At 31.9% G+C, this 144,179-nt stretch overlaps 4 protein-coding genes and 1 long non-coding RNA gene across 11 annotated transcripts; 2 read left to right on the forward strand and 3 right to left on the reverse strand.

Moving 5' to 3' along the window:
* Window positions 1-2,475: 2,475 nt before the first annotated feature.
* Window positions 2,476-69,670, reverse strand: LOC127734560 (insulin-like peptide receptor). 5 transcript variants are annotated; one of them, XM_052244490.1, is made up of 27 exons: window positions 68,988-69,670; window positions 48,958-49,512; window positions 36,100-36,278; window positions 35,434-35,614; window positions 34,769-34,867; window positions 33,190-33,334; window positions 32,425-32,642; window positions 31,004-31,130; window positions 30,033-30,086; window positions 29,073-29,251; window positions 28,209-28,379; window positions 27,693-27,885; window positions 25,202-25,219; window positions 24,300-24,311; window positions 22,463-22,495; window positions 18,760-19,069; window positions 18,459-18,552; window positions 17,648-17,799; window positions 16,083-16,248; window positions 15,595-15,765; window positions 15,068-15,210; window positions 14,700-14,764; window positions 14,092-14,224; window positions 11,692-11,845; window positions 11,327-11,456; window positions 9,582-9,716; window positions 2,476-7,115 (listed from the first exon to the last, which is right to left on the reverse strand). In XM_052244490.1, the coding sequence occupies exons 1-27, from the start codon at window positions 69,109-69,111 to the stop codon at window positions 6,545-6,547; spliced, it is 4,512 nt and encodes a 1,503-aa protein (XP_052100450.1). In that variant the 5' UTR covers window positions 69,112-69,670; the 3' UTR covers window positions 2,476-6,544. The 5 variants fall into 5 exon arrangements, with proteins under 5 accessions (XP_052100450.1, XP_052100451.1, XP_052100452.1 ...); XM_052244491.1 differs by lacking the exon at window positions 25,202-25,219; XM_052244492.1 differs by lacking the exon at window positions 22,463-22,495.
* On the forward strand, window positions 41,290-47,250 carry LOC127734575 (uncharacterized). The gene is made up of 2 exons (XR_007997664.1): window positions 41,290-43,381; window positions 44,421-47,250. It is a non-coding gene; the product is annotated as an uncharacterized LOC127734575 (long non-coding RNA).
* Window positions 69,671-87,459: 17,789 nt separating the features above from the next.
* On the reverse strand, window positions 87,460-99,804 carry LOC127734573 (methylmalonyl-CoA epimerase, mitochondrial-like). 3 transcript variants are annotated; one of them, XM_052244512.1, is made up of 6 exons: window positions 99,688-99,804; window positions 97,298-97,348; window positions 93,175-93,282; window positions 91,251-91,310; window positions 90,757-90,843; window positions 87,460-89,085 (listed from the first exon to the last, which is right to left on the reverse strand). In XM_052244512.1, exons 1-6 carry the CDS (start codon window positions 99,733-99,735, stop codon window positions 88,933-88,935), a joined length of 507 nt encoding a protein of 168 aa, XP_052100472.1. In that variant the 5' UTR covers window positions 99,736-99,804; the 3' UTR covers window positions 87,460-88,932. The 3 variants fall into 3 exon arrangements, with proteins under 3 accessions (XP_052100472.1, XP_052100473.1, XP_052100474.1); XM_052244513.1 differs by lacking the exon at window positions 99,688-99,804 and adding an exon at window positions 99,500-99,583; XM_052244514.1 differs by lacking the exon at window positions 99,688-99,804 and adding an exon at window positions 99,485-99,505.
* A 207-nt stretch (window positions 99,805-100,011) lies between these two features.
* LOC127734565 (mitochondrial import inner membrane translocase subunit TIM44-like) lies at window positions 100,012-116,316 on the forward strand. Its single transcript, XM_052244501.1, has 15 exons — window positions 100,012-100,085; window positions 101,228-101,371; window positions 102,285-102,374; window positions 103,892-103,969; window positions 104,763-104,831; window positions 105,214-105,363; window positions 105,917-105,986; window positions 106,674-106,740; window positions 107,808-107,893; window positions 108,910-109,002; window positions 110,469-110,593; window positions 111,980-112,030; window positions 112,757-112,846; window positions 113,648-113,758; window positions 114,488-116,316. The coding sequence occupies exons 1-15, from the start codon at window positions 100,032-100,034 to the stop codon at window positions 114,605-114,607; spliced, it is 1,398 nt and encodes a 465-aa protein (XP_052100461.1). The 5' UTR covers window positions 100,012-100,031; the 3' UTR covers window positions 114,608-116,316.
* Window positions 116,317-133,463: 17,147 nt separating this feature from the next.
* Window positions 133,464-138,281, reverse strand: LOC127734572 (uncharacterized protein C9orf85 homolog). The gene is made up of 4 exons (XM_052244511.1): window positions 137,992-138,281; window positions 136,521-136,634; window positions 134,676-134,758; window positions 133,464-133,721 (listed from the first exon to the last, which is right to left on the reverse strand). The coding sequence occupies exons 1-4, from the start codon at window positions 138,195-138,197 to the stop codon at window positions 133,486-133,488; spliced, it is 639 nt and encodes a 212-aa protein (XP_052100471.1). The 5' UTR covers window positions 138,198-138,281; the 3' UTR covers window positions 133,464-133,485.
* Window positions 138,282-144,179: the final 5,898 nt, after the last annotated feature.

Below are 144,179 nucleotides of genomic sequence, written 5' to 3' on the forward strand. Positions count from 1 at the left end.
CTTGTGTTAAAATTTTATTGATTTCTATTTACTTATACTAAAGTTATTATCCGGAAACCATCTGTCTTCGGACGACACTGACGACGACAACGGCAATGTGATACCAATATACGACCAAAAATTTTTTAATTTTTGCGGTCGTATAAAAACTAAAGGGAGGTTATTTTAATACATATTAACCAGTCACCAAAGTTTCACGAAAACTGCTCAAAGCACTTTTGATTTTTTGTCTGAAAACTGGAAAATCACCCCTTTTTATTTATGAATAAAATCCCATTACACGGAAAAGTAAAATCTAAAATTTATAAAAATAGAAAGGGAGCTAACATCAATAGATATAAACAATTCACCAAAGTTTCATGAAAACTGCTCAAAGAACTTGAGTTATTGTCAGAAAAACTGGAAAATCACCCTTTTTTAATGAATAAAACCCCACAACTCGGAAACATAAAATTTAAAATTTATAAAAATAGAAAGGGAGCTCACGTCAATAGATATAAACAATTGATTACAGTGTTATGCAAATTGGTTAAAGCATTTTTGAGTTATTGTCCGACATGTTGACGACGGACGGACGGACAGGCGGATGGATGGACAACGGTATACCATAATACGCCCTGTAAATGGGCGTATAAAAATAGAACACAGGGGTTAAATGCAAGTTTTGACTGTTATTTTGAAAAACACTTTAAGTACAGAAAATCTGATACATGTTGAGCTCTACAAATTGTAAATAGACATCAAAACTATCAGACGACATCTTATAGGAGTTATTGCCCTTAAATGACAAATTTTACCATTTTTTTCAAATTTTTTGCCTATTAACTCAAAAATTATAACAGATAGACAGAAACTATCTGTAGCAAAATTATCAGCAAGACAAGATCAACAAAAAATTCATCGTGACCAAAATCGTCAGACGACTCCTTATTAGAGTTATTTCCCTTTAACAACATTTTTTACCAATTTTTTTGCACTATTGCCTATTATCTTAAAAATCATAATTGATAGATAGAAACTGTTGAAGGCAAAAATTATAATCTACAAATAAGTCAACTTTGTTGAAATCTTCAGTCGACTCCTTCACAAGGTAACAGTCTGCAGGAAGACATGTCACCTTACCCTGACACAATATTCCGAATCTGAGCTGACCAGTCTTTGCTCTTACTCCTTAATGCCACGTGCTTAGTGGAGAAGCAGCAAATACCAATTTTAAAGTCTTTGATTTGACCCAGCTGGAGTTCGAACCCACAACCTCCCATACTCGAAGCAAGCAACCATGAGAACACCGGGGCGGTTCATATAAGTCGACATGACTGAAATCAACTTTCAATAGTCCACTCTTTATTAAAGTTTTTGCCCTTCAATGACGATTTTTTACTCTTGCCGATCAAATTCAGCACTGTTCAGACAATTCACTTGCAGTCAATTCAGTGCTGTTCAGTAGCTTTTCAGATAATTCAATATGATGTTGATGTATACTGGGGAATAACAAATACTGAACAGTATGAACATACATTGAACAGATCTTACAGCCTTATACCCATTTTTTTTAATTACAGTCAATGTATTGGGAAAAAAACAGTTTCTTAATTCAATAATTGGGTGGAATTTACTCGATTTTTGGTTGTTTAAATATTATCTGGTGAAAATATAGCTTACAAAAAAATTGGACAACCACAAAAACTGTTCTTAATGGGAGACTACTGAAATTTGCTTCCAATTAGTTTTGAGTCCTGAAATAGTCAAATCTATGGTATATAAGAGGCAACTCTTGATATACATCTAATTATAGACATAGGAAAAACATGGTCTTTTAAAAAAAAACTCGCATGGGAACGTGCAACAGGAAAAATTTAAGAAAACTCCCATGTTTTCACAATATTTTCCCTAAACATTCAAGGTTTGTTTGAGCAACTTACTGTGTGAGTAAAAAATCCAAGATTTTTTTTAATGTATATGGTAAATGCATGCTAACTTGAAAGATTAATTTTTCAAGGCAATTCTTACCTCAACGATATGTATTAGTACATATTCATTGACTTAAAATATTTCCATTTTATAATTAGTCCTTGCAACAACTGTATGTCCATACTCAAAGACATTGATAAACCAACTAGTGCTGAGAAAGCATGATAATCTGTAATTGACCGTAACTGGTAACAAATATTCTAAAATATAATTATTCTCCTTTTGCCACCAAGTGATAACTGTAAAGGCTAGATCTTAATTAACCGCAAGCAAATTGTCTGAAAAGTACTAAAATTACTCCAGTTTGCTTCTCCCTAAAATTCTGATGTGTGGTGTCACCTGAGTAACCAGTATACCTACCTATCCCAGAGTTGGGAGTATAAAGATTGTTATATTTATACAAGTTCAGATCCCCAAATATGTTGTCCAGTCTTCTTTTCTTCAATTTTGATTGGAATCAGTTTTATTTTCCTATGAATGCATACTAACTAACAGAAGAAAAACTATAGTCTATATTTACATTTATTTTTTTGCTTTGGTTTGAAAGGCAGAGCTACAAAACTGATGATGAAGATGCTGACATTTAAACATTCATCACACAGTGACAAATATATTCATTCACGTTATCCCCCTAACATATGCAAATACTCATACAAACTTCTCACATTTCTGTCTTCCAATACACATTTTTTCATTTGACACTTCACACAATACTTTCATTCAATTCCACAAAACATAATATACTGATTTTGTTTGAAACACCCTATCATTACACTAATTTCTTATTTTTAAATTTATAATGTAATTCTTAATCTCTATACTGGTCTAGTTCCAGCTACTGTCAGATATTCATAATTTTCTCAGTCTTACAGGAAATGTAATTGTAAATATTCTTGTAACACAAAGGGTAACCAAAAGTTAGGTTTAGTTGAACTTTTTAATAACTAAGAAAAGTAGGTTACTGGTGTAGTGATTTTTTGAATGAAATTTTATGGGAGTGTCACCTATGAATTTAGCCATATCATATTAGAAATTTCCACAATCTGAACATTAACCTAACATTTTGTCATTTTCTGGCAACAAAAAAAGGAGGTATGTCATATTAACCTAACATTTTGTCATTCTATCCATTAATTCCAAAACTCTTCTTCCATTCATCTAATCGGAACTGATCCTGACTTTCTGTCGCTTGAAATGAACAAGATACACTATCGAAAAAGGAGCTTAGAATATTAATTCAACTTTAAAATTTATAAACCTTTTTTCATTTTTTTTAAAGAAATTTGTGTTCAAAATAAAGCTTTGATATTACTTTGTATGAAAACAGTAACGCTTTTTGAATAAAAGACATCATAACGTGCTCATGTCATGTCTCTGCACCCAGATCTTCCAACAATGTGTTTAAAACAAACGCAGAAAACTTTGCCTTTCTGTGTCTTAATCAGATCATACAAACATTAATGAAGAAGTGTTTGAAACAAAATCAGTTATTAAGCAACATCCGAATAAAAAAATATAACAATAAATAAACAAGTAAAAATTCAAACATAACAAATAACACTCATCACTAAAATATATCTTGTTCCTGATTCATACAATTCCTTGAGAAATTTACTTCTAAGCAAAACTGTACCTGTTTAAACCTTGGTTTATTTGATTCAAGCTTTTAATGCCTCATTATTCAATTTCAAACTAATAATTATTATAATCCTGTATCTATAACAATACCAACATGTTAGGTATACCTTTACTGAGTGAACAACATAAAATGTAGGTGGAAAAAACAACTGTGTTAGAAAATACAGATTTAAGCACTACTGCTCAACTGCTTTTTATATATGAGAAAAACCTCACATAAATTAATTAACAAAAAGAAATGTATGACATCTATGTCTGTTTTATTTGACTTGGCTAACATACTACTTTAAAAAAGAGGTATTGCTAATAAGATGTAAACCCAAATATATTTTTAAAAAAAATTTTTAGTTGAAATCGTTGGATTTTCCCAAGTGTTGTCATCTTATAACATTTCCACTAAATATTTCAATTAAATACTTATTATCATTTGTATAAATTTATACCAATATCTATATTTAGTTAACAAAAAAATATTCCTACATATTTAACTTCCAAACGAATTTGTTGTACACCTTAGATTTCATACAACGTTTAGTTTTATAAGTCTGTTCATTATATAAGAAAAAAAATTATTTATTTTCCATTAAATTGGCTCACCTCACAAGGAGCAATGTACAATATAAATCAGACATTATTTTAAACACTATGTAAGAATAGTAATTCCAGAGGAGTCATGTGTTGGTGTACTATCAAATATTGGAGTCATTTGTTGGTGTACTATCAAATATTTTCAGAAATCCTGTCATCCTTTTTTTTGTATTAATGTCTATTTCAGATAAAATTGATTTCATAAAACCAAAAAGTAATCTTTGAAATAATTCACACATTAACTTTTAAGAACTTTCACAAGATATAAAATCTTAGGGTGCAATTGAATATATAAAAATAGATAAAACTACACATTATTTTGAAAGATTTTTAGTATGCATGATTCTCAAATCTGATGGTTTGAAAGAACCCTCAGCTTGAAAGGTTACCAGTTAATCTTTTGGTAATTTTACCAGTAATGAAAACAGTCATTATTTTCTCATTAAGATTATATAAGAATTCACAACCAAAATAAAACAGGAGTAGAAATTATCAGATCATATCTATAAAATACACTGGCCAATTAGATTAAAGTCTATAAATAGTCAGGAATTCCTGAGAAATAATGGCCAATTAGATTAAAGTCTATAAATAGTCAGGAATTCCTGAGAAATAAAGATAATAATGGATATGTTTAACTTTCTACTCCTACACAACCTATATTTAATGTCCTTATAACATACAAAAAGATTTTTAAAAAAGTATTCTATTTAATTCATATTTTCCAATCACAGGAACAGTATATTTTTTTTTTATCTTAATTTCAAAGATTTGAATACTCAAGTAAACAGTTAGTAAATCCTACATGTACTATAAATTTCATAATTGTTGTTAAAATTTTTTAAAACAAAATTCAAACAAACAAAATAAAAAATGAATGCCAAGACTGTTAAATGTCCTGTATTCTTTATCACAGCTTTGTCAAATATATATTTTTAAAATCATAATCAGTTCTCATTCGGTATGTTTCATGATCTCTCATCAAGTCTGATTGAAGTACCAAACATTTAAACTTCTGTTCATGTCATTCACAAATCTTAACATCATCAATAGTATTCATATAAAAATCCACCGGTAAATTCAGATATTAACAAATCAACAAGTCATTCCCTACATTCACCAACAGAGACACAACAAATAAATTATGAATATTCATGTTTTTTTGGCCTTTCGTCACATTCAAAGCACAGCAGTAAAATGAGAAGGAATATATCTATACATATGATGATAAAATGCAAGACTGTCATGTTATAAAATATTCTGATCAACTGTCATATTTCTGTAAGAAATACTTTGACGAAATAAAAAATATTTATGTTTAAGGTTGTTTCAATCATCCTTTATTCTTTAAAATCAATCATAAAAAAAATGTAAAAAAACTGACTATCTTTCTTGAAAAGAACACCTTAAATAAAAGGCTGTGTTCCCTAGTACAAAACTGGACAAGGGGGTCATATGTTGCAGATTTTCTATTTTATTGTATAAATTTAAAAAAAAAAGAATATAATACTGAAGTTTTCTTATCAGAATTAGGATTCACTCACTTCGAGCAATCAAAACATCAATTGGTACTTTTGACCAAAAATCACCAAACATACTTTTTATTTTTTGAAAATTGACCGTAGAAAAAACATAACTTTTTGCCTTAATATCAATGGAGCAAGAAAAAACTTTCAATTTAGTGAAATAAAATTCAAAGCAAAACTCAGGATGGTTGACAACTTTTGATTAAAACTATTCCTTTTCTTTATAAAAAAATCTTGCAATGTTATCATGAATAAAAGATCTTCTTTAAAAACATTAAAATCATCAATCGTGACATACTTTTTTATGCCTCTAAATAATAATGAATAATGAAATCTTGCACTTATCAGAAGAAAGGGAGAGAAATGAACCAAAATATACAATGTATATATAAATATATCTATATACATAACAGTTTTGATGAATTGTTACAATGAACATTTATCACAATGTTTAGAATGCTATTCCATTCATAAATAAGTATGAATGACAAGATGAGAAGGAAAATCATAAAATCTGACATTATTTAACAGAGTTGTTTTGTTAAAAGCTGTCCTCTAAAAGCTCAAAAGAATTCAAGTACAGATAAAAATCACAAATTCTTTTAAAAAGCCTTTTTTTTTCATTTGAGTGAGCAACTAAAACAGCATCCCACATAAAAAATATATCCCGTAGCTAGATAAGAATAGAACATACAAAAAAAAGAAGCACTTGAACAAAGTGTAGAGATCACATGAACAGATTGACCAATGGCATCCATTTTGATAAGTCTGATGTCCAATATGGCCTTGACATTGATTGGCAAATGACAACAAAATAATAGCTAGCATGGTGTTGTTCGCATGTGAACCGGCACATGGCCATTAACTATATTTAAATTGATTCCATTAATTGGATAACTACTGTTGGAACTTTTACTCGTACTACTGTCTTTACTCCCATCACTTGTATCTATTGCACTATTGGGATTTGAGCACGAACTATTACGATAACTGCTGTCCACATGATTACGGTTCCGATGGTCTGTTTCCTCTAACAAGATACAGTCACACGGTTCTGTCCCGAATCTATCATGATAATTATAGTCAACGAATTTAATTCCTTCATCTTGATCCTCAAAACCATGACTGCTATGATGACTTTGACTATGATGAGACGAATCGCCCTCCGCACCGGCGATAAATGGTTTATTTGAATCATCCCATAGATCATCGGGATAATCTTCGTCTGGGTAATCACCATCGTGATTGTCTTCAGTATGATTTTCTACACTAAAGAAATAGGACTTTTCCCTAAATGAACGGTCCAATACAGGCACTAAAATTTCTATTATTCCTTGAAATGTAGGTCTTTGTTTGTCTTTAAATCTCCAACACTGAAGCATTAACTGATGTCTAAAAATAAAATAAAAGAAACTCATTACTTAAACATATTTTCTTTAATCCTCCAATGTCTTAAATATCATATCTGTGCAACAGCTTTTATAGTGCTCATGGCCCTCCATTCATCATCAATAGGTCAAACTTTTTAGTTTTAAATGAAAGCAGAACAAAGATAATGTGTTCTTTCTTACATTAATACATAAAAAGTGACAAGCTGAACATCACAAAAATTAAAAGAAACTTTTTAAAGCTTTTTCTGCATTAAAAACTAGAAAAATAATTTGTCAAAATGTTACCATTATAAATGAACCCAACAACTTTCTGTATATTGCATATGTTAATAAAATGCTTCGCTGGGCACAGCTTGATATGACCGCAGAGGTCCAACCCTGAACAGTTTGGGGCAAGTATGGACACAACATTCAAGCTTGATACAGCACTGAATTTGGATTGTGGTTAAATATTTGACACAGCATAGGTTTCTGACACACAATGAATGTGGTCTAAGAACTTAAAAATTTTTAATTTACCTATTAAAACCATATCATTGTTATTTGCTTTTATATATAAATCAGAAATAACCAATTTAAAATGGAAAATTTTAAAGAAAAAAAAAGGAAAAAAAGGGGGAAAAAAATCTCCCCCCCCCCCCCCCCCCCCAATTTTTTGAACCCCCTTATGATTCATCACCCCCAAACTCAATCCCAGCCTTCACTTTGTGGTATGGTATCTTGCAGTACAATATCAGAGAGATCCATACACTTGAACTCAAGTTATTGTCTGGAAACTAGAAAATGCTCTTTTTGGCCCCAAATTCCTAAACGTTTAGGGCAATTACCCCCAAACTCAAACCCAGCTTTCCCTTTGTGATATGGAACCTTGTAATACAATTTTATAAAGATCCATACACTTACACACAAGTTATTGTCCTGAAACTAGAAAAATGCTTGTTTTTTGCCCCTTTTTGGCCCTTAATTCCTAAAATTTTGAGGGAATTACCCCCAAAATCAATCCCAGCCTTCCCTTTATGGTATGGTACCTTGCAGTACAATTTCAGAGAGATCCATACACTTGAACACAAGTTATTGCTGGAAACTGGAATAAAATGATCCGCTGGGGCGCAGCTTGATACGACCGCAGAGGTCGAACCCTGAACAGTTGGGGCAAGTATGGACACAACATTCAAACTTGATACAGCACTGAATTTGGATTGTAATTAAATATTTGACACAGCATAGATTTCTCACACAGAACGAAAGTGGTCTAAGAACTTAAAAATTTTTAATTTACCTATTCAAACCATATCATTATTATTTGCTTTTATATATAAATCAGAAATAACCAATTTAAAATGGAAAATTTTAAAGAAAAAAAAGGAAACCCCCCCCCCCCCCCCCCCCCCCAATTTTTTGAACCCCCTTATGATTCATCACCCCCAAACTCAATCCCAGCTTTCCCTTTGTGGTACAATTTCAGAGAGATCTATACACTTGAACACAAGTTATTGTCTGGAAACTAGAAAAATGCTTGTTTTTTGGCCCCTTTTTGGCCCCAAATTCCTAAATGTTTAGGGCAATTACCCCCAAACTCAAACCCAGCTTTCCCTTTGTGATATGGAACCTTGCAGTACAATTTCATAAAGATCCATACACTTACACACAAGTTATTGTCCTGAAAATATCAAAATGCTTGTCTTTTTGCCCTTTTATGGCACCTAATTACTAAAATTTAAAGGGAATTACCCCCAAAATCAATCCCAGCCTTCCCTTTGTGGTATGGTACCTTGCAGTACAATTTCAGAGAAATCCATACATTTGAACACAAGTTATTGTCTGGAAACTAGAAAAATGCTTATTTTTGGCCCCTAATTCCTAAAAGTTTAAGGCAATTACCCCAAAAAACAATCCCAGCATTACCTTTGTGATATGGAACCTTGTGGTACAATGTCAGAGAGATCCATACACTAACACACAAGTCTGGAAGTTACAAAAATGCTTATTTTTGGCCCCTAATTCCTTAACTGTTGGTACCATAACCCCAAAATCAATCCCCACCTTCCTTTTGTGGTATTGAACCTTATGGTAAAATTTCATAGAGATCCATTCACTTAAACTAAAGTTAGAGTGCGAAAACCAATGTGTCTTCGGACGACTACGACGATGCCGCCAACGTCATACCAATATACGACCGCAAAAAATTTTTTGCGATCGTATAAAAACAAAACTGAAATGCAAGTCAATGTTGACCATGATTTTGTCTTAATCATGTAAAACACATAATATTCATGTAGATAAGCAGATTTTTGGGCTGTTTATTTGAATATTGTCTTACATTCATCTACCTCACATATTCTAATTCTTTATAATACATGATTTGTGCCATTGTCACACTTATCTAATCCATATATATATGTTTGTACACATCTTGGTTTGTGTTGTGAAAATGTGTACCATCTTGACATAGTCTATAAATACTTACAGTCTGTCAGGACAGCCTTCTGGCTTTTCCATTGTCCTACCACTGCCCACATATTTTATGACCTGTTCATGAGATAACCCAATATATGGCAGTTCTGCTAATGTCACCATTTCCCAGAGTACTACACCATAAGACCTAAATTAAGAAATTCTAAGTTATTATCTTGTAAAATAAAGTGATACAAGTAACAGCCATTTGAAACTTTTACATCTCATGATAAACCTTGACTATCCTTTTTTTGTCAGATGGTATATGTCCATAATATCTACAATTTTTCTGTTTCCAATATTTCCTCACTTAACTGCTTTTAGTAAATAATTTCTGGCTAAACTTTAGAAGCCACATTTATAATCCATACTTTTCTTAATATCAGCATCATTAGCAGCCAGCGAACATTAGTTTAATAGAAGAAATATTTACTTTCAAAGATTCCAAAGATATAAACTACATATTTAAAAGCTTGATTGATTGTTTGCTCAATGAGTGGCAAATAACTACATAAGATTTGATTTGATTTTTGGTTTTTTAAACACTACTTTTAAGCACCGCTTTTGGGCTATTTCGTGGCGGCAAGTTTTTATTGGTGGAGGAAGCCAGAGTGCCCAGAGAACTCACAACCTTAGCGTTGACTGGCTAGTGATTACAGTAGTAACTATTTAGACGACTCGGCCACCGAACTACAGAAGAAGAAAGCACGAAAAGGCAATGGGTAACTGGACAGAAAATGAAAAGGCAATGGGTAACTGGACAGAAAATGAAAAGGCAATGGGTAACTGGACAGAAAATAGTACATACAGAAAGTTGGTAGTGCATGGCCCTAAATTGTTTTCAATAATTCTTATAACCAGTAATGAGACCAAAAGTTGTATACAAAAATTCAACAAAAGTTCATCTATGATAAGGCACTACAAGTCAGTGCAAAAATACTTTGAACCAACTTATTTCCATTTTTTTTAGTATTTTACTCCTGTACTTCTTTATACTTTATTTTTTGTTTGCTTTTGAATGTATTCAGAAATAAATGTGGAATGTGTCCATGGGACACAGATGAAGCCCCCGCATATCATATAAAGATATAAAGGGACATAACTGAAGAACGGTAAAAGTGACGCTACCCAAATTTGTACTTGATCTGAGTTTTGTGGTAATAAGCATTGTGTATAAGTTTCATAACATTTGGTTGAGGTAAACTAAAGTTAGAGAACGGAAACAAAATATTCAGCAATTTTTATGTTTATAAAGGGGCATAACTAAAGAACAGAAAAAGTGACGCCACCCAATTTAGAACTTGATCTGTATTATGTTGTAATAAGCATTGTGTATAAGTTTCATAACATTTGCTTGAGGCAAACTAAAGTTAGAGAACGGAAACGAAAAACTCAGCAAATTTTATGTTTATAAAGGGGCATAACTCAAGAACTGTTATCGTGACAGCACCTTATTTCAAAATGGATCTGTGTTTTGTGGTAATAAGCATATTGTATTAGTTTCATAACATTTGGTTGAGGCAAACTAAATTTAGAGAACGGAAACCAAATTTAGGACATACGGACGTACAGACGGACAAGGGTAAAACTTAATGCCCCCTCTGTACGTCGGGGGCATAAAAAATTGTGACAAATCGACTTTCACTTAAAAATAAAGTTATTTCCAACTATTGCATGGGATTGTTGTCTCCACCTTTATCTTTTCAATCAAAATCTAAACAAGTATCAATACTTAAACAAGACTAATGATAACCTTACCATACATCAGAATAACTTGTAAATACTCCATCTTTTAATGATTCTGGTGCCATCCATCTTACAGGCAGTAATCCTTTACCACCCTTTCTATAATAATCTGTCTCATAAACATCTCGAGTCATACCAAAATCTGCAAAAACATTAAATTCTTACTGATATATATATTCTTTCAAAATTCATGCAGGTGAACATGTGTACTAACTTTCAAGTTGGTGTGACCCCAACTTCATGGTAAACTACCTTTTACCAAAACTTTAACCAGATATGAGATGGACAAACTGATGAACAACCAATCTAACAAATATCAAAATATATTTAAGACCTAAGAAGTAGGATTCTGACAAAGTTTGAGAGCTCATACTAACCTCCTATTTTCACAGTAAGATCTACAGCTACCATACAATTTCTAGCAGCCAAATCTCGATGGACAAACTTTTTATCAGACAGATATGCCATGCCATCTGCTATTTCCCCAGCCATTTGCCATATCTGTTGTAATGCTGGTGGCACCAATCCTTCCTGTAATGGTAAACATGAAAGACTCCTTAAATGTTTCAGCATTTTAAATAGAAGTTTCCCTATAAAAAAATTGTATCACAATCACTTTGATGAGCTGATTCCATGGTTGACATATTTTGCTACTATACCGGGTCTTTCATGTCCTTAATTCCATGGAATAAATGCTTTAGCCAATTTAAGGATATAGGAAACCCAGGAAATCAAACTGGTTAGAAAATGAAGTGGGAGGAGCTTAGTTACATTACTTGAAAAAAAAGTAGCGAGGGTAAAATGTATAAATCATGTGCTTGCCCCCTATAAACTCACTCCTGCTGAACCCCAAAATACAAGAAATTTAAGTGATTCACAAATGAAATCATTGTAACAAATTCAAGCAGATTTGGCCATGTTTCTGTTGTGGCCAAAAAAAAATTTTCAAACTGTTTTCTCTCTAAATCACAAAAGGCTAAAATAAAATACTGTGGATTAATTTTTTTTCGTGGGTACCAATTTTCGTGGTTTGAGGAAAACTTCCATTTTCGTGGATATTTGATTTCATGGTTTTGCTTTAGTCAGCATATATTTCTATGGAACATTTGTAATTCGTTGAACATTTAAATTCATGTTTTGCCTGTACCCATAAAATCCACGAAAATTGGTATCCAAGGAATAATAATGAATCCTCATTGCAGACTTCATTTTCAGTAGAATAGCATTGGCCCGAGAACACAGTTATTTCGTAGTGCATTTCTTTTAGACAATAAATTCAAATTAAAAAAATCGCACCTGCTCTATCTCAAAAAGATTTTTACAGTGTAGTGTACTACTATTGATATAAATAATATCAAAATTATAGAAACTTCTACTAGCTCTAACTCAAAATATTGACAATTCTGTGTTCAGGGGGGGCTAAAATTCAGTTTGACAGCTTCAGACATTCTAATTTATGACCTTTTTTAACTGGACCAAATCACTACTTAACATAAAGATTCAGCACCCAAATTTTTTTAACATGTAATTTTATCCCCTTACTTAATATTTCATGCATAAAATATCAAGAAATAAATTAGGAAAGTGTATCAAAAAAAAATGCAAGTTATACACTGTTCACACTAGGGACTATATTCGTAGACAACGAAAACCAACGGACGATAACTGTGTCCTTGGACCTATTGACCTTGAAGTTTCATGGATTGAAATAACAGCGTAAAAAGACAGGATGATGGAAGTATCACTATGTGTGTGCTTCTTATATTAGGGGACAACAATAACAAGTAACAATGCTTTAAAACATGGTTGTAGATAATCATTTGGAGGAGCTTAATTCTTTCCATAGTATCAAGTTCTTCATTGCCTGCAAGTTGTTCTCAATTTTAACACGAAGACTTGTGCTGTCTAAATGTTATAATCATACTAGAAATTTTTATTTTAAAAGCCTACTTTTTTACTTGGCCATACTGCACTTTGCTTTATTACAGAACTTGCATATTTATATATATATATATATATCTACAATTTGAACACAGTAAATTTGTTTGTACACATAACAGTATATGTTTTTTTTTCATGTGTGTTTATTTTCGCTTTGTTTGCGGCAGCTAAAGAAACACATAATTTGTACCACATAAATTTCCATATTTATTCCAAAATTTATCGTTGTTTAAACGTTTGATACATTATACAGTTAATTATCAAGTATTGGTATACATGGAATTAATGTGTAAACAATATATAGAAAATCAGTCTTTTGTGTTGATAGACAGATCACAAGAATGTGCATATTTAATTAAGATCTCTGTTTTCATAATAATTAAATCGACAAATCATAAATGTCATACCTTTTGACAAAACACCAATCAGTGACAATGTTCATTAATGTTAATTAGCGATGATCTATTGATTGTTGTAAAAACCTGAACATTTTGCATAAAAGGTTAAAATTTCCAATTTCAAATAAAATCCATTTACACGGATATTTGCATACATATGCGTTAAAAATGCTCTGTTATACCATCATTCAAATTATGTGTATTTTAGTCTGTAGTACTCGTATTTATTTGTCATTGATTATCTCTCAGTGATCATGTTGTTAACATCTTTTATAATACACTGCAGTGTTTTTTCGCGTGAATTTTTACAAGCAGTGAAAATTGGCCACAGTGAAAACTTAACCTACCCATTTTGTCATCAAATTGCAAAAAAAAATCTGATGCAAAAAAAAACTGGGAAACAGTATTTTAATACCTATTTGACATTATTTTACCTACCTCATTATCAGGTCTCCTCATTCGTAAATAATTTTTCAGATCTCCATTAGTCATTAGTTCCATTATGACAAGTGCAGGCTGACTCTGCGAAACAATTCCTAGCAACCGCACAACATGATGACACTTAAATCCCCTACAAAAAAGTTACAACTGTCAAAAAGATCCAAAGTTTTCTAATCTTTTTGAATATTCAATAAGTACCATGTGCATGTCAATATTTTACTGGATTTCAATTTTCATACGTTTTTATGAGAAAAAAATCGTCTTTTACGGTTTTGAATTCAAACTTTCAGACACTGAACTTGTTCTGTCCCAATATTATAAGCAGCATTTAAAAAGCCCATATGAGAATGTTCGTCTAACTACTGTTTTCTCTTTATGCCTGATTTAATAAACATCAGTACTTGAGATGCTGAGCAGGGTTATTTTCTGGTTTACATTTTTGAGTCTGTTCATTTTAATTTGTAGTAATGTTATCTTGTAAGCTTCAATCTTTGCTAATCTATTGAAATTCCTCTGTTAACCATTGTTTTGGGACTATCTGTGACTGAAAAAAACACAGGCTGTTAGAGAGCTAAGCAATCTCAGACTAACTTAGTCGTACTTACTTCATTATTGATGCTTCTTTTAAGAATGCTCCCCTTTGATGATAATCTGCATTTTCATTGACAGTCTGAAAAAAGAAGATCAAAAGACAAAATAAATGCTTGAAAGCTGTTCCTTTGCTTTTTGGGTTTTTTGCTATGCATGTACTGATTATTTGGCATAGCTGAATACCCCATATTCTTTCTTTTCTATTGAAAAATTTCAAAAAAAAATACAAATAACAGCCTTTAATATTAAAGGTCTTTTTACCGAGCTATAGAGTCACAAATTCTCTCATGACTTGGAAATGAAACTGATATTCTTTATTGTTAGTCCCTTTACATTAAAAGCTACATTGCTTTTTATTTACAACTATCTTTAACATGTTTACCTTTACAGCTACTAATGTTTCCTTTCCTTTTTCTACCAGATCCTTTGTTCTACCTTCCCATACCATTCCAAATGACCCTTGACCTAATTCTCGTAACAAACACACTTTATCTCTTTCAACTTCCCATTCATCTGGTATATAAGCTAAAATTGGAAAAAATATAAGCATTACAATTCTGTAGATTTTTTTACACCAAAAAAATCATCTTCTGTTTTTTTCTATACAATATAAAGATTGTTCCAAAATGAACCAGTGTGCAAGAGGACTGACTATTTTGTACAAATCTCATTACTTTTAATCTTATAAATAAACAAAAGAACACTCAAGTTTAAACTTCCAAGACACCTCATGGGAGGAATACAATAATCACTTTCGACTTCCTTAAAAATTCAAATTAATAACAGAAGTCTACACAGAGATAAGTAACACTTCCACTGGTAGTTCACTTACAGAAATTCAATGATTTCTTAATGAAAAAGTAGAGATTTGAAGGAATAGTCTCAGAATTATTTATAACAACTACTTACCATCATAATCTTGCATATAATCTGGATTTACAGTAGATACATGCCATTCAATTGGTATTTTATCTGTCCTGCTCCTTGCTATTAACCATACCACTATTACACCGAATAAAATGATCAGAAGTACTGATGAAACAGATACTGCTATAATGGTGGAGCTCGACCAGGATGGTTCTACAAAAGTTATAAAAGTATTACCCATAAGGTCACATAAAAACATGTTTTTCCAAATACTGGTATAGAGACCAATATAAAATAAGAAGATGTGGTAGGATTGCCATTTAGACAACTATTCAATGGGGTCCAAATGAATCAGATTTAAGCAACTATAGGTCACTTGTACCTCCTTCAATGAGCAAAACCCATACCTTATAGTCAGCTATAGAAAGCCTTAACATAACATAGAATGCATATTTACTATGATGAATTAAGACATTTGTTCATATTAAAACTTCAAACTAATTTCAAGTTGGGTATAATATTTTACTAACCTTGCTTATCTGAGATAAAGAACCATCTAACTTCTGACCATGACCCATTACCAGCCAGTGAGTAAGCTTGTACTCTGTACGAATAATTGCCTGGTGGTAATGTAGGAATTATTGTCCCGTTGTGTTTCCTGTACTGCTGATATGTACGACAGAGTGAGGTTGGATTCTGAAACAGAACAATGTTTGGTTACAGTGCTGCCTAGAACATGCCATTAAGGGCTATTCAAGATATAACTTCTTAGGGGTTGGGACGCACTTTCTATTTTATCCTGCAGTGCCTAAAAGTTTGTATGTTTCAAACACTACAATGACAAACAAGTTTTTAAGAGAAGTTCCTCAATCTTTTTCCATACCAACATTTCTGTATTGCCTTTTTCATAATACTTATTTCCATCAAATAAAACTTACTTTATTCTCTTATATGTCTAATCACAACTGTCCACTTTTTTAGGAAATACAAAAAAAATTGTGTTAACGTTTGATCCAAAAAGATACAAAATTCTAACGTCACAATTTATGATTTTTTATTAACAAAAACAAACTAATAATTGACTGTTGACACAGAGATATGTCTCACCTATAGGTAGAAAATTCAGAAATAGACAATCTGATGGACAGCAACAAAGCTAATTAATTCAAAGTTGCTGGACCATGACCTAGGGGGCAGGGCCTCAAAATAGTCTAAAAACTGAGATGTACCAATAGTAATGCAACTTCATAGAAAATATCATTGATCTATCACAAGTAGTTCCTATTAAACTGACTTAAGCAGAAAAATTAATACTGAAAATTGCTTAAATTATTCAGTCACTGGACCATGACCAGGGGGAAATCCTCAAAATAGTCATCAAACTGATAGTAATGCAACTATATAGGAAATATCACTAATCAATCACAAGTAGTTCCTATCAAACTAACTTAAGCAGAAAACTTAACAATTGTTGACGCTCACAACGATATTGTCAGAAAAACAACATCTATGTCTTGTCAGGTGAGACAAAAAAATTGATGAATGGTAAGATTGATTGATTGTTGGTTGCTTAAGATGAATCATAAGAAAATCTCAAGGTGAAACAAAGGAAGTCCCATATGTTCAATAGAGAACTTTCAGATTATACTTGTCATCAGATTTTGTTTTCAATTAGGCATGTCTTAATAACATCATTTACTAATCAGTAACTTAATCAATAAAGTAAACAGCAAGATTTATCCTGGTAGGAGATATTAATCCAAACATAGTAATGATATTTTCTCATTAGATCCATGCCAATAACTGGATTATAACTACTATTTTGATCGTGTTCATAAACTTGATATTCAGACTATTAAACCTTATATTGGCATATTTTGGCTGTAGTCATATTTGGGGTTTATTGGAGATCTTAGCTATAAGTGACAAAATAATTACACACTCCAAAATTAACCATTTTTCATCAAAATGATCAATGCAAGATTTATGACAATGATGAGGAGAATAATAATTTAACAGAATGTGTGAAAATATTTTTTACACTTATTGTATAGTTAGTACGCAAAATATACCAATTTACGGTATATTGACTCACCTCTACTAATCCCCCTTTACTGTACTCCACCATATATTTAATAATTGGACCGTTAGGACTTAGAGGATCTTTCCATTTAATGAGCACAGTTCCTGTTTTATTTTGTTGTGCTTCTGCCATAATAGTGTGAGAGTTCAAGTTGTCAGCAGTAACTACAAAGAAAGGTCATTTTAAAATAATTGTATTATAATTCATTCTTAATAAATTTCCTCCATTTAAAACTGGATCTACACAAACAAAGAAAGTACACAAATTTCTATTCCAAAATTTTACAGCAATTTTTGAGTCAGGTACGGCAATGTGAGATTAATCAATACAATTTCAGGAAATTCCAAATACAAATATTGTTATCAATATTTAAAGGGGAAAGAGCTACAATTAGTCAAAAATTTGTGTTGTTTTAAACATTTATAAAAGCAGAATATTGAAAAAATATTTTGCTATTTATAATAGCAGTCAGCTAGGTTCAATTTTTTTCAAAATAAGCTAAAATAACAATGCTGATGTATTATTTCCTTGCAAATCATTATTGGAATGTGCATGTGCTAAGCATGTCCAGTGATTGAAACTAAATGTCTGAATTGGTTCTTGGTGGTTGATGTGGTCTGTGGTACTGTGCAGTCTCTTGTGGTTCCTATTATCACTTTTTATGTACATGTATTATATAAAACAATGGTAATGGAAAATGTGGAATTTTCACAATATCAATTCTCCCTTGCTGATTTCTATACCAGTATTAGATTCTTTCTAAAGTCTCTCTCTACCTTAAAGACTGAAGTTGTTATAATAGGAATGTGCAAATACAACTTACTAGATTTTTTAGTTCGACCAACAGTAAGAGCCCTGCTACTGCAGTACTTGACTTTATCTGGGTCTCTATGATCACGTTCCTGACAAGCAATAACCTAAAAGTTAAAAAAAAAAAAAAAAAAATTACAATGTCACTTGTCAACAAGTATAAGTGCTCCAATCACTACAATATAACATTACAAAAACAAATTATATAAAGGTAGTAATCACTTAAAACTAGCCACAGGTTCTGTAATTCTACAAAATTTAATTTAGTGACATTTAAAACATTGTTCCTTTGTATTTGTATAAATCAAACATACCTCTATGTTATAATCTTCAAAATGTCCCAGATTTGATATGATAAACTCTCTGGAATATACTACAGCCCTCAGCACTGTGTGTTCTGTTGTCCCCTGGGGAATGTCCTCTTTCTCATCTTCTGTTACATTAACTGGACCAATGGTTTCAGTAGTATTATAGGATAATGCTTCAGGAGGTATCTCTCGTCTCCTTTTGTACTTCTCAAATTCTCTTGGATCCACTATCTCCTTGTATACATTACGTTTATTCCTTTTTATTTGTTTTGTTTTATTCCCCCTCGAAGACTTCTGTCGAGTTACCCTATCAGGTCTATATATCAACAAAAGAAAGATTTTTCAATTAACTCATGCACTCTAAAATTCCAATAAAAATTTCAAACATTTATAAATATAGAGCAATGTAAGCATAAACATACAGCCTAATTTTCAGAAAAGACCAATTCAGTATAATATGTTGCACATAAATTCTTTTCAATTTTAAGAGACTGACAGATAAAACATCTACAGCCAAAACATGTATGCAAGAATCATTTGTGAACAGCCTGCAACAGAACTTGTCCATGCAGTAAACTAAGCAAGAATTAATAACAAATGTCATTCAAAATCATTTAAATTAAAGAAAATAATCCTAACTACTGGGTAAGGTAAGTAATGGTAAAGATAAATTATTCAGTAGTTTGTACCAATTACATGGATTCTGACAATTCCTTCAATGAAATGATCCAACCTTTGAAACTTTATTGTTTAATATTAGATTCTGAATTTGAATATTGGTCTATAATACCCCCAAAAGTACCACCCAAACAAGGTGAGTGACATTGTTTTAAATTTGAATAGCATACTTTGCCATCTTCTATCTCCATCCTTTACTCTACATGCTCTAGTGTGTCCTCTTAATATGGTCAAGAGCTGGTGGTGAAGAGTTTGTTAAAATTGATTGAAAGCTTTAGTTTTCATACAAACATCCAGTAACCTTGAACTCTGACCTTATTTTAGATCATGATCTGACAACAATGAACCACTGCATCAAACTGGGTGCAGACTTCAAGTATAACAAACCATTTTGTCTCCTATTATTATGAATGCTTTAGCATTGACCTTTGAACTTGAAAATTAATAACCTATGACTAATTTGCCCAGAATAAATGTGTGAAGATTGAGGAAGATCTGTTACAAGTAACAAGTGTATGTAACTTTTATTTTATCATCTTTGTTTTCAGTGTAGTTAAGCTCTGTAAAAATCTAGAAATTTATTTTAGTAACTTAAACATTTCTTGAAAATATAATGCAAAAGTCAGAGCACAGCTTTAATAAAAGAAATCATCTGTGGAAAACCAGGTAATTGGTACAAAACAAAACAAAATAAGTATCTGAATGACTGCAACATGATTGTAAGAGGTGTTAAAACCTTTTGAGAGTATAATTTCTTTTCACATAAGCACATTTAGCACTCACGACTTGTGGGAGTCTTTGTATAGCAAATAAAACTGCAAGTGTGTTATAACAGGAGGATAGGGCAGTGACTGTTTTTGAACATATTATAATGCCTGAATATCTACTACTAAGGGTATAAAGAACGGGAGCAACTGAATTAAAGCTTGGATGGAACTCAAAACATACAGCTAAATGTTAAATGTTAATTCTTTGTTAATATCAACAGAAAGTTTATTCTTCATCACTTTTCTACAAGCAAATAAAACAACAATTAAATTTCTGAAACAAATTGTTTGAAGCAAGTTTTAAATACACCATTAAATTATAGGATGGAATATTCATGCAGAGTAACATTCATATAGAGAGTGTTTCCCATTATAAGTAATTCATTCATTTCTTGAATACACTAAAAATTAGAGGTTCTGTGTGAACACTATTTTTTTAATGAAATGTGTGAACCAAAAGAAAAGAATCAAATATCAATATAATGGATACCACCCTTAAAACTGAAACAGGAATAAAATCATACATATACAAATATTTTCTATCTACAGGCATGCTGTTAGTTTTAAAATCATACACATCGTATAAGTCAACGAGAAATAAATATTTTGGTATGGTTGCATTTTTTTTTTTTTGGTACCATAATAAATATCTATAAATATAATTTGATCGACTAAAATACTTAAAATACATTTGAAAATAAAAATAGCATACTATTTATAGGATCAGGTCAAATGAAAAATAAATATTTAAACAATAAAATACAAAGCAGATAAAGCTATATATGACATGTATATAAAAATTTCTGCATTTTCAAAATTTTACAATTTAGACCTCCAAATTTTATCAAAGCATGTCATGTGTATTGTGTTGCATGGAATACACTTTCCCAGAAAATTTGTATATGATCTACATACAAAATTAATAGAAAGTGTAATCCATCCATTATAGCAACTGGACATGTCAGGATAAATTTATCTATTAGTCATTTTTTCTAATACATTTAACAGAAAATTTTATAATATGTCAAAAAGTTCCTTTTTGTATGCAAATTTTTTAGCATCTTAACTTTTTGTAATTTCAATTCTATGGCATCACAATTTACACAGTACAAATATTTTGGACAACACACTCACAGACAAACATCGTGACATACAAACAAGATAAAAAGGACATTTATTGTTGCTGCAGAGTAAGTACAACAATACCATTATGTGCATATTCGCGCTAAAGAACAAAGTAAACAAAGAATATAGTTTGGTGTTTTTCACTCACAATGTATAGTTAAACCCATTCAATTCACTGCAACAGAATGAAAGGTTCAATGCAAGCATCTGGAGAATTCCCAACATTGAAACTCATGAAAGCTATTTTAAGCATTTGTTAAATCTTAATAACAATATATTTCCGAAACTTTATTTTGAACTAAACATGAAAATTTTTATTCCTACTACATGTATTATAATTATCATGATTATACCCAAAAAAAAATCATAGTTCAAGATAAAATTGTAAAAAGAAGTACAAAAATTATTCAACTAGAGATGTACCCAATGACCAAATCATAATTCCCAAAACCTCATTTCAAACTAAACTTGAAAAAATCGTTCCTACTAAGATTATTACAAATAAATACTATTTCTAGCTTGAGATAAAATTGTGAAAAAAGTACAAAAATGATTTTAACTAGAGATATCCATGCCTGAATCATAAAAATCTGTGTATATGTATGTATGCATAATTCCACCACAAAGGTCCTGGCAAAGTTCCTGGTTATGATAAAGGGTACCAGATAGGGTATAACTAGCAGGGATACAGGTAGTCATTCTCATGTTCAATTCAAGATAATTGTTACAATGAAGATATCTAAGGTTGCTAAGGGCAGATTCAAGTATCCAAACTAAAAAGTCACAAACACACTCGTGATCTTTTTCAAACTTTTTCTTTAACTTAAGGTAAAAAAGAAAAACTGCAATTAATCTCATTTTAAATATAACTAGCAAAAATATTATTCCTGAATTTGCCCTATATATAGAAAAATTTCAACAGTCAAGTTACAAAACAAATAGACTGAGCTCTGTCTTGAATTTCCTGGTATCTGTCTGTACATAACATTAAAACAGAGCTACCATAATGAAAATGATTTCTTATTCACAACACAAACATCACAACTTAAAATCATTTTCAAAATGGCAAATGCCTGCATCATTTTTGTATATGGCAGGTACCAGAAAGATTGGAACAAGAAACCAGACTATGAACATACATTGCCTGTCTTGGACGTCTAGACTTGCCCTTGCTGCGAAAAAAATAACATAACTATTGGGTCACCAAACAAAACTAATTAAAACAAAATTTTTGGGATTCTAAAGGATGAGTTCTCAAACTAAATTTTTCCCGAACTATATAAAACTAAAGTATTAACATTATTAACAGGTTTTCATGGATGTTAAAAGGAAAAAGTATCCAGTATCAAAATCCCACATCATACACAATTTTCTGTCTCTTCTTAAATAATATTAAGAACAAAATAAAGCATTTATAATCTCTGGTAATTATGTTAAATTTATTGAACATGCTCAAAATCAAATCAAATTATCAATGAAAGTTATATCTATTGAAGAGATTATCATTTTCCTAAAGATAGATAGCTGGATAGTTGGAAATTTCAGCAGTATTCATCAAGAGACAAATTACCAATATTCAGTGATATTAAAAACGTCAATACATTGGTGAAACCCTATCTCAAACAGTTTATCCTGACTTTAAAAAAAAAAGAATATTCATTTCAATTTATGATTTAAAACATCTTTTGAAAAATGATACCAATTTTCATCTATAAAACAAGATGGGATCTTAAATGATAAGAAACATATCCATCAAAGAAGGATTCTGTTCATTCAGTAATATTCTAAACTTCTTCATATACAATTGGGACATGGAAGGAAATATTTTGAGCAGGAATTCAAGCAAGATTACTAAAACTGAGGATAGTACAGATTCAAGAAAATAGAGAAGAAAGAATGGGAAATACTGTATTGGAATTCAGTCAATGTCATTATATAAGCATGTTGTGATCCATGACCAATTTTACCATGTTTAAAAGCAGTAATCAGCATAAATGGAACAGTAGAAATTCAAGTACATGTTTTTTGTTCTGAAAAAATTTGTAAAATGAAATTCAAATGCACCTATCCACAAAATAAAATTTCAGTATCATTCCTTTCCTGAGTTACCATTTATGCTTTAATGGAACGACTTTCAAAAATCCTTGTTTTTATTGCATAACTGATTTTAGAATGATTGTCATGCTGCTTAGTCTTTCAAAAAATTCAGAAAGGTTTACAATGTGATTAAAAATTAGCAAGTTCAAAGTTATTTTTATGGATCTTAATATTTAAGGAAACGTTATCAATGCCAAGCAGGGGTTATTGTTGCAGATGAAATATATACTTTTTTTCAAACATATATTGAATGAATTTGAATATTTGAGATGGGTTGATGGTGAATGAACAACATAATAGACGGTTACTTGTGGTATTATGGACAAAAACCAAACAAGCTATGACTAAAACATTCATCTTCTACATGTATCTATCAACACACAAAACAAGTCAACTTCTCAAGTTTTCAATAAAACCGCTAAGTAACTAAAACAAATCTAAAAGCATGGAAAATAACATTGTATGAATTGATGATCAATTTTATTATACAAAATGAACTATTTGATTTAAAAAACCAGACAGCCCATTGAATGCATTGAATTTAAATATTGGTAGATGAGGAATAACAATCAATGAAATATGAATATTTATCTACTACATGGAAAATAATGTTATTCCTAACAGTAAATAAGGAGTAGTCAGACATATAACAAATTAATGAAATAATTGTAGGACTATCTACTTATTTTACAATCCAATGTTAATTCTACAAATCATGTATTTAGTCATAGCTTACTGGTATAACACAGTTTTATAACTCAAAATGTTAAAGAGGAACTATCAGGCGAGCTTTTGGTTTGGCAGCAGAAAAAGAAGACAAATAGAATGATTGTGCAGCTAAAAGTTGCAAACGATTTGTGTATCGCACTCGCTACTTACCGATATTGATCCCTGTTGTATGCAAAAAGAGCAATAAATTACAAATCTGTCAGCATTTTTTTTCAGCAATAATTATTGTGCTTTCTGCCTTGCACGGCAGTATTTTAACATATACATATACTTGGCTACTTATAATCTATATATTTAAAGCCAAATTATAATTGTTCACAAAAATAATTATTTTTAAATAGTATTAGAACCAAATATATGTACACATGCAATATCTCGGCAAATAACTGTCAATACAGTTAGAACTATAAGCTTTTTGTCCTAGATTTTAACCTCAGCATCTAAGTCTGTGATCGCTGCAATGCCTTTGATTTGCCAAAGGAACTCTAGCCACACAGCATAAGACATAGACAAGTCACTCAACAAAACATTGAAGGCAATTGCCATGACTGAAGACGCTTGTCTCTGGCTGTATACTGAAGCAGAACAAATAACACACTAATCAACACTGACCCAAATTAAATAAACCTACAATTAATATGTATAATAAAATCTACAACTTTTTATTTGTTAGAAATCTCCTTTTTTATATGATTCCAGGCATAAGCTGAGTTGGGAATAGGTACTACCTCTCTATGAATTATATGCAAGCTAATCATGTAATCAAGTACTGCCAGTTGACAGCAGCTGATATGTCAAACTGACTTTGTCATACAAGTCAGATATAAAACTCAGTGGAAAATAGGATATAATTTCTTGTAAATTCCGTGTAAAGTACTCTATTATCTATTCAAATTGTTATTTTACGAAGCATTACATAGTTACTTGCATTTAAACAATTTGGGGTCTATTTCGACACATGCATATCCTTTCAACCCATTCCTTTAAATGCAAGATAACTTGAAGCTGTGTTAAATGCTATAGATAGTTTTTGATATGTACTGAAATTATACCTTCTACTGGTTGAACATCTAAAATAATTATAATTATATTTACTTATTGAAGACATCAGTTCATCAATATCCAATACAAGAAGAACTTGCAAGAATACGTTATTAGTTTAATAAAAGAAATAGATTCAAAATTTATTAACTTTAACTTTATTGACAATGGCCCAACCATTCATTCTGCATTCTAAACTTGATTATTTGTTACAAAAATATTGTTCCCCTGTTAAGTACTGTAAATAGATTTCAAATTCTGTAGGTTACTATGGGTTTTTCTAATTATTAAAAAGGCAAGGGTTATGAAAGTTGCATGTATTCTAAGAATATGCCAAATTTCCTATAGTTTGGTATTTAATAAAAAAAAAATGTACTTTTATATACAAATCTTGGCAGTTTGCAAAAACATAGAGCACCTAAAATGAAAATGGTTTCAATGAGACAATAACAATGTTTTATGAAGAATATGATAACATCAATGTTTTAGTAAATAGGTTACTGTGATCTTACAATTAACATATATATGACACAAAAGTTTGATGATCCTTTGCATTGTATCAGAGGGTTAAAGTCAGCTATAATGAAAATGCATATTTAATGATAGCTTAATTTCTCGTTAACTTATTGCAAAGCTAAGTTAAAATTACTTTGCATTCAACACCAAGCATGACGTCGGTTCTCATTAAAAACTTTGTCATAATATTGTTTTATACTCTCTTTCATTCCTAGAAATCATAACACTGTTCCTCTTATTTTCAAAGCCTTAACTAATGTTGATATCATGCCTAATTTATGATATCCCATGTTCCATCTAGACTGATATCCATATTGAGATAAGGTTCACATTTGCTTTAGAGCTAATTTCCTAATGCTTGTAGAGTGAGATTTTGGTTGGCTTGCTTGCTTTTTTTGTATAAATGCTTGCTCAAGCATTGTAATTAAGATTGACATCTGCAAACAATATAAATAGGCGGAAGTTAAACCTGTCTTACTCTTACAAAACAAGCAAGCCAACCAAAGTCTTACTCTACAAGCATTAGAAAGTTAGCTCTAAGAGTTTTTTTTAAGGGGGAGAGAGTTGAGTTGTCAAATTAAACTACAAAAGCAGTTTGAAGAGGAACAGTGTTTAAAGATTTATCCTTTCACCACAATTCTGAAGTGTTTAGTAATCCCAAAACCTCTCTATCTAATCAAACAATAAGATGATGTAGATCAAAAATGTTAGTAAATATTAGCCAGCCAGAACCCCATCTAATTATCATCAACAATTGTCTTCAATAAACACTGAAATTCAGAACAGTTTCAATCCTGTAACTTCTCTTGTATCCTAAGCTGCAAAATGCATTATTCATCCAAATAATGGATACTTAATTGAAAGTCATTTTTAAAGAAAGTAAAATTAATATAAAACAAAATTCTTTACTGGGACACATTTTGGGCTTACTTACTAGAGTAGGAACAAAAAAATATTACCTTACTTGTTCTAACATTCTTTTAATTATAATTTAAGTTTAACAAATATGACCGCAACGTTGAGGCTAAAAAAGGTTCAGAAAGGTCTATATAATTTTACCATTTAAACATGTGATGTAAGTCAAATACTAGCTATTAAAACCCGTAGAATATTTTATTATATATCTAGATTTGTCATGACAACAGGTTATTTCAGTCTAATGCATGAAATCCTATATTCTTTTAAAAAACAAATATAGAAAATATAATCTGGATGCAAACAACATTTAAAAGGTCCGAAGATCATTCCATCAATTTTTTCTCCTAAATATGGAACAACCAATGGACTTTCTATCATGCAGTATGAACCAAGAGTACTTACTCTTTCCTATCATCTCTTGACAGTTATGGAGGGAAAAATTAACATTAGTCAAAGTACCGTCAACTGTAATTATAATGACTAGAAATCCATTGAAATTAAATCTTCTGTTTAAAAGGTCATATATTTTTATCTGAAATTTTTGGACACTATTCTTGTATTCCATAACTGTAGAGCAATGTAATATCTTAACATTTAATAACAGGCTGGATGAACACTTCATATAATTTGGATTTCATTATAAATAATAGCCATTGACGCCCATTTAGGCTATCCATTGTAGTGAAATTCAGGTACACCACCCAAATTAAAGCTGACAGTCATAGCTAAATGTAGCCTAGTCTTGTCATATTATCAAAAAATCTGCTTGTATGTAAACACTTTACTACAACCAACTAATCACTGTTCTCCAGAACACAGTCTTACTATTTCCAAAAAAACATGCCCCTACTTCAGGTTACATTGACAGAAAAAAGCAATCCTATTTTTCTGGAGTACACACAAATTTGTTATATACTTTTATCAAAAATCTTTGGAACTCCCTTCGAAACAGAAATTGAAATTGAACTGAATTTCTTTGTTGGCCAGTATATTGTTCATTTATACTGAAAATGATATTTATATTATTCATATTTCTTAACTTACAATAAGAATAAATGTTTAAACTACCTTTTCAAATAAACGCTGTTATGCAAAAAATTTTCAAACTGAATTTGCAAGTTACGCTCCCTGACCTCCTCTTCTAACTCTTCTTTGCTAATTTCACATGCACAATTTCCTTGTTTTGGTAATTCTGGATTGTTTTTCTTTTCTTCTTCTTCTTTTTCCCTATCTTCTTCCTCTCTACTATATGTTGCCAGTGCTACAATGTTTAAGATGTTTGAATTGTTATACCTAAATCTATAACCAGCTTATATTACATCCCTTTTGTAAATCAGGCTTGTTTTCTACTTTTAACACTGGAATGACTTTGATCAACTAATAAGTAGGTGGTGCTAAAATTATCATCTGTTCAATGATGCTTTTGAAGATACATCATTTTAAATCAAGAAAGCTACCGTCAAAATGGAATTATTAAAACTATCTGAAATTTACCAAATCTTATCAACTGAGTCATATATATATAAATGCTGCCTTATAGGATACATATCCTATGTATTTCTTTGTCTTTAATGATTAACTCACGATTGTGACAGTAATCTCTAGGAGCATATGATCTTGGATCCAACTCCCTCCGTCTCCAGTAAACTTCATAATGAGTAACATTTCCATTTGGTTGGTTTGGTGGATCCCATGTAACATGCAACTCTCCCGGCTGAACAGCTCTGGCTTTCAGATTAGCAGGGACAGTTGGCACTATAAACCATTTAATTTTGTTAATGCAGGTAAAAGAAAGAAAATAAATGTGGAGCTTGATTTTGAAAAAGGACATATTCAGCCCAGCAATATTCATTTGCTACCATAAAAAAACTTGTTACAGATAAAAAAAAAAAAATCATTCAAATGAAATGTCCATGATTCAATGTTAAGAATAATTTGATCAACTTAAACATAATAATAGAAAAAAAGAAAAAGAGGAATAACAGTATGTCATCCTACTTTCCCTTTTGGGTAACATCAAAAAAGAAAATCACAATATGTCACCTGACTTTAATTTAGGCTGACATAATAAAAATAAGAACTCAACAAAAACAATAAATCTTCCAAATTTTTATTTTTGCTGAGTTTTTATTTTTAAGAAAAATAGCTATATATGTGATTTTCTTGTATAAACAATGTGTGACCATTGTCACAAAGCTTTAAACTTAATCCACATAAAACATGAAGATTGTTTGTAGTGGGCCTTCCAATGTTCAATACAGTCTGCAGTTATGTTTCAGAAACCATACAGTTTGAAAATTCTGATTATGACAACTAATGCAAGTCTTACTTCCAGATACCAGCTAATTTTACTGAAAAAACTATTAATAATAACAGCAAAGTAACTTAACTAATTTCAGATTTACAACAGCATGATATGTACAAATTCTAGAGTAATGTAATACTTACTACTGGCAGCTGTTCTGAAGTAGATAAGCTTACTCATGGCTCCATACTGGGTACTGGATGTCATGTATGTCTGGACAAACACAGCATACTGTGTCCATGGTCTCAACTGTACCAACAAAGCTGGGATAGTTTTACTGTTCTTCATTGTGTTCTTGTTTAAAATATCACGTGTCTTCCAACTGGAAAATATATCATTCATTTTTCAAAACCAATCTATATATTTATGGTTAAAGGCAATGTAAGCTGCACCAATAAAACATGATTTAAATAATAGCATTTCTTTCAAAAGAATGTGAACAGAATAAAATGAAAGTAATAGGCAAATGTGGTTCACTGTTTGCAAAATAACCCAGCTGAAGCTTACCTCAGGGTGAGGGATTTTCTCGCTGTGTTGAAGACCCATTGATGGCTTTGGGCTGTTTTCTGCTCTTTGGTCAGGTTGATGTCTCTTTGATGCATTCCCCGTTTCCATTCTCAATTTTATTTGAACTCAATAATTTCGTGGACTCAAGAATAAATATAGATTCTTACATTGATACCAGTGTATTTTTGGATTTATCTGTGCCTCAGCAAGAACTTAAAAATTCGATAATATAACTATCTAGATGGTTTATACCTATGTATTGGTATGCGAAACTTAAAGTAACTCATTTAAAAAATTAAAATATAGGATGAATAACTTGATGTCTTGTAGAAGAATCTGTTAAAAAATTTGGTCCATTTTTGTAAAGTCATTTTGCAGATGAACAAAAAATAGGGACTACAACAGCGTCAAAAACACAAGATTAGACAGGTGATCCCTACATTTTCTAAGTGACACAACATGCATTAAGATCATTATGCAAAGACGCTGGGTTTTTTGGTAAATTAATTCTGGCTTGAACAATTTGTAAGATGAGTTTCTTACCGGCGTCCAATCAATAATAATTGTTTCTTTATCATTCCATACTGAGGACTTACCTATCATCACTGCATGCATCTCTGCCTTCAAAAATTGATACATTTTGGAATGGACTGAAAAAGAAAACTTAAAATTCATAATTATTCTATCTTCTATGAATAAAAGTGATGATGGGGTTTACATGGCATACATCAAGAGACAGAACACCATCAATACAAAAACCTAAAAGACATTGGAATAATTTTTCTTCTTGGTATGCTGTTGAACATAACAGTGTTTTTTTTAATATTGCCAATTAATTAATATAATGCAAATTAGTGAAATGACATTACTAATGAGATCTCCTACTCTGTGAAAACTCATCAAAGACACCAGGCTTACATTTTTGTACGCCAGACAAGTATTTTTTTCTACATTAGACTCATCAGAATGGATTAAAAAAAATTACTGCCTTTTGTAATTTTGACCATTAAGATGTATTGAAATGAAACTGTACAAATTTAATTATACAGGTATCTATCTTTACTCACAATTTCATACTTGAAGATGTATTTTACATCTGAGTCTAAAAGTGAACTAGCCAAGTAGCATCAATTATTTGAAATTGTTCAAATTAATTTATTTTGTATTGATGCCAAACAGTCAAACGTGTAAAGTAAGGGCTTCTGATAATTTCATTTAACTGCCAAAAAAGCACCAGGCAAAATTAATAAAGTTAAGGTGGTACCCAACACCTTGACTAATATTAATTTGGCTCGTTTAATTTTCATAAAATTTTGATAAAATGTTTACTTTGACCCTTTGACAAAAATATAAAAATTTCAAAAAATTTGAACCAACCATTTTATCAGAAAAATTTCATTGGTTATATAGCAGTTTGACAAACACTAATTTTGATCATTGAGAAGCTTAATATTTCCTTCACAATACAACGTAATTAAAACGTTTAGCTGATTTTTACAGAGTTATCTCCCTGTAGTGTTAGGTACTACCTTAAATACTAATAATTTGACCATACAGTTCTACTTACGCTTCTTTATACTTGATAACGTAACTGATCAGGGCCCGTGTGTCTCCCATTTTGTATCTATCCCATTTCAGGAAAGCTACATGTCCAGTTACTTGGAACACAGTTAAATTCAATGTTGATACATGACCTGCAATGAAGATTCAGTCTGTGTACAGCATGTCTTAAAGATTAATAGTCATATATATTCATTCAGCTTACTTCTTTTACAAGAAGTATCTACAACGGTTGTGTTAACTATGGCATTCTCGCTCACCTTAAGTTTGTAGTCCAAAAATTTCAAAGTGCCTGTCTGGATGTTTATTATTAAACAGAAAAGTTAAAAGCAGGCAGAATAAAGGAGTGGCCAGCTCTGGAGCACAAAATGGTATCAAATTATTTATCCATGCTTCTTAATAATTCACTCTTATCCATGGACAACTGCTATGTAAGCCGGCAATATATAAACATTAGCTATAAAACATAATATATTGTCCTCTCTTTCTTTATAGAATTGTAAATATATTTTTAGATGTCAAGAATTAGCAATGTTTCCCCTTATCAAAAGCATTAATAAAATCCTACCATAAAAGATTCTTTAGAAACAATATTAGACAGTGTGTTCATTGAATCAAAATGATATTGGTTAGAAAATTTTCTTCAATACTTAATCCAGATATCATGAAATCATTTGAAAACTTAAAATAATTCAGGTGCTTATTATTACAAGATATTATGTAGGAACGAAGGCATTGAAGCAACAAATAATTCAGCAAACAGGGCAATATTACAATCAATAACAGAAATCTTTTAAAGATTGGATTCTGGGTCAATAAGCATTATTTATTTCTAGTAGGTCGAGACAATAACATTTTCTTCAGTTTCCTTGTCAAAATTATGACGACTTGTTTTGACGCCAATTCATTTTCAAATATGAAGTTGAATTTTCATGTTTTACAATATCATTGCAATTGAGCATAAATGAGGCAGTGGACCCTAATAAACTGTATGCAAGCTAGAAGCATGGATGCTGTTACAACTGTTTACCAAATATCAAGGATATATAATAAGAAGTTATTCTAGCTACATGCTGTGTTGACAATTGACATTCTGGAAAATAACACCCATCGTCTTGCTTCCTGACATTCGTTGCAAGCAAACAAAAAATACCCTACTGACGATAAACACCAATAAAGCTATAAATCCCTATATAAACAGAATTTGTATATTTGTTTTTATCGGATCAAAAAGAGATCAATACATTTTAAAACTGTCCATCTCAAATTTCTGGTAAATGCTTTACAATGTAATACTGCTCAACTGTAGGTTGTTGACAAAATCATGCAAGTAACAACCAATATAATTTGTCAACAATGAAACAGGAAACACTAAAACACACATGTTTTTAAGAAAGGTGAAGGTTGGGTACACATCACTATACTTACATGGTGCTTGGTCTCCATTGGTAGAATTGCTGATATCATTCAGAATGGGGGCAGTTTTTGACATCTTTATATTTTTCTCAAATGTTTTAATCAGGCGAACACACAGCTTTCTGTTGTAGTGAAAGGTCAGATTACCACTTTTTATTGTTAAATTGTTCTCCACATCTTTAGGAAACAATGTCTGCAGTTTTTCATTATCATTCACTAATAAGGCAAACCTGTTATGAAAAAAAAAATAAAATTTCTGATGACAATAGATATCAAAATGTAATTCATGTAAACTAATTTTTAAACTAAATTCACTATTTATAGTTTTAGTATGTTGCTGTTTCTGTTTGCTGCAACATATTTTTTTTAATTTAATGAGATATATTTATATATTTATACCTAAAACATATAATATTGAATTACTACATCAATTTTAAGAGTTTATAATGTTAATAATTCTTTATCAGTACCATAAATACAATTGCTATGACACATGTAATTATCACATAATTTTATAAGTTTTGGATGTGTGTGTGTGCTTTATTTGTTTTTGTTCATTATGAGAATTTATCTTACATCTTCTCTTGAATCAGGAATAAACAGAGAAATAATTTGCCCTTTTTCTAATATTTTTTTTGTATTCAAACTTATAAGGCTTGTGACATAAATGTCAAAATAAAATACATGTCATAAGATAATTCAGATGTTAAAAATTAACTCCAATCCATTAATCATTTTGAAAGCAGGAATTATATTTCTAATAGATATTAAACTTACCCATTAACTAAACTTTCTCCACCAATTACCCGTAATTTTTTAAAGAAGTTTAGTGACAATAATGCATGAGAATTATGAATCCACAAATATTCATTGATTTCTGTAATTTGTCCTAAATTTCTCTCAAGTTCTTGTTGTATATTGCCTGTAAAAATAAGATAAAGATGAATATATACTGGTCATTTGTAAATGTGCTAATTACATCATCAATTAACTAAGGTAATGTCAAATGCAATAATATGGTGATTCTCTTCATGTCCTGTCATTTACTTAAAAAAAAAATTTAAACATAAAATAAACCAAGTGTTTTATTATTTCTATTTTGAGGATGTTCAGTTTGTATAGTGTCCTATGTGGAGTTTGGTTGTCTTTTGCATGCCAAATGTCATATGATAAACTAGAACTGCCCATATAGCCGGACTAATACCTCCTGTGCATGCATTTTAATTGTTGCTGTGAAATTCAAGATTGAAGCAATGACATTTTGAGATTTTGGGTTTTTAGCCAATCATTTTATATAATCATTGCCTCTGTGTTAAATTGACACATGGGTACTGATAGGTCAATCTGCAGGAATTATACTGACCCAGGAACAAAGTGATTTGTAAACTGTAAATTTGAGTAATTAAAGGGCAATGGTCAGTATGGTGCTTCTGCATCCAAAGTTTTGTCAACCTAAGTGCTACAGTACAAAAGTAATGCACCAAACACAAATCAGTCAATGTTTTACTATCATAGGGGTCAAAGGTCAAATTTAAGGTCAGAGTGACCGGACTTTGATATATGTAACTTGGCCTTCTAAGAATTTTAATCCAATAGCCACAACTTTCATGGCAACAATTGTCAATAAATTGCTTCGCCAAGCGCAGCTGGATACGACCGCAGAGATCCAACCCTGAACAGTTGGGGCAAAAATGGACACAATATTCGTACCTGATACAGGTCTGAATTTGGATTATAATTAAATATTTGACACATAATAGGTTTCTGACACAGAATAACTGTAGTCAAAGAACTTAGAATTGGTTATATGATTTGAATTTATATTCAATTTTTTGCTTTTGTGCAATACACTATGCTATTGCGAATTGACCCCCACACCTCCTTTTTGGCCCCTAATTCCTAAACTGTTAGGACTATAACCCCCAAAATCAATCCCAACCTTCCTTTTGTGGTTATAAACCTTGTGTTTAAATTTCATAGATTTCTATTTACATTTACTTAAGTTATTGTCTGGAAACCAAATTTCTTCAGACGACGCTGACGACGACGACGTGATACCAATATACGTAACGACCGCGAAATTTTTTGCGGTCGTATAAAAAATGAATATTAATATAACTAAAGGGGCATTAGCTACTAGATATAAAAAAAAAACCAAAATATGATTTCTATTTGTTCAATCATTAATGAAAATGAAATAGCGAAATAGTGGATATACATTTTAGTATGTTATAAATCAAATTTCAGAATTTGAGTCAAATCTGTGAACATGAATTTGACAGCTAATGCCCCTTTAATTACTTTGTTAAGAACATACTATATTAGCATAAAGAAATACTAAGACAGCTGAACTTACTTCCTTTCATGATCCTGATTTCTAATGCCCCATATATCTTAGTACAACCACTGAGATCTTGTGCTGCCTGTACACTATCTACTTTCTTAGCAGAACATTCTACAACATATATATAACAAAGGCTAGTAACTCATGAAAATACATGTAATCAAATATGTCTTAGTTAACTGATGAAAAACATGTATACAATCATACATCTTAGTAATTCATGAAAACAATATTTTCAAAAGAAATTTAAAGAAAATAAAAACATTAAATCAGATTTAAATTTTTAAATTTAAAGAAGAACACACAAAACAATACACTATGATTTTGTAAAAAAATATAAGACATTTTACATTGAAATGAAATGAAATAAATACTAAATGTTCATATAGTTCTAAATCTACATGTATTTCCTATATTAAGCAACCAACAATCAATCAATCATTCATCTTATTTATAAATATGAAATATCATTTTGTGTGAATAGGCTCAATAGGACAACTTATAGCTCAATAACTGTAAGAGCTGACACATCAATGGTAGATCTTGCCAAGAGGAATTAAAGGAAAAAAATAAATAAAAGATGCAGAAAAACAAAAAATTCGATGCATGATGTAGAAAATAAGCTCTGCATTCTTTGGCCCAAGTGTTTGATAATTCTAATATGATCTGTCACTAACCTTTTGGACAGGTATCTTTACATTTTATGCATCTATTATTGTCCAGGCTATCTCTGGTAAATCCTGCTGGACAATCAGCCACACACTGCCCTGGATAATCGTTTCCAAGTGCTGGATCGTTTAACAATTTTAATTTCAAATTCAAACATTCCTTCTCCAATAAACATCTTCTGTTCTTGTACTGAAAAAATCATAATTGGGAATTGAGATAAATTATTATTAAGCAAGTGATTTCATAATTATTTTCAGTTAAACTAGACAAAAGTTTCAATGCGAAAGCCTTTAAGCACTAAATTCAACTGTGTGAGCTGTATTTGTTGTTTGCCCTGTTAGAATCTAGTTTTGTCTGGATGCTGCAGGTTGCAATATATTCAACAGAATGAAATAAATTGCACCAATGTTTAATTTAATACAAGTTTATCAAAATAAACAATAAACTGGTAAATTCACACTGGACTATAGGTATCCTTATTCTACTTTTTTCAAAGATATTGTTTTCCGATGATTATGTCTTTTTTCAAGGTATACTTTTTAAAGATTCAATCTATACTCTTCATACTTTTTTTTAATAGTTTTTTGGTGAACTGTATTTCACACTTTTTTCATATTTTTTTTCTATTACTACAGCATGTCTAACACTTCTAACAATATCACATATCATCCTACCATATAAGTTCCACCTGGGCAACTATTGCGACATCTAGATTCCCTTTGATCTGTGAAGATGACGTTCTTACAAGCATCACAGTCCATGCTAGAATCCCCAGAACATCCTCCTAAACAGTTCTCACTGCAACATCCTGTTTTATTGTGGATACAGAATCTATCTTTACCACAGTAACAGGCTACAAAAAACAAAAAATGATGTATTAGGTATTCATGTCTATATATGGTCTGTAGTATAAGTATGTAGAAGATACATCAATTCTGCTTCCAACATTTCCAAATAATCAATTCTTAACTACTGGTTATGGAAACTGATTTGATGAATTTGTGGCAGGTGCTAGCTGTTACCGTTACATGGACATGGAACTGATACATATACCATTCACAACTAGGGACCAAGCCATGAGTTTTCTGATACAGATACCATTCACAACTAGGGATAAAGCCATGAAGTATTCTGTTACAGATACCATTCACAACCAGGGATCAAGCCATGAAGTTTTCTGATACAGATACCATTCACAATTGGGGATCAAGCCATGGAGTTTTCTGATACAGATACCATTCACAACTAAAGATCAAGCCATGGAGTTTTCATTTTCTGTAATTACATGTTTCCAGCTCGATATGAACTTGTTTTTCAGATTTCAGTAAATGAGAACTTTATAATGTGCCAATCATTTACAATGTCTGCATCTTCAGCTCTCGTACTGTTCCTTTTTTTTTTAACAAATATATGTTTTAGCAAATTTGTTGATAATCACGATAATGGTTGTATCTTATTTTGTTGGAAATGACTGGATAGCAAAGTTATTCATAATTAATATTAATACTTTTACAACCATTCACACATATATTATGTACTTCAACTATTGATCAATGCACATAGGAAAAAATATATTATGTACTTCAACTATCGATCAATGCACATAGGAAATTTTTTTCAGATATACTTTATGTATTAGATTCAAATGCACATAGGAAAATTTTTTCAGATATACTTTATGTATCAGATTCAGTTTTGACATAAAAAAAAAAAATATTATCATATTTCCTTTAAACAGAATTAATAAATATGTAATATTTGATAACTATCTTACTTAATTTGGGGTCAAAACTATAATTTGGCATTAAAATTAGAAAGATCATATCATAGGGAACATGTGTACTAAGTTTCAAGTTGATTGGACTTCAACTTCATCAAAAACTACCTTGACCAAAAACTTTAACCTGAAGCGGGACAGACGAACGGACAGACAGACTGATGGACGAACGAACGGACGCACAGACAGAAAAACATAATGCCCATAAATGGGGCGTAAAAATGTAGTTCTTTGAGAAATTTAAATATATTTTTGAGAATTCTTTTATAAACAAATATACCTAATGTTACCAGCAGTAGCCCAGTAACTACTATATAAATAACACATATAGCTGAAAGGGTGATAGAGCAGATTGTTACCCTGAGAAAACATTGTCAACTAAGGCAAAGGGGCTTTTCAAGGGGTAACAATCTGCTCTACCACCTTTTCAGCTATGTACTATTTAATTTATTATACTGAATAATCTGTCAATATTGTCTTTCAAATTGTAAATTGAAAGTAAGTAACTATGAAAAAGGTCTGAAGCCGAAACGTAGAACTAGAGCTTGGTATTTGAAATTATTGACATAATTCAATCCATTGTCCTCTACATAATCGATTTGTGATTGGTCAGCACGAGAGGGTGACCAGACCTTCAAAAAATTGTCTCCCACTGAGCCATTGGATAGAGTAAATTGTCGCCCTCATATTAACCAATCAAAATCTGTCATTTCAACATGAAGTATAATAAAAAATGTTATAGATTACAGAGGAAAATTAGTGGGTAAATATCACACTACTTTTATACCTAACACAGAACCAAGATCACCTAAGTGGGGAAAAGTTTCTTCACTATAAACAGAAAGGTTGAAATATCTTAATTTGGTTTTGCAAAAATACATGTTTCAGATATCTTTAAAAATGATGAAAACAAATTTTAATTGATTAATGCCATTCTAGCATAAAATACATGTCATTGTGACAGACTTATTTCTAAAAATTGTAGTACAATACAAGGGGACTATAATTTTTTTTTTAATTAACGTTTGAATTTATAAAAAAAAAATCATGGTATGATCAAACTAAAAATTAATTATAAAAGCTTTAAGAAAATTCAAAACTTTCCATTGTCGACCACAACATATATATTAACATCACATTCTATGCAGATCTAATAAAAGAAGGAATGTCCCGACCAGTAATTTGTTTTTCTACAGGATAATAAAATCAACACTTAAATGTGTGACTTGTTTTCCCAAGTAAACAATCCTTAAGGTTAAACACAAGGTAACAAATGCATGATCAACCAAGCATAGGTATCAAAAAATAACTTTTAATCTACATTAGTCACATGGATTGTGATAATTTGGTATTAATTGACAATCTATTTTCAAGGTAGTGTAATAATAAGACTCCAGGAGTTGTTTACAATGTTGAACAGTGGTCGATTTACATATCAGTACAACTGTATATGTATTGATAATGTAGCTGTACTTCAATGAACTACACCAGATTGTCTAACCATATAATGCAATAACAGATGATAGCTTGATCCAACAATAAACAAGACTAAAAATACTATTGATTAAGTCATTTTTGTGTTATGTCCTTTTGAATTCGAAATGCTATAGCCGACTAAAATTATTAAATTATGCATAAAATGTACAACTCCATTAGTGTGGTACATTTTAAGCATATTTAACATATCTAATAATAAATATAGCATAAATAGCTCTCTTTTCGTGAATTCAAGGCATATAGCATCAGTGGCCTTAAGTTTAGTGATTTATCTTATTGATTGATTTAAATCGAGTGGCAAATATTACAAGCATCTTCAGAATGTAAACATGGTAACTGATAAGAAATAAATATACCTAATTGCTTGTACAAGAACAAAATACTAGTTCAAATTTTAACATGCTTGGCTCACGAAATACATATATTTAACAGTCCCTAGAAAGACATGTCACCCTTTTCAGACTCATTATTTTGACTGAGCTAACCAGTATTTGTTTGCTCTAACTCCTAAACAATTTAAATGTATTCAGTTGAACCAATACTCCAAGTCCTCCAGAAATCAAGAGTTCACAAAGAGGATTGATAGACCTGAAAGTGTTGTGATGAAAATTTACTAAAAATTAATTTCAAATTTACATTTCAAAACACTTCTTTTTTAAATCCTAGCTGCTGCAAATCACAACCAATAAGAATTCCCCACCATCTGTGTACATTTTGAACAAATATTTGAAAATTTCTTTTTTGTATAAATAATTTGTTGTCATCTTTTTTAGTCATATATTCATACTTGAGGCTACCTTCAGATATAGCTTAAATAAGTTATTGTACTTTGAAAGTTATGAGATGTTTCATTTTATTACTAAATTTATCATTTGTATCATTGAGTTTCATACCATGAACATACTTGTATACAAACATGTGTCAGCAACATCTTTAAATATTTTTTTTTTAAACTTTAAACTCTAAATTAATTTCCATAATTTTGAGATTCTAAATCAAAATGTACTGTAATATAAATATGCAAACTGTTAAACTGGTGAAACAGTTTTTTCGGTTGTCTAAAGTCAATTGATGTCAGTTACTTTAGTTGACATGGTTTACCATAACATTATTATGTAGATTTCAACGTTGGCCATCCCAATTAACCATTGATTAAAACTACTCTGATGACATGTACAGAGTATATAATTTCTACTTTCAAATTCTCAAAAACAAGACATTAAATTAGAGAAGAAATTGAATAGAAAAAAAATTCCCAAAATAAAGGGTAACAAACCACCCTTTGCTTTATGACAAGGAACAAAATAGTAGATGAGCTGAAACTTATGACCTTGACCTGTTTATGAAACCAAAATGATGAGTTGTAACAATACAATACACAAATTTTGGGTAGGTTTGTGACATTGACGGAAATATAATCATACTGCAATACAAATTTTCAGCAATTTTAATGTTTACATCATTTGCATAAGGGGCTCTATTATTTCAAATGAGATGGATGAAACAGGGGGTAAAACTAAATTAAAACTGTTTTATTTTCTTTTTTAACTCCTTTTAAATTTTTCATAATAAAAAAAAAAACTTTAAAAAGTGATAGCAGTGTCTTGTGGATGTCAAAATCTATTAAATATTCATTTTATGTATTTTAAATAGAACCTGAGGAAAAAATATATAAATATAACTTTGATTCAGTTCATGGGGGGGTGAATTATTAATTTATTACACCTTTACAACACTCTTTTTATAATCTTTACAATGTAATCTGTTGAACATATTTTAACCCTGGATTATACTGATCAACATAATCCACTTATGTTTTTTCACTGAAAGAAATAGTTCTTTTGTAAAGTTTACATGTAGCATGTACAAAATTTACCTGTACCCTTGAATAAAATAATACAGATATTTAGATAATTTAGCTGTCAAGCAGTTTGGTTTAAGATTTGACCAAAGGACAAAAATTAAAATTCACAAAAAATGGCTCCCGTATTAAATTAGATGTGTTATAGTTAAACCCAGTCTTCTATAAAAACATACATGTACATGTGTCATTTGCCTAAGGCATTCACAACAAATGGCACACTAATTGTATTACCACATAGAAAACTCCTGTTTGATTGTGGAAAACCCAGAAATTCATTTGATCAAACATATAAGGACTGTAGGTTACAATAAACCATTAAGATTTTATGGGCGCAGCCATTTTATGAACATAACATGGTATTCAGAATTAAGAGTATGGCTAATCCTGATTGGTCGATATGTGCGACCGTTATTTTTTATTATTAGAGCTTTAGTGCACTCTGCATTATACCAAAGGCAAAATAAATTATTTTCCTTAGCCCTAACGGAACTGAGATGTCTTTTCAACGCTAGGATGAGACACATGTTTTTAAGTGCAAAATTCATAGGCATGGGAGATTTAAAAGAGTACAAATTACGTTAAGAAAAGCAACGGGAACCTATATTTTTTGGACCAAAAAATACTGTCCGAATAATTTTTCTTTAATTCTAGCAAGGTTTCGTTAAAAAAATCAACTTTCTAAAGTCTGTATCCCGAAAAAGGCTACCATTGTCGCCTATGGGGAAATTAATTGTTTATTACAATCTGTAGTAGTCTACTTGTTGTTGAAGTCAATGAGCTCATCATAGATATCAGTATTAAAATTTTGTACGCCAGATGCATGTTTGTCTACAAAACCCCCATCAGTGATGCTTGAATCAAAAGAGATAAAAAGGCAAAAATAAAAGAAGTTGAAGACCATTGTGAGTTTGGTAGGTTTATATTTACATTGAATGTCAAACAGTTTAAGACTAGTTGCATGTTAACAAAATGTGCCTTTTAAACAAATACCTATATATTTGAATATGTGAAACACCCAATCTGATTCAAAAACAGATCATGTAAGCAAAGCATGGACATACGCTCTGTATTTTAATCCAATTGTGAAACACCCAAAATAAAATGTGATCAATACATGAAGTTAAAATAGGAAATGGACATCTTTACTTCCTGTACAAGAATCTGTAGAAGTTCAGTGGGTTTATGTTGATCATGAGTGAGGATAATGACCGGTGGTTCAAACAAAAGGCCATGATGCAAAACAACAACCTATTAATGCTGCTTTTGTTTCAATGATAAGAAAATAAAAGGACCTGTAATTTAAACCATTTTTTTACTAATAGATATCTACGTACAATGAACTGCTACCAGCACACAGAAATATTATATCTCAAAGACATATATAATACCTGTAGTTAAATCCCTGAAACAGGAGATAGAAAACACAACTGATCTGATAAATCATTGTATCGTCTTTAAACCTTTAATATATACATGTATTAGAGGCAAAATTCTCAGGGCCGATATTGTTACAACTCTCTATTACCTTAAAACTGACATAATAAATCTTCCCACAGATCTTGTAACAATTTTTCTTCTATTTTCATGGGTTTTTTCAATGTAAAAATTAGAATTTCTCATAAACATGTATGAATGAATGATTTACAAATAAAAGCCCAAAATGTTTTTTCTTTAACTTCTGCATATATATTGTCACAATACTGTACACAGACATATTATTCAAATGCCACAAATATTTGTTTCAGGATTGCCGTCATCATAATAAACTGTTTAGACTGAAAATGTTTTGTGCATTATTTCTCATATCTGCTGGGAAGTAGGTGCAAAAGCATATGTTGTAGAACAGCCAAACCTAGTTTGGTAGGCGTGTGTCAAATGGTTTACCATGTGCACCTTCTATTAGCAAAATTTTGCCTGAAGCATTTTGTGCATAGCCTTAAATTATTACTCCTCCAACTTTGTATAATTGTTATTCATGTTAATATTTTCATTGTACATATTCCTTTGCTCGTTCCACGTTACACATATGTATGTTCTTATTGGATTTTTGTCCTGAGCATGCATGAAATATTTGCCACTGGACGTAAAGCAACAAACAATCAATCAATCTTATTGGATTAGTGTGTCTTGTTTGCAATGCTGCTATTGGATTTAAGGCCATTAAATTAATTTGATTTATTTTGATATGGAGTTTAAATTACAAAATGTACAAATGCACAGTTGTTCCGTAACTATGATTTTACTGACTTCTAAAGTTTGAAGGATGAAATTTTTAAGACTTACATACAGTTCCTTGTGTAGTCCTTTTTTAAACTTACTAAGTTCTTTTCTAGACACACAACGTTCTTTTCTTAACTTACAGATCAGTTCTGCAAATGGACGTTACGCAACCAACAATCAATCAATCTTTTGTAGAGGTTTACATGTATCTCTAGCTTCATGAATAATATAAAATTTTAATAATTCTGACAAAAGAAAGCAATAGTCTAGTAAGGTAAAAGTTTGTTAAAGAGGGCCTGACAGCATTGTGAAGGTCATCTTAGTATTGTGATAAACCAAATTAAACTCAATGTTTGAAAATATAAACAAGGAGTAACTAAGTTAATCTGATTAGTTAATTGAATCTTACTGATAGTTTGTAACTCAACCCACTTTAATATTAGTTGTTAGATGTAATAGTAATTTTAAATTGATAATAATCTTCATGGTTTGTGACGAACTGTATTTCCAGGAAACTATAAATTGAGAAATTATTGCTGATGTTTTTATAAATGTGAATAAAATGCTCCGCTGGGTGCAGCTTGATACGACCGCAGAGGTTGAACCCTGAACAGTTGGGGCAAGTATGGACACAACATTCAAGCTTGATACAGCACTGAATTTGGATTATAATTTAATATTTGACACAGCATAGGTTTCTGACACAGAATGAATGTGGTCTAAGAACTTGAAAAATTTTAATTTACCTATTCAAACCATATCATTATTATTTGCTTTTATATATAAATCAGAAATAACCAATTTAAAATGGAAAATTTTAAAGAAAAAAAAAATCCCTCCCCTAAATTTTTTGAACCCCCTTATGATTCATCACCCCCAAACTCAATCCCAGCCTTCCCTTTGTGGTATGGTACCTTGCAGTACAATTTCAGAGAGATCCATACACTTGAACACAAGTTATTGTCTGGAAACTAGAAAAATGCTTGTTTTTTTCCGCTTTTTGGCCCTTAATCCTAAAATTTTGAGGCAATTACCCCCAAAATCAATCCCAGCCTTCCCTTTGTGGTATGGTACCTTGCAGTACAATTTCAGAGAGATCCATACACTTGAACACAAGTTATTGTCTGGAAACTAGAAAAATGCTTGTTTTTTTTTGGCCCCTTTTTGGCCCCTTATTCTGAAACGTTTTGGGCAATTACCCCCAAACTCAATGCCAGTTTTCCCTTTGTGATATGGAACCTTGTAGTACAACTTCATAAAGATCCATACACTTACAAACAAGTTATTGTCATGAAACTAGAAAAATGCTTGTTTTTTGCCCCTTTTTTGGCCCCTAAAATTTGGAAGCAATTACCCCCAAAATCAATCCCAGCATTCCCTTTGTGATATGAAACCTTGTGGTACAATGTCAGAGAGATCCATACACTAACACACAAGTTATGTCTGGAAGTTACAAAAATGCTTATTTTTGGCCCCTAATTCCTTAACTGTTGGTACCATAACCCCCAAAATCAGTCCCAACCTTCCTTTTATGGTATTGAACCTTATGGTAAAATTTCATAGAGTTCCATTCACTTAAACTAAAGTTAGAGTGCAATAAAATGCTCCGCAGGGCGCAGCTTGATACGACCGCAGAGGTCGAACCCTGAACAGTTGGGGCAAGTATGGACACAACATTCAAGCTTGATACAGCTCTGAATTTGGATTGTGATTAAATATTTGACACAGCATAGGTTTCTGACACAGAATGAATGTGGTCTAAGAACTTAAAAATTTTAAATTGGACATTCACCTATTATGGTCCAATATCCAAAATCTAAATACATGGTTAGATTCAGCATATCAAAGAACCCCAAGAATTCAATTTATGATGAAATCAAACAAAGTTTAATTTTGGACCCTTTTGACCTCAATGTGGACAAAGTTGATAACGGGGCCCAAAAATCAAAAATCTAAATACATGGTTAGATTCAGCATATCAAAGAACCCCATATATTCAATTTTTGTTGAAATCAAACAAAGTTTAATTTTGGACCCCGATTTGGACCAACTTGAAAACTGGGCCCATAATCAAAAATCTAAATACATGTTTAGATTCAGCATATCAAAGAACCCTAAAAATTCAATTTTTGTTAAAATCAAACTAAGTTTAATTTTGGACCCTTTGGACCTTTATGTAGACCAATTTGAAAACGGAACCAAAAATTAAGAATCCAAATACACGGTTAGATTCGGCATATCAAAGAACCCCAATAATTCAATTTTTGATGAAATCAAACAAAGTTAAATTTTGGACCCTTTGGACTTCAATGTGGACCAATTTAAAAACGGGGCCCAAAATCCAAAAACTTAATACACGGTTAGATTCAGCATATTACAGAACCCCATATATTCAATTTTTGTTGAAATCAAACAAAGTTTAATTTGGACCAACTTGAAAACTGGGCCCATAATCAAAAATCTAAATACATGGTTAGATTCAGCATATCAAAGAACCCCATATATTCAATTTTTGTTGAAATCAAACAAAGTTTAATTTTGGACCCCGATTTGGACCAACTTGAAATCTGGGCCCATAATCAAAAATCTAAATACATGGTTAGATTCAGCATATCAAAGAACCCCATATATTCAATTTTTGATGAAATCAAACAAAGTTTAATTTTGGACCCTTTTGATCTCAATGTGGACAAAGTTGATAACGGGGCCCAACAATCAAAAATCTAAATACATGGTTAGATTCAGCATATCAAAGAACCCCATATATTCAATTTTTGTTGAAATCAAACAAAGTTTAATTTTGGACCCCGATTTGGACCAACTTGAAAACTGGGCCCATAATCAAAAATCTAAATACATGGTTAGATTCAGCATATCAAAGAACCCCATATATTCAATTTTTGTTGAAATCAAACAAAGTTTAATTTTGGACCCCGATTTGGACCAACTCGAAAACTGGGCCCATAATCAAAAATCTAAATACATGGTTAGATTCAGCATATCAAAGAACCCCATATATTCAATTTTTGTTGAAATCAAACTAAGTTTAATTTTGGACCCTTTGGAACTTTATGTAGACCAATTTGAAAACAGAACCAAAAATTAAGAATCTAAATACACGGTTAGATTCGGCATATCAAAGAACCCCAATAATTCAATTTTTGATGAAATCAAACAAAGTAAAATTTTGGACCCTTTGGACCTCAATGTGGACCAATTTAAAAACGGGGCCCAAAATCCAAAAACTTAATACACGGTTAGATTCAGCATATTAAAGAACCCCAAGAATTCAAGAATAAAACCCCATTGAAATTGATCAAGAAATAAGCAATTTATACGAAGTATCTTCTTTTGCACAATACTGTGCAATTGATTATTTCTTGCTATTGCGCAATACTGTACAATTGACAATTTCTTGCTATTGCGCAATATTGTGCTATTGGATATTTCTTGCTATTGCACAATACTGTGCAATTGAAGATTTCTTGCTATTGCGCAATACTGTGCAATTGAAGATTTCTTGCTATTGTGCAATACTGTGCAATTGAAAATTTCTTGCTATTGCACAATACTTATTATATAATAATTTACACATCCTGTTTGGTGTGTATCTCCTACCATATCATTATTATTTGCTTTTAAATATAAATCAGAAATAACCAACTTAAAATGGAAAATTTTAAAAGAAAAAAAAAAGGAAAAAATGAAAAAAAAAAAAGAAAAAAAAAAATCCCCCCCCAAAATTTTTTGAACCCCCTTATGATTCATCACCCCCAAACTCAATCTCAGCCTTCCCTTTGTGGTATGGTACCTTGCAGTACAATTTCAGAGAGATCCATACACTTGAACACAAGTTATTGTCTGGAAACTAGAAAAATGCTTATTTTTGGCCCCTTTTTGGCCCCCAATTCCTAAACGTTTCGGGCAATTACCCCCAAACTCAATTCCAGCTTTCCCTTTGTGATATGGAACCTTGTAGTACAATTTCAGAAATATCCAAACACTTACACACAAGTTATTGTCATGAAACTAGAAAAATGCTTGTTTTTTGCCCCTTTTTTGGCCCCTAATTCCTAACATTTTGAGGCAATTACCCCCAAAATCAATTACAGCCTTCCCTTTGTGATATGGAACCTTGTGGTACAATGTCAGAGAGATCCATACACTTACACACAAGTTATTGTCTGGAAGTTACAAAAATGCTTATTGTTGGCCCCTTTTTGGCCCCTAATTCCTTAACTGTTGGTACCATAACCCCCAAAATCAATCCCAACCTTCCTTTCATGGTATTGAACCTTATGGTAAAATTTCATGGAGATCCATTCACTTAAACTAAAGTTAGAGTGCGAAAACCAATGTGTCTTCGGACGACGCCAGACGACGCCGGACGACGACGACGACGACGCCAACGTCATACCAATATACGACCAAAAAATTTTCAATTTTTGCGGTCGTATAAAAACTAATGTGTCTTCGGACGATGACGACGCCGGACAACGACAACGACGCCAACGTCATACCAATATATGAACGCAAAATTTTTTTGCGGTCATATAAAAATGTGACCACTGGTGACAGGATACATGTAATGTGATCTGGCATTTTCATTTTTGTTTGTAAGATTCAACTTTGGTAAAAACTGTTTTTGAAGATTCACAATAACAAGATTAATCATTAATATGCACACATTAAATTCTGAATTTACAGAACAAATGTACTTTATTCATGTTCTATCCAAGCAATGCAACAGTGAATTGATTTAAGTATGAATGAAAATTTATATTCCTGTAAACCATTTTAAATCCACAGTTTAACATCCAGATTTTTGTTTTATTGTTTTTTTTTTTTTTTTAGTTTAAACATTCCCTGCAGTGTCACTGTACCTAAATCAATAAAATACAGTCACATGCTTGTGAAGATTAATATAAATATGTCCTTTTTGTACTGATGTGATTCTATAAGAGTACAATATTTTACTACAGTATTAAAATAACATCCTGACAATGGGAAACTGATTGATCGGAAGGCTTTACAGCAGACAACATTATCCTGGACAGACATTATATATACAGTAAACAACTTACTGATACACCTAAATCACTCTTACAAACCAAACATAAAATAAATCTTCACCAATTTTATTTCATTACCATATATGTCATACAGGTTTAATTTATTAATATGGAGTTTTAACAACACATTAATAGTAGTAAGATAAACCACCAAATAAGTGCATGATCATATACATGTTTATGTATTTTAAGAAGTTACACACCATACAAGCAACCCATATCATTTTGTTTGAAACCTTGTCTGGAAGGCAGTGATATTGTTTGCCTATGATAACCTCTGAAATTCGGCTGTTTCCCCTAGAGAAAGTTTCCCAGTTAGTAGGCCAAAATAAAGGCTTAAAATTATTCCCGATAAGATGTGCAATTTTCCCAATCAGTGATAGTCTCAGTAGTAAATGTACATGAATATGGTGTTTCCATTCACAATGTAATTTTTTTATATGATGAAAGCGCTTTTGAGATCTGGAATTATCAGAATCAAAGCGGTGTTTGTAATGCACATGATTTTTAAGGTAAAGATAGTCATTTTTCCCCGTTTCTTTCCCCTTCCCGAAATATTTTCCTCCAAAAAAGGGTGAAGGTAGTTTTGAAAAAAGCCAACAAAAACACTGGAAGACAGTATGTATTTCATTAAGTATTTTCTCCTTATTAAAACTTTTTGAGTTCTGTTTAGAATTTCTAGACTAAATAGATATATGTGAAAGGGTTTAATGTCAGATTGCCTAAAGTATCTGAAAAAAAATACTTAGAACACCTAACAAGGAAAACTTATTATTGAACGAACCATGAAAATGAGGTCAAGGTCAAATAAACCCTGACAGACCAACATGTACTCCATTTAATCATTGCATATATACTGCAATTAGTTGACATTTGGCTTATAGTATCTGAGAAACAGATCTTAAATTAATATATAATATAAACAGAAATAATTTTTCTATTCTCAATTTGGAGAAAATGTGATATTTCAGTTTCACATGTGAAACTTATAAAAGAAAATTCCATGGCCCTTAAGAACACTTTTACTGACATTTTGTTACCCTACTTTCCATTTTTATATCCATCTGTCTATCAAATAACTCATCCTATTATAAAAACTTACCAAGATTTTTCTGACAATGATTATAAGTCCAGCAGCGCTTAATTTCTCTGTGGTTTTCAAATTCACTTTTTGGAGTTGCGGCACAGTAAGCTGGGCACATGTCCACACATTCAGCTGTCTTTTTGTTGTCCTTGATGAAATGGTCTTTACGATCGACTCCTTTGGCAATTCTCGTCCAATCAATGGTATCAATGTAACATAACATAGGGTTCTTTTCAAGGCGCACAGCTCCTCTTTCAATCACAGTTAATCCAATTAATCCTAATTCCTCCAAATCCATCATTTCAAATGCAACGAAGGCGAAATTGAAAAAAAGCCGCTGGCCTCTTATAACAGAAAGATTTGGAAAGATATTGCTTAAAGTTTTTAATCCATAAACTCGATAAAGCAGAAGATAATCAGTAATTTCGACTAGATTTGGAAATGAAAGTTGGCGATATTGCTCTTCTTTTGCTCCTTCTATCAACAGAATACTTAATGATCCTTCAATCACTGTACAATTTTCTAATTTGTCAAAGTTCTCTACTTTGTTCCTTATGTCAATATTCTTACAAACTGAAATAGAAAAAAAAACAACACATTTAAAAACCCTACCAAATTTTTAAGCAAGATAGTAAAAATATTTATTATAAAGACAAGGTTATGCCATAGTAATCTTCAAAAGAAGATAAGAACAGGATTTCTTTAATACACAGTTGAAGATTTAACCATAAATAACCGGTTTCATATTCAGCTATCATAACTGGGATATTGTTTTTTTTTTAAATTGGCTGGTTGATAGCTGTTAAACGTTCAGCAGCAAATTTTACATACAGTGGAGTCCCCAGTGTCCGCATGGCCGGTGATATCGCGCATTGGCTGATTTCGTCATATCAACACAGTAACACAAATAAAATCGTTCTTGTTATTGTTTTAGCCTTCCGAAGGGATAAAAAAAGAATAAAATTGATAAGTTCAAGAGTTAATTAATTACTGCAATCCCGGGATTTACAATATTTGGCCAATTTCCATTAAAAAAATTACATCATCAGATCAAATTTGTTTTAATTTAGTCAAATTTAAATCAGATTGAAATATTTTTTGCTCTGCATCCTTGGCAGTGTGTTTGGTTTAAATTCAGCTATATTTCATAGTATAAAATCTTTCCTTTATTCAAAATAAGCTATTTTTGGAAGGCATGTGCGAAATCACCGGACATTGGAGGAACTCTCAGAACAGGGGTTTCCCTAATTTTGGACACTTATTACACAAAACCTGAGGATGAAACCATACAAACAGAAGATTTTATGAAATAAAAGTATGTTATGAATGTGTTCACACAATATTATCCAATTATTGGTTTTATCAGTTGAATGAAGTGAAGTCATAAGTCTTAGGTGCGCGGATACACAGGACTGCACCGTAGATATATACGACAATGATATGTTGATGTAAAGTAAAGATATTTTGTTTTGTACTAGACCCAAAAGTTGAGGCAGATTTTTACATGCTAGCTCAATGTAGCTTATAAGGTAAGACCACAGGAAGACATGTCACCCCCAGGTACCTGGACACATCATTCTGACTCCAAGCAGACCAGTCTTTGTTCTTACTCAGACATGCTGCATGCCGGTTGGAGAAGCAGAAAATACCAATTTAAAAATATTTTGTATGACCTGGCCAAGGATCGAATCTGCTTCCTACCATCCCTGAGGCAAGCATGCTACCACAAGATTTGTAGACAATAAAATTAGAGAGTACCTCATATTACTGTAAAATACTCTTATCAGGACTGATTGATTGCTGTTTAGGATTAACAATTAGTTGTCAACAGAAAATTTTAGCTTCTTTTCACTTTTCATAAACAAAATTTTTTGGTATAAAATTGTAAGCAATTTCCATTCTACTGTTCATTCCCCCCACCCCATTTGACAAGTAATAGTGAAGTGACCCTTGAACATTTTAATTTTTTTTAAAATGCATTCAAAATTTTCCACCAGTTTTTAAGTGTAATGTCATACATCAACAGTGAAAGTCAATTTCCTGGTTTTACTTTTTCTTTTGTTTTTTTACTTCAAATTGTATGCAAGAATTTGCATAACAGAAACATGATATGGCAGATGTTCTTATTGTCACAGATAACTATGACATACATATATTTACATAGATATACTGTACAATAATCACTTTTATTTCACTTAAAAATTACTCCCCCATCAAAGTTGTGGGCTTTTTACTAAGGACATAAATATAAATAAATTGTGTGTTTTTAAGAATTAATCATTACACAAAACTGAATCCAGTCACAATTAAGTTTTAAAACTTTTTTGTTATCTAATTTTGTTTCTTTTTAACAAGGATTAAGTGTCATCCTAATTGTATAAAGGCAATACAATCTGATACTGTTTTAACACAAGTGAAGCAAAGATTTAAATTTCATACAAATGGAATCATTTTCCATGTATACATTAAAGTCATAACTATATTCCTTGGCATAGCTACAGTGACATAATCTGATTTAAAATAACCAAAAAAAAAACACTATTTCTACAAAGAGACAATGCCAACATAACTATACTGTATGCTTAATTAGATTTCCTCAATATAAAATAGGGATATATTTGTATATATACATGTAAATGACTGGTAACTGGAGCTATGTTTGTTAAACAAACAAGTTTTTGAATTCTCAAGGTTGATTTGCTCTACAGACATTGTTAGCACTCAATCAATGAAATACAATGGATGACCTTGTCCCAAAATATTAAATAAAACTATTTATAAAGAATAAAGAATTTGGTTATATATTCAATCTGAAGGGAATTTACATGAATAAAAGGAGATGTGAGATATATACATATATAATCAAGGAAACAGCAACCCAGCAATAAAATTAAAGCACAGGAGCAATGGAAATGCAGTTTCTGTCTACTCAATGATTTTGCGACTTCTAGTTTTACATCCTTGATGGAATCACACCCAACAGTAATATTGATCAAATTCTGACAATTTACCATATCATTTAAAAAGAAAAAAACAGAAAAGGTTATTGACAATTGAGATTTAGAAATTAAAACTTTTATTTCAATAGCACACAAAACTTCCATGAGTATAAGTTTCATTCCAATCAAGCAAGGGAATCTCAAGTAACCATTTATGCATTTATTTTCCTATTTTTAGTAACAATGACCGTGACCTTTCCCCACAAATTCAATAGACACCTTCCCCTTCATTATATTTTCCGTCCATTAGTTTTTTTCCAATCAAGCAGAACCTCAAGTTACCATCAGGAAGCCATTTTTCACAAATTTTCTATTCTTAGTAATAGTGACCTTGACTTTTGACCAACGAATCAATAGGCTTCAGAAGTCATTATAATATAAACCAAAGGAAAGCCCACTCAAAAGCAGGTATAAAGATTTGTTCTTACTCATTCTCTCTATTCAATTTACATGAACATGATTGTATACATAAATTTTGAAGAAAAAACCTAAAATATCATACTGACTATGTATTTTGTGTTTTTTCTTTAAATTTTTCTCCGTGTATAAAAATTTTAAACAATTATGGCCCGTAGAAAAGGTGAATATCTAAAATTGTCAACTCTAAAAGGTTATTTTCCTGAGAGCACGGTCGGAAGTGAAATCACTTTTAAGGGTTGACAATTTTGGATATCTGTCGCTTCTTAGGGACCAAAATTGTTTTATTATACCATGTCATGTGATAATGTATTCCCCAATAGAATTGTTTATAATATATGTAAGGTATAATAATTGACAACAACACAGCAAAGCATTGTTTTGATAAAAAAAAAGAAAATCTGTAAAAAAATTACGTACAACAGAGCAGAGCTTTATTTCTTGTTCTTTCAAATTAGGGAAAATTTGATTAATCATATATAATGTTAATATGAAGGATAACTTTAAATTTCAAAATGTTTAAAATTCAACTGTCTGTGTACATATTTTATATTAGTTTAAAGAGATATAATTCAAGGAAATGTCTATATTTTCTTCGAATCTTATTTATTAGTTCAATGGTTTTAAGCATGGATAAATTAATCTGAAGAGTTTACTATCTAGGTGCAGGTCTATATCACATGTGATACCTAATATATTTACTTTGGAACATTGAACAAACTTTATTTTTTCACTTCTCTGCCTCAATCATACTTTTTAAGGGGAAAATTCAGTTAACCAACGAAATACAAAAATAGAAAGACTATAGATATACCGGTGATTTGTGAATCAATGAATGATCATGTTACCATTGAGTTTTTTATTGTAAACATTACCCATACCACTCCCATTAAACACAGTTCACTATACCAAAAATATAGTGTGCATTCATTTTTATCAACAGTCTCCAAATGTGAACCCGGATATTTACAATAATGATAAATTCAAAATTTCGATGAAAAATAAATATTTATCTATCATGTCCATTATTATGAGAGAGCATGTGCAAGCAAGCTTATTATTTTGCACGATACAAACAATCTTTTGATTGGTCTCCAGGTTATATTATCAAATATGTACAAGTGGGAGTCTATTAAAAACATTGCGGTTCCCAAGGTCATCATGACTAGCAAGTTTTATATAAATAGCAAGGACAAATACTTCGTGCAGTGTTTAAATAAGATCATTGAACTTATGAATGATTTCTGAAAGTTGGGTATATAAAGAATTTTATCAGTCAAGGCTATACCTGTATATTGATCATAGAACATAATAGCATTTTATCATATCAATCTATTGTCATTTGGTTACTCCTTTGTTTACATGATTTCGATTGGCTCATATTGAGTTCAGTTATTTATACTTAAAACGACATGACACACGAACATAGAATAAAAACCAATTTATCCGCCTTTTTTATTGGTCATATTTAGACAGATAGAATTTTTTGTTTCTTTTTATTTTTTCACTAAAGCAACAGTATAAAAAAGGAGATGTGGTATGATTACCAATGTGACAACTATCAACCTGAAACCAAAGGGTGAGGATGTAAACAATGATGGGTAACCATACATCCTTTAACAATGAGCAAAAACAATACTGTATTATAAGACTAATTAAAATTAATTGATAAGATTTTTATCCACGCCCACCCCTCTGAAATCGTCCCGCCCTGTTTTTATTTATTTTCAAAACTTTACGATTTTTAGAATTTGTTCATTTCCATTATCGGTAAGCGCCGATGATTTCGTTTCATTCAAAACTTCCTGTTGCAATTTTCGGTTTTCTTCAAGTAATTTAACCAAATTAATTAAGTCAACATATTCTGCTGCTCTATGATGCAAAAATTATCTTCCAGAATATAGATTGATAACAGGAAGGGCATGAAATATTAGGGTTACGAGTAAAAGGTGATGCCCAATAACACAAATCGTGGTATGTCACAAAGGAGTAGGGGCATTAAGGCCCGGTTTTGGCCCAAGAAAATAAAATGTTGGACAACTATTTCAAATTGGCACATAATGTTTTGAAATGCATAGAGTGAAGAAATATAAATGAAAAATATAAGATTGTTTATATGATGACATCACAGTTACGTCATAATATGTACCGTTTTCATGAAAAAGATGAAAAATGCAGAATTTGTGCAATGCTCCATCGTTATTTCCATTACGGAAACATTGTGCGCAGCCAAGAAACAACAAAATAATTTAAGAGAAGCTTTATTATAACTATTGAAATAATCTCACCAAATATAAAGTTGTTTCTTGGGTGCGCACATACTTTGTCAATCTTAAATATACTTAGAATTTGATGAAAAACAAGGAAATTCAAGAAATTTTATAAAATATACAAATTTCGTCATGGTTTGTTGCCATGGTAGCTCGTTTAATGTGAAATTTGTTTTTATTTTCTGAAAACCTTGTACCTTAGTCTAGTTAGGACAAATTTAAGGATATGTATGATAACTTTTAAATTTGCAGTAATATTTGGGCCAAATAAGGGCCTTATTGCCCCTACTCCTTTCAGTGATTGGAAAACTGTGGATTTTTTTTTATTTTTGTGTCAAGAAATTTGGACTGTGAATTAATATTATATTCAAAGCGATAGAATCATGGAACACATTGGTACAAAAACATGACTGGAATAAAGAAATTGACACAAATATGAACTTGTGTGATTTATGACAGTATACATAGAGTACAAAGAGTCGGCCAACGTACACAATGCATTATAGCAAGCCCTTAGATTTATTCCAAGGCTGTCACTTTTTGTTGACAAACAGCAAACACTCTCTGTCCGCAGCCCTCAATAGAGTCATTAAACAACTTCTTCTTTTTGGTGCAGTTCATGTTTTACATTGTAATTATATTTGCACCTTGCATGAGAATCTTAACAGCATCAATCCTAGTATTTTCAACACAGTTCGAGTTTTCATTTCACTCTGTACTCATAATACTCGTGTTGCATACCAATGCATATGCTTCATTTTATGGGCACTACAAACCATAGCTTAAAAGGCAAAATAAATTTTATGTAGGTAGTCTAAAAGAGAGCATTTCTCCCACGTTTTTGTCATTTACTGAAAATAGGTTTCTAAAGCGGCAATTACATGTAGAACAGTAGTTTCCAATCAGAAATATCTGTTCAAGAATTATGTTAAATCACTGATATATACATGATATAAGCTTATCATTACCCTTGCATATGAAGAACAGATTACAAACACTCAAACCACATCTTCTTATATCTATGAAAAAAAAGGTTTGAAGGAAATAAAAAAAAAATAACTGCTTCGCTGAGCGCAGCTGGATACGCCCGCAGAGGTCCAACCCTGAACAGTTGGGGCAAAAATGGACACAATATTCAAGCTTGATACAGGTCTGAATTTGGATTGTAATTAAATATTTGACATATTATAGGTTTCTGAATAAATGTAGTCAAAGAACTTGAAGTTGGTTATATGAATTGAATTTATATTCAATTAAAGATTTCTTGCTGTTGTGTAATACACTGTGCTGTTGCGCAATACTTACTAAATCTGTTGTCAGACTATAAACAAATAAAGTTCAATTTCTTCTCAATGTCATATTTGAAATTTATGAAAATCAATAGGGAGATTACATCAATAGCCATAAATAATTCACCAAAGTTTCATGAGAACTGCTGAAAGCAATTTTGAGAGATTGTCCAAAAACTGGAAAATACCCCCTTTTTTAATGAATAAATACCCATAACTCAGAAATGTAAAATCTAAAATTTATAAAATTCTAAAGGGAGCTTACATCAACAGATATAAAAAATTCACCAAAGTTTCATGAGAACTGCTGAAAGCATTTTTTAGTCATTGTCGGAAAACTGGAAAATCCCCCTTTTTTATGAATAAAACCCTGTAACTCGGAAACGTTAAATCTAAAATTTATAAAAATCCAAAAGGGAGCTCATGTCAATAGATATAAACAATTCACCAAAATGTCTTGCAAGTTGGTGAAAGCATTCTTGAGTTATTGTTGGAAAACTGGAAAATCCCCCCTTTTTTTAATGAATAAAACCCAAAACTCGGAAACTGTAAATCTGAAATTTAAAAAAACGAAAGGGAGCTCACATCAATAGATATAAACAATTCACCAAAGTTTCATGCATATTGGTTACAGCTTTTTTGAGTTAATGTCCGACATGTTGACGACGGACGTACGGACGGACGGACAGACGGTCAACGGTATACCATAATACGTCCCGTAAACGGGCGTATAATAAAATTATCCCACCGCCCCATTTTTTTTCCTTCAAAAATCAGGATGAAAATCTACTAATTAATTTTAGTTGGCCTAAAGTTTGCTAAAAAAGATCACAGCATGACAAAATGTGAAACCATTCATAGGAGAAAAACCAACAGCCTGAGTTATGTAACAGCTTTGTTAATTATATTGAATTTATTTATTTTTCTCTTTTATATTATGCAAAGCTTGATAGTGTTACATGACACTACTGTTAATTTAATAATTATCATGAGTTTTTATAAAGGTTTTTATTAATGCAACTGGGTGAGTTAATTATAAGCAATAAGAACCTTAAATTCTGATATCTGATACATATATATATCTGTATGCAGCTTTTCCTAAAATCGCAATTACTCGTCTTACAATTTTATCCATTCTTCAATAATCACAACAATAAACGTATGCAATATTTTCTGAATTTCTGAATTTTCTTCAGTCTTCTAATATCAAAGTGTACGTACATCCCTATTATTTTGGCAATATAATAATTTTATTTCAAGCAAATAACTGGATCTTTTTATTATTTCTTACAATTTCTATCTTGTTTTTTTATTAATAATTATTGTTTGGTAAATTCAATCTAACATAAAACATAAAAATCTAAAGATGGTCAAAAACATACTTGCTGGAGAAAAGACAGATTGTACTAGTATTTGAAAGTCCTTGAAGCCAGGTCACCTAGACATGTTTTGTCTGGAAAAAATACCTTTCAATCCAAAGAAAAATCAATTTTTATCTCTTGTCAACAATATTCTATATTTGGAATTTGTATGGTTGTTTTTTCAGTTCAATGTACTCAGTCACTAGTGAAAAAATGTCAGTTTAACTGTGTAAACAATCAGGAACTGGTACTTCCAATTTCTTGACTAAACTTTAGAATTTTAGTACCCTAAAAAATCCATGTATCTAATTGCTGTAAGTCTAAATATACAAAATAAAATTTATTTCTATCTCTTTTTTTTTCTCAGAAAAGTTCAAATTTCAACTAGTAAGTAATCCAAATTATACAAATATTGATAAATTTACAAGGTATTCTTCCAATACATCAACTAAGATAAGGATTCTGATCGATGAAGCCTTTCTAAATGTCTATCCAGAGCACAAATTCCTTATAATACATTTTGTAGTGTCAGCCCAAACAGAAGCACTGAAATCTATAATATCCCCATATATACATGTATTTATAGATGACAAAAGTCAAAACTGGTAAATAATCAAATTCCAAATACATACACCGAACAGAGTTCGCGAAAACTTTTTTGATCTGTCAGTCATGGGACTGACAAAACAAGATTATATGTCAGTCCTACAAAATGTTTGCCGGTCCTACAAAATCTGTCAATTTTATCCTGAAATAAAATTAATAACATATTTTATTGAAAAATAACTTTGAACCGGTGACTGAAAAGTATCGTATGCATAACGAATATGTCATGAGTTTTGTTTCACGGTCGTACTTAAGCCATTCCCTATTCTCCTGCCAACTTGCAGAAAAAGACCGGTCAGGTATTTGTTCCCGCTCATATTGCTTCCTTTTTATTTGTTTGGCTTCATCGGAAGGTTCCACCGCCGATCATTTACCAGGGACGGCTCCGTGAACAAATTTGATAGGCCACATGTCGCTTGCTGCTTTGGTTTGTTTATAATAAACTTCAGAAACCAGTACCGGAAATAAGCAGTGGGTACATCTGATGACCGATGTAAAAAACGTACTGGAAATTCGCCTCAGGTACATCTGATGACTGATGTAAATAAATTAGATATGACTGAAGAGGTCGAACCCTGAACAGTTGGGGCAAGTATGGACACAACATTCAAGCTTGATACAGCCCTGAATTTGGATTGCAATTAAATATTTGACACAGCATAGGTTTCTGACACAGAATGAATGTGGTCTAAGAACTTAAAAAATTTTAATGTACCTATTCAAACCATATCATTATTATTTGCTTTTATATATAAATCAGAAATAACCAATTTAAAATGGAAAATTTTAAAGAAAAAAAAAATCCCTCCCCTAAATTTTTGAACCCCCTTATGATTCATCACCCCCAAACTCAATCCCAGCCTTCCCTTTGTGGTATGGTACCTTGCAGTACAATTTCAGAGAGATCCATACACTTGAACACAAGTTATTGTCTGGAAACTAGAAAAATGCTTGTTTTTAGGCCCCTTTTTGGCCCCAAATTCCCAAACGTTTAGGGCAATTACCCCCAAACTCAAACCCAGCTTTCCTTTTGTGATATGGAACCTTGTAGTAAAATTTGATAAAGATCCATACACTTACACACAAGTTATTGTCCTGAAACTAGAAAAATGCTTGTTTTTTGCCCCTTTTTTGGCCCCTAATTCCTAAAATTTTGAGGCAATTACCCCCAAAATCAATCCCAGCATTCCCTTTGTGATATGGAACCTTGTGGTACAATGTCAGAGAGATACACTAACACACAAGTTATGTCTGGAAGTTACAAAAATACTTATTTTTGGCCCCTTTTTCCTTAACTGTTGGTACCATAACCCCCAAAATCAATCCCAACCTTCCTTTTGTGGTATTGAACCTTATGGTAAAATTTCCTAGAGATCCATTCACTTAAACTAAAGTTAGAGTGCGAAAACCAATGTGTCTTCCGACGCCAGACGTCATACCAATAAACGACCAAAAATTTTTTAATTTTTGAGGTTGTATAAAAATTACTTTAGCAATTTTTCATTTGTAAAGGGGCATAACTCCAGAACAGTAAAAGTCACCACCAAAATTCAAACTTGATCTGTGTATTGTGGTAATAAGCATTGTCTATGAGTTTCATAACATTTGGTTGATGCAAACTTAAGTTAGAGAACGGAAACCAATTTTGGGATGTACGGACGTTCATAAGGACAGACGGACAAGGGTAAAACTTAAAGGGGCATAAAAAAGAAAATCTGATACTTTTGATCACATTGGCTCAATTCTTTTATTCATGTTCCCAACATCAACAAACATGAAGATCACGGTTTTCAAAACAGTCATTATTATGACTTGTCCCATTTTTTTTTAATATTAGTTGGAATGGATTATTACTTAAACTGACCATGCCAAATATTTCATATCAATTTAATTATGAAACTAGAGGCTCTAGAGAGTCTGTGTCACTTATCTGCATCGATGTACATCTTGATGATGATGGATGGCTGTTTAACATCCAGTGGCAAATCAAATGCATATTCAGGGCGAGAACATGTTAATGAATTATAAATACAAACCCTGACTGAGCCACATTTTTAACATACAAGTTCACAAGGTAACAGTCTGCAGGAAGACACAACACCATTGATCAATTCGATTTGGTCGTTTCGGGTTACTAGAATTTCAATCCAATGGTAAGAGTATCAATTTAATTTAATGTTATTGATTGTATTGTCATCTATTAATTATTGAATGAAGTTAAACATGTATTCTGTTAAGATAGGTTGACTCCACCATGGAATTACTCTGTAATGCTACATGCGTTGGATAAAAACCGCAATTTTTATACGTGTGCATGCAATACAAATTTCTTGATAGAGGGGTCTAAATACAGCACAAACAACATATTTATATTTGTAAATATATATATATATATACAAATTCCTTACCCATAAAATCATCAATAAAGGACAAATAACTCTTCCCTACATTGCACATATTTTATCTGTCCAAGGGCTTTTGTTCTTTAAAACTTTTTATAAATATCTTGGAGAATTGAAGGCTTGAGAGCAAATGCAATGCAATTTCCAATATAATTATCTTTTCCAAGGGGTTACATGTAGCTTTTTTTTAAATATTTCATTGACACTGATTTTTGAAAAATGTCAGACATTGCTGATATTAATTTTTGATAAAAAATTTGATAATAATATGGCAAGAATTGTACACATATTAGCGCTAACAATGCAATATTCCATATAACTAATATTTCCAAGGGGCTATATATTATAATTTTTAAGATATAAGGCAAAAATACAAAATATTGGTAAAAATCATCATCAAATGGCAATAACTCTAACAGTTGACTGACGATTTTGACCAGGAGGACTTAATAGTAGTATTTGTCTTGCTGATCATTTTTCCATTTTAAACTTTCTTTTTATCTATTAAAGTTTTCAAGATAATAGGCAATAATGGAAAAAAATGGTAAACTTTGTCATTTAAGGGCAAAAAATCCTATAAGAAGTCTTCTGGCAGTTTTGACGTATAAGGACTATTGGTAGAGCTCAATACTCTGAACATTTCTGCCCCTGTCAGATTTTCTCTATTTATAGCAGTATTCAAATTGACAAAACTTGCATTTTTACCTTATGTTCTATTTTTAGCCATGGCGGCCATGTTGGTTGGCAGGTGGGGTCATCAGACACCATTTTTTAAACAAGAAATGATTGTAACAGTATGCTGTTACGAAGTATCCTAAACGAAGCTCCTATAATTAGTCATTCCCAGGCCAGACATTGGGCAAAGTCAAGTAAAAATTGGTTTGGTCCAGTAAAGTGATATGCCTTAGTGACCCCTGGGGACTGACCGTGTAATTCATTTAAATCTTCATGAAATGACGAACAGGAATATATATGGTTTAGGGGTGGGAAACTTGACCATTTACAAGATATTTGAACAAATTCAAATGATAGGGGGTGGGGATGACCCCTTGGGTGTTACCCCTTATACCATTCAAATCATCTTGACATGACAAACTAGATTATATAAAGTTTAGGGGTGGCGATCTTGACCATTTACAAGTTATTAAAACATTGGGGTGGGAGAAACCCATGGGGGACTGAACCTGTATGTTATTAAAATCTTGGAGACATGACGAACAGGAATATATATGGTTTAGCGGTGGGGATACCAACCATTTACAAGATATTAGAACATTGGGGCAGAATGCAGTGGGGGGAACCTCTCAGGGACCTCTCCTATATATCATTCAAATCTTTGTGACATGATGAACAGGAATATATATATGGTTTAGGGGTGGGGATCTCGACCATTTACAAGATATTAAAACATTGGGGGTGGGGGAAACCCCTGGGGACATACCCTATATATCATTTAAATCTTCAGGACATGACGAACAGGAATATATATGTAGGACTCTAAAGTGTCATGGGGACGCTAAAGTACGATGGTCACGCTAAAGTGCAATGGTCTGCGCTAAAGTGGGATGCCTCCATTTGCTAAAGTCTGATGGTCCACGAAAGTATAGACATAAGAAATGTAGTTGGATTATGACGTTAACAGTTATTTATACAAACCAAAAATGAATATGCCGGAAGATAAATTAAGAATATTTGATTGACAACTTTTAAACCGAATGTCTCTGAATTAATTTCAGACCTAACCGTGCTTTTTCGGCTGAAGCAAATGTGTTTTTTTTCAGGTGCTGGAAGAAGGACTTGTGTCCTGTAGTCGACCATTTTACTATATAGATACAAAATAGTATACGCATAGGTATCCTGTATCCTGCTTCTATTGGAAGCAAACGGATACATTTAAATCATTGTTTACGTTGCAGTTTACTTTGCAGTCGCCGTTAAAATATTGTCGATTTTATTGAAAAGTAACGTCGGTAAAATAAAGGTACATGTTTTTAAGCGTAAATTATAAATTGTCGGCTAAAACATAGTTTGTACAGTGTAGGAAATTATAACATTTATTTATACTCGTTACGAAAAAGGAGAAAGCTAGGCGAATATCGCATTTGTTTCGCATTTAAATTAAAGCATCACGCCTTGTACAAATAAATGTTACTTATTCCGACAATGAACGCATTTTGTATTTGTAATTAACAATGACGACTGTAAAAGGGGGGGGGGTGTTCAAATTATTTATAGACTGTGTGAGCGGCAAGCTACACCAATTATCCAAATATAGATAATACGCCCGAATTGTTAAAAATTCATTTAACAGGTAATATAGTATTTTGTGACACCTAAATAAATTACCCTTTTAGCAATTATTACGTGGTCGGTCTTCTAGATTTAGAAACAATCACTTAAGCCTACCGGTAAATTATAAAGCCTATCACATATGTTATATCTTTGCATACTAGCTTTTGCAAAAATACTATTTTTTTTTTAAATCCATGTATTTTAACGTTTTAATCCTCGAACCTTACCCTATTGGTCCATTGCACTTTAGCGTGATATACCATCGTACTTTAACAAACAAACAACCATCGCACTTTAGAGTCCTACATGTACATATATATATGGTTTAGGAGTGGGGATCGCGACCATTAACAAGATATTTCAACATATTCAAATGACAGGGGGTGGGGATGACCCCTAGGGACTAACCCTTTATATCACTCAAATCATCTTGGCATAACAAACCAGAATATATATGGTTTAGGGGTGGGGATCTTGACCACTTACAAGATATTGGAACTTTCTCAAATGGCAGGTGGTGGGGGTGACCCCTGGGGACTAACCTTTGATTTCATTTAATGTGCTTTATAATTTAGAACATTTTCAATTATAAAATTTGTCTATCACTAATTGTTTTAAAGTTTTAATCAATTGAAAATTTAAAAAAATAAAATCCCATAGGGTTCTATAGTAAACCTAATATTAAACAAGTTCAAATTTAAAAGCGGCGGAAGAAGAAGAAGAAGAGGAAGAGGAAGAGGAAGAATAATAATAATAATAACTGAGCAAAAACAATAAGTCTTCCCAAACTTCGTTTGGGAGACTTAACTAGATATCCTAATAATGATTGTGGCCAAGAATGGTTAAATTTGGCCCAGTAGTTTCAGAGGAGAAGATGTTTGTAAAAGTTAACGGAGGACGATGACGAATGCCAAGTGATGAGAAAAGCTCACTTGGCCTATTGGGCCAGGTGAGCTAAAAAAAAATGGGAATTTGAAACCCAGATATATTTACAATATCATATATTTATTGTAAGTGGAAGAGGTTTAGAATTTGTCCTTAAAATCTTTCTTGTAGGACTAATACATTAAGACTTAATGATAACAGCTATAATTCTATTGTTGTTGTTCAATCATTCTATCTTTAAGGATGAACAACTTTTTGCTATTTAGTTTGAACTTTGAATTTTAGGTAAGACTCAACTGTTACATTTGTTTTTCTTCATTCAACTTCTGTATATATGTGCATGTTTGTTCTGAATATTTCTTAAGATTAAATCTTCATGTACTGTTTAAATTTATGATATTGCTGTATGAATAAAAAACAAGAGGCTCCTAAGTCGTAAGAGCCTTAATCACTTGCCTAAAAGAATTTCCAGATACTGTGAAATAGGCAAAAACTTGAGAGTTAGTGAAAATTGTCATTGAAAGGCAATAACGAGTCATCCAACAGTTTCAATAATTTTGCATTGATGTAGATCTTGTATTGCTAATCATTGATTATGATGAGTTTTTAACGTCCTTAACAAGAACATAATCCTCTAATTCGAACAGAAATAGTTGAATATTTCTTCTAGTTTCTGCAAAAACTGCAAAAATTGGTAAAAATTGTCAAGGGCAATAATACCTTCACCTAATTGTGGTCAATTGATTTCAGCCTGCCTTAGGCCAAATAAAAATATATGTGTGGTTACAGTTACCCGACGAACCCTAGCTTAACCCCAACTTTAGGAGATAACTTGAACATATATATTTATTTGGCCTTATTGCTTAAACATGTATTTGCAGATCTTATTTTGTTGATTATTTTTACCAATTAGAGTTTCTCTCTTTCTAAATATAGATAGTTTTATGACAAAAATGCAAAAATGTTATAACTTATATATAGAGACAATATAAACTATGAGAAGTTTAACAATTTCAGCAATTTTGTAGCTCATACATTGTAGAGTATTTGTGTTGAACAATTTTATTGTTTACAGTTTCTATCTATTAATACATTCGTAGCTTCCACAAAAAATGCAAAATTGGGTAAAAATGGTCTATAGATTAACAGCAATAATTCCTAAAGAGGGACAATTGATGATACAATACATATTAAAACAAGCATTCTGAGAGTATTGCATGGCATTACATAGTCCCCTACCGGTTAAAAATTCATTGTATTGGAACAAAATGCTAACTTAATCTATAACTGGCCATGGTGTAAACTATATCACAAATATCAAGTCAATATCTTCAAGCATGACCAAAAAAAGTGTTTAAAACTGATTAATTAAGTGAATTTTCTGAGTCCAAGGACCATAACTCTGCACAAAATCATCATACAAGAACAAAATTCCAACTTGATCTGTAACTTGTAATGATAAAACTATAGACCAATTATCAAATCAATATCTTCAACCATGATGAAAAAAAGTGTTTAAAACTGATTATTTGAGTGAATTTTCTGAGTCCAAGGACCATAACTCTGCACAAAATCATCAGACCGAAACATAATTTGAACTTGAACTGTAACTTGTCTAATAATACAATACACAAATATCAAATCAATATCTTCAAGCATGAAGAAAAAAAGTGTGGAAAACTGATTTGTCGGACTGACGGATGGACAGACAGACAGACAGCCGGATGGAGTGCATACCTAAAGTCCCCTTTGACTTCGTCGGTAGGGGACTAATAAGGAGATGGTATGATTGCCAATGAGACAACTATCCACCAGAGTTCAAATGATGAAGATATAAGCATTATACATCTGACTTTTGAGTTTCCAATGTAAATACAATTAACACCTAACAGGTCTACATAAAATTATTCAAAAATTCAAAATGACAATCCCCAATTATTACCTAATTTCACAAGCATACATGCTTAAATTCACTTCATTTGGATTCTATTTGATGCATTTGTGTACTTGCAATTGTCTTATTGGCAATACTATAGCTACCACATCTCCTTTACATATAATAAATGTATTATATGTTTTATTTGTACTACATGTAATAATGGTTACCAAATTAAATAAATAATCTATTTTGTATCAATCTAAGATACATTATCAAGTTTATCGAATGATTTTTTTAAAAGTTAGGATCCTTTCAGTTTTACTACATTCCTGCATCTCATCTTCTATTTCGGCATTGCATAATTTGCAAATTCTACCTTCAAGGTAAATATATCATTAAAATATCAGCCCTTTTTCCATTTTTAATTTACAAAATGTATGAAGACATACATGTACATGTACAATTAAATTTAAATCAACCAATATACATTGTAGATACATGTACATGTATGCTCTAAGCCTAATTCAATTTAAATAATCTTTACATGTCACACATGTTCTTACAATGTATTTCAGTTTTGTAAAGTATATTTTTTCTTTCTCACAAAAAAAATCCCCACCCAATTTATAGTTACCTATTGAAAAAAAGCATTTTTCACATAATTTATTGTATTTAATTACAGAAAACTGTTGACGTCACATGAAGTAGTGGTTTTGTTTATACATGTACCTACAATGTACAGCATATGCATTCCAACTAAATTTTAATAAGCTCAAAATGTAATAGCAAAGTGGTGTTAATAAAAACATTCATCTACCTGCATCATAAATACAAAATGATTACTGTAAATTCAGAAATTATTGCGAAAAATGCGACTGAGCGAGTATAGCAATAACAAGAACTCGCATCCTGATATCTGATACATACATGTTATTGTACATATCTGTATGCAGATTTTCTTGAAATCTCTATAATTAATCTCTCATTTGTGTCCATCCTTTAAAAATGGCAATAATAAATGCATGCAATAATTTCTGAATTTACAGAATGTACATGTACTGTATTATTCAACATGTTCAAACTGTATCAATATCATTCTCTCTTCCATTAAGCATGTTAGGCAGATTATCAATATTATTCAAACTGTATCAATATCATTCTCTCTTCCATGTTAGGGAGATTTTCAACATTATTCAAACTGTATCAATATCATTCTCTCTTCCATTAAGCATGTTAGGGAGATTTTCAATATCATAAAGACATTCACTTTTCAATTTCTGTTTCAATTTTTCTATACTGAATACGAACTGTGGATTCGATATTATTCCTTGGCTACCAATTTTCGGGGATTTCCTGGGAATAGGGAAACCAATTATTTAAATGTTCAGCAAATTACAAATTTCTATAGGAATATATGCACACTTTGACAAAACCGCAAAATTAAATACATGTATCCACTAAAATACAAGTTTTCAACTTTTCCTCAATTCAAAATTGGTACCAACGAAAATAAATTATCCTCAGTACGACAAGCTAAACAACCATAGTAGTAAAACATTTAGGTCTGACTTATGCCACTTTGTCCGATAAACATGACTTTAAAGTTTAAACAACTACATCGTAATATGTACATGTAAAATTGATGTAAAAATGAAATAGCACACAATTTTAAAATCCTGTCATTTCAACATACATGTACATGTATCTATATATATAATTCAAAACACTGTTAGTAAATGGTTAGTACATAATACATCATTCAACATGAAGAATGCTTCTTTTTACAGGCAACAAAAGAACTTAGTTTCTCTTTTTTATATAGATTAGACCGTTGGTTTTCCTGTTTTAATTGTTTTACACTAGTCATTTTGGGGCCCTTTACAGCTTGCTGTTCGGTGTGAGCCAAAGCTCTGTGTTGAAGGCTGTACTTTGACCTATAATTGTTAACTTTTTATACATTGTGACTTCAATGGAGAGTTGTCGCATTGGCACTCATACCACATCTTCTTATTTATATTAGGAACACTCAAAATTTACAACAAACACACACACATGGAATAAGTGAAATAAGATTCTTTTTTTACTGGAATGCCTTAACATGTACATGTCGTTTTGTTCCAGGTCATTTTGCCCAGAAAGGCAGTTGTTTAGCCCCAGCTAGTAAAATATCTAGATCATATATCTAGATCATACAATGTATCTATTGTCAACACAAAAAATTAGAAAGATTTATATTATACAATAGGCTTTTTCTCGAATCATGTCTTTCATTGGAAAAGATTGTAAATAATGCACGCCCTTTAGACGTCATTTACCAGATAGAAGGTGTGCCTGTATCCCTGCACTATCAAAGTTTCAGGCTTTTTTCAGGATCATCATTCTGTTGGTACATATAGTCTAGGAATAATGTATGTTCTGTAAGGACGTTATCTCAATTTCTGTATGACTGAACGGAGGGTGACCAACTAATTAGATTTTAATTTCCCGAATATTTTGTTCAGTATAGCATCAAACTTTTTCATCCGTTCACTCAACATGTGTTGGAAATGACGATGCCTATATTTTGTTCATGTGGTGATGGACGTCACATGACAGGTTCAACTACAGTAGTGTCCGGTAATTCCGTCCATCCGGTAAACCAGCCCGGTCCCATTTACTTCCGTAATTGTCACTTCCATGATTATTTCGTCTGCTATTTTATTCAAAGGAACTGTACTTACATTGTATCATCACTGCATGTCAAATTTTGAAGAAAAATCCTTTAATATCAAAATATCTAGTGATATTTATAATACAGTTCATAAAGCTAATGATAATTATATTATTGCTTACATGACTCGTTTCTGACTTGAAATTTATATTTTTTCTGATTGTCTTGAATCCCTTTATAAGTGGTCTATTAACTGTGCATGGGCGGATTTACCGGACAAACACATTTCCAATAAAAATACAGATGACCCACTTGTTTTGTTGATTTTTTTAATTTATTTCAGATATTTTTGGGGAAATGAGATAAACTACTCAAAATTGATTTGTCAGTGAATTGATTTATATTAAATTTGATACAATTTGTATATAATTAAGCAGAAATACATACGATCAAAGCCTTGTGTGGCCGGATTTACCGTGCATCCTAACTACCATACCTTGGAACTGGTGATAACAAAAAGTATGTCAAGCCATAACACACAGAGCAAGTAACAAAAAATACCTTCATATTGCCCTCATGGGGTTAAATTTTCATATTTTACACATATACTAAATAATTCTTCCTGGTCAAATACAGATAAAAACTTAACAGATCATATTCTTGACCAAATATAAACACAAAAAAAACCAAGATGAAAACAGGGATCAAGAAGAAAAGACCAGCTAGGAAAAGGGGAATTGAGGAAAAATGACTAACAATACAAACAGGAATCCCAGCTAAACAGCCCTGATTCCATGGGTAGTTTGGCAATTGTGTCACTTCTTCGAATTATGTTTCACAATCAATTAAAAACAAAAAGTAAAAGAAAAACATTTTAAGTAACAGTTAACAGTCTTTAAGTAATAATGTACTAAAAAGTATCTCTTGGTAAAAGTGATTAAATCATGTTCATTCCTAGAATGATCTTAATGTTAAATTAAGTGTTAAGGAATACTTACTTGTTCCTTCCCTTTCAGTTGCTGGTGGAGAGTTGAATCCTTCACTCAAACGGCCTGTCACAAATGACATCAATACACAACAAACGAAAATGATGATACATAATGAAGCCATTGAAAATCTCATATTAGTCTATCAAATGTTAAAAATAAACGTTTATTCTATATCACAGAATTTGGTAATGCAAATATTTAATAAGTATACACAGTTGTTTTTGTTGATCGTCATTTTATCAATGAATCTGGATGAATGATTTCACACATGGTGATGACGGCAGCAACCTGGACCATGAGAAATATAAATGTAAATGTGCATGTTGCGATGAAAGTAAAGACATGAATCCAATAGAAAATTGATCATTTGGTTTTACATTTTGATGAAATTCTCGTTTTGAATGTTTCATAATTTGTTCAGTACAACTATCCATGAAATAGGCCTTGAACTTCTGTATTGTTTGTTGAAAAACCATGCAAAACAAGCCCGGAAATGTCCATCATTTTCACAGTCCACAGTAAAACCGAGCATCCAAATTAATCTCACAAGTATTCTAGTATCACCTTGACCGAATTTTACATCACAAAAAAAGAATTCCAATGTGTATTTGATAAATTAATACTTATTTTTTACCTCCATTTCAATGTACATAGCGGAAAACAAGACGTAAACAACCTCGTTAGATGATTGGTCAATTAGTCATTCAGAGCTACAACCATGATCAATGCTGTAGTTTCGTATCCAAAACGATCAAGGTCACCACCTAAAGTCTATTTTGTATTATGATAGACTACCCCTTGTGGTCATTTTGTCTAATTTCCACTATATTGAAAATCACGTCAAAGATATAGTGTGGAAATAAATTCTTGATTCCTTTAGTTTTTTGCACAGAATTTACTAAAATATGTTATTTCAAAATTATTAAGCATTTGAAAATCCTGCAGTTAAAGTAGATAAAGACTATAAATTGCAGAAAAAAATGTGTTTGGTATTTGTTCAAGTCAATAGGGGCAATATAATGAACAGAAAAAAATAATGGCAGTCATGGTTTTGTCAAATGAGATGCTTCTGTGAGATACTTATTGTTAAATTTCACTTAATAAACACGTGTTTCTGCTGAATTATTTATTTCGAAAAAAGGTAAATTGCAACATTTTTAAAATATTAAAATTAATCAAACATTATTAGGGAATTTTACAAAAACAAATCTGTTCAGCAATTATTTGACAAATGTACACTTTTTAACATTTAAAGTAAATTTTAGAACTACATCTGTGGTCATAATTAAAACTTTCAAAATCAATCAATTATAACATTTTAATATTTCAGCTGCCTAGGTCCAATCAGGAACATATATATTGATATACTGTTCCCAGGTCCAATTCAGAATATTTACGATCAATTTTAGTCGCAAGTTGTTTTTTTTTTTATGTGAAACGCATGCCCAGTATCTAAGAATATTTTTCTATTTCATTGTTCTGCAAACTTTACCTGTACATGCATATGACTGTTTTTTGGGGGAGAAGAGGCATTTTCCTGTTCAAACATTTGTCTACTCATCTAGATCTGTGGCATGATTGTCTGCGCTATGCATAGATTTTGATAAAACATTATATGACATTGAAGATGAATGATTGTAGGTTGGCAGAGTGGGATTTTCATTTCCATAATTTCATTATGAAGTTGTCATTCGACTTTTTATTTTTACGTTTTCCGCTAGACATAATAATTCAAATATTTTGATTTATGAAGGTTCATCATTTTTATATGGTGTTTTTATTTTCCGGTAACTTATCTTAACTAAAAAAATATGGTTGACAGAGGATGCTGTATAAAGCTGCGTAGTTTATTTTTTATAAATAGAATTTTTTATATTAAATTTTATTTTTAATATATTTTTTTTAGAAAATTATTTCAAAAAACTTAAGTACATGACTTTTATTCATCAAAACGGAGAAACATTCTTTATCAAAAGCATACATTGTGCCTGTGTCTAAATACAAACATACCACATACTGTTAAAAGACGATTAAATTGGGGGATAAAATATATATAACTTTAATTTTTATTGCATTTTGAAAAGTTAATACCATGTATAATTAACAAGTTATAGTAAAGCAATTCTACTTATTGTCTTAAGTTAAATTCAATCATGAATAATTGTGACCGAATTATGAATTGAATCAAGGATTTTTTACCTGAAAAGGTGAAACCAGGGACGGTAGCAGTAGGAATACCCCATTTCGTTTATTGAAATTTTCTGCTTGCAAAAAATCAGTCTAATATATCGTGACAGAGTGGCGAAGGAGTAAACTGAAATGTGAGGGAACGGTAAACTTCATAAAGTGACAAGCAAACACAAAAATAGAAGTGAGCGTCCACTCAGTTCATTTTCATTTTAACTTGAGATACTAGTAGGTAGTTTTCACCTAACATCGGCCAACAAACAACAAATAGGGTTCGTTTAAATTCCGATTTGGGAAAAAAATAAGTTGTTAATAAATTTTAACCCACACAAAAACTGAATATATGATACTTTTTTTTCATAATAAATATCAGCGTATGGCTCAATCTTGTATTGTATTTAACTCTTGCATAAATGTGGTTTAATACAGTTGTTATTGTGACTGATCAAATCATATCCTTATGTTAAAAGTGAAAGAAACAATAATTCATTATGGCTGTATATTTATGATCAAAAAAGAGGCGGATGATACCAAAGGGACATTCAAACTCATAAGTCAGTGACAAACCGACAAAAAAAAACGAAAAACGACCAAAGACATACAACAGTATACAAAACACAAGAAAACCGAATAAAATGAGCAACACTTATCCAACCAAATGGTCTTAAAATGTTTTTAGATGGTGTCAAACAGATTTTTTTTCTCTCGGTATTTTACTACCTTATTAGATTTAATTATAAGATATAATGGCAGCAAGTTATAAACTTGAAAATTGCAATTTTTCATTAAGACATATCTAAGCTTTTACTTTACAGTGCGTAGAATATCCGGCTAAAAGACAAATGATAATATGTATATATTTGCAAGCTTGTCTAACCAATCCGACCAATCATGCAAAATTCTTTATGAAATCTGAGTTTTGAAAAATTTGCAAGCATCTTAGAACTGGCACATGTTACCGATCTTTACCTACTATCTCACTCTTGAAACAAATAGGATGGGCTCGTTCAGTGTCTGTTTTGTGGCGTGAAAATGTGTACTTAACGGAAACTGCAAATTAATTTTTAATTATATTGTAGGTGTGTATTTTATAGAGTTTCTATTATCTTGGTCTAACTATGGAAAAGGGTTAGGTATTGACAGTGTATCAAATAAAAAGAAACCAGTACAAAAATCGAAAATCATTCTTTTTGAAATTTCCCAGCTTACTGATTATTTTTCTGTGATTTGAAAATGTCATTGGTTTAGGGAAAACAATTATACCATATTTTATGCGAGTACCGCACCCTTTTTGAATTTAACTGACTATACTTTCTCAATTCTAATGAAAGTTTGATTAAATTCTTTTTTTTTCATCTAAAAATGCGTGTAGAGCTTTTTTTGTCAGAAAAAATGGATATGGAAACATATTTATTCAGAAAAATTTAAACATTGCAAATGTTAGAAACAAGTTGCTTTCTTAAAAAAAAAAAAGCAATACGTGCCCAAGACCGCTGACTGGTCACCAAAAAAATGTTGCTGAATTTTTGTTTGCTTTTGAATTGAAATAATTGACTGTGAATAGAATAAGATAATGACGATGTTAAAACACCTTTATTAAAAATATGTAATTGTGTGTAGATTCTTGCATAAGTCAGTTGAAAGCGATGTTGGATAGCTGTGAATAGAAAAGTGTATATATATACAGCTACTATTTGAATATACATTTTAGGGTCGACTATTTTATTTATTACTTGGGAGTGTACATCATTTTTTCATAACCCTTTTGCAAATCTAAGTTTCTACAAACCGGATATCTAATGCAATCACAATATAAATTTAAGCACTCACGGTTTGCTTTACAATCTGGAAGCATTTATTTTATCTATCATATCTTCATATTGTGTTTCCTGGATGCCTTCAATTATTGTCAACTCGTTATTGAAGCTGTCTGTACTCATGGTAGATGTTGTATAGATAAATTTAAAGTCCAATTTCCATGTGAAGTGAAACCCTGTGGCATGTAACTTATAAAAAGGGTTCGTATTCTTGAGAGTAACACACCAGCTTCATTGATACCTCTTATATAGAGACTTATTTTGGTCTCATAAAACATCTCAAATTTTAAGGTTTTCCTGATTTTACTTAAATAAATCCAAATATTCTAAAGGAAAACTTGGTTTTGAAGAATATCTTGTTTTCAGAAGTTTTATGAATACCTGAACATACTCTCAAACCCAATTGATATAAAAAGATATGAACATGTAGATATAAAAAGATACCAGGATTACAATGTTGTACGAAATGCAGATGCGAGTTAAGTATACAAAGAATCATCAGTGTCATTCGAATAAAAAAGTTAAAAGGCCAAATAAAGTACGAAGTTGAAAGGAATTCAGGACCCAAAATTTCGAAACAAAGGCTTTGCCGAATACATCTAAAGTAATCTATTCCTGGGGTAGAAAATCCATAGCATTTCGAAAATGTCAAAGTTTATAATAGGACAGTGACTCAAAAAAGAAAAGAAAAGAGAAACAGCTAGAGGTCAGAATACCGTGAGTAATGATGACCGTGCTTGAACGTCACATGTCAAGCTCTTACTTCCGTGTCCTGAATTTAGATAAGAAAAGCGAAAATTCACACTCTCGAGTGAAATTAATATTCATATGCATGTACGTGGTATTTTTGAGTAAGAAATAGTAAATAGAAAGCATACGCACTGATACTCCGGATAAGAAAACGCATTTGCGTCATCACATATATTAATCTAATAGTTGAATTCGGATGTCAAACTTCCTACCTCAAGTGTTTTGACTCCGAGTTCATTGCCATTTAATCGGGAATTTGTGTGAACGCAAACCGATAGTGTGCATGTGAACATGTGCATGTGAACAGGGTGCTGTATAATGTGAATGAACCAAGACGTGTAGTATAGCTAGCTGGTCAACACAATGAATGCAATTTTCAAAATCGTACCATAGTGCAAATATTTAAGATGCTATAAGGTTGAACTATTAAAACAAACAAACAAACAAAAATAATTGAAATTTCATAATTAACATACATTCCTGTTAATGATTTGTTTCCGAAAATTTAGAATATAATATCAATAATTACAAACGTCAAGTATTTACGGATGGATATTTTATTTATCACATCAATCTCTTCTTAAAGTCTAGCATTCCACTATATGAATATATTGCTATACAAAATATAAGCAGAGACTTATCATCACTTATAAATCCATACTAAAACAGTATAAGATAATTAACATAGTAATTAAATTATGTTATGATTATTGTAAAACATTAATTACGTTTTCGTGAGATGCAAGGATTTAAAATCCTTGTGAATTGGAACCATGCAAGTATTTTTTTCATTCACGACCGTTTAAAATTTAGATATTTAGCTAACTTTGGGTACGCATCCCTGCTCATTGGTGCTCATACGTTATATATGATTTTCATACATGTAATGCTTGTTCAAACCTGTGAGACATACATTGTAATGCACGTATATTTGACAATTTTAATTATATTCTATTAAGAATAAATTCAGTCTCAGTTTAAACTTAATAATGAATATTCTCTTGGTCTGGTAGTATCTATTAATGAAATTAGATATTTTTGACAGAAAAATCCTTTTGTTTAATTATCTTTCTGCTTTCCAACCACCGTGTTTCCGACCTAAGATAAATATTTATAACAGAAATATCGTTTTCTTAATTGTCTTCATGCTTTCCGACATTTTCCCATGCTATGATTGAAATACAAAATATCAAATGACAAAAGTTCAGAAATAATCAGTTTATTCTGGGACATTATATATCAATAAACTATTCCCAGGTTTGTTGTCACAATGCACAACAGCACGCTGTGTTAAATACTACACACACAACGCGTACAGGGACCGTCGCTGCTAGGATGAATTATATAATTGCGTGATCATTATACTTGATATATAATAAACATTCCGGCGCATTATTAAAACCTAGTCTTTATTGTTTTACTTTCCAATCTACAAATAAACTTTGATTGTTGAATTATACTGTGACAATGCCACGTGGGAGCCTATCCATAGAGGGACCGTATCAAGGACATAGATGACTACCTGTGTATGGTACATGATTAATGTCGCAAATTATACGTTATAACAAATGAAAACAAGATTATTGTCGCAAATTATACGTTATAACAAATAAAAAAAATGATTGTTTTGGTGCCCATCTGAAATTTAGATATTTAGCTATTTAATTTTTGTATAAATGATCTCAAGAACAAACTATATCATCCTCCATACAAATTCAAAGTCTAAATGTAAACCTTTATTTTATTTCATTTATTTAATTGCGGTAATTATAACGGTAATCTTTCCGATTGTGTTGAATTTCAGATGGACACCAAAACAATCAATTTTACGTATAATTTGCGACAATAATCATGTACCATACTCTATTCGGCCACGGTAAGTCCACAACCCCCACCCCCAAAAGCTGATTATTTTTTTACATATTACCTTCTTAAAGTTATGTTTTCGTTGTCGGCCGGGTCGACATAAAAATCTTTTTTTTTTTATCTATATGTGAAATGGCTTGAAGATAAGGCCTAGCTGTTGATGTCTTTCCCCATGCACAAGCTTCTTTATGTCGAAATCTCTTTGTTAAATTTTCATCTATGGCTATATAACACCTTGGATGGTAAGCTGGAAAACAAATATCGAATTTATGCAGAACGTTTGATGAATGATCAATTTATAAACTATATTTTTTTCTTTCTTACTATTGTGTATGCGTATGTGCAGGTGTTTCTCTGTTATTGCCATAGATCCCATATATTCTTTTATTCAAATATAGTCCGAGGAGTTCCAATCAAAAGTTGTTTTTTTTTTTTATTTTTTCTTGTTTTTATTTGTTATAACGGGTGCCAAGTCCTATCAAAAGCTCATACTTATCCTATTTGACAGGGAAGTCAAGATATATATATAAACTGGAAGAAATCATGACACTTTGAATGTTTATGATTTTTCTACCGTAGATACTTGAAAAGAATTCAGCACAAAAAAAATAATGTTGGAGCAGGATAACTATCGTAACTCATTGTGAGAATCCTGCACTTTCAGTGATACATGATTGATCGAAGAGATTGATTAGGGACAAATAAAAAAGTAAGAAGACTTATTATACCAAGGGGACATAAAACTACCAACTGGAGTAGGAGAGACAAAAAAAAAACAAAGATCAAATGCGAAATGAAAAACGGATGTCCACGTAACACAATACACCGAAACTAAGGATTGAACAACACAAAACCTTCCAAATACCATGCACGGGGTGAACTCTGGAACTCAGCCTGATCCAGTAGCAGCGGTTTAGTCACGGTTTTCCAACAATAGAAAAATACAACCCACGTTTGTCCAACAAGTGTCTAACAAAAGACGGACTTCGTGTTTATATAACAATTATTTTTTTTGTTTTTAGAAAGGTATAGTGAGACATTTATAAAATGTATAATATGTATAATATGTTTCTCATTTTAATATTACATGTAAAATGATAATCAAATTCAGAAAAATTCTAAAATTAATGGGATTAAGTAAAAATGTCTTCACATACTGTTCAACCACACCTTTAGTCGTCGGACTCTGTCTTCTTATCTCATCAGGTGGCTAACTCATTTCATCTTCCGGTAAATATTTCAAAGAAGCAGATCTCATTAAGTCGGTACATTTACGTAATGCCTGAGTTTGAACTTTATATAAACATTTTTTAGTTGTTAAAGAAGTTGAATTATATATATTTTTAATCATTATCAATTTTTTATCAATCAAAGATAAATAAATTTACCTAAGTGTATGGCTGGTTGCGCTATATATTAGTAATTTCATACAATTTATAACTTTCATGCGCTTGGTTTCTAAATTATGAATATATGCTTAATAATATAAATATATATATTTAAGTTGATTTACATATTTCCTTCTAGTAAATAATATAAACTGTTGACACAGATATATGTCTCGCGTTTTGTAATTTTGATACAAATGTTGAAATTAAAATGGCAATATTTTAACATGTAAACTACTGGGTATGCATATCATTCAAAGTCAGTGAATCATGACGAAGGTGCAGGGCCAAATAACATCAATGGTAATGTTAAATGCCAATGCTTATAAAACTGCATACCAAATACTATTGATATATCCACATCTGAATCACAACGCACTTAGAGTAGGTAGATTTGCAATTACTCTGACGCCCGGCTTTGAATGGTGTTGATATCTTGGAAATAGCCCAAAGTTTCGTAAAAATTCCATGATATTCCAATAATGTATGAAAAACCTGAACCTTAGACTGAATATTAACTGAAAACTGAATTTTTTTTTAGAAACTTACTATATAGTAAATAGAGAGAAACTGTAAATAGCAAAACTTATCTGAACAATATTTTAATACAAGTTGAATTCGTCATTCGATTGCTTATAGGAGTTATTGCCCTTGACTGGAGATTTTTACCCATATTTGTGGTTGTTTTTTTTGTGTGTGGAAACTATATATTAGACAGAAAGAAATTGTGAAAGATAAGCAGAACACGATTTACAAATAAGTCAATCTAATTTGAAAAAAACCCTGATTTCGTTATGCTTCTCAGTTATTTGACGAGCACGCGAGTAACGATAGAACTGAATTTAAAAGCAGATTGCATATAAGTCAACATTGCCGAAAACTTTTGTAAACTCCTTAAAAGAGTTATTGCCGACGATAGATTTGTTTAACCTATATTTGTGCAGAAACTATAATAGAGAGAAACTGTAAATAGCCAAGTTGATCATCAGGTCATGATGTTCGGATAAGTCAAAATCGCAGAAATAGTCAGTCGACTCCTTATATGAGGTAGTGTGTTCTTGGATGATGAGTTTTACCCATATTCGTGTTTTTCAGTGGTTGTCGTTTGTTGATGTGGTTCATAAGTGTGTCTTCTGTCATTTTAATGTTTTATTTGCTATTTTGTTATAACAAAACAATTTGTTGAAAGGAGGTTGGGGCAATTGTTTTTGTAGTTGTACGCGTAACTTTACTTTGGCGACTAAAATACATGGGCGTGCATGGTCATACATCCGTTACGCCCAACCTGAATCTGACAGAAGACGACTTCGGTTTGACCATTACGAACGCTTGGTTTAGTAGCTCCTATGTAGGCAACAACCTTGTATATACAAGGACATCCTGATAGGAAAAACGCTAGCTCTAAAATATCGTGAACAACTTGAAGACATGCATATAATCCATATGTAGGTGCTTCTGGAATGTTGCTTCATAAATTTCTAGATGAAAATCAAGGTAGAAGCAAACTTAACTAGAGTGTCTTCTATTTCAAGTCTAATTATGGTGCTAATGTCATCAGCACACTTAGTACGTTTCCGCAATAAAGTTTATCGACAGGTTGTAGGTATACCTATGGGTACCAATTGTGCCCCTTTAATAGCAGACTTGTTCCTGTACTTTAATGAATCACAGATTATGGCGAAACTCAGTAAAGACCCGTCTGAATTACACTTAATTGATAAATTCAACAACACTTACCGTTATCTTAATGATATGTTCACGTTAAATAATCGAGAATTCTCTAAATATACTGCCGAAATTAACCTAAAGGACTTTATTTTAAATTAATCAAATATTAACAGCAATAACTGTCCGTTCCTAGATTTAGATAATTCAGTTTTACACCATAAACTCTACACAAAAGTTTCCGACAAAAGGGACGATTTTTCTTTCCCTAATGTTCATTTTCCTTTTTTTGTCGGTAATGTTCCTTTGTTTATATATCCCAACTCGTTCGCTATATGCCCGTGTCTGTAGTGATGTTTTGGATTTCAATAAGCGTAATCTATGTATTACCGGTAAATTATTAAGTCAGGGATTTCGTTATCACAAATTACTTAAAATCTTTACTAAATTCTTCCATAGATACAATGAGTTGGTTTGCAAGTTTGGCTGTACCCGAAGAAAACTTATTTCAAACAGAATAGCACATCCTAAGTTCTACGGTGATGTTGTTTACCGAGCCCGGAAATTTAGATACGATCCGGGTAAACTTATCAATCCTTTAAATAAACTTATTCTAAAAGGTTACCAATTCAACACTGTAATTAGATCTTTGAACATTGTTTTATTGGTATAAATATTGATTTTGTTATCAGTAAATTAAAGCCATACTAAATATTATTGTTATACACATATGCATTTTCACGGTACTCCAATCTGTCGGTACCTATATTTTGGCATTGCACAAGGTCATGTTTTTCTCGGACTGTTAATGACGTCTTTACACTAAATCCATTGGATGTTGGATGTATACTGATTGATATTTTCATCTTAGATACATGTTTTTTTCATTAGTTGTTATTGGCTATGAACTAGCTGTCAGTGACTGCGAGTACTCTCAGATCTGTACTTTGTGTCTTTTTTGTTGTTAGGGATGTATAAATACGGGCCCTTCCACGTCCAGTATGTGTTTTTGTTAGATGTTTTTCTGCTTTGAATCGATCCAATAAGCCCTTTTCACCTGATTTTTGTAGTTTGTTCTTCTGTTGTGCTGTAACACCACTGTCCCAGGTTAGGGGAAGGGTTGGGCGCGTACACACATGTTTAACCCCGCTACATTCTTTATGTGCCTGTCCAAAGTCAGGAGTCTGTAGTTCAGTGGTTGTCGTTGGTTCATGTCTGTCATGTTTGTTTTTCGTTAATTGTTTTGTTATAAATTAGGCCGTTAGTTTTCTCAATTGAATTGTTTCATATTTATATGTCGGAGCCGACTATACAGTATGGGTTTTTCTCATTGGTGAAGGTCGTACGGTTGCCTATAATTGCTTACATCCACTTCATTTGAAATTTGGTGGATAGTTGTCTCATTGGCAATCATACCACATCTCCTTATTTTTATACAGTATCAAACTTTGAATTATTCGGCGAAAGGATATACTTTGCATAGCGGAATAAAGTAAAGTAACACTTAATGTGAGCCTCTTTCATTGGTCTTTTGAAACGACTTTATCAGGATTGCGTAAAACAAATGAGTGAATACATTTGTTAACAATTGGAATGCCGACTACGCGTTAGTATAAACATGACCACTCAACACAACAAATATGTTAATAAAAAAATTCAACCATCCGTTGCTGTCTTAATTTTCAGAAAAATGTCTGATCGAGGGGTGCTTGCTGCTAATGGCAAGTTGGTCAAGTTATCCATGGCTGTTGGTTGAAATCCATAAGGATAGGTATGTAATCTTCATGTGACGAAATTCAAAACATGCCGTCTTTTTACTTCTTTGGACGAATTGGTATGCAGTTATTGGTATGGTAATTTTTGTTATAGTTCTGTGTCGCTAATGTAAATGTTGCTTCATCTTTCGCATAATAATCCTACCAAGTTTATAATCTCTAATGTCAATAGGATAAGTAAAATTTCAAATTTCAGTGACGTACATTGACAATCTTATACACAATTATGTAAAGCACCACAAAGGTTTCTTTTTACGTAATTGACATAAGATTATCAAGTAACAAATCTTGGATCACGTTTAAACTATAAATACATCGGGATTCACACATAGATGTACTTCGAATGGAAATTCGGTCGTATTTGTTTGGCGATGCAAGTCAGTAACTCTCTATCTTATCATCAAGGCCAGGAAAGCCGTTAAACGATCATGTCGCTTTCAAGTGATCATCATCTGTAGTCACTCGACAATCCTTCTGAAGGATATTTTGACCTTATTAATAAGTTCACTTTGGTGTACCTCGGAAAATCGATTTACAATTTTTAAGCTTAAAGAGAAAAAATACATCTTAAAATCTCCCATCTAATTTAAGCACATGGTTATCGCAAAGTATAGCATTTCGATGACTTCGTCAGTGTAAAATAGAAAAGTAGAATATACAAAAGGGGCAATCAAAATTCCAAAAAAGTTGAAAGAAAACCAACAAAACTATGGTAAAATAAAGGAAAACGACGAAAAGACAATAGTCTACAAAACACTACATCCAAACTCGATGATATCACAATCCAGAAAAAAGAGGACGGATTTGTGGCTACGACAATTAAAACCTGTTCGATTTCATCTGTGATAGATTTTCCATAACGGTCAATCAAATCATGATGGCTTCTGAAAAACGTTCTAAGGGATGACTTCAACTTTACCATTAAGAACCATTGGTTCAATAGCTTCCTTGTAGGCAGTAACCCTCTATCAAGGAAATGATTTACTAAAAATATTCAGTTCTCTGCTTGCATTAATTTATCTTTCAGAAACTTGACAGCGAACACATGATTTAGACCAAGTTTTGACAGACAAAAGGGAAAACGTTCCCGATAAGAAAAAAACCCACAACAAACTGAACACTGATCGGATTGAGAATATTAAGTTTTGACAGTTGGTCAAATATTTGGACCCGATCTTATCAAACAATCTTTTATTTCATTTAACTGCTAATATTTGACTCGGTAGCACAAGGAACGGGAGCAAAAGAGAAAGGAAAAGGTCTTCTTTTCATTTAAGGTCAAAATCTTTTAATGATTGATAACGACCGGTCTCCGTCAAAGTCTTTTTTCGGAACCGTGATGCAAGGGAAATTGTCCTGCGTGTCTTTTTTGCTTTTTTGAGCACCATCTTTTCAATGTTTTTTAGTCGTAACAAAAATATATTAACCCTTGTGTGATTTCATGTTTTTTTTTAACGCATATCGATTTAAAACTCTCACCTCTCAGGGCCCTTTAGTTAAAAAGAGCAGTGCCGAGGAAAATTGTCTTGATTCTGATGTCGAAATAATTCATATATTTTTAACTATTAAGTAATGTTTTATAGTAAAGAAAAGTAATTAAACATGCAAATTTGTTGAATGGATTGTGTGATTGCTTACGTTTTACACACTTAGATTATTAAGCAATTTTAATTGCATTAGAAATAGTTGTAAAAAGTAATTTTAAGAAAAAAAAATGCTTGTCGCTTAGAATCCAATTAGCTTGTCGTGGCGAACGTTTAATGTGATGTGTAGGTTAATAAGCGTGGAGTTTATTAAATTTTTGCAATTAACTAGAGCATGTGAAAAGGCATATCAAAATCGTAAAAATATATATTAGGTAACTTTTACTTTCCATATAAATCAATATGAATATCCAATTTTGACTCTCTCCCCTGTAACGTTAATTAAACGTTTTCTGTCAATAAAAAATGCTATCATGATAACTTAAAAGATTTCATTTTCAGGTACTGGAAGAAACTGCATGATTAGGAGTGCAGATGCTGAAATGTCTCACCTGCTTAACTGATTATGATTCAATTTTTATGTTGAAATAAAATTGAGAATGGAAATGGGGAATGTGTCAGAGACAACAACCCGACTAAAGAGCAGAAAACAGCCCAAGGCCACCAATGGGTCTTCAACGCAGCGAGAAAATCCCGCACCCGGAGGCGGGCTTCAGCTGGCCCCAAAACAAAAATGTGTACTAGCTAGTTCATTGAAAATGAACGTCACACTAAACTCCGAAACATATAAATGAACTAAAATAAAAAAAAAACATACAAGACTAACAAAGGCCAGAGGCTCCTGACTTGGGACAGGCGCACAAATGCGGCCTATAATATCAAGGTCCGATTAGTCTATAGTGAGTCCAAGAAACTAAACTTAACATTATCAATGATGCATGAAAAAAAATGTCAATGTCGGATGAACCCTATCTGACGGCTGCAAGCCAATCATTCTATACACCCAATATACAGGTTTTGAGAAACAGACCTAACCAGAAAAACTGAACGTTGACCAAGATACAGTTATTTACGTAATATATATCTCTGGTTGACCAATTGTACCATGGAAATTAATTCAAATTCAGATGAACAGGGCACGACCAGATGGATATATAGATCTAAAAATCATTCTATAATTCTATAAGTATAACCCAAAATAAATGACCTTTTACTATTAGTTTCTAAAAAAAAAAACAATCAGGTTTTAAGTGGTCTTTGACACATGGAAATGAAATCAACGATAACGGATATGCTCCAGACAAAAGCCTCATACTATATTGCATCGGTATTCCAATAATGGCTTATAAAGCATTTCTACCTTCTAAACTTTTTGTTTTTGTGCCTCTTTCCGATTTGTGGAGTTAAACCAATTGCTACTGATCTTTAAACTTTGTTCTTAAGGTATGCTGTTGCACCACTGTCACAGGTTATGGGAGGGCTGAGTGTTCACGAAAATATTTGCGCTCAACCCTCCCTTATCTCAGACAGTGGTGTAACAGCACAGCAACAAAATCAAACTCAGTGTAACAAGATTGCACACACTGAAATGTCTTGCCTACTGTACTGATCATAATTGAAAGGTTTTACTAAAGGTATCATGCACTTCACATTATCATTAATCCACGAAAATGACGTCAAGGTTAGACGGACATGTACATCCTACAATTATTCCATGCAAGTAATGTAGTTGACCTATTTTTTTATATTACCTTATAAACAAACCTAACCATAAAAGGTTAACATTGACCAATGAACCATGAAAATAAGGTCAAGGTCAGGTAAACCTGGTAAACCACGTAAGACGTACATGTACACCTTGTAATCATTCCATACATGAAATATAGTTGACTGATTGGTTATAGATTGAAGTTGAGAAACAGATCTAACCATAAAAACTTTAACATTGACCAATGCACCATGAAAATTGGTTTAAGGTCAGATAAACCCTGTAAAATGTACATGTACACTTTGTAATCATTCCATGCACCAAATTTAGTTGACCCATTGCTTATAGTATCTGAGAAAAAGACCTTACCATGAAAACTTAGCATTGCCCAATAAAAAATGAACAGGAGGTTTTAGGTCAGATGAACCCTCCCAGACACACATGTACACCTTGCAATCATTCCACACACCTAATATAGTTGACATATTGCTTATAGTATCTGAGATACAGTTCTAAACATGAAAACTTATTAAATTGAATATGAAAACAAGGTCAAGGTCAGATGAACACTGCCAGACAGAAAATGTGCACCTGACAATAATTTCAAGTACTAAGTATAGTCAACATTTTACTTATAGTATCTTAACAACTGACTTTACAATAAAAACTTAACATTGACCAAGAATCATGAAAATTAAGTCAATGTCAGACAACCCCTGCTAGACTGATGTGTGCAACATGGAATCATTCTAAACACCAAATATTGTTGACTTAGTGTGTATAGTACTAATTTTGTATTTGAGATACAGACTTGACAATAAAACTTAACCTGGATCACTGATCCATAATATGAGTTCAAGGTCAGGTGAACCTTGTCTGATGGACATGTAGACCTTACAATGATTCTATGTACCAAATATAGTTGTCCTATAACTCAAATTAAGTCAGAAAATCACCTATTATAAAAACAATACCTTTTTTCAAGCAGTTTCTGAACCATGATACTGAGGTCAATTGCAATGGACATGTGCCAGACAGAAACTTTGTAACAGGCAATCTGTATACAAGATATGAAGTATCCTGGTCGTCTTCTCCTTCTGAAATATAACGTTTTATACAAATAAATTATTGCCTTCCCTGCTGCTGTCAAACTAGCAGCCCTCTGTCTTGCATTCTTGCATTCTAGGACCTATCATAGGGGAGAAAAATATCTGATTGTCATGATGCACAAGAAAAAAACCAAAAACACAAAGAACCAATCTAAGAGTACACAGTTACTGAAAGCTATTTCAAAGACAATTTGAATTAATATGTAAAACATAATTTATAAAAATAAGAAGATGTGGTATGATTGCCAATGAGACAACTATACACCAGAGTTCAAATGGCATGGATATAAGCATGTTTTCCCAGATTAAAATATCAATCAGTACACATTCAACAGATTAAGTATAAAGATGTCATAAACAGTTTGAGAAAAGCATAACCTTGTGCAATTCCTTAACATAAGTATGGAAAGAATGTAGGACCATAACTGTTCATCACTTTATAATAATACATATTTAGTTATGTCTATCTCTCGGAGGAGTTGGTTGTTGGTAGATGGTTTTGTTGTTTGTTGAAAGGTCAATATTTTTGGTACCAGTAATTCAAGTTTTCCTTTCTATGTATTATTTTGTTCAAATAAAAATTTTCCTTTCAGAATGTCTTATAAATTTGATATTCCAATACTAGTTCACCTTATTTCTCATCACAAAGAAATAAACTTCTACATTGTAATACCTAATCAATTATAGGTATAACATCAAGATCAAAATTATTTATCTAAACTAAACAGACCACACAAAACTAAGAAGTTATTTTCTTTCAAGTTTTCTTTCCTTAACTATTCAACCAATCAAAATCTATATACGTGGCTCCAACATGGTCAAATCTGAGCTGCAACCTTAGGGGTTTGGCTGGCAACCTTTTGACCTGACATCTCTGAGCGCAGCTGGATACGACCGCAGAGGTCCAACCCTGAAATGTTGGTGCAAAAATGGACACAATATTCGCGCTTGATACAGGTCTGAATTTGGATTGTAATTCAATATTTGACACATAATAGGTTTCTGACACAGAATAACTGTAGTCAAAGAACTAAGAATTGGTTATATGATTTGAATTTATATTCAATTTTTTGCTTTTGTGCAATACACTATGCTGTTGCGAATTGACCTCCCCCCCCCCCTTTTTAAAAAAAAAAAAAATTGAAGGATTTTCTTTTTGATTTCTGAAATCTTGAGGAGACAAAAATGTCCCCCCCCCCCCAATTTTTTTTTAACCCCTCCCCCTTTTTAAAAAAAAAAATCTTTCCCTTAGTCATGGCCATAATTTCAATTCAAATTTCCAATGGAGTTTGCAACCATAATAACCCATTCAAATACATCATAAAAGTCTTAAAATAGAAAATGACATAAATAATCATAGCTAAAATTAATTTACCTTAATCAGCATTTTTAAAATTATTAAAATAGTAACTTCTAAAAATGAATTGACAGCTAATCACCTCAAGACAATACAAAAATTCTTTATACATAATTTAAAGCAGTGTAAGGGAGGTAATTCAAAGTTGTGTTTGAATTACCTCCCTTACACTGTAATTTGTACTTAAGTAATTGTCCATTAACCAGGACACCCTTGTTTTTTCTCACTTTTTTGCCCCTAATTCCTAAACGGTTTGAGCCATAACCCCCCAAAGCCAATCATAACCATCCCTTCGTGGTATGGAAACTTGTGGTATAATTTCAGAGAGGTCCATACACGGTTCCACAAGTTATTGTCATGAAATTAGAAAAATGCTTATTTGGGCCCCTTTTTGGCCCCTAATTCCTAAACTGTTGGGCCCATAACCCCCAAAATCAATCCCAACCTTCCTTTTGTGGTTATAAACCTTATGTTTAAATTTCATAGATTTCTATTTACTAATACTAAAGTTATTGTCCGGAAACTAAATGTCTTCGGACGACGACGACTACATGATACCAATATACGACTGCAAAATTTTTTGCGGTCGTATAAAAAGATACCAGTGACCTATATATTTAAGGGGTTATGGACATATGGCTGGGGATGTCTGTTTTAATTTGCTTAAAAGTTACCTGGTGAATTTTTTTTATACATGACCTTACGACCTACTGGAGCCCAAAATAGTTGATTTAAGCTCATGCAGTGATAGCATGAGGCTGGCTAATTATAGCTTTAACACAAAACATTACATCATCTTAAATATAAAGTTAAGAAATATAGGAAAAGTAACAATAGCAACTTTGATTGGACGACATCACATATGAAGAGGAGGTAAATTCCTCATTTTATGTGAAAGAATCTTTGTGCACTAGAAAATAAATTTTCTGTTTATACAAAAATCCTTTTATTTTGTGTGTTACCTATGATTGATTGATTGATAAGTTGTTAGCTTCACATCCAGTACCAACATGTCACCTTTGATTCCTTTGTTTATAAAAGGCAAAATCACTTTAGCAATTACATTTAGTACACTTAATTGGATCAACCCATAAAACTTTTCTAAATCTACAAAGAATGGTAAGAATTTGAGCTAGGAAACAAGAATGTTCATAAATGTAAATGATAACATCAACAATGACAGGGTTCTACCATAGTTTTATGATCAAAATCACTAAAGTCACTAAATAAGAAAACCTCAATTTTTGTCAGATACTATAAAAAAAAAAAAAATGATCAAAGTTGGTATATTTTTGGAAAATATAAAAAAAAATCACTCATGTAGTCTGAATAAAATCATATTTGTCCTAGAATATCCAACAATATAAACATGGAATAATATAAATGACTTTATTGTGATTGTTTATAAGTGTAAATATATCAGTGCTTTAAAAGCTATATAAATATACAATCGACATGCATGATGTCATAGTTTAATGCTCTATCATGGCTAAGCCATACATTTAACTTGCCATTTTATCAAACTTAAAAGGAAGACCAGAGATTCTGAAGAACTTGTGTCATGCTCAATGTCAACAATGGCCACTCAGTATACATAATTGGCCAGTATTTCAAATTTTTGTGAAATTTTGTATGCACTTGACACTCATCTGGAAATCGAAAAAAAAATATGGTATGTACCATTTATACATTAAGTGATACAATCAATATAAATCTATGAAAAGACCTACAAATCAGTTTTAATGTATAGAATGTAGGCTGTGAAAAAATGCAATTTTTACATTTAAAGTTGTGATCTAGGACAACATTTATTCATATCAATATATTATTGTTTGAACATTTCCTTTTTGGAGATAATATATTAGGAATTACCAGATTCATTTTTGCTGTTTAAATCATATAAGTTTGAGTGTTGTTTGAAAAACCAGGAGAACTATGATTTTGAAGTTGATGATTTAATGATTTTATGTTTCTTTTGTCCTTTTTAAGTCTGTTTTCACTATACAACAAGACTCATTGATTTATACTGACCCCACATAAATTTTATATCTTTACAACAAAATTTTCATAGCCATAACCATGATAACATATCATTTCAAACAAATTCTGTGGACAGAATTTAGATAACTTGCAATTCAAAGTTTTAAAATGTATTTTTTTACCTTTTTATGTACATTCTTTTTACTTATAGATCTATTCATCAAATTTTAATTGCTTTTATCTCTTGAAGTATTCAATTTTTTTGATATTCAGATGCAGCTCAACATGTTCCTAATGCTAAAAAAATTTCATCATATCAGAAATACCACCAATTTACTTAAAGTAATATGCACAACCCTAATAATTTTTGTTCACATTTATATGTTAAATACAGTTGGGAAAATAAACTACAAATTTACTTTGTCTGAAAGATAACACCTAACAGGTATGCTTTCCAATGCACTGAAATAAAAAACCTATCAAATATCAGTTTGGTATGAGTAGATGTAGGAAGGTGGGGGTAACAAGCAAAACAAACCAAAATCAGAAAACACACACATCTATAGTCTAATAGTCTAGAAGTTAGTCAGTGTCCTCCTTCAATTTATTTATATTTTCAATCATTTTAACAAAGAGTTTGGGAGGTGCAAACACATAGCTCCTGTGTCCTTGAATATTCTAAAAAACAACAAAATATAGAAAAAACCAATATAAAACTCTTAAAATGACAATGAACCATCATAAAAGCACTACATAAATTACAGTTATTGTGACTTTTTAAGTCAGGCTCATGTATTATTTCATAAGAATTCTCTAAAGCAGATGTTTGATAGCCAGCAGTCATCCATACAATTATGTAAAGACTTCTTCATTGTTGCTCTAGTTCAACTAGTACACCATTACAGTCTTTTGGGTGGAGGAATACGACTGGTTTGCCATGTGCTCCAATTTTAGCTTCATCACTTAACAATCGGATTTTCTTTGATTTTAAATCCTTCATTGCCTCTTCTATATTGTCAACCTGTAATGTACGGAATTGACATTTACCTTCATTAACATTACATATACTGAATTAATAAGAACCAGGATAAAATTCAGACAACATTTTTTAAAATGGGTGTATTTCTCATTTTACTAAGAAAAGTAAATTTTATATACAATATAGGTAAAAATGACACAATTTGATTTTTTAAAATTTATGTCTATATTCATTCTGAAAATCCTGCAATAACTGTCATACAAGTGGGTGGTATTGGAAGTGTTAGGACTGAAACATGCAATTGCTCATTGTTCCCATGGGGATTTCCTGGATTTTCCAAGAGGGTGTCCAGCCTATATTGATTTGGACATTTTTTATATATATCTCAAAGTTTGGCATTGCTTGTTATTCTCCATTCTTGTTCTTATATTCCATTATATTATTATATTGATTGTTTCCCTTTCCCTTTCTTATTCTTGGTAATAAATTCTGCATAACTCTCATGGTGACAGAGAGTGAGATAACCAAAGGTCTGGATTTCTAATGGATAGTCTCCATTTTACATCAGGCTACTGATACTGAAAAAAAATCTTTGTTATCCAAAGTATTTATTAGTTATTTTATTTTTTATTCATTTTAATATATATATATATATATATACTTTTTTCCTAATCTATATTTCCACAAAAGTTTGAAAAAAATTTGTCTTGTATTTTCAGAGACGCAGCAATTCCATAGATCAGTAAAAGTCAAGAACAAGGTAATTCAAAAATATAAGGCAACTTATAAACAAAATAGGTTGAAAAACTAAAACACTGTTAGAAGGTCCTTAAAATAACGTAACCACCTACATTTCTCAGGCAGTTTATGATATCTTTTTACCCTAAATCCGTTGGATGTGTACAGATGGATACTTAATGGGAAAACATGATTTTTTAATAAGTTGTAATCACCTTTGAACTAGCTTTCAGTAAGTGCAAGTACTCTAATATTGGAGCTTTAAATTGGTTTTTTTAAGTTACTGTGGATTCTTTATTATTTGTTGGATACAAATTTTCGTAGGTTTTGTGGATACAGGTGAACCACGAATTCAAATGTTCAACAAATTACAAATTTTCTATAGGCTTTGAATGCAGAGATTGCCAAAACAACGAAATCAAATACCCATGAAATGCAAGTTTTCCTCAATCCACGAAAATTGATACCCACGAAAATAAATGAATCCACAGTAGTTGATTTTTTAGTTTCATACCTTTTTAGTGAGTTAAGCCATTTTCAACTGATTTTTACAGTTTGTTATTATGTTGTGCTGTAATACCACTATCCCAGGTTATGGGGGAGGGTTGAGCTCTCATAAACATGTTTAACCCCACCACATTTTTTATGTGTCTGTTTCAAATAAGGCTGTTAGTTTTATCGCATTTGAATTGTTTCACATTTTTCAGATCTTTTCATGTTGGGCCTTTATAGCTGAATATAAGGTATGGATTCTTTCATTGTTGAAGGCTGTAAAGTGAACTATAATTTCTTTGTCATTTGAACTTGGGTGGATAGAAGCCAATCATACCACATCTCCTCATTTTTCATATTAAAAGCATTTGATTGAAAAGAAACACTTTGATCTGATTTTAGTCTGTTTAGACCTGTGTTTTTCTTAACAAAATAAAATTATTTATAACACTTTTGTTTGAGGCAATCTATCTGTTATCTCACCTCTATACATATGTGATGCATACCACCACTTTTATTTTTGTCTAAAAAATTCTGAATTGGGCTTTTATCTCCTAATGGATTCAGTAACTGAAAATAATAAAAATACAATGAGGACAAGTTAGCATGTGACCTGAAAAATAAACTGAAAATATTTAACACATAATTTTGATACATAAAAATTTGAAATCATCAGCATTTAAAACCAAGTGAATCTAACATGTGATAGTATATGAACATAGCAAAACATAGAGCAGTTTTTTTTCAATAAAATCACATAGTAATTGAATAAGAATGGTGATTAAAATTATTTCTAAATATGGCCTTTTATTGGGTTAGATTGGTGATGTAAAATAGTTCTACATATTATCATTTTTTACCCATTGAATATGTTAAGAATGGTGATCTAAAATATTTCTAGGTTATATGGACTTCTCTTTTCAATTAAATACTTTTGGCTTACCAACAAACAAACAAAATGTCATGCAAAATATTACCTCAATTTTTGTGTCTCCAAGTTCAACAAATACAGTGTATACACCATGTTCAGGCTGTGGCTATTAAAATTACAAGATTCAATTATTTAGAAAAAAAAATCTTTTAATATAAGAAACAAATGTATATTCAAACATTTCAAGTACAATATTAATAAATTTGGAATTAACATATCGTATGTATAGCAAAATATATTTAACAAAAAGAATCTGTATATTTTTCAATCTATGTATTAAGTATGCCTTTTTTGTAGGTTCAGTTCTCTTGCAGTTTCAACCAAATGTAAAATTTGTTTTTTTTAAAAAGGACACAAGTATATGGTAACCAAATCGTTGAGTTGTACTTCATTTCTGCATACATTCCTAAAAGTTTTCAGTAAAATTTTAAAGAGTGCTCTTTTATTTTTGTAACTATCGCATAGTGCAAATAAAAATATATGACTATTAAACATTTCAACAAAACCATAAAACAAATACAAAATAAAACATCTATATTTATATAGGAAACTGATTTCCAAGGTATGTGTTGCTATTCTCAAATTGCAGATATGCATTTTTAATACGAGCTGCATTCTAGTGACTGAACAATGATAAGATCTATAAGACTAAATGAGGAGACCTGTTTTTGTGTGTCGATTCTCCAACTACCTGTCTACCTGTACCAGATTATTTTTATTTTTTGTATGACTCTGTGTCCTGAAGCTAGCATGCACTGTTTAGTTTGTTATCCTTACCATTGCTTACTCTTCATTATATAGTTTTGATCATATGAGGAAAAGTTAGGAAAAGAAAATGATTTCAAAAATGTTCCTCCCGAAATACGATTTCATTTTACCCGTATGTCAATACTTAATTTTCCTAAGGAAGCACATGTGACAAAAGATATGACTGAAAACTAACAATGAACTACAACCAAGATTGGTCCAAAAAACAAAAAGAACTTTCTAACAACATGCATCACAATTTTCTTAAATGATAATTAAATTATGGATTAATTTCAAAACTTCCGTTTCCCATGTAAGCACTGGTCACTTGATGAAACATATGAATAAAAGCCAACAAGATATCCAAACAAAAATGTACCACAACTTTCCTACATGAAACAAATTGAATAAACATATCATAAATGAAAATAAAATAGGGATAAATCTAACATAATTATGTTCATGAAAAACAGAATAAAGCATGACAAAAAGTCTGTTTGTCATTTACTTTTTTAAACTTAAGAAATCACAACATGAACATTATCAGTTGATAATGTAAATTTGAAAATAATTGAGTCCAAGACCAACAGAATAAATTGATCAAATGAGACAAAAATAGTACACCTACTTCTTTCAACATGTATTTATTAGTCAACAATGCAAATTAAAACATGATAAAGCAATGCACATCTCCATGATGTGGTAGGTGTCTACATGCATGGTTGTTATTTTTAACCTCTCTTTCACAATGTGTGTTAGACTCCAATCTTAATTGACTAGAATTTGCCAGTTTTTCTGCCAAAGGTCAGTGGTTCTCTCAAAGTAATCTGGCTTCCTCCAACAATAATAAAGAGCTGTGCCATGAGCGCATGAAATGCCCGTCACTTTTTCAAAGAATAAAGTTCCATAACTCCTCAATGTCATTTCAGAAATTTATAAGAATCTAAAGGAAGGTTATTTTAATAGTTATAAACCAGTCACCAAAGTTTCATGAAAACTGCTCAAAGCATTTTTGAGTTATTGTCCGAAAACTGGAAAATCCTCCTTCTTTTATGGCTGCCATGATATAGCCAAATGTGTTGAAAGCGGCATTTATCACCAACAAACAATGATTCTAGTATATGTAACAGGTCAAACTCTCAAATAAGATTTATTTGTGTATGTATATGCTTCTTTTAATATGTTAAAATCAAATTATTGTTACATGAAGGTTCCTTACTTACATGCTTCTCACTGACTTTAGCACCAAGGACATCCCTAAAAAGACTGGTAGCTTTCTCTATGTCTGGTGTTGCCATAGCTACATGATTTATCTTTCCAATGTTCCATTTCTATTGAAGATAATTAAAGATATTTCATTACTCCTTCATTCCTGTTCCTTTAAAAATATGCCTAAATCAAAATAATATGAGAAATTCAATAATTGGATCCCAAATTATTCCGAAATCGTTTTATAACTAAGCATAAATCAAAAATGCACTCAATTTCTCTTTTTAACACATTGTCTCGAACTCAGCTTTAAAATGAGGAATAGTGTTAATATTCCTAGACATTTTCAGTGAAGAACCTCTGATGCCTTTGGATTTTTGTTGTTATAAAAGTGAAATGTGTCCACCGGACATCATGCGCCACTCACACTTTCACATTTCAATGTTCAGTGAACCACAAAATATGGGTCAAAATTTTTTAAGGTTGCTAAATAGTAATATACAAGTGTGTTAAAAGATAGCAATACAGTGGTTCTTATTCTATTATCTATAATGACTTTTTCATATGGGTAATGTGAGACTAAAATAAAATAAAAAACGTTAATTTTTCAACCAAATCAACTGTTATCTACTAATATTAAATGAAATGAAATAAAATGCTCCGCAGGGCGCAGCTTGATACGACCGCAGAGGTCAAACCCTGAACAGTTGGGGCAAGTATGGACACAACATTCAAGCTTGATACAGCTTTGCATTTGGATTGTGATTAAATATTTGACACAGCATAGGTTTCTGACACAGAATGAATGTGGTCTAAGAACTTAAAAATTTTAAATTGGACATTCACCTATTATGTTCCAATATCCAAAATCTAAATACATGGTTAGATTCAGCATATCAAAGAACCCCAAGAATTCAATTTTTGATGAAATCAAACAAAGTTTAATTTTGGACCCTTTTGACCTCAATGTGGACAAAGTTGATAACGGGGCCCAAAAATCAAAAATCTAAATACATGGTTAGATTCAGCATATCAAAGAACCCCATATATTCAATTTTTGTTGAAATCAAACAAAGTTTAATTTTGGACCCCGATTTGGACCAACTTGAAAACTGGGCCCATAATCAAAAATCTAAATACATGTTTAGATTCAGCATATCAAAGAACACTAAACATTCAATTTTTGTTAAAATCAAACTAAGTTTAATTTTGGACCCTTTGGACCTTAATGTTGACCAATTTGAAAACAGAACCAAATATTAAGAATCTAAATACACGGTTAGATTCGGCATATCAAAGAACCCCAATAATTCAATTTTTGATGAAATCAAACAAAGTTTAATTTTGGACCCTTTGGACCTCAATGTGTCCCAATTTAAAAACGGGGCCCAAAATCCAAAAACTAAATACACGGTTAGATTCAGAATATTAAAGAACCCCAAGAATTCAAGAATAAAACCCCATTGAAATTGGTCAAGAAATAAGCAATTTATAAGAAGTATCTTCTTTTGCACAATACTGTGCAATTAAATATTTCTTGCTATTGTGCAATACTGTACAATTGACAATTTCTTGCTATTGCGCAATATTGTGCTATTGGATATTTCTTGCTACTGTGCAATACTGTGCAATTGAAGATTTCTTGCTATTGCGCAATACTGTGCAATTGAAGATTTCTTGCTATTGTGCAATACTGTGCAATTGAAAATTTCTTGCTATTGCACAATACTTATTATATAATAATTTACACATCCTGTTCGGTGTGTATCTCCTACAATATCATTATTATTTGCTTTTAAATATAAATCAGAAATAACCAACTTAAAATGAAAAATTTTAAAAGAAAAAAAAAAGGATAACCCCCCCCCCCCCCAAATTTTTTGAACCCCTTATGATTCATCACCCCCAAACTCAATCCCAGCCTTCCCTTTGTGGTATGGTACCTTGCAGTACAATTTCAGAGAGATCCATACACTTGAACACAAGTTATTGTCTGGAAACTAGAAAAATGTGTTTTTTGGCCCCTTTTTGGCCCCAAATTCCTAAACGTTTAGGGAAATTACCCCCAAACTCAAACCCAGCTTTCCCTTTTTGATATGGAACCTTGTAGTACAATTTCAGAAAGATCCATACACTTACACACAAGTTATTGTCCTGAAACTAGAAAAATGCTTGTTTTTTGCCCCTTTTTGGCCCCTAATTCCTAAAATATTGAGGCAATTACCCCCATCATCAATCCCAGCCTTCCCTTTGTGGTATGGTACCTTGCAGTACAATTTCAGAGAGATCCATACACTTGAACACAAGTTATTGTCTGGAAACTAGAAAAATGCTTATTTTTGGCCCCTTTTTGGCCCCCAATTCCTAAAGGTTTCAGCAATTACCCCCAATCTCAATTCCAGCTTTCCCTTTGTGATATGGAACCTTGTAGTACAATTTCAGAAAGATCCATACACTTACACACAAGTTATTGTCATGAAACTAGAAAAATGCTTGTTTTTTGCCCCTTTTTTGGCCCCTAATTCCTAAAATTTTGAGGCAATTACCCCCAAAATCAATCCCAGCATTCCTTTTGTGATATGGAACCTTGTGGTACAATGTCAGAGAGATCCATACACTAACACACAAGTTATGTCTGGAAGTTACAAAAATGCTTATTTTTGGCCCCTTTTTGGCCCCTAATTCCTTTACTATTGGTACCATAACCCCCAAAATCAATCCCAACCTTTCTTTTGTGGTATTGAACCTTGTGGTAAAATTTCATAGAGATCCATTCACTTAAACTAAAGTTAGAGTGTGAAAACCAATGTGTCTTCGGACGACGACGACGACGACGACGCCAATGTCATACCAATATACGACCACAAAATTTTTTTTGCGGTCGTATAAAAATTGATCCATTGTAATTGACAGCTAATACCTTGCTTATTATTTATTTTATGTTTTTATTTAAAACTCCAATGAAGGTCAGGGTCACCTATTTCTAGTATTGACCTTTATCACTAAACATGATGCATTAACAGATAATAGATCATTCCGGTGATTTTTATTTGCTTATAAATGAACCTTAATGCAAAACTTAACAACAGCTATTCATGCATAAATTGAAGGTCAAGATCACCTACATGTAATTTAAGCATGGACCTTGGTCATTATACATGATGCATTACCTGAAAAAAATCTTGACTTTAATGCAAAACTGGGACATATGAACAAACCATATGTGTTATTCAATCGAACTTTATAGGACCAGTAGATAAAAAGCAACTTAAACTAAAGTAAGAATTCTGAATGCTTAATGACTGAAAACATTGTGAAAATAACAAATTCATAATTACCTTCCTCGTTTGTCCTTGAAAAGCCAGAATCATTATTAAGATATAAATAGATTTGAGGAAAAGTTAAGATGTTGATAATTGACACCAAGAAGAATTATAGAACTATATCTTGACATGGCATTGTTAGTTTCTCTTCAAACTATGAGTTTTAAATGACCTTTTGGTATCTTCTCTCTCTTTTTTCTCACCTAAGTTATGGTCTCAGAGAGACACATAATTATCTGCAGAAAAACCTGACCTGCATTACTGGTATACCTTAGAGAGTTAAATATGTATGTTAAAGGTCTGACTTACATCTTAATTCCTTAAGACATGGGTAATTTTCTGTGGATATTTCTGACCTATATCTAACCTTAGTATACACAGGGGTATATGTCTGACCTACATCTCACCTTAATTAACATAGATGGATATTGTTGACCTAAATCTCACCTTAGATGATATAGACAGATATGTCTGACCTAAATTTCAGATTAGTAAACATAGGTGGATATAGCTGACCTACATCTCATCTTAATAGACATAGGTGGATATGTCTGACCTGCATCTCACCTTTATAAACATAGGTGGATATTGCTGACCTACATCTCATCTTAGTAGACATAGGTGGATATGTCTGACCTACATCTCACCTTAGTAAACATAGGTGGATATTGCTGACCTACATCTAACCTCAGAAGACATAGGTGGATATTGCTGACCTACATCTAACCTTAGAAGACACAGATGAATATGTTTGACCTACATCTTGCTTATACAAACATGGGTTATGTTTCTTAAATGTATGTCTAAAACTTACCTTAGTAGACATTGGTAATGTTCTGTGAACATGTCTGGCTTGTGAGTATGACTGGAAATATAAAGGTAGTCATTAAGAAGTAGTTTGGTAACTGTCTATTAGATCAATTAGTACATACATGTATATATATATATATATATATATATATATAGAGCAGCATCATTCAGCATCCAATTTTACATATGGATGAAGAATTTTCTATCCTAATGTTTTCTTATTAAATTTTCATGGCAAAGTTTTCAAAATTTATACTGACAAATAACTTTGAAATTAAAGCTGAATTATATTGTGTCGCTAGTTTTTTTCACTGATAATTTTTCCACAGAAAACATTGTTTTTTACAAAGATATAATAGGGGAATATGTGGAAAGCAGTTTTTATTTATTCTGTTTTCAAGATACTTTATAAACTAAATAAGATATCTTATAAACTAATTGAGATATCTTATAAATCAAATACGATATTTTATATATCAAGTAGAATATCTTATGGATTAGAACAGTTTATAAAGATATGTTTTTTAATTTATAAGTTATCTTACTTACGGTAAGTTATTAGTCATCTTATTTAGTTTAAAATATATTTTGTTTATTTAAACAGCTATCTTATAAACTAAATTAGATATCTTATAAACTTATTGGGATATCTTATAAATTAAATTAGATGTCTTGCAAAGTTATAAACTAAAAGATATATATTATAAACTACAAGATATGTCTTATAAACTACTAGATATATCTTATAAAATAAATAAGATATCTAATAGACTTAATAAAATATCTTATGAACTCATCAAGAAATCTGATAACTTAATCTAGAAAATATCTTATATAGCTTATAAAATATATATCTTATAAAGTAAATAAGATATCTTATAAACATGATAAAGTATATCATGAATTTATTTCTATTTTAAGTAAATAAGATATCTTATAAAATTACTAAGATATCTTATAAAGTAAATAATATATCTTGTAAACTATACAAGATATCTCATAAAGTATTTGTTTAAAATATATAAACTATATCAGTGGCGGATTCAGAAATTTTCATAAGGGGGGCCCACTGACTGCCCTAAGAGGGTGCCCGCTCCAGTCATCCTTCAGTGATTCCCTATATAATCAACCAAATTTTTCCCACAAAAGGGGGGCCCGGATCCGCCTATATATATGAGATATCTTATTTAGATTTGAAGATATCTATACCCAGAAAAAAACATATTCTATGTTTATCTAGTTATTTCTGCTGTTTTTCCCTATCTTATACAGTTTTATGCTTGACAAAAGTAAGATTGATAACATTTCCTCACACATTGTGATGTTGCTGATAACTTTTCCTAAAAAAATGTTGTTGTGAATAAGTTCTGCTTGCGTTGCAAAGCTGTGATACAAGAATTACAGAGGGACTGAGCAGGGTAATATAGAAGTTAAAGAAGATAAATTGAAATGTTTTTTATTTTTATTTTAAATCAATTCAATGGGTTTGTTTTTATAATTTTAAGGTTCATGTGGACCCTTCGTCTAAAATGGCTGCATTTTCACCTCAAAATTTACTCTGAGTACAGACAAACCTGTGCATCTGGAAAAGTTTTAAGGCATAGCATGCCCTAGATAAATAAAATTCAAATATATTTTATGTTTTAGAAAATTAAAAACTTAACCGGATTTTGCAGTGCACTTTTTTTCATTCCTCCAGAAGGTGCCAAAATAAACTAAGTTGGGAAAGAGGTTTGAGAACTTCCCCACAGGTAATAATTGGAGTGAACTGTTTTGATTGACATGGACAATAGATGGACAATAGATACCTGACAATAATTGGTGATTTAAACTGTGTATCTGAGTGGACCATATCAAGTGAAACTCAACTGTTTGTTAATTTTATCATCTTCTGCAGGGACGAAAAAAAGTGTACTGCTAAATCCAGTTAAGTTTTTAATTTTCTAAAACATACCATGCATTAGAAGTTTATTTATCTAGGGCATGCTATGCCTTAAAACTTTTCCAGATGCGCAGGTTTGTCTGTACTCAGAGTAAATTTTGAGGTGAAAATGCAGCCATTTTAGCCAAAGGGTCCACATGAACCTTAAAATTAAAAACCAGTAATTACACGGCTGAAATTCGTCTGCTAAATTGACTGAAAAGATAAGACAAAATAATATATATTTGTAAGTGAGTGAAATCTACTCACACTGTTAGGTTGTACCTTTATTATTTGACTTGAAATTTTTGAGTTAGACGTAAAATATTTCAGGGGACAAATCGAGATGGGGAAGGAAAAATATTCAACCGAGTGTTTTTACACTAATTTATCCAGTAGGGTGCCTGAATTTTTTATGACATTCGTGACATCTCATTTTAACCAAAGACTTTTGAATTTATTGCATAAGTTACCAGTTTTCTTAAAGAATTGACAAGCAATTTGGCTCCTAGTGATGACATTTTATATGTGTACAAATTTTACTATAATTTCTACTGGTTTTTGGTTTTCATGTAATATACCAGTTTGGCTACGCTTAGTTTGCTCAAAAGAGCGTATACAATAAATATTTCACTTGACATACTGTACATCTGTTTGCACTAGCACTAAAGTTGAAATTTTAATTCATAAAATATTCTTTATGGAGTCTGTTTATGCAAATGGTTTTCGTATAAGACTCTGAAAATTATCATAATAGTAATGCGACCTCTCGAGAAAGCACAAATCAAGCATACCCACTTTACCACCGGAAGTAAATATGGCAACTTTTGGCCATGCTTTCAAAGTTTCCAAGAACTCTAATATTTCCCAGGTAAATTAATGTCTCAGCTTGAATTATTTTGAGTGTCAATGCTATTATATACGATCTTAAATAAGTCTAAGAATAATTGGAAGATTTCTCAAATCGAGAACCCGTTTAATTTTAATGATATGTGTCCTTCATTTTCTGACAGTTTTGACCCTGCAAAAGTCATTGCATAATATAAATAAAGTGAAATAAAATATGGTGAACCAACACCTGAAGTGGTGATCGTGTGGTAGTGTCATACGCGGTAGAATACAGAAAGGTATTCACAGTTGTCCTTTGCCAAAGTAATAGATAAAGCGACATAAATATAACATGATTATAACATAAACACCTGTGAAAGTAAATGTAAATTGTCAGCATCTGTTCCTGCATCCACCTGCATTTTACCCTAGCACAAGATCACCACTTCAGATGTTGGTTCACTATATTTAACTCCAGTTTACTTTATTTACTGTGAACCCCTTCATCAGCAAGGATCTAATCCCTTTTGGGATTCTGAGTCTAGAGTGATTTCCTGATTTGACTGCCTGAGAATACAATGTACCTTATCAAGCCGCATTAAGTCCATTCAGGAAAATTTTTGCCAACTACCTCCCCTCGATCTGGGGCCTTTTACACCTGTGTGAGACATGTTGAGTTGATCTAAATGCATTGTCTAGGGGGGTACAATGTATCCTCTGCTATCATGGCTATGCATCATGATCACCTGTCATGATTCCATAGTCAACACCATAAGAAAGTGTCAAAGGCAGGAACAACAAAAATTGAAAAAAATTCAGAATAGCATGATTAGTAATAGTGGACGTGTGCAATCTATTATTGAGTTGGGACACCATATAACTTTTGTAATATCTCAGTTTTTCAACAGAGTTTTTTCCCTTAGATTGATTTGTTTATCTTGCATATGTCAACAAACGAAATGAAAATGACAAACATTGCATCTATTGTTTAAATAAAACAAGGCATATGGCAATCTAAAAATGAGACACATACCACTTTGCTTTTGGATTCAACACTATTTAGTGTTTTCTTCCGTTGAAAAATAGAAATGTAATAATTTGTTTTTAGTAAACACTTTTTTAGATACATAAGCATGATAAACGAATAAATGTTTAAATGAATATTATTTGTTTATATTTCACCAGGTTGTAAGATGTTGTATGTGTAAACATAATATTTATAAAGAAAGAAGATTACACACTGTATCCTTCCAAAGTGCACAGTTATACGCACAACATTTACCATCTTCATATACACAGAATGGAAAACCTGATATTAGATTCACACAGGTACGTTGGGCAGATGTAAATAATGTTACTTAAATAAAGCATAGATAAAGAGTAGGCTTCTCAGAACATTTTGAACCCAGGCCACGAAATGTATCTTTCACTACATTTTGAAAGTCTTATCATGAATTAAGGATGGTTTATTTTTGAAAAGCCATAAAGTCAAATTAGTCTAAGAATATGCTGTTCCTTGTGTAAAATATAAGTTACATGTACATTTTGGCCAAAATTTTGTAAAAGGAAATTTGATCAGATGCTTAATATTTATTTTTTACTGCCTTGACAAAAAATATGGTAGGCAGCTTATTTGAAAATTTAAAATCTGTTCTTTTCTTCACATAGAAAGTTAACTAGACAAATAAAGTAATCATTTTTACAAAAAGTGTTTTGCTTCAATAAGTTAACAAATTTAACCAAATGTCACACAGATTGCCTTCAATTTTGTCATGTTTTTTTGGAAAAGACGAAGCAAATTTAGTTCGCTAAGTACAAAATGAAGTCATGAAGTTAAAATCCTTAAATGATTGTAAGTACTTCAAATATTAACATCCAAGATATTAAAATGAATTATTGAATCAACATACTCATGAATTGATAAGTTTCTGGTTGATTGATTGTTGCTTCGTGATATAACATCCAGTGGCAAATATTTCATACACATTCATCATGAAATAATGAGGGATGGTCCATCAAATTGTATATGGACATTATAAAGAGTAAATAAAGACTGTACACTGAACTGCTAAAGGTGGTTTTATATACAAGTAAAATGTTTTTAAAATATCCACTTAATCCTATAACAGTAACCGAGAAGTTCATAATATATTTATTTTACTGTGTTTGAATGTTTCTATTAATTCATGTTGTTTTTAATTACTTACATATATTTTAATATTTCATTTAACCTTTTTTGCAGATCAGATATAATTCTGGAGGTGGGAAAAACTTTTTTCAGAATGTGTTTGAAAATATTAAACGTGACTTCGAAAAGAACAAAGAAATGAAAGTAGGTTTCATATTATCATATAAAAATAAGAAGATGTGGTATAATTGCCAATGAGACAACTCTCCAACAGAGACCAAATGACATAGAAGTTGACAACTATAGGTCACCGTACAGCCTTCAACAATGAGCAAAACCCATATCGCATAGTCAGTTATAAAAGGCTCGAAATGACAAATATAAAACAATTCAAACGAGAAAACTAACGGCCTGATTTATGTAAAAACAACGAAAGAAATACAAATATGATATACAGCAACAAACGACATCCACTGAATTACAGGCTCCTGACTTGGGACAGGCACATACAGAATGTTATGGGGTTAAACATGTTTGGCGGGCGCCCAACCCACCCCTCACCTGGGACATTGGTGCAACAACACAAAACAAGAGCAAACTGTACAAAACAATAAACGAATAACAAATATGATATACAGAAACAAAAAAACAACCACTGAATTACAGTTTAATCTTATCAAGTTTGAACCCACAAAGCAAGGTTTGATAATGTTGGTATAAATTGATTAAAGTTGTACTAATCTTACATCATTCAGCTTCAGACATACCATGTACAAGTTAATTATACCCCACGCAACGAGTTGCGGAGGGTATAATGTTTTTGACCCGTCAGTCTGTCTGTCCTTCTGTCAGTCCGTCAGTCCTGTTTCTTGTCATCGCAACTCCTCTCAAACCACACAACAGAATTTCACGAAACCTTTTTAGATAATAAGGACATACTATGTAGTTGTGCATATCGACAGGAAATTACGATTCAATTCTTTTTCTAGGAGTTACACCCCTTTGAACTTATTTACTTTAATGTACTACTGCAACAGTTTGTCATCGCAACTCCTCTCAAACCACACAACAGAATTTCATGAAACCTTTTAAGATAATAAGGACATACTACGTAGATGTGCATATCGACAGGAAATTACGATTCAATTTTTTTCCCAGAAGTTACGCCCCTTTGAACTTATTTGCCCAATATACTACTGCAACCTTTTGTCATCGCAACTCCTCTCAAACCACACAACAGAATTTCATGAAACTGTGTAGATAATAAGGACATACTACGTAGATGTGCATATTGACAGGAAATTATGATTCAATTTTTTTTTCTGATACAATTTTTTTTTCTTACACTTATTTTATTTCTCCAATGACAATGTGGGGACGTGGGGTATGTGAGCGTGCTCACTAAGGTTCTTTCATTATAAAGCTAATTGGGGAAAAGGTGAGAAAATTCAATAGTATTTTTTGGGTAAAGATTGCATTTATTCAATCAAAATCCTTATGTTACTAGCTTGATAGTTATATTTTCCAGCCTTTATAGAGTACAAAAATATAGTGGATTGAATTATGGACATTGCCTTCCAATGCTTGAAACAATGCAATGTTTGATTTTCAGTTCACTCTGCAAAATGAATGAAATATTTACTATTCAGTGCTTAGAAGTACTATGATTTTTCATAAGCAACGAATTCAAAATTATTCTCTTTGTTCATATTATTTTACAGGAAAACCTGAAGAAATTTAGGGAGGAAAGAGAGAAATTAGAACAGTCTGATGCATTGAAACAAGCCAGAAAAAAATTTGTATGTATTTAAAAATGAGTTGACTTTGTATACATTTCATTTCAAGATGTTGTTTCAATTAGAAACTTTTGTGGTTATGTTTATGTCATGTTTTCTGGCCTTAATATCATTTTAATGCACACTGGATCATCTATTTGGCAAGATGAGATCTTTGAAAAATTGTAAAACAAGTTACAAATATTTGACATGATAATTTAATCAAGTTGATTTTATTTTGAAGCTCTTATAAATTGAATAATATGTGAAAAGTGAAACATTTGCTGACTTATTTAAAAGTTTTTGGTTTGCCTCAGTGAAATAGAGGGAGACTATTGAAGTGCATTGTACCCTGGTATCTGTGTTTTTGAAGTGCATTGTACCCTGGTATCTGTGTTTGTATGCAATTTCAAAACCAATTCTCAGACCCCTAAAAAAAGACATAAATCCATATATAAAAGTAGTTGTCCACATGAATTATGGAGGGACTGACCAGTGGTCCATATTTCATGACTTATAGGCTTTGATGAAATTCTTACACTTAATTACATATATTACATTGTATATATTAAGTTTTATATAGGTGTGTAGTTGTAATAAATTAAGTGAAATTCGGTCATGTAACTTTTGTATAGGGAAGTAAATAGCCTCCCACAAAAAATCCACTCTCTAAATGCAGTTATTTGTTTTTGGTTAACCTATCTCTGGGTAATCGAGTGAAGCTTTAGTACAAAAAAAAATGTAACATACAGGGATCACTTCTGTTGTCCATTTTAGTCACACTTTATTTTAATATTTTCTTGTATATTTTTTACAGGAAAATATAGAAAAAGAAACATCTGGTCTAAAAGAGAGCTTGAAAGGAGTCAGAGAAAAGGTGTCAGAGGTGAGACAAATTCTTGCTTGGAATGACATCTTAAAAAACTTTTTTTACTTTAAAACGTGTACTAAGACTTTCTTTTAAAAGAAAATACTTTATTTTATCAATTCTTCAGAAATGTACTGCTATTGTATTATTGTCTTCCTGTACTCTAATTTACAGACAGCTTTACTATATGAAGTGAACTTTATGATGAAATTTCTTGTTAGAAATTCAGCAATCACATAACACAAGATCTAGGAATTTTGGACATTTTAGAAGTTAAATTTAATTACATTTTTTTTTTAATTAAAATTTTGAATAACAATCAAATTTTTGTTTAGCTTACAACAAAATGAAAAAAAATTACTGTACACAAATGGCTAATAACTGTTCATGTGTGTTTTAGACATTTGAAGAAGTACAGAAATCAGATATTGGTAAGAAGGCAGGGGAGATAACTGAAGAATTAGGCAAAACTGCTGGTAAAGCTGCAGAGAAATTATCACAATCTACACAAAATATATCTAAGACAGCTTCATATAAAACTATATCACAGGTTTGTAATGTTTGTAGAAAATGTTATCTGAACAGAGTTTTAGAAATATATCAAATTAGTAATTTTACAGTGCGAATATAGGTTCTGTTTATATGAAATGACCAAGATGAAGCAGAAAGTTCAGTCCTTTGTGGAAAACTGTTAATGAAAGCAGTAGATTTTTCTTTTAATTGGTCAATCCAATTTAGATGTAGAACACAAACATTCTTGTTTCGCGCAAAATCAGTTTTCATCGGTCATTGATTTTATAGAACAATCTCTATTTCACATTTAACTCAAAAATATATTAAGATGGCAGTTAATTTAACTATACAAATGGTTCTTAAAGACTTGAGAATACATTTGTTCAATCTTATTTGCTCTGTTTAATGAGCAATTGTAAAGTAATAATGTGGTTAGAACAAGATAATATAGTGTATTATGAATATGTGAAATAGCAGCTATGCAATTCAAATTTTTTAGAGTATAAGTGTATGTTTCAACGTATTAAGAAATTTGAAAATAGATAATATTTCAAAGTTGTATTAAAGTATTGATAATGTTTTTCAAACAGGGTGTTAAAGCTGTCAAAGATGAATTTGATGAAACAACTTTATCAGGGGCAACACATTATAAACCACCAGGTAAGTGTATACAATATGTTTCATGTTATTGTCAGGCTAAATTAAACTATCACTGGGATAGTTGATACAAGTGTTTTTTTATGCCCTGCCTATGATAGTAGTGGGGCATTATGTTTTCTGGTCTCTGCATCCGTCCGTCTGTCTGTTTGTCCTGTATCAGGTTAAAGTTTTTGATCAAAGGTAGTTTACCATGAAGTTGCTACACTACATGTTTCTATAAATTTCTTAAGAACTACCAATAAACAACATAATAATTGTATTATTTACACTGAAATGGATTGATAGTCAGTTCCTTCAAACTTTAGAACATATATCAAATGTGTTTCTAGACAAATCTTGGGTATTAAAGGAAAAAACAAACCTTAAATTTTTTTTGGCCTGTCTAGTTTTTCCAAAATGTCTGTCATGACCATGGCTATTAAAGTAAAAAGGTAACATGTCTCAAATTGGTAGGAAATATCAGAATTTTAATATATGCATTTAGCAGTAGAAATAACATTTTTATTGACAGTTTTCTTTCAAATGGTGGCAAGATTTTGCATCTCCTAGAAACTTGCTTGATAATTCCATCTAACTATGCTGACCGGCAATTTGTTTTATTTAAGACCATATTTTTGTTTCTCTATCATCACTATTTAGCTCAAATGTACTTTATAATACTAAGCAATGGTATTATTTTTTTTTCAGCCAAATTAAGAATGAGATCAGAGTTTGCCATGTCATCAAAAGAAGACAGACATGTAGATGCTGATGAGTAAGATTTTTTTTCACTATTGCATCAATTGTATCAATTGCACAGTATATAAGGTCACATGTACCAATATTTGAGTTAATTTAATCACTATGATCCCTACAGGTGTGGATCCAGGATTTGAGGTTATTGGGGTCATGACCCATTGTTGAGCAGTAGACCTAGGTGAAAATTGTTTTATACCAGAAAACTTTTTTTTCCAATTTTAAGGGGACCAAGCTGTATGTACCCAACCTGAATCCTCCCTTTCATTAGAAACTCCTAGGAGATGTCTGAATAAAAAAGGATTTAATGTTTCATAATATAACCTAAAATATTACAATGCCTACATATTTTTGAAAGTAAAAATAAGCAAGCAAGCAAACAAACAAGTCCAGGTGTACAGATGAAAATATACTTCAGATTAACAATTATTGGGAGAAGTTTTTTAAGTCTATGAATATTTTAAGCAAAGATTTTTCTCAGTAATTTTAAGTACTAAAATAAGGCTTCAATCGAACTTTTTTATGAAATAAAAAATAATGACAGTGACTTTTATCAGGTTATTAGTTCACCTGCCCCAAAGTGCAAATGTAACAGCTAGATATGGATCATTTATGAATTACATTTTGGTTGTCCTATTTTTTAGATAGATGCAGGTGAAGCTGCTTACAGGGAAATTCTGTCTTATTTTTTTTGTTATGTAGTTCCAAAAAGAGTTTTAATACTTTCTTTGGCTTGGGTAGTTCCTATATACTGTACATAAATTTCCAGTGACAGATATTCATTATTTTTTTGAAAATGCCCCTTTCTTCCTTACACTAGCTGTATATGGGGATTTTACTCCATTTTGAGGTCCAAGTTCTTGAAGATAACATATACATATAAGTTTCTAACAGAATTTTTTGTCAAATAAAGCAGACCACTTCAGAAATAACTAAAATAGTTTCTCCTTTGAGACCTTTCATCAACTCAATCCTACCTGAATGTTCTCTCTGTTGTTCATGGTAAACATAGACATGTGAGTGATGCAAATTCATTGTAGTCGGTAAATGCAAGTTAACTGTGATAACTATTTATTATAATTTCAGTGAGTCGACTGGTATGGTTCTTCATAAAGATTCTAAATGGTATCAGAGCTGGCAGAATTTTAAAGACAATAATGCTTATATGAATAGTAAGTATTGATGTTATAATAAATTTGGTCATATACATGTAGTCTTGACTTATATTTAAATCATTTCATCAGTAAAGACAACACCCTCAATTACTGCAGGCTTATTTACTTTTTCGACTGACAATTTGGGCTATGTTCATCTCTCTGTAGACATTGTCTTACTGATAATTTTTGCTGTTTACAGGTTTTTTATCCACAAAAATTTCCCCCAAAAATGCAAAAAATGGTTAAAATCATCATTAAATGGAAATGGACAGTAGGATTCAAATGAGTTGAATTATTGACTTGCAAGCCAATAATAAATAAGCAATGTTTTGGAGCTTATTTGGTTAAAATTGAAGCAAACTGATTGCTAATAACAAAACATTATTTTAAAATTCTGCTTTTATAAATGTTTGAATAAAAAAAAATCTTTCATTTGTTTATCTAAATCAAACCTAAAAATGCCCCTTTAGAAAAATCATTTTGGGGGTATTTCAACTAAAAATTGATGCGTAGGTAGGATTTGCTATTTTTATTATTGATTCACAATGTAAAATTTGAAGTAAAAACTTAGTTTTTGTAATAAAAAAAAATCACAAATTTTGAATAAAATATCTTTTTGTGCTAGGATTCCAAACAAAATTGTTAACCAGTTATTATATGCTTCCAAATTGAATCATTGTGTCAAAATTATCTGTCAGTCTCCTTTTCCAAAGTGGCTACCAAATTTTACGAAAAAATTCAAGTGCTTTTGATTTCGATGAAACTATATTCATGGAAAACTGAATTAATTCATAATGTCAATATACAAAATACTGATAATGCCATGGAAATATATTGCTTTGCTTGCATGAGTACTGTTTACTTTTTTCTGTGTCTCACACAAAAATGTGCAAGCAGGCCCTTGCTGTCAGACATGTATGAGATATGTGAGCTTACTCACTAAAGGATCTTAGTTTATTTTATTAATAAATTATTATATAAAATGTATTAATTTTAAAATGTAATTAACTATTTTTCTTTTCTATTCACAGAAGTATTTGATTTAAAGATGAAATACGATGAAAGTGATCATTTAATAGTCCGAGGAACAAGATTTTTTACAGATAAAATGGGTCAATTATTTGGTAAGTTGTGATGACATTAATTCCTTGTTTTTGATCTCATTTTCACTCTCCCAGTGGTCAGGTTATGTCTGTTCCTCAGTAACTATACATGGTGGGTAAAATAATTAGTTTATGGATTAGTTGCAAGGAGTTTATGTCGTCCAACATCTGTCATAGGCCATGACCTCAAATTCTTTCTCCAGTGCTGAGTTAAAAGTTTTCAGGCTTAGGTTTGTTCCTCCGTAACTATGCATGGTGGTAAAACAAATGTGAATTGGTTGGAAGGAGTTTATGCCTGACTGTGTAGCTAAGAAGTTATACATGATAGATTGAAAATATTCTGCATGTAAATTAATTACATGTACATAAACATTGATCAGTAAGTTGACCTCAGTAAGAAATTGTATTGTCTTTATAAAAATCAATAAAATGCACCACACAATTGATTTGTTTTTTTGCATAGATATTTAATTTTTAATCAATTTACATAGGATGATTAATTATCATTTAACAAAGCAGTGACTGGGAAACAGTATAGTATTTTATAATAAATCTCCTCCTCTAAAATAAAAATTAATTTTTACTAAACTCTGCCCTATTCAAAAAAAGAACTAACTAGTATTAAATTATAATATATCTTTGATAATGCACCCTACAAAAGTTAATATAACTCTTGTAAATTGTAATTAAACATAAGGTAAAACACCAATTTGTATAATTCCCTTTCAATTAATGTGGCCAGTGAGGTCAAAACGTGGAGGGATTAGTTCATTGGTGGCCCCTTTCAGATCTAAATTGGATGATTGTTGATACAATAAACATGATAAATAGAAAATTTTCTAAAAAGTAGGACTTAGGTAATTTATTTTTGCCTATTTTATTTACTTTACATTAGTTTGTTGTTTAGAGAGAAGATTTTCAAATTTACATTCAGTGACAATATCTTGCTTTCAATTCATTGTTTACATTCTTGCTAATATTTTCAACAGCATACACCAAAACGTTGTTATCAGTTAATATAAGTTATGGAATATAACACTTAAAGATTTCTATGAAAAGTCACGCATGTCAACCAACACTTGATTTGAATCATCACAAGGAGGTCTTGTTTCAAAATTATAATCAATTATGCAGTCCCTGGAAAACTTAGTTCTATTATTGATAGAGGGACTTTAGTCTTAATTTGGTTTTTGGCATACTGTGGATTCATTATTATTCATGGGATACCATTTTATGTGGATATCATGGGTAAATGTGAACTAGTTCAAATGTTCAACAAAGTGTACATTTTCTAAAGCCTTGTATTCAGACTTGCAAATCAACGAAAATGAAATATCCCAGAAAACACAATGTTCCCTCATTTCATGAATATTGGTATGCAGGAAAATAAATTAATCATGGATATGAAAGGACATGAGCTAGCTCCGACTGTATTGTATTCATTATCAAATGAATATTGGAAAGCAACATATTTTTTTTTGTTCTAGGCGGTGTATTTAGTAAAACAGAACTGTCAGATGTATTAACAGAAATTTGTAAAATTGAACCTGATTTTGATAAAGAAAGATTTTTAAAAATGTGTGAAAAAGAAATAATTCCTAATATTTTAGAGGTAAGTGTGAATAAAAGGAGATTTGGGGTAAACATCACTGATACAGTTTCCCAGCAACAGAAGTCAACAGAATTTAACTTTTATAGACATCTAAGGGCCATCAATCTGTCCTCAAAGAAGGACAAGGTATGACAAACTCTTAATTTCTATGAATACCAACAAGTTGTGACTACATTCAACAGAAATAATCCAATATGTGACACTCAACTTTCAGTAGACAAACCAAAAAACCACAAATAATTACAGCTACCAGTGAGAAGATTCCTGACTTGGAACAAGCATATAGACATTATGTTGACTTTGTTAGTACTTACAACTCTTCCCTTCATGCCCTTTGCAGATATTTAAAATGTACACTAAAAACCAGCCCTGAAAAGAAACCACTTTATTACTTTGGTATTACAGCATAGCAAAATAAAACTAAATAAAATAATTCTGTATAATACAATACAGAATGCCCACAAGTGATGAACTGAAGCTTAAAGCACTCAAACTGATTATTATACAGAAAAATCATGCTTTGTTACGCACATAGATCTTCACACTCCATTATTCATTTTGCTCAAGTTTTCCATAAAAGGCCATTGATCTGGACTTGGTTGCACAAACGCAATCAAAGATAAATGATGTTTAAATGTAAAGAGAATTAAATTAGTTGGGTTTGTTCATGAGTTCATTGATACTTAAAATTTAAACGTTATTGAACTTTAATTGACATTTTTGCATCCCAGTGCTGTCCATTAACATTTTAATGTTTGAAATGTTTTTGTTGTACTAAATACCAATATTTTGTTATGGATTCAGTAAGATCCCCCTCCCCTGCCCTCCTCAGAGAATAATGTCTTGTCACTGTGAAAACTACAAAAAGAGGTTTAAATCAACATAAGCTATTTGACAGGCAACCAAACTCGTACAGATTTTTATCACAATGATTTTTGGGGTTTTCTTTAGTCAAACAATGTTTTTTAGTTGTTTCAGATGGGTACACTCATCTTTAATATCTGCAACTCCCAGTGGCGGATCCAGAAATATTCATAAGAGGATGCCCGCTCCAGTCATGCTTCAGTGATTCCCTATATAATCAACCAAATTTTTCCCACAAAAGGGGGGCCCGGGCCCCCTCCCGCCCCCCCCCAATTGTTTGTGAAATTGATTTCTTAGGTTGCCCATAGCCAAAATGGGGGTTTCAATGTGGGTAAGAGGCACGATCTATTTCATTTGTTGTTCACATTGTTTTCTTTGCTTTTGATTATCCCACTAAAGTTTTTTTAGTGTAATTTTTTTTTTCAAGACTACAAATTATATTTTTTTTTGGCTGTAGAACAATGTAACTTTCATTTATATTGATAATTTAAAGTTCTCATAGTATCTTGTTTTCAATTGTAGGCAATTGTTAGAGGTGACTTAACAATATTAAAAGATTGGTGCTACGAAGCAGTAAGTATGCTCTAACTTTATTGTCAGCTTGATTTTATAATTACATTTCATGAGCCTCTTTCTTTTCATTTTATTAAAGCAATACCAGGTATTTCAATACCACCTGAAATTGCAAGCTTGTACATTGTACAACAGTTTTTGTCTTGCTTGCGAAACTTAGTCATGCAGTTTCCAGAAGATGCATTAACCATTGTATAAGTTTCTGACTAGGTCAGTTCTGCTAAGAACCACTGATGGTAAGTCTATGATAGTTGGTGTGCAGTCGTATTTGAATTGGCACATTTCATTCTAATGAGATTATTCAGGCCAACAGCCATGGTTCATAGAGTTTGAAAGTTTTTGCTGTTTCATGTTTAAGTTTGTTATTAGGTAAGATTAAGGGGAACATCTACTGGTAATACAGGTTTAAAACATTTTGCACATCACATTTCCATGGAGATTATCCAATCACGCTCACTTAGTCAGCATCCATTAACTTTGAAACCTTTGCATTGATTACATGTTAAAAGTTTGGATATTTGGTCTGCATCTTTGTATTAGCATTGGGACATCTCATTTCCATTTAGATCATTAACAGTGTATTAATCTGTAAACAGAAGGATTTAAGAACATATATAATACCTTTGTAAATTGTTTTAGTTCAGATTCTTAGAGATGAATAGTTAATAAGAGGTGTGTTTGTTTATTTTATAAATTTAAGTATCTTCAAAATATTGTTTTTTTCAGCCATTCAATGCATTAGCAGCACCAATTAAAGAAGTAAAGAAAGCTAAATATGTAATGTGTTCTAGAGTATTAGATATAAATAACCTTGATGTAAGTAGCTCATATCATTACACAAATTTTGAAATTGTCTGCCATTGAAGGAAATCAATTCTGTAATATATTTAGAGTCACTACAGAAAATATTTTATGTCACTGACCAAAGTGATTGTTTTGTAAAAGACATTTATTGGTAAATCAGTGCAAAATTTAAATGTCTTATAGTAAAATCATGGAAATTGAAATTAAAGTATACAGTTATAGTTATATATGAGTACACATACATACTAAAAGAAATTTTAAAAAAGCAGCACTTCAAGATTTGTATTGAAAAAAATCCAACAGGTGGTCTTATAATGCAATATAAAAGTGTTAGCAGTCATTAGGTTTAGGATATATTTAATGGTTTCTGAGTAACTTATGATATCAATTTAATATAAAAGTTTAAAAAAGAAATATAATATAAATTGCGTACTGGGTCAGTTATTACATAGGGCTGTCCTAGAGAATATGATGTCTTTGAAAGCTTTTAATTTTATATAACTGTAGGTGGTGGGGAAAATTAGAAAATTTCCAGTGCTTTTAAAGTATAAAAAAAATGTTGTCGAATGGGCTAAAGTGTATTGAAAGAAAAAAAAAGATGTACCCCGGTAAGGTCTTTAAAAGTGAGCTAGGAAGCAATTCCTTGTGTTAGATTCAGACAAATATAGTTACAATTAAAGCACTTTGAACTTATAATATGTCTTCTATAAATTATTGATATACTTGAACAGCAAAGAGAAAAAGCATTTGGAATGCTAGAATAAAGCGATAGTTGTAATTTCTTTATATAACAAACTAATGGTTGTATTGTAGTTAGCTGCAGGAAAGATGATGGAACAAGGACCGGTACTAGTTATAATGTTTCAATCACAACAGATTATAGTTGTTAAAGATCAGAAAGGCAATGTTATAGAAGGGGATCCAGTAAGTAATTCTATAATCACACAGAAAAACACCCAAGTTTTACCACACTTCAGACCTGAAAGCTATATTTAAAGTCTAACATGAAATCCAAAAAAATTACAGAAATCTTGCCTTTCTTTCGTAAAACTTAACTCAGTTCTTGGAGTACAAAATTTTTGCTCAAAACATCAAATCCAGTATTTTGATTGGTTTATTTCTAAGTTTGAGTACCATAATCGATGGAAAGGATGCTTGTAAGAGCAGGAACTCTTGACCTGTATAATATTTTAATGGGTATATCATAACATTGAGTGAAGTTGAACAGACAGAAATATAATGCTTTTCCTGTAGATTAAAGAGAAAACAGACTTGGCTTAGTCTTAAATGTACAGCATAATAAAATCAAAATTGATTTGATAATTTCATCCTACTTTTTTTAAAACTGGAGAAGGAAAGTATTTCATTAAATACATAAAAGATTTTTAAATGTACAAAAAAAAATTGATAAAGGTTGTTTTAAATTTTGTGTTTTTCTGGCTATATACTGTACAGTAAATATGAGATGGCACATTAACATGTCTCTCCTGCTGCAAAGTTTTAATATCAATATGGTAGTTAGTTTATTGGTTGATTGTTCAGTGCTTGATGTAGTTATTCTAAAGATCATTGAACTTTGAAACTTAGGTCAAGGTCAAATACAACTTGTAAGATGAAATTCATAGAACTTGATAAATCTAATCTTTCTTTCAGGACAAAATAATGAGGGTAACCTATGTTTGGGCTTTATGTAGAGATCAAGAAGAATTAAATCCAAGAGCAGCCTGGAAACTATTAGACATTTCTGCCGTAACTGGTTCTCAATTTTTATAGCATTGATACAATTTAGGATTTATTTTGTAGTCTGTGATGTGATAACTAAAACAATAATGATGTATTTATGTATGTACAAAAGTATGAAATATAGAAATGCAACAAATAAAATTAATATGATTGACAAAAGTTTTTATCCACCAAATTTTGCAATTGTATTATTGTATTAAACAGTTTGAAGACAAATCACATGGAGAAGATATCAGTTTATACAATGTACTTTCTTAAGGAAAACATGTTTTATGTTAATTGTTTGAAAGTTGCTTATTAGAAGTTTTTTTGCAAATTTGTATAAGTACTTGATTGCTAAATGCATTAATGGTATGTGCTTGCCTCAAGTGTTAAGTTGAACTAAAGATTTTAAAATTAATATATGTTTTCTACACCCAAGCACAAATCTTGTAAAGAGAGCAAAAAACTGGTTTGCTTCGAGTCACAATAACAGGGTTTGAAATTAGCAGGGGCACACTCGCCAATGGCCCCTAAAACTTAGTGTGGGCTACTTAAATTTCTGCTTTTCTTGTATAGGACTATATATGTGGGCTACAAAATTAAAGCTGTTGGCCACCATGCCAAAATTTTAACTTCAATCCCTGCAATAATATGCACAAACTGCAAAGGCAATGTAGGCATCAGTCGATAATACCAGAGAATCTGATTTAATCCCTGGTTTTAAAGTTGGGTTTATATTGCACAATATTGAATTTTCTGTGTAATGTTTAGTGCAGTATTGTTTGTCTTTTTATGCCCCTGCCATAGGTAATGGAGACATTGAGTGTTACCCTTGACCATCTTTCCGTCCTTCCCATTTTTGTTTCCGCACTCGAACTTAAGTTTTCCTCATCCAAATTTTATACAACTCATACACAATGCTAAGAATCAAATCTTGCAGACAGAGTTCGAAATTTGGGCAGTGTGTCATTTACCGTTCTAGAGTTTTGCCCCTTTTTAACTTGGAAAATTGCAAAGCTTGAGCGAGGGCATTCGTGTCCTCAGAGGCTCAGACACATTATTCTTTAATCTTCTCTTGTACATTTTCTCTTTATTGTGTGTCTTTCTTTGACTTATGATTTTTAACCCTTTGGAACCTTCTTGTTTCTCATCCCACTTTGGAAATCTATAATAAGGACCTATAGTAGGGTGGCCAGTGTACAAAAAGTCCTCTAGTTAACGAGTTTAAGTTAACAGAATAACACACGGCTAATTTTTTTTGCGATTATAGGAAAATCATTATATTTTACTATCATGATTGTTGTCCTAAGTTCCCATGGTCACGATTATCTAAATTTCCTGTTTTTACAGGGTACACCCAGATACAGTATTGTACAGGGAATCTTTAACATGAAAAATAAAATTTGTGTGCTTTGTTGGTGGTTAAAATAGTACTTATAATATAGTTTATATCTTAAATATATTATATAACAAAAGCTGAAAGTATTTAAGTGATTTTAGTATAAGTATTCAGCATTTTCGTAAGACTACCTTTTTAACTTAAATTAACCACATTTTCGTCAAAAGCAAAATTATTACATGTATCATCACGATATTTTTTACTTTGATTAAAGCAATATATATATATATATATAAAAGACACAGTGTATGTGTGTGCCAAATTTCATGTGTGAAATAAAAGTCGTTTTGAAGAAATTAGCAATTAAAAACACAAATTACGTCAACATTTTGGCATTGATTAAACATGGATTATCTCATGTCATTAATCATTTTTGTTGATTACACTATAATTAACCAGGACAGTGATCACTCAATACATTTCTCATTTTTGGAAAGTTTGCTATAGCTTGCTATAGCAATATACTTTCCTAAGGCATCGGCCTCAAACCAGAAGTTGGACAAACTATCGCAAGTGTTCTACTCCTAGATAATGTAGTACTAGTGTTTGAATACTAATTCTAGGAAGATGCTTTTGAAATTTTGAGTTACTTCTATTTTGATTAGCTTACAGCTTGAATTAAAATGTACTGATTGTTCATCGATAATTCAAATGAATTCAACTTCATTTTGAAAATGGCTATCACAAACACTATTTCGCAGATCTGCGCTGCTCGGAAATTAAAATCAATACACATCTACACGAGACAGCAGTTTCTACATTATGCTTTTATTGGTATTCCCCAGACACGCGTGAGATCCATATATGTGTACCTCCCAATGGGAGTACAATAATCCCAGTTTCAGGGGTTTCTTCCCGTCCTCCGGTTGAATAGAAAATAAATACCGTGTTTAAAATATTTCTTGAATGAACATTTTTCGACGCTATTTTTACTACGATTATTACAAATGTTAATTAAAGACGTAAAAGCCCGAGTGTATCGAAAGTAACCTGGTATCTCATCTCGGCCCATAACAGACTTGGACTATAACAAACTTGGCCTATTAAAAAATCGGGACTATAACAAAATTCGTATATACTATTTGTTATTAAGTCTCCCAAACAAAGTTTGGAGACTTATTGTTTTTGCTCAGTTCTTATTATTTTCTTCTTGGGGTCTATTTATGGGTATTTTGAGTGGCCTACAGTAGGGAGGGATTTACTAAAGAACCCTATTGGATTTTATTTTTTTAAAAATGACTATAACTTGAGAACAGTAAGCGATAGACACACCCGGTCTTCAGTAATGATCACAGGACAATAAAACAAATCAAATAAAATATAGGTTGAGTCCCTGGGGTCACCCCCTCCCCCAACCCCCTTTCAATTTGAGAATGGGCTTTTATCTTGTAAACAGTCGAGATCCCCACACCTAAACCATATATATTCATGTATGGGATAATAAAACAATTCAAATGAAATATAGCGGGAGTCCCTCTGGGTCACCCCCACCCCTCCAGTTTGAGAACTTGTAAACGGTAGAGATACCCGCCTTGAAACCATATATATTCTTGTATGGGACAATAAAATAAATCAAATGAAATATAGGGGGAGTCCCTGGGGGTCACCCTACCCCCTCCTGTTTGAGAACTTGTAAACGGTCGAGATCCCCACCCCTAAACCATATATATTCTTGTATGGGACAAAAAAACAAATCAAATGAAATATAGGGGGAGTCCCTGGGGGTCACCCCCACCCTCTCCTGTTTGGAAACTTGTAAACGGTCGAGATCCCCACCCCTAAACCATATATATTCTTGTATGGGACAATAAAACAATTCAAATGAAATATAGGGGAAGTTAATGGGGGTCAACCCCACCCCCCTTCTTTTTGAAAACTTGTAAACGGTCGAGATCCCAACCCCAAAACCATATATATTCTTGGTTGGGACAATAAAACAAATCATATGAAATATAGGGGGAGTCCCTGGGGGTTACCCCCCCTTCCTGTTTGAAAACTTGTAAACTTCGAGATCCTCACCCCTAAACCATATATATTCTTGTATGGGACAATAAAACAAATCAAATGAAATATAGGGGAAGTTAACGGGGGTCAACCCCCACCCCCCTTCTTTTTGAAAACTCGTAAACGGTCGAGATCCCCACCCCAAAACCATATATATTCTTGTATGGGACTATAAAACAAATCAAATGAAATATAGGGGGAGTCCCTGGGGTCACCCCCACCACATCCTGTTTGAGAACTTGTAAACGGTTGAGATCCCCACCCCTAAACCATATATATTCCTGTTCATGATTTCAAGAAGATTTGAATGACATACAGGGTTAATCCCTAGGCGTCATTTATGCATATCACTTTACTAGACCAAACCAATTTGTACTGGACTTTGCCCAATGTCAGGCGACCATGGGAATGACAAATTATGGGAGCTTTGTTTGGGAGACTTCGTAACAGCATCCTGTTACAATTATTTCTTGTATTAAGTATAAAAAAATTTTAGAAGTCGGAAAAAACAGTTAACCACACAATCTACTAATTGTAGTCCGAGTTTGTTCAATATATAACAATTCAAACAAGAAAACTAACTGCTTAATTAGTAATACATGTAATACAATTTACTACAAACAAATATGAAGGACCTTAATCAATAAAAAATACTTAATCACAGGCCCTTTACATGGGATGGGCACAGAAAGAAATTAACAGAGCTTTCTGTACATTTGATTATTTTAAATCTACAGTTTAAGGTTGCAATAGAAATTATCAAAATTTTACATGACAAACATATGAAAAAAGTGATTTTTATACGACCGCAAACAAAATTTGCGGTCTTATATTGGTATGACGTTGGCGTTGTCGTTGTTCGAAGACACATTGGTTTTCGCACTCTAACTTTAGTGTAAGTGAATGGATCTCAATGAAATTTTACCATAAGGTTCAATACCACAAAAGGAAGGTTGGGATTGATTTTGGGGGTTATGTTACCAACAGTTAAGGAATTAGGGGCCAAAAATAAGCATTTTTGTAACTTCCAGACATAACTTGTGTGTTAGTGTGTGGATCTCTCTGACATTGTACCACAAGGTTCCATATCACAAAGGGAATGCTGGGATTGATTTTGGGGGTAATTGCCTCAAAATTTTAGGAATTAGGGGCCAAAAAGGGGCAAAAAACAAGCATTTTTCTAGTTTCAGGACAATAACTTGTGTGTAAGTGTATGGATCTTTCTGAAATTGTACTACAAGCTTCCATATCACAAAAGGAAAGCTGGAATTGAGTTTGGGGGTAATTGCCCTAGACGTTTAGGAATTTGGGGCCAAAAAGGGGCCTAAAAACAAGCATTTTTCTAGTTTCCAGACAATAACTTGTGTTCAAGTGTATGGATCTCTCTGAAATTGTACTGCAAGGTACCATACCACAAAGGGAAGGTTGGGATTGAGTTTAGGGATGATGAATCATAAGGGGGTTCAAAAAATTTGGGGGAGGGATTTTTTTTTCCTTTTTTTCCTTTTTTTTTTCTTTAAAATTTTCCATTTCAAATTGGTTATTTCTGATTTATATATAAAAGCAAATAATAATGATATGGTTTGAATAGGTAAATTAAAGATTTTTAAGTTCTTAGACCACATTCATTCTGTGTCGGAAACCTATGCTTTGTCAAATATTTAATCACAATCCAAATTCAGTGCTGTATCAAGCTTGAATGTTGTGTCCATACTTGCCCCAACTGTTCAGGGTTCGACCTCTGCGGTCGTATCATACTGCGCCCAGCATTTTATTGATAATTGCTGATGAGACAATGGTTTAGGGAAAAACACCAAAGCTGTGATTAAATACATATTTGAAATAATACACATCTACAACCTATTTGAAATAATACACATCTACAACCTATTTGAAGTAATACACAACTACAACCTATTTGAAATAATACACATCTACAACTTATTTGAGTTAATATACACCTACCGTTGCAAACTTTCCTAAGGTGCTATCCAGCACTTTGATTGCTTGTGTGGTTGATTTATTTGTTTTAAACAGCCAGCTAACTTTGTAGATTATTTTCTTTGAAGGAATATGTTTTGTGTCTGTTTTTCAAAACTTTAAACTCTTTATTGAATAGATATATTTGTTATAATTGTAGTATAAGAATCAAATCAGAGGGTTTCGTTTCACACCCGGAATATGGCACATCAAGCCCATGTTATGGTCTAAATCCCCCTCAGTGTGAACGACAACAAAAATGTACCTTGAAGTAATACACATCTACAACCTATTTGAAATAATACACATCTACAACTTATTTGAGTTAATATACACCTACCGTTGCAAACTTTCCTAAGGTGCTATCCAGCACTTTGATTGCTTGTGTCGTTGATTCATTTGTTTTGAATAGCCAGCTAACTTTGTAGATTATTTTCTTTGGAGGAATATGTTTTGTGTCTGTTTTTCAAAACTTTAAACTCTTTATTGAATAGATATATTTGTTATAATTGTAGTATAAGAATCAAATCAGAGGGTTTCGTTTCACACCCGGAATATGGCACATCAAGCCCATGTTATGGTCTAATTCCCCCTCAGTGTGAACGACAACAAAAATGTACCACCGTTCGTGCTATAAATTATACACCAGCAGACACAACTGCAGTGATTTCAAAGCTGAATTGGCAATAGGTTTGTCCGATCAAACCACCGAGGCCAATGACCTATATGTGCCAAGCACGCATGTTCAAACTATCTGCCATGTTTCAAATTGAAATGTTTGGTTTTTTTGTCTGTAAAAATAATTCAATTAAAAAAAGATCAGTAGTTAAGAATTATATGATCAGCTATAAAAGGCCCAGACAAAACAAAGTGTGAAACAATCCAAACGAAAAAATAACAGTCTCATTTATGACAACAACAAAAAACAGATACAACAGACAGCGACCTACGACAACCACTGAATTGTAGGCTCCTGACTTTGAACAGACACATACAGAATTTGGCAGGGTTTTACATGTTTGTGATCCTTCAACCCTCCCCTTACCTGGACAATGGTATAACAACACATCTGCAAAAAAACAGTTGGAACTGGCTTGACTCATCAAATCGTCATGGTGCACAAAAACAACTAACATGAAGACAAAAGACCCAAAGTACCGATCTAATAGTACTCACTGTTAAGATACAACCATTTTATATTAAGGGAAAAGGGGGTGGGGGTGTAGTTGGCAGGAAAATTTTTCCCGCTTGACCTTTTTTTTTCAACTGTTTTTTACACTACTGTTTCAGGTTAGGGTGAAGGTTGGCGCCTGTTGAAACATTTAAACCCGTTGCATTTGTATGCATCTGTCCTAAGTCAGGCGCCTGTTGTTCAGTGGTTGTCGTTTGTTGATGTGGTTCATAAGTGTTTCTTGTTTCTCGTTTTTTATATAGATTAGATAATTGGTTTTCCTGTTTGAATTATTTTACACTAGTCATTTTGGGGCCCTCTATAGCTTGCTGTTCGGTGTGAGTCAAGGCTCCGTGTTGAAGGCCGTACTTTGACCTATAATTGTTTACTTATAACACATTGTGACTTGGATGGAGAGTTGTCTCATTGGCACTCATACCACATCTTCTAATTTATATCCCCTTACTGAAAGCTAATGAAAGTACGTCACCAATAGCCTGAGAAAAGAATGATCATAAACATTATTATCGTAAAAACTAGGATTCTACTGGTACAACATGTTTTACTAGCTGACTGAATTGTGTCGAAAGTCTTAGAGAAAAGGATTATACATGCTTTATATGCCTGTCCCAATTCAGGATTGAGCTGGTATTTGAGTGGTTGACGTTGGTTCATGTCTATCATATTTTTTTGGTAAATTAATTGTTTTGTTATAAATTAGGTCATTAGTTTACTCAAATGAATTGTTTTAAATTTTTCATATCGGGGCCTTTTATAGCCGACCACAGGGTATTGGTTTTTAGCTCACCTGGCCCAAAGAAAGGGCCAAGTGAATTTTTCTCAACACTTGGCGTCCGTCGTCGTCATCCTCCGTCATGGTTAACTTTTTACATTTTGAACATCTAGAGAACCACTGAATGGAATGAAACCAAACATGGCATGAGTGTTCCTTATGAGGTGCTGACCAAGTGTTGTTACTTTGTAGATGATCCATCATCCAAGATGGCCACCATCGGGGGTCTTAGTTTAACATAGGACCCTATGGACAATACATACAAATGTCTTCCTTTAGAGAACCACTAAATGGAATGAAACTAAACATGGCATGAATGTTCCTTATGAGGTGCTGACCAAGTGTTGTTACTTTGAAGCCGATCCATCTTCCAAGATGGCCGCCAGCAGGGGACTTCATTTAACATTGGACCGTATGGACAATACATACAAATGTCTTCTTTTAGAGAACCACTGAATGGAATGAAACCAAACATGGCATGAATGTTCCTTATGAGGTGTTGACCAAGTGTTGTTACTTTGAAGCCGATCAGTCATCCAAGAAGGCCGCCAGAAAGGGACTTAGTTTAACATAGGACCCTATGGGAAATACATGCAAATGTCTTCTTTTAGAAAACCACTAAATGGAATGAATTAAAACATGGCATGAATGTTCCCTATGAGGTGCTGACCAAGAGTTGTAACTTTGTAGGTGATCAATCATCCAAGATGGCTGCCAGTGGGTGACTTCTTTTAACATAGGACCCTATGAACAATACATACAATTGTCTTCTTTTAGAGAACCACTGAATGGAATGAAACCAAACATGGCATTAATGTTCCTTATGAGGTGCTGACCAAGTGTTGCTACTTTGTAGCCAAGCAATCATCCAAGATGGCTACCAGAGGGGAACTTAGTTTAACAAAGGACCCTATGTGAAATACATACAAAAGTCTTCTTTTGAAGAACCACTGAATGGAATGAAACTAAACATGGCATGAATGTTCCTTATGAGGTGCTGACCAAGTGTTGTTACTTTGTAGCAAATCTATCAACCAAGATGGCTGCTAGCGGGGGACTTATTTTAACAAAGGACCCTATGGGAAATTTATACAAATGTCTTCTTCTAGAAAACCGCTGAATGGATTGAAACCAAACATGGTATGAATGTTTCTTTAGAGGTGCTGACCTAGTGTTGTTACTTTGTAGCTGATTTGTCATCCAAGATGGCTGCCAGCAGGGGGAGTAAGTTTAACATAGGACCCTATGGGAAATACATACACATGTTTTCTTCTAGAGAACCACTAAACAGAATGAAACCAAACATGGCATGAATGTTCCTAATGAGATGCTGACTAAGTGTTGTTACTTTGTAGCCGAACCATCGTCCAAGATGGCCGCCAGCAGGGGACTTAGTTTAACATAAGACCCTATGGGAAGTACATACCCAAGATTTTTTATTAAATTACGGGGCCAATATTAAACCAAATTTGTCCTCAATCATTATTAGGGTATCTGTTATGATTTTAATCTATTTTTACATGGATTTCCAAAACCAAAGTAGAATCAGGTGAGCGACACAGGCTCTTGAGAGCCTCTAGTTCTCATTGTTGGAGGTGGTACGGTTGCCTATAAATGCTTACTTCCACACCTCCTTAATTTCATATTACTGTGGATTCATTCATTTTCATGGGTACCAATTTTCGTGGATTAAGGAAAACTTACATGTTCGTGGATATTTGATTTCGTGGTTGAGTCATAGTCTGCATACAAGCCTATTGAAAATTTGTTATTCGTTGAACGTTTAATTTCGTGGCTCACCTGTACCCACGAAATCAATGAAAATTTATATCTAACGAAAAATGAATCCACAGTATACAACAAGTATTACATAAAATTAACATTATCAATGTTCCATGTAAATGAGGTAAGGTCAGATGAACACTGCCACAAAGACGTGTACACCTTGTTACCATTCCATACACCAAATATATTTGACCCACTACTTATATTATCTGAGATACGGACTTGACCACTGAAACTTAACCTTGTTCACTGATCCATGAAATGAAGTTGAGGTCAGGTGAACCATGTCTGACGGACATGTAGACCTTGCAAGGATACCATATATTAGTAATAAAATATAGTTATCCTAGAACTCATGATAAGTGAAACATTCACATGATGAAAAAAAAGCTATACAGTTTTTTAGCAGTCACTAAACCATGAAAGTGAGGTCAAGGACAATGTTTATATAACAGACGGAAACTTCGTAACACAATGGATCTATATACAAAGTATGAATCATCCAATTCCTCTACCCTATGAAATATAAAGCTATACAAATAGTTTACGGTGTTGCCGCCCGCCACCATCAGATTGTATTCTGTATGCCTCACATTCTGTGACTTGCATCGAATGCGATTTAAAAAAGTACAACTGAAATTAGCTCTCTAACCTAAACCTGATGGCGGGCTTTCAACTTAACAGTAGACAATGAAACGTAATAGCTACTACTAGCTTCAGCAATTTTTCTATGTTGTTTCAATCGGATTAAAATTCTGATCTATATTAACTTGCGTGCTCGTATATAAGCTCATATGAGGATAACAAAATCAGAGATCTATATTTTAATTAGATTGATGTTGTTTACAAGTGTTTGTAAAATACATCGATACTGTACATAACCTCTTTTTGTAGATAATCTTTAACTGCATGTCAATTGTAGGCCAATTTATGCTCAATATTAAAGTCATATATAAGTTTGTAAGATGGAGTGATTAACCTATTTCTAATTGTCATTTTGTTTTCATAACTTTAACAGAAACCCTCCCCCTTTTTCACTGTTTGCAGTTTTTCTTATTTCTATAAAGCAAAGATATACTCAGACTTGCTTATTCAATCCATTCTTCGTTAATATGACACAAGTTTTGGAACAAAGTATACAATTTGTTGTGCTTCCACACTTGCCAAAAGAAACCCAGAAAATCATTACGAACACCTATCAAAAAACAGAAAAATAACATTTTGGGAGGTCAACTTATTAATCTAAATATCTAAAAAAAAATCTCTAGAGATCATTTGTATAGAATCTTATGTAAATATTCCAAATTTGGAAATTTTAATAGGTCAAGGTCAGTTATTTAACAGCTGAATGAAAATTGTAAATGTGCACCCTATATGTACAAATGTCAATTTCGAACCATATTTGGAAACAGAAATATCAAATTAGTCCTAAATATAGAAACTATAGTTTACCTTTGAATTATTCAAATTTATTTTGCTATAAAAGCATATATGTAGGGGCAGCCAGCTGTCTAAACATGACTGCGTTTTCCATGAAATTTTAGCTTTGGCCTTTGACCCGAATTTAAGAAAATCGTGACCACTGTAGACAAAGACGACATCAATATTTCGATGAGGCTTGTTCTTCTCTTTCCAGTGATAAAAAATACAGCTGTGTCTTATTCCGTTAACCCAAATCGATCAAATTCGTTGACATGGGCACCCTACTACTACAAGTAAAACATAACCAAAATGTGTTCAAATATGAATTGGATCATTAGAATCAAGAGTTGTAGAATTGTTTTGTAACACATATGCATACTGGTAGAAAATAATGGAGAAGGGAAAGCTAGCTGATATACAATGGGTTTCTGTCATATGACAATTTCATTTAAAATAAAATGCTCCGCAGGGCGCAGCTTGATACGACCGCAGAGGTCGAACCCTGAACAGTTGGGGCAAGTATGGACACAACATTCAAGCTTGATACAGGTCTGAATTTGGATTGTGATTAAATATTTGACACAGCATAGGTTTCTGACACAGAATGAATGTGGTCTAAGAACTTAAAAATTTTAAATTGGACATTCACCTATTATGGTCCAATATCCAAAATCTAAATACATGGTTAGATTCAGCATATCAAAGAACCCCAAGAATTCAATTTTGATGAAATCAAACAAAGTTTAATTTTGGACCCTTTTGACTTCAATGTGGACAAAGTTGATAACGGGGCCCAAAAATAAAAAATCTAAATACATGGTTAGATTCAGCATATCAAAGAACCCAATATATTCAATTTTTGTTGAAATCAAACAAAGTTTAAATTTGGACCCCGATTTGGACCAACTTGAAAACTGGGCCCATAATCAATAAAATGCTTCGCTGGGGCGCAGCTTGATACGACCGCAGAGGTCGAACCCTGAACAGTTGGGGCAAGTATGGAAACAACATTCAAGCTTGATACAGCTCTGAATTTGGATTGTTATTAAATATTTGACACAGCATAGGTTTCTGACACAGAAAGAATGTGGTCTAAGAACTTGAATTTTTTTAATTTACCTATTATGGTCCAATGTCCAAAATCAAAATACATGGTTAGATTCAGCATATCAAAGAACCCCATATATTCAATTTTTGTTAAAATCAAACAAAGTTTAATTTTGGACCCCAACTTGGACAAACTTGAAAACTGGGCCCATAATCAAAAATCTAAACACATGTTTAGATTCAGCATATCAAAGAATCCCAAGAATTCAATTTTTGCTAAAATCAAACTAAGTTTAATTTTGGACCCTTTGGACCTTAATGTAGACCAATTTAAAAAACGGGACTTAAAATTAAAAATCTAAATACACGGTTAGATTTGGAATATCAAAGAACCCCAATAATTCAATTTTTGATGAAATCAAACAAAGTTTAATTTTGGACCCTTTTGACCTCAATATAAACCAATTTGATAGCGGGGCCCACAAATAAAAATTCTAAATTCATGGTTAGATTCAGCATATCAAAGAACCTCATATATTCAATTTTTGTTGAAATCAAACAAAGTTTAATTTTGGACCCCAATTTGGACCAACTTGAAAACTGGGCCCATAATCAAAAATCTAAATACATGTTTAGATTCAGCATATCAAAGAACCCCATATATTCAATTTTTGTTGAAATCAAACAAAGTTTAAATACTGGACCCTATCTTGGACCAACTTGAAAACTGGGCCCATAATCAAAAATCTAAACACATGTTTAGATTCAGCAAATCAAAGAACCCCAAGAATTTAATTTTTGTTAAAATCAAACTAAGTTTAATTTTGGACCCTTTGGACCTCAATGTAGACCAATTTAAATAAAATGCTCCGCAGGGCGCAGCTTGATACGACTGCAGAGGTCGAACCCTGAACAGTTGGGGCAAGTATGGACACAACATTCAAGCTTGATACAGCTCTGAATTTGGATTGTGATTAAATATTTGACACAGCATAGGTTTCTGACACAGAATGAATGTGGTCTAAGAACTTAAAAATTTTAAATTGGACATTCACCTATTATGGTCCAATATCCAAAATCTAAATACATGGTTAGATTCAGCATATCAAAGAACCCCAACAATTCAATTTTTGATGAAATCAAACAAAGTTTAATTTTGGACCCTTTTGATCTCAATGTGGACAAAGTTGATAACGGGGCCCAAAAATAAAAAATCTAAATACATGGTTAGATTCAGCATATCAAAGAACCCCATATATTCAATTTTTGTTGAAATCAAATAAAGTTTAATTTTGGACCCCGATTTGGACCAACTTGAAAACTGGGCCCATAATCAAAAATCTAAACACATGTTTAGATTCAGCATATCAAAGAACCCTAAAAATTCAATTTTTGTTAAAATCAAACTAAGTTTAATTTTGGACCCTTTGGACCTTTATGTAGACCAATATACGACCAAAAAATTTTCAATTTTTGCGGTCGTATAAAAACAGGACCCAAAATTAAAAACCTAAATACACGGTTAGATTTGGAATATCAAAGAACCCCAATAATTCAATTTTAGATGAAATCAAACAAAGTTTAATTTTGGACCCTTTTGACCTCAATATGAACCAATTAGATAACGGGGTCCACGTCATACCAATATACGACCAAAAAATTTTCAATTTTTGCGGTCGTATAAAAACAGGACCCAAAATTAAAAACCTAAATACACGGTTAGATTTGGAATATCAAAGAACCCCAATAATTCAATTTTAGATGAAATCAAACAAAGTTTAATTTTGGACCCTTTTGACCTCAATATGAACCAATTAGATAACGGGGTCCACAAATAAAAAATCTAAATACATGGTTAGATTCAGCATATCAAAGAACCCCATATATTCAATTTTTGTTGAAATCAAACAAAGTTTAATTTTGGACCCCAATTTGGACCAACTTGAAAACTGGGCCAAAAATCAAAAATCTAAATACATGTTTAGATTCAGCATATCAAAGAACCTCATATATTCAATTTTTGCTAAAATCAAACAAAGTTTAATTTTGGACCCTTTGGACATTAATGTAGACCAATTTGAAAACTGGACCCAAAATTAAAAATCTAAATACACTGTTAGATTCGGCATAACAAATAAATAAATGTGATCAAAGATTTTACAAATCTAATGCGCCATACTGTGCAATTAAAGATTACTTCTTGAAATTTAAAAGCAGTGTAAGGGAGATAATTTCAATGATGTATTTGATTTATCTCCCTTACACTGCTTTAAATTATGTTTTGTACTAAAGTATTTGTCCATTAACCAGGACAACCTTGTTTTTCCCCCTTTTTTGCCCCTAATTCCTAAACGGTTTGAGCCATAACCCCCCAAAGCAAATCCTAACCATCCCTTTGTGGTATGGAAACTTGTAGTATAATTTCAGAGAGATCCATACACCGTTCCACATTTATTGTCTGGAAACTAGAAAATGCTCATTTTTGGCCCCTTTTTGGCCCCTAATTCCTTAACTGTTGGTACCATAACCCCCAAAATCAATCCCAACCTTCCTTTTGTGGTATTTAACCTTATGGTCAAATTTCAAAAAGATCCATTCACTTAAACTAAAGTTAGAGTGCGAAAACCAATATGTATTCGGACGACGACGCCGTATGACGACGACGACGACGACGACGACGCCAACGTCATACCAATATACGACCACAAAATTTTTTTGCGGTCGTATAAAAATCTAAATACATGTTTAGATTCAGCATATCAAAGAACCCTAAAAATTCAATTTTTGTTAAAATCAAACTAAGTTTAATTTTGGACCCTTTGGACCTTAATGTAGACCAATTTGAAAACGGAACCAAAAATTAAGAATCTAAATACACGGTTAGATTCGGCATATCAAAGAACCCCAATAATTCAATTTTTGATGAAATCAAACAAAGTTAAATTTTGGACCCTTTGGACCTCAATGTGGACCAATTTAAAAACGGGGCCCAAAATCCAAAAACTTAATACATGGTTAGATTCAGCATATTAAAGAACCCCAAGAATTCAAGAATAAAACCCCATTGAAATTGATCAAGAAATAAGCAATTTATACGAAGTATCTTCTTTTGCACAATACTGTGCAATTGAATATTTCTTGCTATTGCGCAATACTGTACAATTGACAATTTCTTGCTATTGCGCAATATTGTGCCAATGGATATTTCTTGCTATTGCGCAATACTGTGCAATTGAAGATTTCTTGCTATTGCGCAATACTGTGCAATTGAAGATTTCTTGCTATTGTGCAATACTGTGCAATTGAAAATTTCTTGCTATTGCACAATACTTATTATATAATAATTAACACATCCTGTTTGGTGTTTATCTCCTACCATATCATTATTATTTGCTTTTAAATATAAATCAGAATTAACCAACTTAAAATGGAAAATTTTAAAAGAAAAAAAAAGGAAAAAAAGAAAAAAAAAAAAAAAAAAATCCCCCCCCTCAAATTTTTTGAACCCCCTTATGATTCATCCCCCCCAAACTCAATCCCAGCCTTCCCTTTGTGGTATGGTACCTTGCAGTACAATTTCAGAGAGATCCATACACTTGAACACAAGTTATTGTCTGGAAACTAGAAAAATGCTTATTTTTGGCCCCTTTTTGGCCCCCAATTCCTTAATGTTTCGAGCAATTACCCCCAAACTCAATTCCAGCTTTCCCTTTGTGATATGGAACCTTGTAGTACAATTTCAGAAATATCCAAACACTTACACACAGGTTATTGTCATGAAACTAGAAAAATGCTTGTTTTTTGCCCCTTTTTTGGCCCCTAATTCCTAAAATTTTGAGGCAATTACCCCCAAAATCAATTACAGCCTTCCTTTTGTGATATGGAACCTTGTGGTACAGTGTCAGAGAGATCCATACACTTACACACAAGTTATTGTCTGGAAGTTACAAAAATGCTTATTTTTGGCCCCTTTTTGGCCCCTAATTCCTTAACTGTTGGTACCATAACCCCCAAAATCAATCCCAACCTTCCTTTCGTGGTATTGAACCTTATGGTAAAATTTCATGGAGATCCATTCACTTAAACTAAAGTTAGAGTGCGAAAACCAATGTGTATTCGGACGACGCCGGTATGACGACGACGACGCCAACGTCATACCAATATACGACCAAAAAATTTTAATTTTTGCGGTCGTATAAAAACACAAAAACTTAACATAAGCAATGAACCATGAAAATGAGGTCAAGGTCAAATAAAACCTGCCAGACTGACATGTTCATCATTAAATATTTCCATACACCAAATATAGTTGACCTACTGCATACAGTATTAGAAAAACAGACCAAAACACAAAAACTTAACATTTAGCAATGAGCCTTGAAAATGAGGTCAAGGTCAAATAAAACCTGCCAGACTGACATGTACATCGTAAAATATTTCCATACACCAAATATAGTTGACCTACTGCATACAGTATTAGAAAAACAGACCAAAACACAACAAGAGTGCACACGCTGAAATGTCTCGCCTTCTTTACTAATCATTGATATTATGTTGATAGTCCTAAATATAAAGCTTTATTACAACTGTCACATAAACTTAACATTAACCAAGTAATCTAAACATTGACCAATGAACCATGAAAATGAGGTCAAGGTCAGATGAACCATGCTAGGCAGGCATGTACAGCTAACAATTCTTCCATACAACAAATATATATGACCTATTGCTTATAGTTTAAGAAAAACAGACCAAAACACAAAAACTTAACACTGAGCAATGAACCTTGAAAATGAGGTCAAGGTCAAATAAAACCTGTGTGACTGACATATAGATCATAAAATATTTCCATACACCAAATATAGTTGAACTATTGCATATAGTATTAGAAAAAAAGAACCAAAACTCAAAAACTTAACTTTGACCACTGAACCATGAAAATGAGGTCAATGTCAGATGACACCTGCCAGTTGGACATGTACACCTTACAATCACTACATACACCAAATATAGTAGACCTATTGCTTATAGTATCTCAGATATGGACTTGACCACGAAAACTTAACCTTGTTCACTGATCCATGAAATGAGGTCGAGGTCAAGTGAAAACTGTCTGACAGGCATGAGGACCTTGCAAGGTACGCACATACCAAATATAGTTATCCTTTTACTCATAATAAGAAAGAAATTAACATTACAAAAAAATCTTAACTTATTTTTCAAGTAGTCACTGAACCATGAAAATGAGGCCAAGGACAAAGGACATATGACAGACGGAAACTTCATATCATAAGGCATCTATATACAAAGTATGAAGCATCCAGGTCTTCTACCTTCTGAAATATTAAGCTTTTAAGGAGTAAGTTAACACCGCCGCCACCGCTAGATCTCACTATCCCTATGTCGAGCTTTCTGCGAAAAAAGTCTCAGGCTCGACAAAAAACAGACCAACAATACACCAAATATCAAATCAATATCTTCAAGCACGAAGAAAAAGTGTGGAAAACTGATTTGCCGGACTGACTGACAGACGGACAGACAGACTGCAAACCTAAAGTCCCCTTCAACTTAGTCGGTAGGGGACTAATAATAAACAAACCTACAAAAAATTTACAAAAAATTATGAAAAAAGAAAAATTTAGCAATTTTTCCATTTGTAAAGAGCATAACTCTAGAACAGTAAAAGTGACGACACCAAAATTTAAACTTGATCTGTATATTGTGGTAATAAGCATTGTGTATAAGTTTCATAACATTTGGTTGAGACAAACTAAAGTTAGAGAACGGAAACGAAAAATTTAGCAATTTTTCCATTTGTAAAGGGGCATAACTCTAGAACAGTAAAAGTGACGCCACCAAAATTCAAACTTGATCTGTATTTAGTGGTAATAAGCATTGTGTATGAGTTTCATAACATTTGGTTGAGGCAAACTTAAGTTAGAGAACGGAAACCAACTTTTGGACAGACGGACGGACAGACGGACAAGGGTAAAACTTAATGCCCCCTCCACTACTGCGGGGGCATAAAAATTAAATCATGGTGACTACTAAGTTGTATTGTACCATTTAAGAAGGGTGTCATATAATCAAAATGATTCTGAACTTAACCATGGGTTGAAGTGTGAAATGTAAGTCATAATAACTTAAGCAAATCCTGACAGAAAATGAATCTTGTATGTCTAAGCAATGTGTAGTCACTGTAGTGTAGCATAAAAAATCCACAACCATACCCTCATTTTTAAAAGTAAGTTTTTTGTCAGTTCATAAAATGAACAATCCCTAACAAACATCAAAACATTACAGGACAAACCATCCTCACATTTATCATTGAGGATCTGCAACTGACATCTCTTACAGTGAGCATAACAAATGAGAAAACCTTACAAGGGGCAATACTGTTAACATGTAATAACTTCTAGAACACAAAGTCAGCTGTTTAATGGGAAAGACAAGGATTATTCTTAAGGTAGCACAATACAAAGATTTTTTTACTTCCAATCTCCAACCTTTAAAATGATGTTATTTTCTTATGACTGCATACAAATTAATAAAAGAGGTATATATAGATAGATAAAAGATCAATCTTTTAAATGAATGCAATATTTTTGTTGTGCAATCATTATGTAATCAATTATTATGCAATTAATGACAAAATCTTGGTCAGTTCACTTGAATGAATTTAGCTCTGACATCTCTATAACTACACAAGAAATTTTAACGTTATCTTAATCAACACAGCAGGAGCTACAAAAGGGTGTCTCAAATTATCGCTATCGTATTCCATTCTCTCATAAATCTGTAATTAGTGTAAACATCCTTACCACATAAAAGTAGAGATTTTTGATTAGGTGTAAAATTTGATCTATACATTCTATCCAAAATCTGAGACACCCTTTTGTAGATAATGGCTCTAGGAACAACATATTATAAAATAAACCCCCTCGGGGTATCCATGAAGAAGCTAATTTCAATTGAAAGTCGAAATTTCTTGTAAAAGTTTATAGACACAGTTAAAATTATAATTAATTACATAATTGTTGTATAATACTAACATTGCATTAATTTGAAAGAGTAATCTGTTAGCTATCCATAAATACCACTTTTATAAATTTTCAAGCATTATAAAGAAAGTTACAGCATTTTAAAACTGGGGAGTTGGAGGTATCAAATCTTTGTATTGTGCTACCTTAAGAGACAAAACTGGTTATAAGTGATAACTTGATAGCTCTAGAACACAACAAATCAACTTTTCAATGGTTACAAAAATTGAATCATAAGTAGTTATTAAAAACAAAGATGTATGTAAATGAAATACTACTTTATTATCAAGATGCTTTAACATCAGTAGAATTAAATGTTACTTTTGAAACCCGTTCGATAATGTCCTTATTAACTGTTACACATGTTTTCTCATCAGCATTACTATCACATAGTTCTTCGTCATCATCATCACTTGATTCTCCATATGAATCATCATCAAATTTAGTTAATTCTTCCTTCATTTTATCTTCTATTTCTTCAGCTGTAAGTTTGCCTTGAGCTTGAAGTCTGCAGAATGTCCCTAAAACAGAAACAGAGTAAGTTAACTGAAGTCAAGTGATACTGTTAATAAAGGAAGAAACAATTTATCATGGTTTTGATGTATCAAAATACTTTCTCTCAATTTGATTTTCAGCATAATTAGTAATTAACCTGTGTTATGAAGTGGAATAAGGAGATAACTGTATTGTATTTTAATCTCTGACGGCATCAATTGGTGATTTGATGGTCGCAAATTAAGTTTACTGGCGACGCGTTAGCGATTGTTATCTCCATTCTAATGAAAATGACAGAAAACAACGTCAAATCATACATTTAAAATCTGTCATATGTCGTCTGCGAAAATTGGTGACATTATCCAATGAAAATGAACGTTGCAAACGATGTTGCATTAGAATGTTGTTTGTATTTTAATGTACTCCCTCCAGTCATGCAATCAAATTTTGTGCTAAAAATACATCTTTCTAATGCTGTAAATTCAGAAATTTTCATATTGTTTTTATTATTGCGAAAAGGATAAATTTTACAAAAGTAAGACCGGATTTAGTGTAATCATAAATGTGTTGGATTCTTTCAAAATTTTTAAAACTAAACATTTTTGTCCAAATAGATTATTTCTGTACACAATGGACTGGTTTCAGTGGAATGCAGTAATGCTGATAGTTGAAATATTGGGAATCTGGTATTAGGAAAGGATCAGGCATAAATATTAAAATTTGGGTTAGAGCTAAAATTGGCTACCAATGTTAGAAAGGGAAGTACAAATTGGCATAGTTTTCATTCCATGAAAATGTGGTGTTTTTTTAGATGTTTGTTCATTTAAAAGCTTTGGTGTGCAACATGATTGATTGTCCAAAATGAATCTACTCCTGACAACTGAAGAATACTGATATGTTTACAACGTCAACTTAACAAAATTCTACAACTTTAATTTAGGTAAAATAGTATTCTGATTTACAGATACAAACATACTCACTCCTCTTTCTTTCGGGTAACATTTCTAAGTCTTTTTTAAACTGAGTGTCTAAAGACATCTGTTCTGAAGGAGACGGGCCTGGTCTGAATAAAAGTTAAAAAAAATATATTAATAAAAACATGAGCATGTTTTCCTAATAAAGTGTTTCCCTTGTGGGCTCATTCATAATGAGGCCCCATACATTGATATAAACTAAAGCCCTCATCCTTTAAGATTTGAGATTGTCTTTTTAATACTCTAAAACTTAATATTATGATCACTATCAAATATCCTCTAGGTAAACATTTGTGTCATATCTTCCTTTTTAGTTCTAGCTTTCAATCAGTTGATTATAATCTCTGAATTTATTATACATAAGTCCACGACAGATAAAAAGGTAAACTTCAGTGTATGTTAATGCCTGCACCAATTCAGTATATATACATGACTTCTATTTGATGATACATTTTTAAAATTGTCATAGTTTTAAGTGGTTACATGTATGTGCTACTTCAGAAATTTAGTTTTAAAATAATGGTTTTTACAAAGATATTTATGGATTGATTAAAACTGAGAATACCACTGAGTATAGAATAAGTTCCTGGCAATTAAGTCCTTCCATGCATTTTTTCCTAGCAAGTAATTGATCTGTTTTACATGGATGTGGGTAAATCAGAAAAGCAAAATCAGTTACATGTAAATGGAGTGATATTATTTGACTTTTCATAGGAAATCCAAATCTGTTGAAAACAAACATTAAAAACACATTATTACATGTTGAAAGGAGAAGGTATGATAAGGTGATTTCCTTTGACAAAAGGTATATATTCCTATCAGATAACATCCTTCAGGTGTTCATAAGACAGTAGTCTCAGATACATAAAACATTAGTCTCAGATACATAAGGCATTAGTCTCAGATACATGTACATAAGATATGAGTCTCAGATACGTAAGACATGAGTCTCAGATACATAAGATATAAGACTCAGATACGTAAGACATTAGTCTCAGGTACATAAGACATTAGTCTCGGATACATAAGATATGAGTCTCAGATACGTAAGACATTAGTCTCAGGTACATAAGACATTAGTCTCAGATACATAAGACATGAGTCTCAGATACGTACATTGTAAGACATTAGTCTCTGATACATAAGACATTAGTCTCAGATACATAAAACATTACTCTCAGATATCAGTATTTTTATTTTGAATCTTGTTTTACATACATTGCATTTGCGTCCAGACTTCATACTTTTTGCAGTTTAGGAAACACTGTAAATATTGTCACATTTTAATATCTGGAATTAACAACAGCCTTACCTATAAAGATAGTTTGACACAAGCTATATTTGACAAAACCTTTCAGAATTTTGGGTCCTCATGATCAATGCTCTTCAACTTTTTATTAACTTATTGATTCGAGCATCACTGATGAGTCTTTTGTAGAGAAAATGTATGTTTGACATACAAAATTTTAATCCTGGTACAATGTATCTATGATGAGTTTATTTACATCTAATGATGTTGATGTGTGTAAACTGATATATTTGTGTAAGACTGTTACTCATTTAATTTTACCAAAAACTTGAATGAAAACTTATAAAATGGCCATTTAGGGTCAAATGTAAGTTCATTTGACATGTTTAAGGAGTCATTGTGTCATATCAAATGACATTTTTATACTAAAGTGAAATGACTATATCATCTTGTTCATCTATCAATACAATAACCAAAATCTTAAAAGGGTTAAATAATATTAATTTAGTAGCTCTCATCATAACTCCTCCCTTAAAAATACACATACTGCTAAACATTTTTATACAGCCAGTACTAATTAAAAATAACTGTACAGTACTTACTGTGACACAAGTTCTTTTTCACTTCCACATTTTCCACATACATTCAGTGCACTAATACAAGGCATACACACTATGTAATAGGCTTTCTTTACGGTTTTCTGTTGACATCTGGTACTGAAATTGTAAAAACTGCATTGTTCTAATATTCTATAACATTAAACAGTGAAGAAATTAAAAATGGAAACACTTTAGTCTTAAATGCCTCCTTGACTGTAGCAATATTTGATATTTTTACAAAAGCTATGAACTCTTAAACTAACTTTAATTACTAGCCAAATGAAACATAAATGGTGCAAATGCAGAATGGTTTATTTTCAACCTATCATGAATGAATGCTTAATAGATGTTTATCACATGGACATATATGATATAGACTCAACAAAACCATTTACCGGTACAAATATTGTTGAACTATCATGCTTAGATACTAAGAACAGAATATTGTTGACCTATCATTTATAGCTAATTTTATAGTTACAGAAAATTCAAAAACTTGACTTCAACCTGAAAACTTGATGACTGGAGCATGAAATTGATTGGTTGATAGATTTTTGGTGTTAAACTCAACTTTCAGCACTATTGGCTATTTCATGTCCAGATTTTATTGGTGCAGGAAGTGACAACCTTCAACAGTAAATCTGGCAATCCTAGCCAATTAAGATTGGAGTAAAACGCACCTGCCACATGCACGGTTCAAACTAGCCATCTTGTTGACAGGCTAGTAATACAGTAGATGAACTACTTAGACCACTCTGTCACCTGTCATGCATTTCAAAGACTTTTTATGATTTCTTTACACTAATTCCATTAGATTTGTAGTCAAAAGGCAGGGGGCATAACCCTATTCTGCAAGGAGAGCCATAAATATTTCAAACATTTTGGACCAAAATATTTATTTTCATGTGTGATAAAGGCAAGATGATTCATTTATATGGGGAAAAGTCCCCAATTACGGTAATTAGAAAATCAATAAAATGAAGAAAAAAAATAAAAAAAATAAATGAACTCAAAATCGTTAACTTTTTTTTTCAAACTTTATGTAGTTTCCCACATTTGCGCAGAAATCTCTTTCTTTCTTCCGGTCTCGTGCATCACGAGACTTGTCAAATATTAGAAGTAGCATCATATTGTTTCCCGTAAATTTGTTGTCTTTGCAATGGAATTGATAATTCTTTATTTGATATGAAAAAAAACGTTACCCGACAAATTATGCCTGATGGTAGCGTTTCTTTGTTTACATTGAAAATGACGTCACAACTAAAATCCCTAACAACACGACCAATGTCAGAAACGTTTCCGTATTTCTGTTTCTTTTTTAACAGATTCTTAAAGTTAAATTTAATATGCTTGAATTAAAAAAATAATGTATAAATGTATACAGAACTCATCCCCTTTCACAGGTAACGCCTTCCTCATATTAACTTATGGGCCAGAATGTTTATTTCCAATATCTTTTATGTGTTTTTCTCACCATTTCTTAGGAGTTGTAAGAGGTTTGTATTTTTTGTATTTTATTTTCCAATCAATAATTTCTTTACATCTTTCACATAATCCATTTCGGTCTAATCTGTTTATTTCTTTTGTTCGTTTGGAAGTGTCGTGTAAGTCATTTTTAAAAGCAGTTCTATTCTGGTGTTTTTGTGTGCCTTTCTTGTGATTCCCTCGTTGCGTGCTCATTATTTACAACGCTATTGCAAAATATTAATCAACTCTGCTTGACCGGAAATGCTGTTAATTTCAGTGCCACGGAGCAAATTATGTCTCATAACCAGTAAGAAACAATGAAAAGCAATACGCCATCACGTACAGTGAATGGCCATAAATATTCTTCACGTACATTGCATGTCCAGCCTACGGTAGTATTCTGTTCTTAGTTTCGGTCCGCCAGTTTTCCGTCCGTCTTGTATCAGGTCAAAGTTGTTGGTCAAGATAGTTTATGATGCAGTTGAAGTCACATAAACTTGAAACTTAATAGTTCATATTTATTATGATGTAAAACAACGAAGAGTGAAGTTCAATTCAAACTCGATGATAAAAACATGCCATCAGCTAATCAAGGTACACATCTGGGTATTATAAGAGCAATTAAGGACCAAAATAAAACAAACATCCAGGACAGAATAAGCTTAGCCAGAAGGACAGCCTATTCTCTTATGAACGTTGGAGTACATGGTACAAACGGATTAAACCCTAAAACTTCTTATATGATATACAGAGTATACGTTCTACCAAGGCTACTTTACAGCCTGGAAGTTCTGCCACTAAATAATGGGGACATTAAGTTGCTAAGAGATTTCCACGTGAATTTTTTGAGACAAATACAAGCTCTTCCCTCACGGACAGCAATTTCAGCAGTATACTTACTCTTGGGTGCACTCCCCATAGAGGCAGAAATTCACAAAAGAGTTCTTAGCCTGTTCCACTCCATCTTTTCATCTAACAACGAGAATCTAAAAAAGGCTCTAGAGAGGCAATATGTCCTGCAAACACATGAACTAACTTTCCTTAACAGAGTAGCAGATCTTTTATACATGTATAACTTCCTCCATGGACTTATCTGAAAGATCAATTGTCATCAAAGTTATAATGGAAATGCAAGGCAAGAGAAGCAATAAACAACTACTGGAAAGTGAATCTTCAAAGGGACGCCAATAGCAAAACAACACTAAAATTTCTCTGTATCCCTAATTTAGACATTGGGAAACCTCATACTATCTGGAATAGTCTACCACCAAATATTGGCGAACTCAGGAAAGCAACAATAAAAGCAAGGCTATGCACAGGGACATAAATATTTCAATCACAGAAAGCTCGTTTCTCAAATATTAACCTTGATGCAACTTGCCCAATTTGTCAACTGGAAGAAGAAGATATCATCCATTTTCTCACTCGCTGTCCCGTTCTGGAAGGCATACGCAGAGAATCTCTAAGTGTTATCAAAAGAATTACCATCAGTAAAATTGGGCTAGGAAACTGGAATTCCAACTTTCACGAGAGAACTTGTATTGCATAACTAATTTTGGATTGTCAGCAACTGGCTCTAAACAATATTCTCCCTCATGATGACCTTTTTCTTAATTCAATAGAAGAATTAAGCAGGAACTTATGTTATAGACTCCATCTAAAAAGAGTGTCTTCTCTTAATGTCTAGTTGTCATAAGGTCAGTGTGGTTGTACCGCGCTATACCTTAAACAACTATCTTCAACTTCATAAAATAAAATATGGCTTTTTTCTCCAATCTAAGGAATAATCATTTATGCTTCTTCGACAGTACAACTAGGTCAGTGTGGGTGTTCCGCGCTTAACCTAACATCAATCTTTAACACAGAATTAAATGCTGCGAAAATCTAAATGTTTAAATCTTCATGAGGTTAATATGGCTGTTCCGCGCTATACCTTCAATTGCTTTCTTTAACTCCGCAAAATGAAACAACTGAAACAACGTTTATCTTTAATCTAAAGTCATCATAAAGGTTTTTGGACAGAACAACTAGGTCAGTGTGGGTGTTCCGCGCTAAACCTATCAATCCTTTACGTAAAATTAAATGCTGAGAAAATCCATGAAATTTTAGAATAACTGGTCAGTGTGGTTGTGCCGCGCTATACCTATAGTTGGAATAAATGTACATGTTTACCATTAGCTTTAATACCCAGTAGCTTCACATATATATATATATAACAGATAGATAATGGCTATGCATAATTAGATCGCTTAGGACATATAAGCTTATATGCATGATTTTATTGATTTTATATCGCCTAGTAGTACTCATAGACAGATGTAGTAACTCCAGCATGTAGCAGGCAGGAAGCTGAAAACTCGTTATTTTTTACCTTTAAGTAACATTGTTTAGTGAATGTAAAGATTTTTTACTATAATGCATGCCCTGTAAATAATATTCAAAACTTTTTTATTTTTTAAAATTTTATTAATAACTTTTAAACTGTGACCCATTTTTAATGTACATAGAAGTTATTATTAGTATCTTTGCAGGGATTTAACTGTACATAATGTTATTTTTAAATAGTTAGGTATTCACTTAATAATTTTTATAAGGATTAACCAACCTTAATTCAGTAAGGCTGGTGTACTCCAACTATTGGAGGAAGATATAGAGGAAAGAAGAAGAAGATGTGTATTTACGAAATTGTATGCCAAATTACGTCTATGACCCTATTTCTCGGTTCACTGATCGTGGAAATGCGATAGCGTGAAACCAGTAAAGTAGATCCGTGTTTTGCTCGATTGACTTTATAATAATTAATAACTATATTTCTGTTCTAATTTTCTATTCTATAAACTACATATTTTGATTCATACAAGCAAGGATTTGTATAGTGAGAATCTCACTATACAAATCCTTGATACAAGTGAGAGGTTTAGCTAGCTATAAAACCAGGTTCAATCCACCATTTTCTACATAAGAAAATGCCTGTACCAAGTCTAGCCTGGCATCCCGGCCCGATCTAGCTGCACGTCTAGTACCAAGCCGTCAGGAATATGACAGTTGTTATCCATTCGTTTGATGTGTTTGAACTTTTGATTTTGCCATTTGATTGGGGACCTTCCTTTTTGAATTTTCCTCGGAGTTCAGTATTTTTGTGATTTTACTTTTTTATATACCTTTACGTTACAAATATACAACTCCCAGTTTTGGCTACCCATGCTGTTCTTATCTATTAAGTCAGGAATATTCATCAGCTATGTAGGCGTGTCAAAATCGTATCATACGCGATAATGACCTCCCGCAGTACACTGTCACTGTTCTGATTTCATTAACCAGTATTAAACAGATAAATATAACACCAGCACATATTCAGGTTAACGTTTTTGGTAAAATTAGTTTATCATGAATTTGTGATCAAACCAATTTGAAACTTATAGTTCACGTGTGCATCATATCGCGAACTTCTTAAATTATGTGAAAATGGTTTCATAACGATTTCACGGTTCACCAAAGAAAGAAAATGATAGTGAGGACGAGTCATGGTGTCATGTGGCCACATATTCTTGTTTTGCGGTTTACACTAAAGACCTGAATAGACCTGAATAGACCTGAAGATATACTACTCGATTTATTCAAAATACGATTACTTTTTTTTTTATTTTTCAAAGGATTTTCTTCAAGTTAGAATTATTAAAGATCCACATTTTATCAAAAATAAAATGTTTTAAATAAAAAAAACTAATTTTTGATGCCAAACTTGGACCTGAACGGAGAAACGAAAAGACTTGAACGGACCTAAAATTCTACGCCTGGACTTTTTCAAACTTCAATTACTGTTTTATTTTTCAACTTCAACTTGAAGGATTTCCTTCAACTTTAGATTTTGTGAAACGAAAATTTCAATATATTAATAATATTCAAAAAAAAATTATGAACAATACTGTTGGGGTGTCAAACTCGGACCTGAACGGGAAATTAAATTACCTGAATTTCCTATATTCATAATGTGCTGAGGTTTAAGAACAAGTTAAGTAAGAACTGGATATACTTACAAATAAGAATTTAGAATTTAAGTGGTCTTAAATTAAACTTTCTTATAATTGTTAGTTAAAGGTGCTATACGTACATCTGAATTTATAATGAAAAGGTTATTTTATAAGACTTATCTAAACCCCAACCCTTTTACATAAATCTTATAAAATAACATTATGAATATTATTTTTAAAATTTTATGATGACAATCCTATGAATTAATTATAATATTAATTATTTAGTAATTATTATTGCCTAAATTCAGTCATCTGTACATAATTAAATGTTTCCTTATGTTTTAAGGTGTATATAGTTGCTACAATTATACCCTATGGGTAGTGCTCCACAATTAATGGAGGAATATACAAGAGACTGAACTGAACTGAATTGACCTGAAAATCTGCGGTCAGATTTATTGAAGTTCTATAACTGTCAAGTTTTAGTTTTCAATCTTCAGGTCTATTCAGGTCTATTCAGGTCTATTCAGGTCCACTTTCAGGTCTTTAGTGTAACCCTTGTTTGCTTAATATTTTATAGATAACTGCATTTTTTTCAAACAAATATTTTGAAGGAATTCAAATGTTTGGATTTTAAACAAACTTTGGCCTTGTGTCGAAAGACGCAGCATTGTTTGAAGTATATATTTTGATGATTTTATCATAATTTTGTCTTTAGTTGTTTTTGTTTTCACCTGAGGTGAACATGTGTAATAATGTTTCGCAATTTTATAATTTGGTCGAAGTATAAAGAAAATTTCCGGTTAAAAATAAAACTTGTTTTATTATATCATCAGGGAAAAAAGAGAGCTTCAAAACAGAAATATAATCAATAAACAAATAATCCTGTTATAATTCTGCTTCTATTAGTACCAAAGTGATTAAATTCTAACCAGAAATGACCCGACAATGATTTTTAGAAAAAAAATATCATAGTTTGACATGAATGCATTGCAAAATCGTACTAAGGTGATAAATACTTATGACCATGTATTGTATGTCTCTGCCTATGGGAAAAAAAATATGAATACAGCGGTTTTTTGTGTGTCTTCTATTTATTATATTTTTTTTAAACGTCTTTCCCTGTGATATATAAAACAAACTTATCCAAGATACCAGGCTTACAATTTTGTACACCAGACGTACGTTGTGTATACAACAGACTCACCAGTGAAGCTCGGAATAAAAAAAGTTAAAAGGCCAAATAAAGTACGAAGTCGAAGAGCATTGAAAATCATAAATGCCAAAAGTGTTTGTCAAATACAGCTAAGAAAATCTATCCCTGGTGTAGAAAATCATTAGTTTTTCGAACAATTCAAAATTTTGTAAACAGTTAATTTATTAATATTACCATATCAATGATAATTTATGTCAACACAGACTTTCTGACTACTGGGGTGATGATATTATTCTTATACTAGTATGTGACAGAGTCTGGCAGGGGCGTAGCTTGGTTTATATGTGCACGTCCAAATAAATAAAGAACGGGGGGTTTAGGGGGGTGTTGCCCCAGAAATGTTTTTTTTACCAGACGCAAAATAGTGCATTCTGGAAGCATTTCAGTTTTTAATAGAAGACTTATTCAGACATCATTTTCGGTCGAACGAAACACATTGACCACAAAATACAACATTTTCTTTTACTATATATCTTAACCATATATTCTTAAAGCCATTTTTCAGATAGACGGCGTCGACGGTTACCAGTTTCTCTAAAAATAATTATTCGAAAATATTAGCTCCCGCTGTCACATAATTATACATTTAAAAATTAACAAATACTAGAAGTTAAGATTAATTTTTATCTTTTATATATATATATAAAAGATAACCCTTTTCGTCCCGAAAGTAGATAAACACAAAGCTTTTAGCTACCAATTCTTACATCGGTACCGAATTTCAAAGAGTTCTGGTTTTAGATTTTTAGCTGAAAAAAATGCGACATAAATGAACTACGGACGGATGAAACAAAACTAGTACTCATATCTTTAATAACAAAACCAACTAAACAAGTTAATCTGTAAGTTACTGCTCACACAGGAAGCTGGTTAATAACAAAACCAACTAAACAAGTTTATCTGTAAGTTACTGCTCACATATGATATCCATACTATAAGAATTCAGAAGACAGACAGGAGGAAACCAGTATACCCTTCATTTTGCAGTGGAAATATAAAAAGAAC

The sequence above is a fragment of the Mytilus californianus genome, unplaced genomic scaffold (genome assembly GCF_021869535.1).
Source record: "Mytilus californianus isolate M0D057914Y unplaced genomic scaffold, xbMytCali1.0.p SCAF_3, whole genome shotgun sequence".
NCBI classification, from domain to species: domain Eukaryota; kingdom Metazoa; phylum Mollusca; class Bivalvia; order Mytilida; family Mytilidae; genus Mytilus; species Mytilus californianus.

Excerpts from the sequence above, each read along its gene's own strand:
- LOC127734560 (XM_052244490.1), bottom strand. The coding sequence starts at position 69,111 with ATGAGATTTTCAATGGCTTCATTATGTATCATCATTTTCGTTTGTTGT. Across the intron at positions 30,087-31,003 it reads GTTATCAAGTATAAAGAAGC|TCCATTCCAAAATGTATCAA; the intron begins GTAAGTAGAACT and ends TTTCTTTTTCAG. Across the intron at positions 18,553-18,759 it reads TTGAAGATTATAACATAGAG|GTTATTGCTTGTCAGGAACG; the intron begins GTATGTTTGATT and ends TTTAACTTTTAG.
- LOC127734573 (XM_052244512.1), bottom strand. The coding sequence starts at position 99,735 with ATGTCATCACTAGGAGCCAAATTGCTTGTCAATTCTTTAAGAAAACTG. Across the intron at positions 91,311-93,174 it reads CTAAAGTCAGTGAGAAGCAT|CCACAGCCTGAACATGGTGT; the intron begins GTAAGTAAGGAA and ends TAATTTTAATAG. Across the intron at positions 90,844-91,250 it reads TTGGAGACACAAAAATTGAG|TTACTGAATCCATTAGGAGA; the intron begins GTAATATTTTGC and ends TATTATTTTCAG.
- LOC127734565 (XM_052244501.1), top strand. The coding sequence starts at position 100,032 with ATGGCAACTTTTGGCCATGCTTTCAAAGTTTCCAAGAACTCTAATATT. Across the intron at positions 100,086-101,227 it reads AGAACTCTAATATTTCCCAG|GTTGTAAGATGTTGTATGTG; the intron begins GTAAATTAATGT and ends ATATTTCACCAG. Across the intron at positions 112,847-113,647 it reads TAGATATAAATAACCTTGAT|TTAGCTGCAGGAAAGATGAT; the intron begins GTAAGTAGCTCA and ends GTTGTATTGTAG.
- LOC127734572 (XM_052244511.1), bottom strand. The coding sequence starts at position 138,197 with ATGAGCACGCAACGAGGGAATCACAAGAAAGGCACACAAAAACACCAG. Across the intron at positions 136,635-137,991 it reads CTTACAACTCCTAAGAAATG|TACCAGATGTCAACAGAAAA; the intron begins GTGAGAAAAACA and ends TTACAATTTCAG. Across the intron at positions 133,722-134,675 it reads GTTACCCGAAAGAAAGAGGA|GGACATTCTGCAGACTTCAA; the intron begins GTGAGTATGTTT and ends TTTCTGTTTTAG.